General features: G+C 39.2%; 9 protein-coding genes across 10 annotated transcripts in view; all 9 read left to right on the top strand.

Moving 5' to 3' along the window:
- zdhhc23a (zinc finger DHHC-type palmitoyltransferase 23a) overlaps window positions 1–14,201 on the top strand; it is a 21,483-nt gene extending 7,282 nt beyond the window's left edge. The window contains exons 2-5 of the mRNA XM_049465516.1: window positions 3,542–3,742; window positions 4,724–5,374; window positions 9,185–9,352; window positions 11,933–14,201. Coding sequence (XP_049321473.1) covers window positions 3,621–3,742; window positions 4,724–5,374; window positions 9,185–9,352; window positions 11,933–12,209 — 1,218 coding nt within the window. The 5' untranslated portion in view covers window positions 3,542–3,620 and the 3' untranslated portion in view covers window positions 12,210–14,201. The remainder of the gene's footprint in view (window positions 1–3,541; window positions 3,743–4,723; window positions 5,375–9,184; window positions 9,353–11,932) is intronic.
- Window positions 14,202–16,713: 2,512 nt separating this feature from the next.
- On the top strand, window positions 16,714–27,347 carry LOC111190474 (nectin-3). Of its 2 annotated transcripts, XM_049465590.1 has the most exons (6): window positions 16,714–16,817; window positions 19,238–19,564; window positions 24,456–24,515; window positions 24,814–24,879; window positions 26,356–26,453; window positions 26,970–27,347. In XM_049465590.1, exons 1-6 carry the CDS (start codon window positions 16,766–16,768, stop codon window positions 27,159–27,161), a joined length of 795 nt encoding a protein of 264 aa, XP_049321547.1. In that variant the 5' UTR covers window positions 16,714–16,765; the 3' UTR covers window positions 27,162–27,347. The 2 variants fall into 2 exon arrangements, with proteins under 2 accessions (XP_049321547.1, XP_049321549.1); XM_049465592.1 differs by lacking the exon at window positions 24,456–24,515.
- Window positions 27,348–29,080: 1,733 nt separating this feature from the next.
- LOC103040095 (transmembrane 4 L6 family member 5) lies at window positions 29,081–38,174 on the top strand. Its single transcript, XM_022664230.2, has 5 exons — window positions 29,081–31,472; window positions 33,779–33,844; window positions 34,713–34,852; window positions 36,373–36,560; window positions 37,998–38,174. The coding sequence occupies exons 1-4, from the start codon at window positions 31,296–31,298 to the stop codon at window positions 36,551–36,553; spliced, it is 564 nt and encodes a 187-aa protein (XP_022519951.2). The 5' UTR covers window positions 29,081–31,295; the 3' UTR covers window positions 36,554–36,560; window positions 37,998–38,174.
- A 17,857-nt stretch (window positions 38,175–56,031) lies between these two features.
- On the top strand, window positions 56,032–69,681 carry LOC111190479 (collagen alpha-2(IV) chain-like). The gene is made up of 6 exons (XM_049465198.1): window positions 56,032–56,554; window positions 58,503–58,639; window positions 58,770–58,862; window positions 65,396–65,550; window positions 65,820–65,867; window positions 69,319–69,681. The coding sequence occupies exons 2-6, from the start codon at window positions 58,558–58,560 to the stop codon at window positions 69,679–69,681; spliced, it is 741 nt and encodes a 246-aa protein (XP_049321155.1). The 5' UTR covers window positions 56,032–56,554; window positions 58,503–58,557.
- Window positions 69,682–71,183: 1,502 nt separating this feature from the next.
- LOC125782191 (E3 ubiquitin-protein ligase TRIM35-like) lies at window positions 71,184–80,612 on the top strand. Its single transcript, XM_049465436.1, has 6 exons — window positions 71,184–71,946; window positions 74,694–74,789; window positions 75,350–75,580; window positions 75,746–75,768; window positions 75,850–75,968; window positions 79,069–80,612. Exons 1-6 carry the CDS (start codon window positions 71,545–71,547, stop codon window positions 79,641–79,643), a joined length of 1,446 nt encoding a protein of 481 aa, XP_049321393.1. The 5' UTR covers window positions 71,184–71,544; the 3' UTR covers window positions 79,644–80,612.
- Window positions 80,613–88,796: 8,184 nt separating this feature from the next.
- On the top strand, window positions 88,797–96,443 carry LOC125780511 (E3 ubiquitin-protein ligase TRIM35-like). Its single transcript, XM_049465711.1, has 6 exons — window positions 88,797–89,423; window positions 91,979–92,074; window positions 92,637–92,867; window positions 93,033–93,055; window positions 93,139–93,257; window positions 94,933–96,443. Exons 1-6 carry the CDS (start codon window positions 89,022–89,024, stop codon window positions 95,469–95,471), a joined length of 1,410 nt encoding a protein of 469 aa, XP_049321668.1. The 5' UTR covers window positions 88,797–89,021; the 3' UTR covers window positions 95,472–96,443.
- Window positions 96,444–99,459: 3,016 nt separating this feature from the next.
- LOC125782193 (E3 ubiquitin-protein ligase TRIM35-like) lies at window positions 99,460–109,787 on the top strand. The gene is made up of 6 exons (XM_049465446.1): window positions 99,460–100,086; window positions 106,189–106,284; window positions 106,846–107,076; window positions 107,242–107,264; window positions 107,352–107,470; window positions 108,950–109,787. Exons 1-6 carry the CDS (start codon window positions 99,685–99,687, stop codon window positions 109,483–109,485), a joined length of 1,407 nt encoding a protein of 468 aa, XP_049321403.1. The 5' UTR covers window positions 99,460–99,684; the 3' UTR covers window positions 109,486–109,787.
- Window positions 109,788–114,568: 4,781 nt separating this feature from the next.
- On the top strand, window positions 114,569–120,808 carry LOC125782237 (E3 ubiquitin-protein ligase TRIM39-like). The gene is made up of 6 exons (XM_049465718.1): window positions 114,569–115,215; window positions 117,488–117,583; window positions 118,146–118,376; window positions 118,542–118,564; window positions 118,654–118,772; window positions 120,254–120,808. Exons 1-6 carry the CDS (start codon window positions 114,814–114,816, stop codon window positions 120,787–120,789), a joined length of 1,407 nt encoding a protein of 468 aa, XP_049321675.1. The 5' UTR covers window positions 114,569–114,813; the 3' UTR covers window positions 120,790–120,808.
- A 15,858-nt stretch (window positions 120,809–136,666) lies between these two features.
- LOC111190854 (uncharacterized) overlaps window positions 136,667–142,173 on the top strand; it is a 13,066-nt gene continuing 7,559 nt past the window's right edge. Inside the window, exons 1-2 of the mRNA XM_049465659.1 lie at window positions 136,667–136,811; window positions 136,942–137,034. Coding sequence (XP_049321616.1) covers window positions 136,730–136,811; window positions 136,942–137,034 — 175 coding nt within the window. The 5' untranslated portion in view covers window positions 136,667–136,729. The remainder of the gene's footprint in view (window positions 136,812–136,941; window positions 137,035–142,173) is intronic.

Consider the following 142,173-nt stretch of genomic DNA (forward strand, 5'->3'; position numbering starts at 1 on the left):
AATATTATCCATATTTTTACACAAAGTTAGAAAGGTAAAAACGTAAGAAAGGTAAAACAAATAAAATAAGGATGTAATATAATCAAAAACAAGTTAATTGAAGAATACCTTAAATTCTGAAGTCATTAATTAATTTTTTGCTAAGATACATGATAAAAAAAAATGGACTTATACAGTACTGAAAAGAGTGCGATATAATATTGATCTACATCTTCATTCAAATGATTTTTAAAGTACTTAAAGCGTTTCTAAACAGTACTAGTAATAGTAAGTATTCATTAGAAACACACTCAGGGGTTTCCGATAAAGTGGCCAGGATGTATCCCAGTCAGATTAGTTTTGGTTGTTTTATGCATAGGAAATGAATGCGGGTCATTTTTGAACCATGTGTGCTTTTATTAAAAAAATTAAAAAGGGAAAAATAAAATAAGGATGTTCTATAATTAAAAACAAGTTAATTGAGGAATATCTTGAATACTGAATGATTAAATTGATTTATTGCAAAGATATATAAAATTAAAACTCAGCCGGGTCACTCTTGACCCATTTTTGTGCATTAAAGGGTTAAAATAAAGTTTTTAATAGATGTTTTATTATTAAATGAGGTGAGGAACGTGGTGTTTGGGTTAATCTCAGGCTTTAGTTCAGATAAAGATGTGCTGAATTCCTCTCAGGCTGATCCGGATCATTAGCCTCCTGCTCGCTATATAAAGTAACTAACACGGTTAGCGGCGGCGTCATGTTGCAGCAGCGCTCGCATAACCGGCTGAGAGCTGCAATAAAACCCATAATCCTATTCAACAAATCTGCCCGGGAGACACCCCGGACACTTTATCGGAAACCCCTGCCTTTTAGCTCCACCCTGCTGATGCTCACTTACAGACTGTAGCTCATCTCACTCTAAAAGATGTGTTTTTAAAAGAATAATTACTAGTACTAATACTATTTAGAACCACTTTTATTACTTTAAAAGCCCTTTTACTAAAGATTAGTGATCACTATTATACAGCACACATTTCTTAGTACTATATAGTCCTTTTTAGGGTACCTAGTTCAGTACTATATAGAACCACTTTCTAGTACCACCCAGAGCCCCTTTCAGTACTATATAGAAACTTTTTAAATACTTTATAGGTCTTTATAGGCCCTCTTAAGGATACGTGGTTCATATATAGTTATTTTTAGTATTATTACCCCTTTTATATACTGTCTCCACTTCAGTACTATATAGGGCCTCTTCTAGTACTGCAGCTCTTTTCAGTACTATATAGAAATGTATTTAAAACTATATAGGTTCCTTTAAAAAGGCCCTTTTAAATATTAATTAGACTTTCAATACTGTCTCCACTTTTGTACTATATAGAACCCCTATGCTAGTACTACATAGAGCCCTGTACAGTACTATATGGAAAAGTTTACAGTACTATATATGTCCTTTTTAGCGTACTTAAGTCATATAAAACAATTTTTATTATTATATAGAGTCCCCTTTCAATACTGTCTCTACTTCAGTACTATATAGTGCGGTTTTCTAGTTCTACACAGAGCACTTTTCAGTACTATATAGAAACGTTTACAAAACTGTCCTGTTTCACTACAGTTTCTACTAAGACAAGTAAAGAGGCACATTTTAATACTGTATAGTAGAGTAAAGTACAGTGTCAGGTCTTAGCCCTGTCTCGTGTCTCTGTGTGTATTCCCCACGTGACCTGTGCTCTCCTGTGTCTCCCGTCTCAGTACTTTTCCACCTGTTTCTCATTTGTAGCTCCACCCCTTCCCCAGGTGTTTCTAATTATAGTGTTTCCTGTTTCTTTAAATAGCCCTCGTCTACCACTTTGTCTCCGACGGTCTTTGCACTAACCTCTGTTGTTTTGTCTCTCTGTGTTTCTCCGCGTTTCCTAGCCCTAGTCCTTGCTCTGTGTTTTTCTCTGTTTATTTCTTGTTTGGTTTTTTCTAGTTTCTTGTTTAGCTCCGTGTTCCCTAGCTCCCTGTATATACCCTGCTTTGTTTTTGTTTCTAGTAGTGATGGGCAGATGAAACCTCATTGGGTGTATGGCACATTTCCCAAACTGTAACGACACTGTGTTGAAACTGTGTTGCTGTATCACTTAATGGCGACATCTGCTGGACTAAGAAAGTCATTGCAAGCAACTGCGCGAGGAAATGCATCGGTCACGTGGTTTTCCTTAAAAGGATACGCGGTCTGACACAGGGGATCGCCTTGTTTGCTCGGTGCATGCGCTGAGGTTCCAGTGTCGTCAGACCCATCGCTACCAAACGATACAGGAAGTGTATCGGTCACGTGGTTTTCCTTAAAATGATACGCGGTCCGACACAGGGGTTCGCCTTGTTTGCTCGGTGCATGCGCTGAGGTTCCAGTGTCGTCAGACCCATCGCTACCAAACGATACAGGAAGTGTATCGGTCACGTGGTTTTCCTTAACTTGATACGCGCACCGACACGGGGTTTCGCCTTGACAGCTCGGCGCATGTGTCGAGGTTTCAGGGTCATTAGACCCATCACTAGTTTCTAGTATATTCCTTGTCTATATATATATATATCCCTGCCCTGTTTAGTTTTGGTTATTTCTTGGTTATTTTTGGTAGTTTCTAGTTTCTTGTTTATTCCTTGTTTATGTTCTTAGCTTTGTTTGTTTCTTTGTTTATTTACTCCCTGTTTATATATATATATATATTTAGTACTTCTTGTTTGTTGAGTTTTTGTTCACTAGTTCCTCTCGTTTGTTTTGGTTTACTTTATTATTACGTGTTCTTTGTGATTTGATTATCTTTGTTACGTGTTTACTTGTTTCTTTGTGTTTCTTGTTATTTATTTAATAAATTATTTATTTATATCGCTCCTACCTGCACCTGTGTCCGCCTCCTCGTCTCCCTGCCTGGGTCATTCCGTGACCTACAGAGCCATTTTTAGTACCTTTGAAATACTGTATTAATTTAATTTATAGTATATAGATTTGTGTCAGTGTATTATATTTAATATATATAGAATATATTTTGAACCACTTTCATACTTTAAAAGACATGTTAATATTATATAGCAGCTTTTTAGTACTATATAGTCTCTTTTTAGGGTACCTGGTTCATATAAAGCCCTTTTAGTATTATTTAGGGTTCCATTTTTATACTGTCTCCAGTTCAGTACTATATAAATCCAATTTCTAATACTACACAGAGCCATTTTTAGTACTATATAAAACAGTTCAATATAGGTCATTTTTAGGGCATCAAGTTCATATAAAGCTCTTTTTAGTATTATTTAGCATTATATAACCCTATTTGTATTATTTCAGTATAAAACACAACCATTTCAGTACTTTATGTAAACTTTTATCAGTACTATTATAAACCAGCACTACATACACTTCAGGACTATATAGATCTATTTGTGGTACAATATATATATATATATATATGCAGTTTTTATTTTTCATTATTACAAGTAAAACCACACGGTAGGTGTTTCTAATAAAATGGCCTTTAAACTGATTTTCATTATCTTACTTTTTTTTTCTCTTTCTCAGTTAAAGCTCTGTAGAGCAGCTGATTGGTGTAGATTAGGCCGAATGATTGCGGCACCCCCTGTTGGCCGGGGTGGTCAGAATGAAGCGGGAACGTTTCAAACCTCCAGAACTGGACGATCCGATCTGCTGCTGTGGCGACATCGACCAGCAGAGGGAGTACTGCTGCTGCGACTGTGAGGAACTGGATGATACCTGTGAAAAGTAAGAGAAAAACACATTATAGAGCATTATAGAGGATTATAGAGCGCCCGCTACACTTCCTGTAGTGTATTACAGTCTGTCAGAATGAGTGTGTTGTGGATCATATGAACATTATAGAGCATTATAGAGCGTCCCCCTACGCTTCCTGTAGTGTATTACAGTCTGTCAGAATGAGTGTGTTGTGGATCATATGAACATTATAGAGCATTATAGAGCGTCCCCCTACGCTTCCTGTAGTGTATTACAGTCTGTCAGAATGAGCGTGTTGTGGATCATATGAACATTATAGAGCATTATAGAGCGCCTCCTACGCTTCCTGTAGTGTATTACAGTCTGTCAGAATGAGCGTGTTGTGGATCATATGAACATTATAGAGCATTATAGAGCACCCCCTACGCTTCCTGTAGTGTATTACAGTCTGTCAGAATGAGCGTGTTGTGGATCATATGAACATTATAGAGCATTATAGAGCGCCTCCTACGCTTCCTGTAGTGTATTACAGTCTGTCAGAATGAGCGTGTTGTGGATCATATGAACATTTTAGAGCATTATAGAGCATTATAGAGCGCCCCCTACACTTCCTGTAGTGTATTACAGTCTGTCAGAATGAGCGTGTTGTGGATCATATAAACATTATAGAGCATTATAGAGCGCCTCCTACGCTTCCTGTAGTGTATTACAGTCTGTCAGAATGAGCGTGTTGTGGATCATATGAACATTTTAGAGCATTATAGAGCATTATAGAGCGCCCCCTACACTTCCTGTAGTGTATTACAGTCTGTCAGAATGAGCGTGTTGTGGATCATATAAACATTATAGAGCATTATAGAGCACCCCCTACCCTTCCTGTAGTGTATTACAGTCTGTTAGAATGAGCGTGTTGTGGATCATATGAACATTATAGAGCATTATAGAGCACCCCCTAAGCTTCCTGTAGTGTATTACAGTCTGTCAAAATCTGTTTATCTCATTTTTTTTCAGATTACTTCAGAAGGAAGTTAAGAACGTGGACTTCCTGTCCCGCCTCTCTTCAGTTCTGACGGATCGTCTGGGTTTTTCGTGTTGTTCGTTGGTACCTGTCCGTATCGAGCTGTCTGCTCTGCCCCCCATGCTGCTGCTTCCTGTTCTGCTGCAGGTGGCGGCGCTGCACTGCATGCTGGGAGTTGTAGTCCTGACGGCTCTGCCAGGGCTGGTACTATGGTATTATTATGTAACGCACCGTAAAAAGAGGCGGACTCTGTTCTTCCTCAGCCTGGCGCTCTTCTCCCTCGCCTACATGTACTTCCTGTTCCTGACTGAGATCCTGCCCAGGGGCGACGTCACCTACCTGCAGGTGGTTACCGTGACAGCCGGCATGGTCCTGATGCTGGTGTCGCTCGTCCGCACCAAGCAGGGTCCGGGGATCGTCCGAGCCGACCACGCCCACTCTGCACACGCCAGTCCTACCTCTACCAATCAGAGCCAACTCTGCAACAAGGACTCCGCCCACTGCAATGGAGTCAGCCAATCGGAGAGTGCCATGGGAACAAAGAGGAAGTGGTGTCCCGTGTGCCGATTGGTGCGTCCGCCCCGGGCGGGGCACTGCAGGATCTGTGGAGTGTGTGTGCTGCGTATGGACCATCACTGCGTCTGGTGAGCGTTTATATATTTCATTTATTAATTAAAAATATTTAATTTACTTTTATTTATTTTGAGACTTATTAATTATTTCTAAGATACTTTCAATGTTTCTAAAATACTCTAATTAGTATGATACTCACATTACTTTGAGATACTATCTATTTTTTCTGAAATACTCTAATTACTATGAGATACTTTGTAATTTTTCTAAGATACTCTTATTATTATAAGATAGTATCTCGTTTTTTTCTAAGATACTCTTATTACTATGAGATACCAAGTCAATTACTTAGATACTCATTATTAGAAGATATCTGACATTTTTTTTAAATACTTTGTGAAAATTACTATAAAATACTGTCATTTTTCTGAAATATTCTAATAACTATGAGATACCATATAATTTATTTTAATATTGAGTCTTATTTTTCTAATTATTATTATGAGATGCTACCTATTTAAATTGTTATTATTTACCTATTATTTTGAAACACTATCTACACTTTACTAAAATACTACTAATAGATGCTACCTATTTTTACTGAGTTACTTATAATTATAGTAATTTAGTATACTCGTAATTTAAATGTACTAAAATGTACTCAAATACGCTAATTACTATGAGATACCATGTAATTTTCCTTAGATTATTTTATGATACTTTATGATCTCTTTTTCTGTAGTACTATGAGATACTATGTATACCATGTATCTAATTACTATGAGATACTGTCATTTTTCTTAGGTTTTTAGTGTAAGATATTCTAATTACTATGAGATACCAAGTCAATTTCTTAGATACTTTAAGATATCTGACATTTTTTAAAAATGTTACTATGAGACACTAAGTAATTTTTCTAAGATACTTTTTATTTTTCTAAGAGGTCCTATTTTTACTGAGTTACTATAATTGTTATGGTATACTCATCATTTAAATGTACTAAAATGTACTCAAATACGTTAATTACTATGAGATACCATGTAATTTTCCTTAGATACTCCTTATTATTTTATGATACTTTATGATCTCTTTTTCTGAAGTACTATGAGATACCATGTATACCATGTATCTAATTACTATGAGATACTGTCATTTTTTTAGGCTTTTTAGTGTAAGATAGCATCTTGTTTTTTCTAAGATACTCTGAGATACCAAGTCAATTTCTTAGATACTCATTATTTTAAGATATCTGACATTTTTTTTAATACTTTGTGAAAATTACTATGAGATACTATGTCATTTTTCTGAAATATTCTAATTACTATGAGATACCATATAATTTATTGTTTTTTATTAAGTCTTATTATTCTAATTATTATTATGAGATGCTACCTATTTTTAGTGAGATACTTAAATTGTTATTATTTACTTATTATTTTCAACACTATCTAGACTTTACTAAAATACTCTAATTACTATGAGACACTCTGTAATTTTTCTAAGATACTTTTTATTATAATTATTATGAGATGCTACTTATTTTTACTGAGTTACTTTAATTGTTATGGTACACTTGTTATTTAAATGTATCTAATTACTATGAGATACTGTCATTTGCTTTTTAGTGTAAGATAGCATCACATGTTTTTCTGAAATACTCTAATTACCATGTCATTTTTCGAAGAAACTCATTATTATAAGATAGTATCTCCTATTTTCCTTAATACTCTAATTACTATGAGATGCTCATTGAGCTCCACTGGCTACCAGTTGATGCTCGCATCAAATTCAAAGCTCTTACAATCGCCTACAAGGGGATGACAGAACAGCTCCTTCCTACCTGCACTCGCTCCTGAAGGCTTACGCTACCTCCCGGCCGCTGCGCTCCTCCAATGAACGTCGCCTCGCTTTACCAAACAAACACACACACAAAGCAATCCAGACTGTTCTCATACAGAGTTCCCCAATGGTGGAACAAACTACCTTCCACTACCAGATCAGGAGAATCTCTCACTATCTTTAATAAACTCCTGAAGACAGAGCTCTTCAAAGAGCACTTACTCTCCTAACACCTCTAACTAACTACCTTCCACTACCAGATCAGGAGAATCTCTCGCTATCTTTAATAAACTCCTGAAGACAGAGCTCTTCAAAGAGCACTTACTCTCCTAACACCTCTAACTAACTACCTTCTACTACCAGATCAGGAGAATCTCTCACTATCTTTAAGAAACTCCTGAAGACAGAGCTCTTCAAAGAGCACTTACTCTCCTAACACCTCTAACACACTAACTACTTCTAACCTCATTTCCTTCTTCCCCTCCTTCACTCCTCTATCCTATTATTCCCCTTTGTCCTCCTTTTATCCCTATCCAAAGATGTTTTACCTTTAAACTTATTTTACATTGTACTTCACTATTGTAAGTCGCTTTGGACAAAAGCGTCTGCCAAATGTAATGTAATGTAATGTAATGTAATGTAATGTAATGTAATGTAATGAGATACTTTGTTATAATTTTTTTTCTAACTCTAATTATTGTGAGATACTATAAATTTTTTTAGAGGTACTCTTTTTTTTTGGTATGAAATGTTATCTAATTTTCTCTAAGATACTGTCTTATTGTATCTAAGATACTCTCATTATTGTGGGATATCGTATTTTTAGGATATTGTGTAATATTTCTGAGATATTCTGATTATAATTAGATACAATGTTATTATTGTGAGATACCACATCATTAATTTAATATGCTGAGTGATTTTTGTAAGATGAAATAAATATTGTGAGATTTTGAGATGATATTAACTCTTTTTATTACTAATTGATCTCATTAGAAACTATGAATGATCAGGAGTCCCAACACTTTTGGCCGTGTATATTTTTACACTCTGTTGGGTTTGTGTATTAAACACACCGAGTCTGGGTTTGGTGAACATGTGTGAAAACCACAGGAGTCCAGTCTTCAGCCTGGATACACACACCAGGACAATCTGTTACACACACAGATACACACACACTTACACATATGTCAATACTTGTCATATATAATATAAAAGGATATTTACTGTTTTGAGTAAAAACTGGTTCATTCTGTGTCAGGCTACATTCAAACAGCAGGTAAAATAGATCCAAATCTGATCTATTTTCACTCCTTCCTCCTGCCTGGTTTAAACAGCAGCAGAGCTTCTGAATATATCTACACTGATGGGCGTGGTGTTCTGGAAATGAGGTGTGTTCAGGTACATTTCTGGAGTTTTATCTTGTTTATCTTGGTAACAGAAAACACAGGAGCTCCACTGACTGAATACAACCTAGACAGACGCCAACAGTCAGACGTTCATCGCTATCTCGGTAACACAGGCGCTGTGCCGAGCCGAGCGTACGCCCCCACTTATTACACACACATGAACACACAGCAGCACAAACCCAACTTTTACATCAACAATAAACAGAATAGTAAATAAAATAACATTGCTGTTCCCGTAAATGAGCTGCTGGAGCTCCTTCACAGCGTCAACCAGCAGCTCAGTTTCCTCTGCTGAGAAGAGATTGTTGAACACGTCCAGGTAGCTGCACCGTTACAATAGCAATCCACCAAAGTCAGAGCTCACCTGATCTACTCTTAAAGAGAATGATGAGCTCTTAAAGAGACACTCTGATTGGTTTATTTCATGTCACGCCCAAAATTAAACACACCCATCATTAATAAAGACAATTAGTACTTCAAGCCACACAAGGTGTACTTTTCCCGTTGTTACGATAGCAAAGATACACTGACACGCCCTAAGTCAAAGTGCACGGTGCACTTCTAGGTTTTAGCTTTAGTGTAATTGTGTTTGTTGTGTGTGTGTTATGTGTTGTTGTGTGTGTGTTATCTCAGGATTAATTGCTGCGTGGGGCAGGCCAATCACAGGGACTTCCTGTTGACGCTCCTCCTCTTCCTGTTGACGTCCCTGTATGGGATTAGCATGGTGCTGCGCAGTGTTTGCCCCCGACAGAGTGTGTTCACCGCCCTGCTGTACTGCCCCGGGGTCTACAACCAGTACAGGTACAATAATATACTATACTATACCATACTGTAGGGGCTTTATTACAGTACCAGTCAAAAGTTTGGACACACTTTTTACATAGTAAATGAATAGTGAAGTGATCTATCAGATTATGAAGGAACACATAAGGAATAATGTAGAAACTTAAAAACAGTGTTAAACAAACCTAAATTAACTTATTCTGTACAACAGAGGAAACTCTTGCTCTTCTATACTTTCCTGGGGCGGTCCAGATGAGTGCCAGTTCCATCATTATAATGTTTTTGATGTTCTTTGTGGTGACTGAACTTGAGGAAACTTGAAGTTCTTGAATTTTTAAAGTTTTTTTTATCTTTATTTAGTTGAGTAGTTATTGCTTCTCATAATCTGGATTCGAACATTACTCAAATATTCACTATTCACTGTATACCTGTAACTCTACCTCTTCACTACTTTACTTTAACTGATGCTCTCAAACACTTTATTAAGAGACAAGAAATTCAAGTAATTAACTCTTGATGAGTTCAGCACAGCTGTTAACTGCCTGAATTCTAAACAAGAATGTAAAATATAAAACATATTCTGGTTTGTTTAACACTTTTTTGATTAGTAAATAATTCCATATGTTTTCATTCCTAGTTTAGGAGACTTTAGTACCGTATTTTTCGGACTATAAGGCGCACCGTATTATAAGACGCACTATCAAAGAACGCCTATTTTCTGCTATTTTTCCATACATAGGGCGCATCGCATTATAAGGCGCGTTAAGTGACACTAGAAAGGGTGCCTATATCAAAGTGAACAGGGGTGGCGCCATGTTTCCCTTCCCCCACCGGGGGTGGTCGCTTGCCGGTGGAGCGTCTCAGTATACAAATCTAGCTCTTTCAAAGTCAAACGAGTGCTGGATATTAATCTACACAGATTCCTCTCCTGAAAACTGTTTATTTGGGTGAGTAACGTGCTTCAGTTTATTTACAGTAAGCTTAGATTTCCAGATGTCCACTAAGGCTTGCTGCACCAGCGTTAGCATAGCTATCCGCTAGCACGCTAGCTAGTCACCTAAACTAGTAAAGTTAACCCAAACTTAAACGACAGCGTTACACTGAGTAATCCTGCGTGTTCTGGTAAGACAGTGAGATATTAGCTAGCGATTCGTCCCCCGTAGCTTGTTTTAACACGGTAAACAAGCAGATTACAGGCTGATAAAACTCACCTCTGAGAGAGTTAGCGCTTAGCATCTAGCTAATGCTAGCCAGGCAAAGCAGCACAGACTTACAGGCCGATAACTCACCTCTGAACGGTGAACGCTTAGCGATTAGCATCTAACTCTAATAATACTGCTCCAGCAGTATTAAAAGTGCTAAATTTAGAAAATACTGATCTCTGAACAGTGAAAAAGCTAGCTAGCTAAGCGGTTAGCATCTAGCTAATGCTATTGCTGCTCTGCACGGAGTGTGTGTTTACTGCTCCTTACACCTGACGGGTAAAATTTAGATAATACTGATCTCTGAACAGTGAATAAGCTAGCTAATGCTATTTGCTGCTCCAGCCTCGGAGCTGCACGGCTCTGGACTCTGTATAGCACTGAAACTCTGTATAACGCTGCACGGAGTGTGTGTTTACTGCTCCTTACAACCTGACGAGTAAAATTTAGATAATACTGATCTCAGTGAATAAGCTAGCTAGCTTAGCGGTTAGCATCTAGCTAATGCTATTGCTGCTCAGCCTCGGAGCTGCACGGCTCTGGACTCTGTATAGCACTGAAACTCTCTATAACGCTGCACGGAGTGTGTGTTTACTGCTCCTTACAACCTGACGAGTAAAATCCATACAAAAGGCGCACCGTATTATAAGACGCACTGTCAATTTTTGTGAAAATTAAAAGTTTTTAAGTGCGCCTTATAGTCCGAAAAATACGGTAATAATCTTCAATGCAAAACATTTTAAAATGGTACTATATGAATCAGTTTCTCTGATTTTGCTATTTATATGTTTATGTTTGAGTAAAATGAACATTGTTGTTTTATTCTATAAACTACAGACAACATTTCTCCCAAATTCCAAATAAAAATATTCTCATTTAGAGCATTTATTTACAGAAAATGAGAAATGGCTGAAATAACAAAAAAAGGTTTGATGACTTGTGATCATCCATCTTCCTCTTGATTATATTCCAGAGGTTTTCAATTTGGCAAAATCAAAGAAACTCATCATTTTTAAGTGATCTCTTATTTTTCCAGAGCTGTAACTATACAGTGGGTGTATTTCACTCATTTTTAAATCGTGAATATATATTATAATTATATTAATATATAATATATAATAAATATGGAATGTATTTAAGGAAACTGTAAAGGAATTCTCTTCTATCAACTACATTTATACAAATAGAAGCAAAATTACAATATACATGTAATTAATTTATATGGATTACTTGTAGAAAATGTGTATCTATACCTCCATATTAATATGTGTATATTTTATTTGGTGCGCGCCTTTAGAAAAGGAATGAAATACACTCACTTACTATATATATAATATTTATTTATTTATTTATTTTTATTTGTGTGTGTCTGTAATGTGTGTGTGGTAATACGCAGCACAGCGCTGTGTTTTACGTGTGTGTGGTACAGCTGTATAATTACAGGTGGGCTACTGCACCTGCTGATCCTGCAGGTGATTAATATCAGCTGTAACGTGACGGAGCGTGAGGTCCAGCTCTCCCTGAGGAACGGAACCGGACGCAGGAGGTTCTGCGGACTGCTGGTGAACACCGGAGCACCATCGCACGGGTTCACCACAAACTGGACCCAGTTCCTCACCATGCACACCGCCGACCCACCAAACCACCCCCTCACACTCAGCAACATGGTATAACCCACCAAACCACCCCCTCACACTCAGCAACGTGGTATAACCCACCATACCTCCCCTCAAACTCTGCAACATGGTATAACCCCCCCCACACACTCAGCAACGTGGTATAACCCACCACACACCCCCCCACACTCAGCAACGTGGTATAACCCACCACACCCCCCTCACACTCAGCAACATGGTATAACCCAACATCCACCCCTCCTCACACTCAGCAACGTGGTATAACCCACCACACCCCCCTCACACTCAGCAACATGGTATAACCCAACATCCACCCCTCCTCACACTCAGCAACGTGGTATAACCCACCACACACCCCCCACACTCAGCAACGTGGTATAACCCACCACACACCCCCCCACACTCAGCAACGTGGTATAACCCACCACACACCCCCCACACTCAGCAACGTGGTATAACCCACCACACCCCCCCCACACTCAGCAACATGGTATAACCCAACATCCACCCCTCCTCACACTCAGCAACGTGGTATAACCCACCACACACCCCCCACACTCAGCAACGTGGTATAACCCACCACACACCCCCCCACACTCAGCAACGTGGTATAACCCACCACACACCCCCCCACACTCAGCAACGTGGTATAACCCACCACACACCCCTCCTCACACTCAGCAACGTGGTATAACCCACCACACCCCCCCCACACTCAGCAACATGGTATAACCCAACATCCACCCCTCCTCACACTCAGCAACGTGGTATAACCCACCACACCCCCCTCACACTCAGCAACATGGTATAACCCAACATCCACCCCTCCTCACACTCAGCAACGTGGTATAACCCACCACACACCCCCCACACTCAGCAACGTGGTATAACCCACCACACCCCCCCACACTCAGCAACATGGTATAACCCAACATCCACCCCTCCTCACACTCAGCAACGTGGTATAACCCACCACACCCCCCCTCACTCAGCAACATGGTATAACCCCCCCCACACTCAGCAACGTGGTATAACCCAACACACCTCCCCTCACTCAGCAACATGGTATAACCCCCCCCACACTCAGCAACGTGGTATAACCCACCACACGCCCCCCCCACACTCAGCAACGTGGTATAACCCACCACACACCCCCCACACTCAGCAACGTGGTATAACCCACCACACCCCCCCTCACTCAGCAACATGGTATAACCAACCACACACCTCCCCTCACACATAGCAACGTGGTATAACCAACCACACACCCCCCCTCACACTCAGCAACGTGGTATAACCCACCACACCCCCCCTCACACTCAGCAACGTGGTATAACCCACCACACACCCCCCCACACACAGCAACGTGGTATAACCCACCACACCCCCCCTCACACTCAGCAACGTGGTATAACCCACCACACACCCCCCCACACACAGCAACGTGGTATAACCCACCACACCCCCCCTCACACTCAGCAACATGGTATAACCCACCAGACACCCCCCCTCACACTCAGCAACATGGTATAACCCACCAGACACCCCCCCTCACACTCAGCAACGTGGTATAACCCACCACACCCCCCCCCCACACACACAGCAATGTGGTATAACCCACCACACCCCCCCTCACACTCAGCAACGTGGTATAACCCACCACACACCCCCCCACACACAGCAACGTGGTATAACCCACCACACCCCCCCTCACACTCAGCAACATGGTATAACCCACCAGACACCCCCCTCACACTCAGCAACATGGTATAACCCACCAGACACCCCCCCTCACACTCAGCAACGCGGTATAACCCACCACACCCCCCCTCACACTCAGCAACGCGGTATAACCCACCACACCCCCCCTCACACTCAGCAACGCGGTATAACCCACCACACCCCCCCTCACACTCAGCAACGCGGTATAACCCACCACACCCCCCTCACACTCAGCAACGTGGTATAACCCACCACACACCCCTCCTCACACTCAGCAACGTGGTATAACCCACCCCCCCCCCTCACACTCAGCGACGTGGTATAACCCACCACAAACCCACCCCCCCCCTCACAATCAGCAATGTGGTATAACCCACCACACACCTCCCCACACTCAGCAACGTGGTATAACCCACCACACCCAACTTCCTCCAGGATTCAGAACATTTATAACAGTTTTAATGTTTTGAAGACTTTAATATATAAACCATATACTAATAATTACATGTTCTAAGCTCTCAGGTTAACGAAAATCTTTATATTTATATAATGTTTATATTATATTAAATCTGTATAAAGCAGAACACCTTTCTTAAATGATCACGTCAAAATATTTGTGTCCAATTAAATATGTAATAAATCTGATAAGTGAAAAACAAATGCTGTGTCAAATTCTGTGTCTAAATATAATGTTCATATATCATGCAGAATTAAGCATATAATAAGTATTTTATATTGCATGTATAAGATACGTATATACTGTAGATAGTGGGTGTATTTCATTCCTTTTCAAATGGTGTGCACCAAAGCTACAATATGTATTTTTGTTACGTTTTAGTTATTCATACAAATCAATTACATATATATTGTAATATATTTTGCTTTAGTTTGTATAATTGTAGTTGGTGATAAATAGGAATTCCTTCACAGTTCCCTTAAATACATTCCTTAAAAAAATCCTTTAAATTCAGCATATTTTTGTCAGATATTTACATATATGTCACATATATTCCAATATTTTTTTTAACTGGTAATTTTTACGTATATATTTATACAATGGAAAATTGTCTTTTTCTTACAAAAATCTTGTATCCCTTAAACTTTGTTAAATTTAAATGGAAGTAACTTCAGATCATTTCTACTGGTCCAAATCCTCATAAAATCCTGATACAATATAACAAATAATTCACAGATTCGCCTTAAAATTACGCATGCAATAATGATATATATATATATATATATATATATATATATATATATATATATATATATATATATATATATATATATATATATAAAATCAACCAATAATACAATAATCATACAGTAATAATGCATGTAATAAATTATGTACAATAATTGATATGTATGATATGTATGACACATATATTCTATTATATAGTGTGTTCACATTTTAAGCGCTCAGGTTTACAGAAAAGTTTTTTTAACGTTATATTTATATAATGTTTATATTACATTAAATCTGCCTAAAGCAGAATGCCTTTCCCACCTAAACACATCAAAATATATTTCATATATATTATGAATATGAATATGTTCAAATATATGATATGTTCATTGTATGTATGTACAGTATACTATACTTTTACACAGATGTATATTCAGAAATGCATACCCAATTCTTAATGATATGTGTGTTTAAAAAAATGTATATGACTTTATGTGCACTTTTTTGTGTGTAGGCTGTTAGCATTTATGCTACAGATGCTACAAGATAACAAATACCACATGACTGGCCACCAGTAATGACTGGTACTGTGTGTGTGTGTGTTTTTGTGTGTGTGTGTGTGTGTTTTTGTGTGTGTGTGTGTTTGTTTTTATTGCATGCAAGGGACCACAACATGTTAGCACACCTACAGTGTGGGGACCGAAAACATAAAGGGGACTGTTTTGGTGGTGGGTGTGTATGTGTTTGTATGTGTGTGTATGTGCGTATATATGTGTGTATATGTGTGTGTGTATGTGTGTGTGTGTGTGTGTGTGTGTTGGTCATGTGCTGACCCACTTAACCTATACTTCTTACAGGAAGTAGTTCTAACTGATGTATCTCTTGTCTGCTTGTTTAAACCACAAAAGAGTGAGTGTGTGTGTGTATAGAAGTGTGTGTGTGGAAGTGTGTGTGTGTATGTGTGTGTGTGTGTGTGTGTGCAAGCGCCTTGCACTGTGCAGACTTCCTCTGCATGGTAGACAGAAAAAGACGACCCCCATAAACCCACTCTAGTTTTAACAATGTAATTACACACCCATGCCACATGTCATGGGACAGGGACTAGTATTGTGTCCCATAACTTTTGGAATGTCCTTAATTGCGGTGAACAAGCAGAAATGTCCAGAAAAGTTCTGAAGCTCATGATTCAGCTGTACAACCAAAATTTTAACTAATAATCAATACATTTTCAAAATATACATTATTATTCAGAAGTGTTGTTATATTTATATACTTGTAATATTAAATTACAATACGATATTACAAAATTAATAAAGAAAAATGAAATACAACATTTATAATATCAAAAATAAGGCTTAAGTAGCGGTATTTCATTGATTTAAAAAAATGTTTTATATTTCTAAAATTAAAGCTGGGAGGGCGGGATGTAATCCCAGATGGAGCGCCTGAATTTTTTCTTAAAGAAACACAGCATAATATCTTATTTATAAGATTTAATCCATATTTTATCTAAAATAAAAGTTTTCTACAGTCTAAACTTGAGTGTGTATGTGTGAAACGTGTGTGTGTGTGTGTATAGTGTGTGTGTGTGTGTGTGTGTGTGAGCAGTTCATGCTGCAGTCTGTGTTGTGTAAACTTCCTGTCTATCTCTCAGTTTCACACCATCATTCCCTCAGACACCATGATCCTCATCCACACCTTCACCCTGCTGCTTCTCCTCACACTCTGCCCAGGTAAACCTGTGTCTGTGTGTGTGTGTGTTTAGTGTGTGTGTGTTTAGTGTGTGTGTGTTTAGTGTGTGTGTGTGTGTTTGAATTAATGAGTATCATTTTTGTTGTTTGCTATTGGGAAAAACGACCAAAAACTTAATTATTTCTATATTTTATATATATGCTAAACAACTCAAATGTTCTAGATACATTAGTACTAGATAAAGAGTCTTATAATAACAATGGAACCATTTTAATAAGTTCCAAAAGAACCATTTAAGGGTTAAAATGATATTTTAAGTTGTAATGGTTCTACGGCGATCCTTCGCCTTTACTACAGAACCCCTGAAGAACCCTGTTTAAAATAATCTACTAAATAAATACATAAAAAATCTGGTTATTTACAATTTACAGGCCTTTTAACCTCATATTAATCTTACAATATGTATTTATAATTTATTACAGTAAAACAAAAACATTATTCAATGATTACAGATGAAAACTATAGTTTCTGTAAAAATAATATAAACAATCAACTGTCTATAATAGTGAATTCAAAATCTTACTGACCAAATCATAGTTATTACTAATTTCATACTGTATTTTGAATTATTCATTGTTCATTGTTTAAATAATTTTGAGGTAGATACTGAATAATTCACAGTGGATCATTTAGATAAGTTAGAGTTAATACCGAACAATTTACAGTGTTTCATTTACATAAATTAGAGTGAATGCTAAAAAAAATCACAGTGGACCATTTAGATAATTTAAAAGTGGACATTGAATAATTCATAGTGGATTATTAAGATAATTTTGAGGTAGTTACTAAAAAAATCATAATGGGTCATTTAAATCATTTTGAGGTAGATACTGAATAAGTAGTAGTGGATTATTAAGAGAGAATATATACTTTATAGAGTAGATACTGAAAGAATCATAGTGGATCATTTAGATAATTTTGAGGTAGATACTGAAAAAATCATAGTAAATTATTCAGATAATTTTATGGTAGATACTGAAAAGTCATAGTGGACCATTTAGATCATTTTGAGGTAGTGAAAATGTACAGTAATATATTTTGAGGTAAAACTAAGGCACTTGCATAAGAAATATTTATATGCTTACAATTTATTATTAGTATATATTTCAACGTATGTTGATCATATATTAATTTGTCTATACTAATCTAATTTTAAATAACTTTTAAAACATATAAGCAGTTTCTGAACATTTTCCTTTTGTATTTTATGATCAAAAGTCTGTGAAAAAGGTACATTTTGGCTCTAGATAACTGAGTGAGCGAATTTAATGTGATGTTTTGTTAACGTGGAACCGACGTTTTTTAGTACAAAAGTATAGAGTTTAGCTGCAGTTATAAACCCGTCTGTAACCCAGATAAACAGGTGCACTTTAGGAGTCTGATCAACCACCCTGGCAACCACAACAGACCCCGCCTACCATCACCACTCTATACTTACATCTATAACATCTACAAACACACTGATATATACTGTATCTACCTGTAATTAACTCTATATAACATTAGAATACTAAACCACATAAACATTAATTAAGAATAAAGTCAGTGGTCAGTGAGAGTGCCTACCTGTAATTAACTCTATATAACATTAGAATACTAAACCCAAATAAACATTAATAATAAAGTCAGTGATCAGTGAGAGTGTCTACCTGTAATTTACTCTATATAACATTAGAATACTAAACCCAAATAAACATTAATAATAAAGTCAGTGGTCAGTGAGAATGTCTATCTGTAATTATTAACTCTATATAACATTAGAATACTAAACACAAATAAATATAAAGCATAAAGTCAGTGATCAGCGGGAGTGTCTACCTGTAATTAACTTTATATAACATTAGAATACTAAATCTAAATAAGCATAAGGAATAAATGAATAAAGTCAGTGATCAGTGAGTGTCTACATGTAATTAACTCTATATAACATTAGAATACTAAACCCAAATAAACATTAATAAAGAATAAAGTCAGTGATCAGTGAGAGTGTCTATCTGTAATTATTAACTCTATATAACATTAGAATAATAAACCCAAATAAACATAAGGAATAAAGTCAGTGAGAGTGTCTACCTGTACCTATCCCTATATAACATTAGAATACTAAACCCAAATAAACATAGTATTCTAATGTTATATACAGTTAATTACAGGTAGACACTCTCACTGATTACTGACTTTATTCTTTATGTTTATTTGAGTTTAGTAATCTAATGTTATATAAAGTTAATTAGAGGTAGACACTCTCATTGATCACTGACTTTATTCTTTATGTTCTATATAACATTAGAATACTAAACCCAAATAAACATTAATAAAGAATAAAGTCAGTGATTAGTGTGAGTGTCTATCTGTAATAAACTGTATATAACGTTAGTATAACTGTGTTTGTCTGTTTCAGGCAGTGGAGCAGGGGTTGATTGGGCGGAAGAGACAGTCTACGCTCTGATTGGTCAGTCTGTGGATCTGATCTGTAGGGTAAACAGCAGTGGTAATGTTATACAGTCTCAGTGGAGCCGCTGTCCGGATCGTATCATCGTGGTTTTTCGCTCGGAGCAGAAATATGAAATATCTGATCGGGAGTATCAGGGTCGCGTCTCCATCCAGCAGTACCACACCCTCACCCTGCAGAGCGTACAGCGGGACGACTTCGGGATGTACTGCTGCAAACTCATCACCTTCCCCAGCGGCACTCTGGAGGGACGAGTCCACCTGCTGGAGACACCAGGTGATCACAGGAACTCTCCGTTCAGGAGTTTATAACCCTGCGTTTATACTGACAAACTATAGAGCAACAAGAGTCACGCCCACAAAACACTAAAGCAACACAGCAAGAAAGTAACAAGCGTTAAAGCTACAGGTCAACAAAACAACACAGCTAATATAGTGGCGTTAAAGTGACACCACCACAACAAAGTACCTCAACAACACGATGACAACATCATCGTCATGCCAACCAAGCAACACGGCAACATAGCAACAAGTGACACAATGACAAAGCGACATGCCCACAAAACGACTAAGTTATACAATCCACATAACATCAAGCGTCAAACAACAAAGTGCCTACAAAGAGACATGTCAAGATAGAGACTAGCAACATTGTGACATAGTGACAAAGCAACACAGCAACATAGCGATAAACGAATCACAGACAAAGCGACTCTCCAATAGAGTGACATGACCTCAAGGCATAGCAGCAAAGTGACAAAGTGATACAACAACAAAGCGTGAAGCATCAAAGTAACAAAGTGACACAGCAACATATCAAAAAGGCGACACAGTGACATAGCATCATGTTGACATAGCATCAAGTGATAAAGTGACACGGTGACAAACATAACGTTAACAAGACAAAACTTTGACAAAGTTAGACATTGAAAAAGCGACACAGTGACAAAAGCGACACACGGACAAAGAGAGACATTGACAAAGCAACACACGGACAAAGAGAGACATAGACAAAGCGACACAGGGACAAAAGCGACACACGGACAAAGAGAGACTTTGACAAAGCGACACAGGAACAAACAGAGACATTGACAAAGCAACACAGGGACAAAGAGAGACATTGACAAAGCAACACAGGGACAAAGAGAGACATTGACAAAGTGACACAGGGACAAAGAGAGACACTGACAAAGTGACACAGGGACAAAGAGAGACATTGAAAAAGCAACACAGGGACAAAGAGAGACACTGACAAAGTGACACAGGGACAAAGAGAGACATTGACAAAGCAACACAGGGACACAGAGAGACATTGACAAAGCGACACAGGGACACAGAGAGACAGTGACAAAGTGACACAGGGACAAAGAGAGACATTGAAAAAGCAACACAGGGACAAAGAGAGACACTGACAAAGTGACACAGGGACAAAGAGAGACATTGACAAAGCAACACAGGGACAAAGAGAGACACTGACAAAGTGACACAGGGACACGGAGAGACAGTGACAAAGTGACACAGGGATGAAGAGAGACATTGACAAAGTGACACAGGGACACAGAGAGACATTGACAAAGCGACACAGGGACACAGAGAGACAGTGACAAAGTGACACAGGGATGAAGAGAGACATTGATAAATCGACACAGGGACAAAGAGAGACATTTACAAAGCGACACAGGGACAAAGAGAGACATTGACAAAACGACACAGGGACAAAGAGAGATATTGACAAAGTGACACAGGGACAAAGAGAGACATTGACAAAGTGACACAGGGACAAAGAGAGACACTGACAAAGTGACACAGGGACAAAGAGAGACATTGAAAAATCAACACAGGGACAAAGAGAGACACTGACAAAGTGACACAGGGACAAAGAGAGACATTGACAAAGCAACACAGGGACACAGAGAGACATTGACAAAGCGACACAGGGACACAGAGAGACAGTGACAAAGTGACACAGGGACAAAGAGAGACATTGAAAAAGCAACACAGGGACAAAGAGAGACACTGACAAAGTGACACAGGGACAAAGAGAGACATTGACTAAGCAACACAGGGACAAAGAGAGACACTGACAAAGTGACACAGGGACACGGAGAGACAGTGACAAAGTGACACAGGGATGAAGAGAGACATTGACAAAGTGACACAGGGACACAGAGAGACATTGACAAAGCGACACAGGGACCCAGAGAGACAGTGACAAAGTGACACAGGGATGAAGAGAGACATTGATAAATCGACACAGGGACAAAGAGAGACATTTACAAAGCGACACAGGGACAAAGAGAGACATTGACAAAACGACACAGGGACAAAGAGAGATATTGACAAAGTGACACAGGGACAAAGAGAGACATTGACAAAGCGACACAGTGACAAAGAGAGACGTTGACAAAGTGACACAGGGATGAAGAGAGACATTGACAAAGCGACACAGGGATGAAGAGAGACATTGACATAGCGACACAGGGACAAAGAGAGACATTGACAAAGCGACACAGGGACACAGAGAGACAGTGACAAAGTGACACAGGGATGAAGAGAGACATTGACAAATCGACACAGGGACAAAGAGAGACATTTACAAAGCGACACAGGGACAAAGAGAGACATTGACAAAACGACACAGGGACAAAGAGAGATATTGACAAAGTGACACAGGAACAAAGAGAGACATTGACAAAGCGACACAGTGACAAAGAGAGACGTTGACAAAGGGACACAGGGATGAAGAGAGACATTGACAAAGCGACACAGGTATGAAGAGAGACATTGACAAAGCGACACAGGGACAAAGAGAGACATTGACAAAGCGACACAGGGACAAAGAGAGACGTTCACAAAGCGACACAGGGACAAAGAGAGACGTTCACAAAGCGACACAGGGACAAAGAGAGACGTTGACAAAGCGACACAGGGACAAAGAGAGATATTGACAAAGTGACACAGGGACACAGAGAGACATTGACAAAGCCACACAGGGACAAAGAGAGACATTGACAAAGTGACGACACAGGGAAGAAAAGAGAAATTGACAAAGTGACACAGGGATGAAAAGAGAGATATTGACAAAGCGACACAGGGACAAAAAGAGACATTGACAAAGCGACACAGGAACAAAGAGAGACATTGACAAAGCGACACAGGGACAAAGAGAGACATTGACAAAGCGACACAGGGACAAAGAGAGACATTGACAAAGCAACACAGGGACAAAGAGAGATATTGACAAAGCGACACAGGGACACAGAGAGACATTGACAAAGCCACACAGGGACAAAGAGAGACATTGACAAAGTGACAAAGGGACGACACAGGGAAGAAAAGAGAAATTGACAAAGTGACACAGGGATGAAAAGAGAGATATTGACAAAGCGACACAGGGACAAAAAGAGACATTGACAAAGCGACACAGGAACAAAGAGAGACATTGACAAAGCGACACAGGGACAAAGAGAGACATTCACATAGGGAAACAGGGACAAAGAGACATTGACAAGGCGACACAGGGACACAGAGAGATATTGACAAAGCGACACAGGGACAAAGAGAGACACTGACAAAGTGACACAGGGACACGGAGAGACAGTGACAAAGTGACACAGGGATGAAGAGAGACATTGACAAAGTGACACAGGGACACAGAGAGACATTGACAAAGCGACACAGGGACCCAGAGAGACAGTGACAAAGTGACACAGGGATGAAGAGAGACATTGATAAATCGACACAGGGACAAAGAGAGACATTTACAAAGCGACACAGGGACAAAGAGAGACATTGACAAAACGACACAGGGACAAAGAGAGATATTGACAAAGTGACACAGGGACAAAGAGAGACATTGACAAAGCGACACAGTGACAAAGAGAGACGTTGACAAAGTGACACAGGGATGAAGAGAGACATTGACAAAGCGACACAGGGATGAAGAGAGACATTGACATAGCGACACAGGGACAAAGAGAGACATTGACAAAGCGACACAGGGACACAGAGAGACAGTGACAAAGTGACACAGGGATGAAGAGAGACATTGACAAATCGACACAGGGACAAAGAGAGACATTTACAAAGCGACACAGGGACAAAGAGAGACATTGACAAAACGACACAGGGACAAAGAGAGATATTGACAAAGTGACACAGGAACAAAGAGAGACATTGACAAAGCGACACAGTGACAAAGAGAGACGTTGACAAAGGGACACAGGGATGAAGAGAGACATTGACAAAGCGACACAGGTATGAAGAGAGACATTGACAAAGCGACACAGGGACAAAGAGAGACATTGACAAAGCGACACAGGGACAAAGAGAGACGTTCACAAAGCGACACAGGGACAAAGAGAGACGTTCACAAAGCGACACAGGGACAAAGAGAGACGTTGACAAAGCGACACAGGGACAAAGAGAGATATTGACAAAGTGACACAGGGACACAGAGAGACATTGACAAAGCCACACAGGGACAAAGAGAGACATTGACAAAGTGACGACACAGGGAAGAAAAGAGAAATTGACAAAGTGACACAGGGATGAAAAGAGAGATATTGACAAAGCGACACAGGGACAAAAAGAGACATTGACAAAGCGACACAGGAACAAAGAGAGACATTGACAAAGCGACACAGGGACAAAGAGAGACATTGACAAAGCGACACAGGGACAAAGAGAGACATTGACAAAGCAACACAGGGACAAAGAGAGATATTGACAAAGCGACACAGGGACACAGAGAGACATTGACAAAGCCACACAGGGACAAAGAGAGACATTGACAAAGTGACAAAGGGACGACACAGGGAAGAAAAGAGAAATTGACAAAGTGACACAGGGATGAAAAGAGAGATATTGACAAAGCGACACAGGGACAAAAAGAGACATTGACAAAGCGACACAGGAACAAAGAGAGACATTGACAAAGCGACACAGGGACAAAGAGAGACATTCACATAGGGAAACAGGGACAAAGAGACATTGACAAGGCGACACAGGGACACAGAGAGATATTGACAAAGCGACACAGGGACAAAGAGAGACATTGACAGTGAGAAGGTGGGAAAGTGATATTTAAACGTTTTCCAACACAACACAACACCAATCAGGAGAAAGAATACCATTTTATTCAACTATTTCTTTATTATCTTCTCCAGATCTTTCCAATATGACCACAACATCTCATCCTTCCCCCTTTACCCACCATCCGGCAGCAGGTACCCCACTAAATCTTACCAAATATATACAGCTACAGAACCTACCAGTGACTGAACATAGAAACATGGACATTGTTTAATTACCCTACGATCTGTACAACACTCTCATTCACACACTTCCTGTCTGTACTGAAAGAGTAGAACCCCTGCCCCTGCTGGCAGAGAGATGGTACTGCAGTCATGTGTTATTAACGAGATTGTTTATCTATGTGTAGATGTATAAAACTTTATTAACTTCATTATAATCACTTCAGATCTTTTAATCCACTTAATCCTCTCTCTTTCTTATTTTCCTTAGATACTCCCAGGAACATCTCAGGAGAACCCAACACAACAGTGTCCCACAATCCTCAGCAGGAAGCAGGTACCCTCACCTCACCTCACCTCAGCATTATTTAATGGATCTTAATAAATGTGTGAATGTATTGATGATATTTTAGCGTTTATTGAGGGGAAAACTCAACCGTAACTTAAGGAGGCTCTAGATTAGACTCTGTTGGTTCCTCTATCCTGGACACATGATGAGATTGAGACGGTTGGTCATGGAGGTCATGTCCCTCATATCTCTACTACTGGTGCTCGACTGTTGTTTAAGATGCTCCTCAGATTAGTTATCACGTACAGACATACGGTTCCAGTAAAGGCGTTGATGACTGAATCACTGGATCATCTAGACCTTCCATCAGTCAATCACTTCGTAGAGGCGTAACTAGAGGTCAATTGAAGAATCTTTCACCAGGTGGTACACTACCCAAAATTACATACTTACGCTTTTCCATCGACATGGGATCATCGCCATTCTGGTTTGCAAACCTAAATTTGAATCGATCGCCAACTCTTCCACCCACAAAGGTAGGTTCTAGATCCAAGAACATTTCATTTGCAGCAGAAACCGAAGATTACTATGTTCTTCAGAGCGAACCGTGACGACATCTCTTCACTTTTACTGTGCTTCTAGGTTTTCCGCGCAAACCACATTCACCGCCACTGTGCAGCGCCCTCTGTTGATGACATATGATGTGAATTTTTGAAGGTTCCACTAAAACTGGTGGAAACGTGGCAGGGTTCACTAAAAGCACCACGGTTCTTATAAACCAGAACAGAACTGGTTCAAGAACCAGAGTTCTTTTGGAACCCAAGAAGTCTAGGTTCTTCAGAGTGAACCGTGATGAAATCTGTTCACCACCACTGTGCAGCTCCCTCTGTTGATGAAGTGTGGTGTGACGTTTTGAAGGTTCCACTAAAACTAGTGGAAATATTACTCTAAGTATGAGATTATTTTGATGGACCTCATGTTCCCAAATGCAAAAGAATTATAGCACTGTACAAAAACAACAAGACCAAATATTTCACATTGGAGAAGTCAAATGTTGCAGAACTTTCCAATAGAAAAAGTACATATATTGTAAAGAATAAACATGGAGTTTTTGAGAAAATGTGTGGATCCTTTATGGGTTATATAAAGAGTTTTATTTAATGTAGAACAATTACTATTGCTTTTTTTTTTTTTTTTGGAAAGGGGAGCAGTTTATTGAGATATTTATTATGGGGGAGGAGGGGGGGGGGTTGTGTCTCATTCATTTTTCTGTGTTTGTTAGATAATGTTATATATATAGCATCTAAATAAAAAAAAACTTTGGGGGAAAAAATGGTGGAAACTGGCTGGTTCACTGAAAAGCACCAGGGTTCTTATAAACCAGAACAGAACCGGTTTAAGAACCAGAGTTCTTCTGGTGGATAAGTGCAATCACTGAGAGCTTTTATAAAAGCTTCACACTAGCTGCTGTAACATTGCTGTGAGGATTTGATTGTAGCTCTGTGTGTGTGTGTGTGTGGTCAGGTCTGTCGGTGATGATGATGGTGGTGTATATCAGCTGTGGTTCTGCAGGAGCTCTACTGCTGCTGCTGGGGATCATCATCTTCCTGCTGTGTAGAAGAGTAAGATCCCCCATTATCTATCTATCTATCTATCTATCTATCTATCTATCTATCTATCTATCTATCTATCTATCTATCTATCTATCTATCTATCTGTATTTTTAACTATCTGTTTTTTTTCTTTCTCTCTTTTGATCTATCTATCTATCTCTATCGAGCTCTATCGATTTCTTTCTCTCAATCTATAATTCTCTCTCTCTCTCTATCTTTCCCAGAAAGAAGTGTAAGATAGTAATTCTATTCAGAAGGAAGATAAAAGTGAACAGAAATAATAAATGATAATAAATTTATTCTGATATTTAGGATAATAGTTATTGATCTACACATGCAGGAGTAGTGTGTAAAGCTGCAACAGGCCAGATGTCTCAGCATGTAGAGAGCTGTAGAGGTTCCTAATGTTCCTCCTGTTATAATCCATCCCATAATAACTCGTTTAGAGTGTACATTTTCAGATTTAAGTATTCAATATCCTCTCTCTCTCTCTCTCTCTCTCTCTCTCTCTCTCTCTCTCTGTAGAGGAGGAGGAGAGTGTTGCGTAATCCGGTGTATGTACCTGGGCGATCAGGCACTGCCCCTCCAAATCTGCCTCAAACCAATGACCCCTTCCTCAGCCACGCCCCCCAGCAAGGAGACACCAAAAGGGCGTGGGATGAAGATGAAGATGATGAAGATGAAGAGATGTACCTGAATGTTCCAAAAAAACAATAAAGAACTCTCTTAAACAGTCGAAAACAAGAGACTTAACCTTTTTATTTGTTTGGATCCAGATCCCAACAATTCACAACGATTCAAAGTTATTTACAATAATTCATAGTGATTCAAAACGATTCAAAGTGATTCACTGCAATTCACAACAATTTACAACAATTCACAACGATTCAAAAGGATTCACAACAATTTCCAACGATTTCCAACGATTCAAAAGGATCCACAACGATTCACAGTGATTCACAACGATTCACAGTGATTCACTACAATTTACAGTGATTCACAATGATTCACTACAATTCACAGTGATTCACAACAATTTACAACAATTTACAGAGATTCACAGTGATTCACAATGATTCAGAGTGATTAACAATGATTCACAACAATTCACAATGATTCATGATGATTCATGATGATTCAGTTAGGAAACAGTTCAACTATAATTCAATTCATTAAACAATTTAATGAACTTAATAAACTAAATTAACCTGATTAGCTTTGATTTAATATATTTGTTAAACTTTAGACAACCATTACGCCATAGTTCTATATTATTACATTTTAATAGATTCTCTTACATTAAGTGCATATAAACTATAAAATGACGGCATGGTTCATTAGGAAACTATACAGTGTATCAGATCCCCTCACTATTCCAACTGATTCTATTGGTACTATTGATTGTGTTATTAAGTGAACTGAAATGCATGTGCTGTTTTATATTTTTTAATAAAAGATTTGATTTCACATGTCCTAAATATTACTTGTACTACCAGCACCGATAAATATTCATTAATGTCCAATGGTCAGTAATGTCCTTGATGTCATTAATGTCCTCATTAACAATGAGGATAAGACCAAGGCAAGACCAATTCCCAATCAGGATGAGACAAAGATAATACCAATTCCCCCATCAGGACAAGACAGAAATGAGACCAATTACTAATGAGGACAAGACCAAGATGAGACCAATTCCCAAGCAGCAGAAAACCAAGATAAGACTAATTCCTAATCATGATAAGACCAACACCAAACCAATTTAGAATGAAGACAAGTCCAAGATGAGATCAATTCCCAATCAGGACAAGACCAAGACAAGACCAGTTTAAAAAAACAATGTTTCCAAGAGGACACCAATGTCCTATCAGGGCGAGACTAATTCCCAGTGAAGAAAAGACCAAGACAAGACCAGTTCCCAATGAGGATGAGACAAAGATGAGACCAATTCCCAAACAGGACAAGACAAAGACACTGCATTTCCAAGCAGGATGAGACAGAGATAAGACCAATTCCAAGTAAGAGACCAAAACCAGACCAATTCCCAATAAAGATGAGTTCAGGATGAGACTAATTTCTAATTATGATAAGACCAAGACAAAACTAATTCAGAATGAAGACAAGTCCAAGATGAGATCAATTCCCAATCAGGACAAGACCAAGACAAGACCAGTTCCCAATGAGGACGTTTCCAAGAGGACACCAATTTCCAATCAGGGCGAGACTAATTCCTAGTAAGGAAAAGAGACAAAGATGAGACCAATTCCCAAACAAAAATAAAGACAGATAAAGACAAGTCTGATTTCCAAGCAGGATGAGGCAGAGAAAAGACCAGTTCCAAGTAAGGAAGAGACCAAGAGAGGACAAAATCCTGATGGACCATTATGATGTAATCACATTTACTGTAGCCACACCTTAGCAACGACCTAGATACACATTTGCAATCAACACATTTACTGTAGCAAAACCTTAGCAACCAACACATATCACAGCATTACTGCTGACTAGCATTGTCTGTAAACAATGGTCAGTGTGATCGGTGGGAGATCTGTGTTACTTAAGGCCCACCCTTTTCCTGACCCTTTCCTGAGCCTTTTCCTGTCCCTGAAACAAACACTCTTTATCACACACACACACACACACACATTCCTACTGATTATCTCAACCTCATGTTCATGCCAGCTCTAACCAGTCACATCTGGAGAAAATCAGCGAGAGAAAGGCTGGTGAGGATCCGCCAGACAGTCAGAGAGAGACAGAGATTCAGACAGTCTGGATCCGAGAAACCAAGGATCCGAGATTCTGAGATTTTTTCTGAGAGCCCAAGGATCTGAGATACTGAGTCATGTATTCTAAGAACCCAAGGATCCAAGATTTTGTTAAGAGTCCAACAGTCTGAAAGCCCAAGGATCCAAGACTTCGAGTCATCTATTCTGAGAGACCAAGGATCCAAGATTCTTAGAGTCTGACAGTCTGAGAGCCCAAGGATCCAAGATTCCAAGAGTCATCTATTCTGAGAGCCCGAGGATCTGAGATTTTGAGAGTCCAACAGTCTGAAAGCCCAAGGATCCGAGATTTTGAGTCATCTATTCTAAGAACCCAAGGATCCAAGATTTTGTTAAGAGTCCAACAGTCTGAAAGCCCAAGGATCCAAGACTTCGAGTCATCTATTCTGAGAACCCAAGGATCCAAGATTCTACGAGTCTGACAGCCTAAGAGCCCAAGGATCCAAGATTTTTGAGTCATCTATTCTAAGAACCCAAGGATCCAAGAGTTCTTTATTCTGAGAGACCAAGGATCCAATATTCTGAGAGTCTGACAGTCTGAGAGCCCAAAGATCCAGGATTTTGACAGTCTGAAAGCCCAAGGATCCAAGATTTCGAGAGTCCTCGATTCTGAGAGCCCAAGGAGCTGAGATTCTGACAGTGTAAAAGCCCAAGAGACTCCAAGATCCTGACAGTCTGAGAGTCAAAAAGACTGAGATTCTGACAGTCTGAGATTCTGACATTTTGATTTTATTAGCTTATATTAGTTTATATAACATAACTGTGATCATTTTAAATATTTCTCTGTAATTCTGTATAATCATTTGCTTACAGCAAAGAGACTGTCATTTTCATTTGCAGCTGTGCAGGATCTGAACTTAAACACTTCTAACCACAGAACCAAATAACCGGGCAGCTCAGTTACTGAATACATCCTGTCTCAACGTTGTCCTGAGCCTGTGTTCAGATTAACACATACGCAGCAACTTACTGTCGCCATTGCTAATCTGCTTTACCTTATTTAGTCATAACTGAGTGATATTCAGGGGAACGCCCTTGCCCTTAAAAACCTACGACTGATAGATTTGGGGCAGAGCGGTCTTCGACTCGTACGCTCTGAATGATTTTGTCTGAATGCTTGATCTCAAATAGTTACTCAGAGGCATTTGGTGTTTTTAGATTTTTATGAGTGATTCCACAACAAGACCAAGATTTTGACAGTCTGAGACCCTGAGATTTCAACATTCGACCGTCTGAGACCCCGAGATTTCAACAGTCTGAGACCCTGAGATTTCAACAGTCTGAGACCCTGAGATTTTAACATTCAACCGTCTGAGACCCTGAGATTCTAACATTCGACAGTCTGAGACCCTGAGATTTCGATATTCGACAGTCTGAGACCCTGAGATTCTGATATTCGACAGTCTGAGACCCTGGGATTCTGATATTCAACAATCTGAGACCCTAAGATTTCGATATTCGACAGTCTGAGACCCTGAGATTCTGCCATTCAACAGTCTGAGACCCTGAGATTCTGACATTTGACAGTCTGAGACCCTGAGATTTCGATATTCGACAGTCTGAGACCCTGAGATTTCAATATTCAACAGTCTGAGACCCTGAGATTTCGATATTCGACAGTCTGAGACCCTGAGATTTCGATATTCGACAGTCTGAGACCCTGGGATTTCGATATTCGACAGTCTGAGACCCTGAGATTTCAATATTCAACAGTCTGAGACCCTGAGATTTCGATATTCGACAGTCTGAGACCCTGAGATTTCGATATTTGACAGTCTGAGACCCTGAGATTTCGATATTCGACAGTCTGAGACCCTGAGATTTCGATATTCGACAGTCTGAGACCCTGGGATTTCAATATTCAACAGTCTGAGACCCTGAGATTTCGATATTCGACAGTCTGAGACCCTGAGATTTCGATATTCGACAGTCTGAGACCCTGAGATTTTGATATTTGACAGTCTGAGACCCTGGGATTCTGACATTCGACAGTCTGAGATTCTGAAAGTCTGAGATCTTGAGATTTAGTTGGTCTGAGAGTCTGAGATTCTGAGAGTCTGTTGTCAGGATGTGTACGGGAAAGTGCGCTCGCTTCATCGCCTGGTCTCTGTATCCTCTGAGCATCATCTCCATCACCTGCAACATCATCCTGTTGTTTCCGGACTGGAAGGTGAAGTACGCACTGGACCACCAACTCACCCCGGAAGTGATGCTAATGGGAGGTCTGTGTGGAGGAGGACTCGCGGTGAGTTGATATTAAGGTTATAATAATAACAATAATAAAACAGTACATTGCTTGGCTAAATTGCTGTAGACTGATTCGGTGGGTATATAAACTGGGTGGGTATATAAACTGCTGTAGACTGATTAGGTGGGTATATAAACTGCTGTAGGCTGATTAGGTGGGTATATAAACTGCTGTAGACTGATTCGGTGGGTATATAAACTGCTGTAGACTAATTCGGTGGGTATATAAACTGCTGTAGACTGATTGGGTGGGTATATAAACTTCTGTAGACTAATTGGGTGGGTATATAAACTGCTGTAGGCTGATTGGGTGGGTATATAAACTGCTGTAGACTGATTGGGTGGGTATATAAACTGCTGTAGACTGATTGGGTGGGTATATAAACTGCTGTAGACTAATTGGGTGGGTATATAAACTGCTGTAGACTGATTGGGTGGGTATATAAACTGCTGTAGACTAATTGGGTGGGTATATAAACTACTGTAGGCTGATTAGGTGGGTATATAAACTGCTGTAGGCTGATTGGGTGGGTATATAAACTGCTGTAGGCTGATTGGGTGGGTATATAAACTGCTGTAGACTGAATGGGTGGGTATATAAACTGCTGTAGGCTGATTGGGTGGGTATATAAACTGCTGTAGACTGATTGGGTGGGTATATAAACTGCGGTAGACTGATTGGGTGGGTATATAAACTGCTGTAGGCTGATTAGGTGGGTATATAAACTGCTGTAGACTGATTGGGTGGGTATATAAACTGCTGTAGGCTGATTAGGTGGGTATATAAACTGCTGTAGGCTGATTGGGTGGGTATATAAACTGCTGTAGGCTGATTGGGTGGGTATATAAACTGCTGTAGACTGAATGGGTGGGTATATAAACTGCTGTAGGCTGATTGGGTGGGTATATAAACTGCTGTAGACTGATTGGGTGGGTATATAAACTGCGGTAGACTGATTGGGTGGGTATATAAACTGCTGTAGACTGATTGGGTGGGTATATAAACTGATGTAGACTGATTAGGTGGGTATATAAACTGCTGTAGGCTGATTAGGTGGGTATATAAACTGCTGTAGGCTGAATGGGTGGGTATATAAATTGCTGTAGACTGATTGGGTGGGTATATAAACTGCTGTAGGCTGATTGGGTGGGTATATAAACAGATGTAGGCTGATTGGGTGGGTATATAAACTGCTGTAGGCTGATTGGGTGGGTATATAAACTGCTGTAGGCTGATTGGGTGGGTATATAAACTGCTGTATGCTGATTGGGTGGGTATATAAACTGCTGTAGGCTGATTGGGTGGGTATATAAACTGCTGTAGACTGAATGGGTGGGTATATAAACTGCTGTAGGCTGATTGGGTAGGTATATAAACTGCGGTAGACTGATTGGGTGGGTATATAAACTGCTGTAGACTGATTGGGTGGGTATATAAACTGCTGTAGACTGATTGGGTGGGTATATAAACTGCTGTAGATTGGGTGGGTATATAAACTGCGGTAGACTGATTGGGTGGGTATATAAACTGCTGTAGACTGATTGGGTGGGTATATAAACTGCTGTAGGCTGATTGGGTGGGTATATAAACTGCTGTAGGCTGATTAGGTGGGTATATAAACTGCTGTAGGCTGATTGGGAGGGTATATAAACTGCTGTAGGCTGATTAGGTGGGTATATAAACTGCTGTAGGCTGATTAGGTGGGTATATAAACTGCTGTAGGCTGAATGGGTGGGTATATAAACTGCTGTAGGCTGTTTGGTGGGTATATAAACTGCTGTAGACTGATTGGGTGGGTATATAAACTGCTGTAGGCTGATTAGGTGGGTATATAAACTGCTGTAGGCTGATTAGGTGGTTATATAAACTGCTGTAGGCTGAATGGGTGGGTATATAAACTGCTGTAGACTGATTGGGTGGGTATATAAACTGCTGTAGACTGATTAGGTGGGTATATAAACTGCTGTAGGCTGATTAGGTGGGTATATAAACTGCTGTAGGCTGAATGGGTGGGTATATAAACTGCTGTAGGCTGATTAGGTGGGTATATAAACTGCTGTAGGCTGATTAGGTGGGTATATAAACTGCTGTAGGCTGATTAGGTGGGTATATAAACTGCTGTAGGCTGAATGGGTGGGTATATAAACTGCTGTAGGCTGTTTGGTGGGTATATAAACTGCTGTAGACTGATTGGGTGGGCATATAAACTGCTGTAGGCTGAATGGGTGGGTATATAAACTGCTGTAGACTGATTGGGTGGGTATATAAACTGATGTCGGCTGATTGGTCTATCTATGTTTCAGGTGTTAGCCCCCGCCCTCTTTATTCACCTGACCGGGAGGAAAGGCTGCTGTGCTAACCGCTGTGGGGTGAGTGTCAAATAAATCCTATGTTCACTACTAAGTGCGCAACTGTTTGGAGATCTCCAAGAGACAGCAAGAGAGTGAGGGAGAGAGAGCGAGAGAGAGAGAGAAAGAGGGAGGGAGGAAGAAAGAGAGAGAAAGAAGGAGGGAAATAGGTAGGAAGACAGGTATGCAGAGAGAGAGAAAGGAAGAAAAGAGAGAGGGAGGGAGAGAGAGAGGAAGGAAAAAGAGAGAGGGAGGGACAGAGAGAGAAAAAGAGAGAGAGAGAAATGCAAGGAGGGAGAGAGAAAGGGGTAGAGAGAGATGGGAGAGAGGAAGGATGAAAGGGAAGGAGAGAGGGATGGGAAGAGAGAGAAAGGAAGAAAGGGAGGGAGAGAGAGGGAAGAAAAGAAAGGGAGAGAGAGAGAGAGGAAAAATAGAAAGAGAGAGGAAAGGAGAGAGGGAAAAAAGAGACAGAGAGAGAGAGAGAGGAAGAGAGAAAAAAAGGAGGGAGAGAGAGCTTGTGTAGCTAAATGCCAAAACATGAACAAGCTAGTTCATGCCTAACTGTGATAAAAACACAAATCTTTATTTATCTTTTTAAAAGTTCTTACATCTATCTCCCTCATCTGCTGACCTGCCACAGACAGTGGGTACAGATTCCTCCCTCAGACGAAGTCCCAAATGGCATTTCCTAAACTGATCTAATGGGCAGGGCTTTGGTGGGGATTGACATGTAAAGGGGTGGAGTCAGGGTGGTTCTATTATGTTTCTTTATAGTAACATCACAGTAAGGGAGGAGCATCGAAACAGCCCAAATCTTTTAGCTGATTCACAAAAAACGGATGTATGGATTGGTTTATAATACTAATCTTCACTTCCTGTTTTCCTGTAGATGTTCCTGTCCATTGGTTTTTCAGCCATTGGCGTTGCTGGCGCCATCTACTGTTTCGTAGTGGCGATTTTTGGTTTGGTAAACGGACCCCACTGCAGATATTCTATGTTTTCAATCTGGGGAAGACCTTTCCAGGGCAGGTAAGAAGATCACCTAATTAGTTGCTGCTATTTTTAGCTACTTTAAAGTGGAGTGAATTTTGTGCCAAAGGTTTTATGTAAAAAAAATAGAATTTGCAACCAAAACTTAAAAAAATCAAATGGAAAAATTGTATGTTGCAAGAAAAAATATATAGCACATATATATATTTTTAAATAAAGAAGAACGCTTGAAATTGGCAGGGTGGGCATGGTCAGTCTCAGATGAGGGTTCAAGATGCCAGGAGTCAGTCCAAAACCAGCTGACCAATGAAGACTCAAGGGGAACGCCTTCTTCTAAGCCCCGCCCACCCGTGAAAAATGTGCCAAAAATCAAAAGCAAAAAACTGAAGCAGGAAACGAAAGTCTTTAATAGACAAAATGTTAAATAAAAATCTACAGTAAATTCACAAAAACACAAAAATAAAAAGCAAAGACTGGCAAAATACAAACTGAAATAATTAAAAAATAACTGCAAAGGATAATAAAGTAATCAAGTATATCAAAAATATATATATTTGCTATAAATTGTTTCTCTTTTGAATTTGCAAAATACAGTTGTTGTTTTTTTACTTTTATAAATTCCACCCATTGCTGACAAAGATGTGCAAATGCACACACACACACACACGTTTGTTATGTCCCTGAAGACTATAGTAGAAGTGTTGCCAATAGAATAAGACTACTATCTGGGAAAGATACATAAAGTTACTGGCACCAACATCCTAACCTTGCTAATCTGAGCTTTTTAGGCTGAATGCAACCAAATCCTTACAGCAATCTCCAGAATCTTTTAGAGAGTCTTCTCTGGACAGTACTCTACAGTTTACCCTTGATTTCAGAAGATAAAATTAACAAATTAACAGATTTCCCAATGCTTTAGCCTGTATAGTGTATGATAATACTATATTATATAGCAATAATACTATATAATGGCCGTGCCAATATTACAGGTTATAGCGTGAATCTCAAGTGTATTATTGTGATTATACCACAGTTCCATTTTTGCTGTTTATTGAAAGATTTTAAAGAGTTAAAGAGGAGGAGAAAATAGGATCTGTTTGGTTATAAAAACTCCGCCAGTTAAAATAGTTCCATTGCTGCTCTGTTTGTAGCTGCGCTGTAAATAAGCTCTGCATTATCGACCATTTCAGTAAAAATTGTGGAAATCTAATCTTACTGTAAATAAAAATATCATATATTAACAGTAAAGTATATACATTTAAGCTTTTATTTTAATAATAACTGCTCTTATCCTGATATTGGTGGCTGATAATGTGTATAATAATGCGTATTTCGGCTCCCAGTGGTGTTTAATGACGTTGCATTTGGTTTGTATTTGGCTTGTATGCGCTGCATCGCTGCTAGGTTATCTGTATGTGGTGGAGTAATACATGGTGAGCTTCGGTTACAGTGCATTACCGGCTGATAATGTCACTCAAAAAACGTCTCTCAGCCAATCATGTTGCAGGGTCGGAACTAACTGTGATTTAATCTACCTTTCTGTACTTTTTCTTCTTAAGTTCTGAGGGATATCTGACTGATCAGAGTCAGTGGAGCACGTGCACCGAGCCGAAGAACGTGGTGGCGTTTCACGTGGGCTTGTTCTGTACGCTGTTGTTGGTCAGCAGCCTGGAGATGGCGCTGTGCTTGTGCCAGATGATTAACGGCCTGGTCGGCTGCATCTGTGGAGCTAAAACATGAGCAAGCGGTAAGATAAGCACACAAGGAATCATGTAGTAATTTAAAAACAGTGTTAAACAAACCAAAATACTCTGTGAAGAAGCGTTTAGATACGCTTATCTACTCTCGCAGTCCTGATGAGTGCCAGTTCCATCATTATAATATTTTCTTGCTTCTCAGCGATTCTTAACTGGTGGGTCGGATCTGGTGCAGACGTTCTGTTCTCACCTTTTATATTGGGGAAAAAAAGAGAAAAAAGAAAAGATAATTTCTTACTGATGTACTCTAAATCCGAGGAAAGGGAATTATCTAATTTTGTTGCCCTTATTTTGGCCTGAAGACATTTTTTTATACAGTTTGTTTTAATGATTAAGCCTTTTTTATTATTATACATAAATATATGTATCGATTTTTACTTTTTATATTTAGATTTTTAAGTTATATTTTTGTTTTAATTGATTTATTTTAATATAACACGGTCACAACATTTTGTAATTTTGATTATTTTTTATTTGTTCTTTTACAGTTTTTCTATTTTTATTATTATATATTATTTTCTATTGTCTCATCTTTTTACGTTACTTTTACTGTTGTTTTCCTTTTCCATTTTTATTCTGATTTTGTTCTCTCTGTGTGTACAGCAATCTGAGCTGCATTTAAACTTATAAAAGGCGCTTTAAAAATAAAGTTTATTATTATTATTTATTATATTTATACATGTAGTTTGTCATGTTCCTCCTCAGTTTCTCCAAAACTGCTCTAAAATTCACTTTGCATCCATAAGTATGTGGAAATGGGGTTTTAAATCCAATTTTATTAAAAAAATAAATGTGTTTGTTTTGTATTCTATAAAAGTGGGACTTGTGAAAATGTGGGTCCCGAAACATTACTGAAATATTCACTATTCACTGTATACCTGTAACTCTACCTCTTCACTACTTTACTTTAACTGATGCTCTCAAACACTTTATTAAGAAACAAGATATTCAAGTAATTAACTCTTGATGAGTTCAGCACAGCTGTTAACTGAAAGCCTGAATTCCAGGAGACTCTACCTCATAAAACTGACTGAGAAAATCCAGCAGAGATGTTCAAAACTGATCATCTAAACAAGAATGTAAAATATAAATCATATTCTGGTTTGTTTAACACTTTAAAATAATGAAAAATCACTTATTTTAAATTGTTGACTGGTACTATAACTGTTCATCAAATCAGAGGCTCACTTACTTTTTCTAGCCTGAATTGTGTCTGTAAATATCTTAATAAAGAGCATAGAATAATATATAATTTAATAAAAAATATATATAATTGAACAGTTATATATATATATTTATAGTGATGTTTACAAAAATCCACACTGCAGGCTAGAAAAAGTAAGTGTTCCTGTTTGATTTTCAGGATTTCTGTATTTATTACTAATAAATGTGATTTAAACTGTTTGTGTCTCTGTTGTCTTTTTCAGTGCAGTGAAACATCGCCCTCCGGAGGACAGCATGTATTACTGCAATCCAGATAAAAATACGCATTTAAAGATAATCAGCCTGCTTTCTTCATCACACACAGATACTGTTATATATTATTACACTTATTATCTACTGACTAGTAAATACTGTACAAGTTATATATATATATATATATAGTTATAAGTTAGTATATATATATACAGCTCTGTAAAAAATGAAGAGATAACTTCAGTTTCTGAATCAGTTTATCTGATTGTGCTATGTATAGGTTTATGTTTGAGTAAAATGAACATTGTTGTTTTATTCTATAAACTACAGACTACATTTCTCCCAAATTCCAAATAAAAATATTCTCATTTACAACATTTATTTACAGAAAATGAGAAATGACTGAAATAATAAAAAAGATGCAGAACTTTCAGACCTCAAATAATGCAAAGAAAACAAGTTCATATTCATAAAGTTTTAAGAGTTCAGAAATAATCAATATTTGGTGGAATAATCCTGGTTGGTTTTTAATCACGTTTTTTTTTTTCATGCATCTTGGCATCATGTTCTCCTCCACCAGTCTTACACACTGCTTTTGGATAACTTTATGCTGCTTTACTCCTGGTGCAAAAATTCAAGCAGTTCAGTTTGGTGGTTTGATGGTTTGTGATCATCCATCTTCCTCTTGATTACATTCCAGAGGATATATAATATAATTTGATAAAATCAAAGAAACTCATAATTTTATGTGTCTTTTATTTATTTACAGAGTTGTATATATTGCATACTATTGCAGACTTTCTGTAAATCCTATAAACTTCATTTTTCTTCTTAAATATCACTGTTTTCTTCTGCTATATATGATATATTTAACTGAAACTGCAGATCTGAACAGCCAATGATTTATAAAGGAAAATTATGAAAGTTATCAGGGCTTCACTGTACAGGAGATTTTAATATTCACATGTTTTAGATATGTTTCAGATCGGGTGGGCTCCTGAACTGGGGCATATCTTGTCTTGATCTTGTTTTATCTTTTGGAGTTCCTGTTGACAGTCTCGAGCTGCATGATGCGGTGATCTCAGATCATAATCCTGTCATGATTAAAACATCCTGAGTTAGTAAAACAGTCTCACCTGATTCTGACATTTAAAAGCATTTGAATGTTTAGCTCTGAACTATATGTGATTCTTTGCCTCTGTATTAAATCTCAAGCATTTCCCAATACATCATTTTTATTTGTTTTTTTTAATGAACTGCATTTTACGCACTATAAGGCGCAGCGGATTGTAAGGTGCATTATGCGACACTAGTAAGGAACAGGGGTGTCGCCATGTTTTCCTTTCCTTTTTCCTTTCTTTTAAGACTATAAAGCGAAGTTAAATAAACAACCAAAACATTTTTCTTTTAAAGTCATCGAGTGCTGGATGTTAATCTACACAGATTTCTCTCCTGAAAACGGTTTATTTGGGTGATTAAAGAGCTTCTGTTTATTTACAGTAAGATTAGATTTCCAGATTTCCACTAAAGCATTAGCAGCTAACCGCTAGCGCTAATGCTGCCTGGCTTGTTGATTTGTCCCACGTAGCTTGTTTTAATGTGGTAAACATGCAGCCTAGCGATTAGCGTGGTTAGCAGTTAATGCTAATGCTGCTCCTGCAGTGCTAGCCGGGATTAGCAGCAGGCTACAGTCCTGTAATCCTCACCTCTGAATGCCGAAAGAGCTAGCGCTTAGCGCGGTTAGCGGTTAATGCTAATGCTTCTCCAGCAGTGGTAGCCAGGGTTAGCTGCAGGCTACAGTTCGATAATACTCATCTCTGAATGCCAGAAGAGCTAGTGATTAGCGTTGTGCTTAGCGGCTAATGGTAATTCTGCTCCAGCTTTAGTGCTGGAGAACTTTACTGAAACTCCTGTATAACTCTGTACTTCAGCAGAGTGACTTTACTGCTCCTTAATACCTGACTGGTAGAATTCATACATAAGGAGCACCGGATTATAAGGAGCTCTGATGATGATTTTGGGGAAAATTAAAGGATTTTAAGTGCACCCATATTACCACACCTAAGACTTCCCAGCCAATCACAGTGCAGCAGAGCAGCTGAATGGGACACAGCCGTCACTACAAGTGAATTTGATGTTTTTATTTCAGGTTTAAAAGAAGAAGGAGAAGTTTTGTCTTGACGATTTTAAGAATTTACTGCAAAAAAAAAAAAAAAAAAAAATATATATATATATATATATATATATAAAAAAAATTCAGAGGATAAAAAGATCTATCCATATTCTAAAATTACAGCTTGAAGATTTTATGCAGAATTATTTGGATTAGGAAAGAGGAACCACATATTATTAACAACAGCTTTTATTACTTTTAAAAAGAACAAAAGATGATATATGACTTTAAAAACTGTTGCCAGAATATAGAGATGCTGCGTATGAACCCCAGGGAATAAAAGAGCTAAATAAAATAAAAAAAATGATTGTATTTAATACATGAATACAATTAAACATTTTGGGAACATTACTCACCTTTCATTATCATTTTTTCTCTGGGAGAAAATATCCTGTTTAAGAAAATGAAGACAAGAAAAATGATAAATAATAAATGTATTTTTATATTTATATATATTTATAAACAATAACAATCAACATTCATGTATTTATTGCATTTGTTTTGGCACAAAAAAACAAAACAAAAAAACAAAAACAATTACTAGTTTATCTCAGAAAACCTGAATATCATGAGAATTTTGCTATCATAATTTAATTAAAAGATTTCTTCACTAAAAGCTCGTAAAACCAGAAATACTAAATCCTAACCTTAACCCAGTTTACTAGAATATTTAATTCATGACTATTAATTTATAGAAGATAATAAGTGTTAGATGTGTCACTTTAAACTTAATAAATACAGAAGATGATCATTTAATGAACTTTTCTGGTTGTTTTGAGATGCACTAGTAAACAGGACTGCTTAAATAAATGAAATTTAAGATAAGCATCATTTCTATGGGTGGGAATTCTAAATAAAACAGAACATCCTCCGGAACTGATCTTCTGCATAAGATTATCTCAAACTGACTAAACCAGCTAAACCACGTCTGCAGAACGTCCTCAGAACATCTTTAACAGCTGTACGGATCTTCTATATCTGTATTATAATTATAGAATGTATAATGATAAAGTTTACAGGATGTAATTTCAGATGTTTAAGTGCAGATTGTTCTGTTTTTAGAGGAACAGAAGAGGAACGGGACTCAGAGCTCCATCAGTGAACGGTAGGAGAACCGAGTTCTACAGCTAATGAGGAGAATCAGGAGAAACAGTTTAAAGAACAGCTTTTTCCCCAGAGCTGTTTCCATACTAAACTCTGTTCATAGCTGATCCTCCTCACCACCATTCTGATCATCAATTCATCTATTTATTGTAATATATAATGTACATTTTATATCTGTGGTTTAATCCATAATGTCTTTTCAATCTGTAAATCACTGTTAATATTTATTGAGATTATAAAATGTTTTTTATTGATAAAATGTATTTTATTGAGATTATAAAATGTTTTTTATTGATAAAATGTATTTTATTGAGATTATAAAATGTATTTTATTGATAAAATGTATCTAGTTGAGATTTTAAAATGTATTTTATTGATAAAATGTATCTAGTTGAGATTTTAAGTGATAGAAAAGCACAAAGTATTGCGTAAGTGTGAAGTGGAACGAAAATTATACATGGTTTTAAAAGATATTATCAAATAAAAATCCTAAAATGTGATGTGCATTTATATATATATATATATATAACCTTTCTTAAATTGTTTTTGCAGGTAAAAAAATGGGATACATTTTTCACACTCAATATTTTACTTTAAAAACTTTTTTTGATCAAATGTTTATGTTTACTACTGTGGTTTAATTTATTTACAGTAAATTACTGTAGAATTCATTATATTCTGTGTGTAGAATGTCCATTTCACACAATTATATATATATATATATAATTAAATTGTCTTTTGCAGGTAAGAAATGGGGAAAAAATGACTTTTTTTAAAAAGAATACTGATAAATTTAAATGTTGTAACTCACAGTTGACAGTGTTTTACAGTTAAATCCACTCTTTACAAAGCTGTAAAAATATGATCAAACACAACTGTCAGTATTTCACTATAAACATAATATAATGAATTTTACAGTAATTTACTGTAGATTAATTAATCCACAGTCGTAACCACCTTAAAAAATGCAGTAAAATACCATCGATCACAACCGTCACTATTATACACTAATTTTACAGCAGTTTGTTTCATACTGAAAGTTTAGAGCTCTTTTATTTCTAATGAAAAATTATTTAGATTTTATTTCTAATGATCTGGTTTTTATTAGATAGTTGAAGATCCTCTCTGAGATGTCGTCGTCTGAGAAGACGGAGGACGTCTACCAGACCCTGAACCAGCCTTCAGTAGTGAAGAACCTCCACCCAGAACCCGGTGAGACCCAACGTTACCCAACACCACCACCACCATCATCACCACCATCACCACCATTACCATCATCACCACCACCAACCCCACCTTCACCATCACCATCACCATTATCACCATCACCATACCATCACCACCACCATCACCACATCACCATCACAATCACCACCATCACCATCATCACCACTATCATCATCACCATCACCACCTTCACCATCATCATCACCACCATCACCATCATCACCATCACCACCATTACCACCATCACCATCATCACCACCATCACCATCATCACCACCATTACCACCATCACCATCATCACCATCACCACCTTCACCATTATCATCACAATCACCACCATCACCATCATCACCATCACCACCATCACCACCAACCCCACCATCATCACCATCACCACCATCACCACCAACCCCACCATCATCACCATACCAACCCCATCATCACCACCATCACCATCTCCATCATCACCAATATCACCATCATCACCACCATCACCACCATCACCATCACCAGTACAGTGATCACAATTATTAATATTAATTTAATGTTATTTTAACAAATGTCCTGCTGAATTCCGTCTCCTACAGGATCAGAGAGGAGCAGCAAGCTGATGATGATGCTGATGATCTTTAACTCTCTGTTATTGATCGCTGGATTGATCCTGATCGGACTCTTTTACAGTAAGTACTGATCAGTTTACTTAAATAAAGTTCACTTTAATAACAAACAGAAGTTTTATTAATATTCAACACAGAAATCAGTTTTCAATTCCAAAGGGTTCACTTACTTTTTCTAGCCTGCACTGTCTGTGTTTAATTAATATTGAAGATTTATATTTAAGCTTTACATTAAAAAAAAATCATGTTTGATAAGAAATGTTATTGAAATTCCTAACATTTTATTTTATTATATTATTTAATAAAACTGTATTAACTATAAATCTGCAACTGCCAAAATATAAATAATAAAAATCATACAATTTGCACTTTTCTTAAACTTCACTTTAAAATCAATATTTTATTGAACACAAATTAATCAGTTCATGTTCCTCCAAACCTTTCGTTTTTGTTTTAGTTCTCTAGTTTTTATGTTTTTAATATTAGATAGATAGATAGATAGATAGATAGATAGATAGATAGATAGATAGATAGATAGATAGATAGATAGATAGATACTGTAGATACTTTATTGATCCCCGGGGGGAAATTCTTGGCATCCAGCAGCAGGTTACACAATACACAAGGTTAAAAAAGATAAAATATAAAATATAAAGATACATATAAATACAATCAAATAAGAAATAGAATATACAGTGTAAATGTACAGTCTTCGTGTGTGTGTGTGTAATGGAGATGGAGAATGGAGGTAGTGCAGTTGAACACAATAGACAGTGAACACCAGTTGATGTGCATAATGTGAGGATAACTGATGTCAGCCAAACAGAAAGTGCAAATACACAGTTATATAATAATTTAAATTAAATTAAGCAGTGCAAAAGATACGTAAACAGTGCAAAAGATACGTAAACAGTAGATGAATTAACTAGTGAATGAACTACTAGTGCAAAATATGGTAGAACTATAAAAAGTGTTCTAGGCATCAGCAAGTCTGAGAGTGTGTCCATAGCTGGGGGTGTGTCCATGGTGTGGCCAGAGTGGCCGGAATGAAAAAGTTTCACAGAGTCTTTAGTTTGCTGTGCTGAGAGGAGTTGAACAGTCTTATGGCCTGAGGAACAAAAGACTTTCGGAGTCTGTCTGTGGAGCAGGACTGGGACAGCAGTCTGCCGCTGAATGAGCTCCTCTGCCTGGTGATGGTGCTGTGCAGAGGGTGGTGAACATTGTCCATGATGTTCAGCAGATTACTGAGGGCTCTCCTCTCTGCCAGTGGTGTTAAGGACTCCAGCTCTAATCCCAGCACAGAACCAGCTTTCCTCACCAGCCTGTCCAGTCGTCCAGCATCCCTCTTGCTGATGCTGCCTCCCCAACACACAACAGTGTAAAAGAGGACACTGGCTACCACAGACTGGTAGAACATCAGGAGGAGTTTCTGGCAGATGTTGAAAGCCCTGAGCCTTCTGAGGAAGTACAGTCTGCTCTGAGCCTTCCTGTAGAGGGAGTCAGTGTTCACTGACCAGTCCAGCCTGTCGTCCAGGTGCACACCAAGGTATTTGTAGGATTTGACCACCTCCACGTCGACCCCCTCGATGGAGATTGGCTGCTGAGCAGAGGGCCTGGACCTCCTGAAGTCTATGCACATCTCCTTGGTTTTGGAGATGTTCAGCTGCAGATGGTTCATCTTGCACCACATCACAAATTCCTCAACCAGGCTTCTGTACTCCCTCTCATCATCATTACGCACACACCCCACAATTGCAGTGTCGTCAGAGAACTTCTGCATGTGGCATGACTCCGAGTGGTATTTGAAGTCTGATGTGTACAGTGTGAACAGGACTGGAGAGAGAACAGTCCCCTGTGGTGCTCCTGTGCTGCTGATCACTGTATCAGAGGAGCAGTCCCTGATCCTGACATGTTGTGGTCTCCCAGTAAGGTAGTCAGTGATCCAGGTGACCAGGTGCATATCCACCTCCATCTTCATCAGCTTGTCTCTCAGTAGTAGGGGCTGTATGGTGTTGAAGGCACTGGAGAAGTCGAAGAACATGACCCTCACAGCACCTCCCCCCTTGTCCAGATGAGAGTGAGCTCTGTGCAGGAGATAGAGGATGGCATCTTCCACTCCCACCTTTTCCCGGTACGCAAACTGCAGTGGGTCCTCAGCATGGTGGACCTGAGGTCTGAGTTGGTCCAGCAGCAGTCGCTCCATGGTCTTCATCACATGAGATGTCAAAGCAACAGGCCTGTAGTCATTCAGCTCCTTCGGGTGTGCCTTCTTGGGAACAGGAATGAGACAGGTTGTCTTCCACGTGGCAGGAACTCTCCCTAGACGCAGACTCAGGTTAAAAACATGTTGGAGGGGCTCACCCAGTTGAACAGCACAAGCCTTGAGCATTCTGGGGCACACTCTGTCCGGGCCAGCTGCCTTCCTGGGGTGAAGTCTCCTCAGCTGTCTCCTGACCTGGTCAGCAGTAAAGGTTGGTGGACTGGAGGAGATGATTTGTCTGCCAGTTGATAGTGTTGATGGTGGTGATGATGAAGATGGTGGAGGTGAGGGTGATGATGGTGCTGATGAAGATGGTGGAGGTGAGGGTGATTGTGCTGATGGTGATGAAGATGATGATGGAGGTGAGGGTGGTGGTGATGATGATGACGGTGATGATGTTGATGAAGATGGAGGTGAGGGTAATGGTGGTGGTGATGAAGATGGTGGAGTTGGAGTTGAAGGTGATGGAGATGGTGGTGATGATGGTAGAGATGGAGAAGATGTTGGTGATGCTGCAGGAGGGTAGGAGGAGGGGGCAGCAGGAGTAGGACAGTCAAACCTCTTGTAAAAGTTGTTGAACTGGTTTGCTCTGTCCACACCGCCATCTACTGGGTTGCCGTTGTTGTTCTTGCACCCAGTGATGGTTTTCATTGCACCCCAGACTTCCTTCATGTTGTTGTCTTGCAGCTTTCTTTCCACCTTCTTCCTGTAAGACTCCTTGGCCTCTTTAAGACGTACCTTGAGTTCCCCCTGTACGCGCTTCAGCTCTACCAAGTTTCCGTCTTTGAACGCCCTCTTCTTTTGGTTGAGGAGGTCCTTGACGGAGCTGGTAATCCAGGGTTTGTTGTTTGGAAAGCAGCGTACAGTCTTTGTGGGAACAGCAACATCCATACAGAAATTCAAGTAGTCCGTAACACAGTGAGTCACCCCCTCAATGTCCTCACCATGTGGGATGATATTGATGATTTCTATTCAAGTTTTTAAATAAAAAATATTTATTCCTTCATAAGAAATGGTATTAAAAAGCGGGCTAGGCACTGCCACTATGATTGGGAGATCGCTCTCTCTGGGTGGGTACAGTACAGTAGATGGCGCTCTCTCTTTCCCCTCATCACTCCTAGGGTGATGTAGATCAGCACAAGGCTGCATCTGTGAGCTGATGTATCAGAACCGAGTCGCTGCGCTTTCCTCCGAGCGTTAGCGCTGTGATGCTACTCTGCAATGCTACAGCATCAGCAGCAGGTCAAAAAGAGGCGGAGTCTGACTTCTGTATCGGAGGAGGCGTGTGCTGGGGCACTACTAGTGATACTAGTGATAGGGGGAGTCTGTGTTGGGTAATTGGCCTTGGGAAACAAAAAGATAAATAAATGTAAAAAAAAAATCTGAATTGTAATTGTAATAGAAATGTTGCATATTTATATTGAAATAAATCTGCACTGCCACAATATAAAGTATAATTTGCTATTTTCTTGTTAAATTCACTTTAAAATAGTTTTTAAGTGAAAATAAATTGTTCCTCCAAACCTCTCGTTTTGTTATGGTTGTATCATTTTTTTCAGGGTCGGTATTGGAGGAGAATAAAGGGGCGTGGCTTCTTCATGATGATTCTTTCTACTTTATCTGGGAGGCGGAGGGGAACTGTACTAAAGCAGCGAACTACTGTAGCGCCAAAGCATCCAACATCAGACTCGCTGTACTCACACCTGAACTGAGGGTAATTTATCACCTGAGTATTAATTTTAATAATTATATTCACTGATTAGATTCATACTATAGAGAGTATACATATCTACAGTAAATCAACACTAGTTTAAGTTCCAAATACCAAGAAACACCCTACAAACCACCTAGCAATAACCTAAAAACCAAGTTACCAATATCTAGTAACACCCTATCAACCACCTACACACAGAAGACAGATATACCTTATGTTAATTATATTCATTAACTATACTAATAATGACTAACCTAATTCATACATAATTATATTAGCTTAGCAATCCCACTGTACTCTACTCTTATTCCTATTATTTGTCCAATTACTATATGATATAAGCTAGTAATACACTAGCAACCACCTGTCAATACCCTAGAAACCACTTAACAAATGTTTAGCCACGGCACAATACCCAAAACCCAACCTAATACCCTTTAACACCTTATAAACAACTTACCATTACCTTTAAAACCTTGAAACAAATATCTACTATACACCTAGTAATACCCCAGAAACCATCATATGATAACCTAGAAACTGCATAACAAATGTTTAGCCACAAACTATAGTAACCACGGGCAATACCCAAAAACCCACCTAATACCAATTAAATCCCTAAGAACCATCTACTATAAAAACCTCAAAAGTAATATCTAGCAACACCTTATCAACCACCTTACGCTAACCTAGAAACTGCGTAACATTTTTAGCCCTACTCGAGCAATCACCAAGCAATACCCTTAAAAACAACTGATAAAAACCTCCCAACACCACAAGAACAAATATCCATCAACACCAAACTAATACCCAAGGAACCACCTCACAATAACTAGCGACATAACACTGCGTGTGTGTGTGTGTTTATGTGTGTGTGTGTGTGTGTGTGTGTGTGTGTGTGTGTGCGCGTGCAGGATTGGCTGATAACTCAGGCTAAAGGAAGAAAGCTCCTGGTTGCAGAGGTGAGTAACTGACTGTAGAGTGATGTAGGGAGTGTAGTGGAGTGATCTGGGGGTGAGTAACTGACTGTAGAGTGATGTGGGGAGTGTAGTGGAGTGATCTGGGGGTGAGTAACTGACTGTAGAGTGATGTGGGGAGTGTAGTGGAGTGTTCTGGGGGTGAGTAACTGACTGTAGAGTGATGTAGGGAGTGTAGTGGAGTGATCTGGGGGTGAGTAACTGACTGTAGAGTGATGTGGGGAGTGTAGTGGAGTGATCTGGGGGTGAGTAACTGACTGTAGAGTGATGTGGGGAGTGTAGTGGAGTGATCTGGGGGTGAGTAACTGACTGTAGAGTGATGTGGGGAGTGTAGTGGAGTGATCTGGGGGTGAGTAACTGACTAGAGTGATGTGGGGAGTGTAGTGGAGTGATCTGGGGGTGAGTAACTGACTGTAGAGTGATGTGGGGAGTGTAGTGGAGTGATCTGGGGGTGAGTAACTGACTGTAGAGTAATGTGGGGAGTGTAGTGGAGTGATCTGGGGGTGAGTAACTGACTGTAGAGTGATGTGGGGAGTGTAGAGGAGTGATCTGGGGGTGAGTAACTGACTGTAGAGTGATGTGGGGAGTGTAGTGGAGTGATCTGGGGGTGAGTAACTGACTGTAGAGTGATGTGGGGAGTGTAGTGGAGTGATCTGGGGGTGAGTAACTGACTGTAGAGTGATGTGGGGAGTGTAGTGGAGTGATCTGGGGGTGAGTAACTGACTGTAGAGTGATGTGGGGAGTGTAGTGGAGTGATCTGGGGGTGAGTAACTGACTGTAGAGTGATGTGGGGAGTGTAGTGGAGTGATCTGGGGGTGAGTAACTGACTAGAGTGATGTGGGGAGTGTAGTGGAGTGATCTGGGGGTGAGTAACTGACTGTAGAGTGATGTGGGGAGTGTAGTGGAGTGATCTGGGGGTGAGTAACTGACTGTAGAGTGATGTGGGGAGTGTAGTGGAGTGATCTCGGGGTGAGTAACTGACTGTAGAGTAATGTGGGGAGTGTAGTGGAGTGATCTGGGGGTGAGTAACTGACTGTAGAGTGATGTGGGGAGTGTAGAGGAGTGATCTGGGGGTGAGTAACTGACTGTAGAGTGATGTGGGGAGTGTAGTGGAGTGATCTGGGGGTGAGTAACTGACTAGAGTGATGTGGGGAGTGTAGTGGAGTGATCTGGGGGTGAGTAACTGACTGTAGAGTGATGTGGGGAGTGTAGTGGAGTGATCTGGGGGGGAAGTAACTGACTGTAGAGTGATGTGGGGAGTGTAGAGGAGTGATCTGGGGGTGAGTAACTGATTGTGGAGTGATGTGGGGAGTGTAGTGGAGTGATCTGGGGGTGAGTAACTGACTGTAGAGTGATGTGGGGAGTGTAGTGGAGTGATCTGGGGGTGAGTAACTGACTAGAGTGATGTGGGGAGTGTAGTGGAGTGATCTGGGGGTGAGTAACTGACTGTAGAGTGATGTGGGGAGTGTAGTGGAGTGATCTGGGGGTGAGTAACTGACTGTAGAGTGATGTGGGGAGTGTAGAGGAGTGATCTGGGGTGAGTAACTGATTGTGGAGTGATGGGGAGTGTAGTGGAGTGATCTGGGGGTGAGTAACTGACTGTAGAGTGATGTGGGGAGTGTAGTGGAGTGATCTGGGGGTGAGTAACTGACTGTAGAGTGATGTGGGGAGTGTAGTGGAGTGATCTGGGGGTGAGTAACTGACTGTAGAGTGATGTGGGGAGTGTAGAGGAGTGATCTGGGGGTGAGTAACTGACTGTAGAGTGATGTGGGGAGTGTAGAGGAGTGATCTGGGGGTGAGGAACTGACTGTAGAGTGATGTGGGGAGTGTAGTGGAGTGATCTGGGGGTGAGTAACTGACTGTAGAGTGATGTGGGGAGTGTAGTGGAGTGATCTGGGGGTGAGTAACTGACTAGAGTGATGTGGGGAGTGTAGTGGAGTGATCTGGGGGTGAGTAACTGACTGTAGAGTGATGTGGGGAGTGTAGAGGAGTGATCTGGGGTGAGTAACTGATTGTGGAGTGATGGGGAGTGTAGTGGAGTGATCTGGGGGTGAGTAACTGACTGTAGAGTGATGTGGGGAGTGTAGTGGAGTGATCTGGGGGTGAGTAACTGATTGTGGAGTGATGGGGAGTGTAGTGGAGTGATCTGGGGGTGAGTAACTGACTGTAGAGTGATGTGGGGAGTGTAGTGGAGTGATCTGGGGGTGAGTAACTGACTGTAGAGTGATGTGGGGAGTGTAGTGGAGTGATCTGGGGGTGAGTAACTGACTGTAGAGTGATGTGGGGAGTGTAGTGGAGTGATCTGGGGGTGAGTAACTGGCTGTAGAGTGATGTGGGGAGTGTAGTGGAGTGATCTGGGGTGAGTAACTGACTGTAGAGTGATGTGGGGAGTATAGTGGAGTGATCTGGGGGTGAGTAACTGACTGTAGAGTGATGTGGGGAGTGTAGAGGAGTGATCTGGGGGTGAGTAACTGACTGTAGAGTGATGTGGGGAGTGTAGTGGAGTGATCTGGGGGTGAGTAACTGACTGTAGAGTGATGTGGGGAGTGTAGAGGAGTGATCTGGGGGTGAGTAACTGACTGTAGAGTGATGTGGGGAGTGTAGTGGAGTGATCTGGGGGTGAGTAACTGACTGTAGTTGTAACTCTACAGGATGAGAGTGTGAGTGGGTGTAAACTGGTTGGAGATCAGGTGAGCTTGGAGACGCCGTTCATCCCTGGAGAAGAACAAGGCTGGGTGTGTGAACACCTTCACCAGGTAAGGGGGCGTGGTTTACACTAATAGGCAGAGTTTTAGGAATCATCTAGCAATACCTTAGAAATTCATAATTTGAAATATTTAAATTAAATTTAATTTAATTAACCTGAATTTACAGAAAATAAGTGGACCACGTGGACCACCTGGACCGCAAGGACCACCTGGACCACAAGGACGACTCGGACCACAAGCACTACCTCGACCAAGGAAATTTACTAGAGCATGTGGAATACCTTGGAAACGTCTTCCAATTACTGCTCTACACTGATCAGTGTAATCTTGAAAAATAAAAAGTATTATCTCCTGCATTAAATTACTTATATAATAGAAATTGAGTATGTTATATGTAGTCATATATATACTGATGCAGTTTGTGGCATTTTTTGTGATATTAAATTTTAATTTTAATTGTATAATTGTTATTTTTTTACCTTTTACTTTTGTGGGATTTCATGGGATTAGTATTCTGGAATTTTACCCAACAAGTACCTAGCAGTACTCTAGATCCAATCATAAATTATTACTGGCATCACAAACCCAACTTACTTTGGGTTTCTGTTTGTATTTTTATTATTTCTCATATTATTATATAATATATTGCAACTTATAACTAGCAACACCCTATCAACCACGTAGCAATACCCTAAAAACTTCATAACAATAACAAACTAGAAACTACAAAACAAATAATTACAATAATATAGCAACCACCCAAGCAATACCCGATACCCTAGCAACCTATACCAGTACCATAATAACCATCTAAATGCTCATCAATACAACCACTAACCATCAATACCCTTAAATACAATTCATAAATACCTAGCACCATAAAAACCAAACCAAAAGAGCAATACCCTAGAAACCACCAAAAAAAAAACCTAGCAACAACTTATTTCATTAAATTACCTCTATCAGTACCCTTAAAACACCTAATAATACTCTAGCAACCACCAAGCCTTAATACCCTTAGATACAATTAATAAATACCTAACAATACCATAATTACCACAGAGCAACACCCTAGAGACAACCTAACAAATACCTAGCAACAACGTAGTAACTTAATAATAGTAACTTAACCATAAGAATGGCATAGCAATACCATATAAACCACCAAACAAATAACTAGCAACAACTTCACTACCTTAACTACCTATACCAGAACCCTAATAAAAACAGCTGATAATATTCTAGCAACCACCAAGCATGAATACCCTCAGATACAACTAATAAATACCTAACACCATATGAACAACAGAGCAATACCCTAGAAACCACCAAACAAATACCTAGTAACAACTTTATAACTACCTATAACAGTACCCTAATTAAACATCTAATACTCTAGCAACCACCAAGCATTAATGCCCCTAAATACAACTAAAAATATCTAACAATGCCATACGAACCACAGATCAATAACCTAGAAGCCACCAAATACCTAGCAACAACTTAACTACCTATACTAATACCCTTAGAACATCTAATAATACTCTAGCAACCACCAAGTATTAATACCCTTAAATACAACTAATAAATACCTACCAATGCCATAATAACAACAGCCAAGAAATAGCCAAGAAACCAACTGATAAACACCTCAGGATGCCATGCCAACCTCCTAACAATGATCAAAAAAATGAATAAACACCTAGCAACACCCTAACAAACATGTAGCAATACCCTAGCAACCACCCAGCAACGCCATATGAACCACAGAGCAATACCCTAGAAACCATCCAACAAAAACCTAGCAACAACTTAGTAACTATCTATACCAGTATCCTAAATACACCAAATAATTATTTAGTAACCACCAAGAATTAATACCCTTAAATACAACTACTATATATGTAACAGTGGCATAAGAGCCACAGAGCCATACCCTAGAAACCACCCAACAAATTGCCAGCAACACCTTATGAACCCACTAACAATTCATAAGAAACCACCAAACAAATACCTAGCAACAACTTAGTCTCTAACTATAACAGTACTCTAGAAAACATCTAACAAGACTCTAGCTTAAATAAAACAGATAAATTCCTAACAATGAGGAACCACAGCACAATAAGAACCACAGCACAATACCCTAGAAACCACCAAAAATATCCAAGAATGCCCTACCAATACCCAAGAAACCAACTGATAAACACCTCAGGATGCCCTGCCAACCTTCTAACAACGCTCTTAAAACTGAATAAACATCTAGCAACACCCTAAAAACCATGTAGCAATATCCTAGAGACCACCTATCAACACCATAACATCCACCCAGCAATACCATAGATACCTGGGGAGGCAGTAAATGTAAAACTGTAAATGTAAGGAAAGCAGTGACCCCTATTAAACACCAGAGGGCAGAATGGAGCTTCCAGTCAGCAAAAGCACAAAGTAGTAGGTAGGTGTTTCCAATAAAGTGGCCATTATAACTGCTGGGTTAAGGCTTGATTGCAGTGGTTGATGCTAAGAGTGAAACAACCAAGTTATTTTGTTTAAGGGGAAAAACTCTCAGACTAGACTGGTTTGTATTGATCCGTTACATTAATAAATGAAACCGTTATCTAAAAAAATCATGTTTATATTTACTCAGGTTATATTTGTCTGACATTAAAATGTGTTTGCTAATCTGAAAAATGTAAGAATAAAAATAAAATAAATACTTTTACATTGCACTGTGTATATCTGACTTAAAATGGGATCTGTGGTTCTGATAGTGACCATGTAAGTATTGTGTGAGTAATGTGTATTGTGTGAGTATTCTGTGAGTACTGTATGAGTGGAATATTGTGGAGTAATCTGTGGAGTAATCTGTGTACTGTGTGAGTATTGTGTAAGTATTCTGTGAGTTGAGCATTCTGTCAGCATTGTGGACTACTCTGTGAGTATTGGTTAAGTACTGTGAGTAATGTGTGAGTATTGTGAAAATAGTGTGAGTATTGTGTGACCACTGTGGAAATATTGTGTGAATATTGTGTAAGTAATGTGTGAGTATTCAGTGAGCACTGTGTGAATATATAGTGAGTGTTGTGTGAGTATTTAGTAAGTATTGTGTGAGTATTCAATAAGTACACTGAGTATTGTGCAAGTAATGTGTAAGCTTTGTGAATATTGTTTAGTACTGTGGGAGTATTGCAAAAAAATACTGCGGTAGTATTGTGTGAGTACATAGTGAGTATTGTGTGTGTTCTGTGAGTATTGTGTAAGTACTGTGTAAATACAGTGTGAGTTTTGTTAAATTTTGTGAGTACTGTGTGAATATTGTGTGAGTACTGTATGAGTATTCTGTGAGTACTGTATAAGTCATGTGTGAGTCAGTATTCAGTAAGTCCTGTGTAAGTAATGTATCGTGGTAGTATTGTGTGAGTACTGTGTAAGTATTGTGTGAACACTGTGTAAGTATCATGTGAGCACTGTATGAGTATCGTGTGAGTATTCTGTGAGTTCTGTATAAACCATGTGAGTATTGTGGTAGTATTTTTTGAGTATTGTGTGAGTACTGTGTGAGTATCAAGTGAGTACTGTGAGGATTTTTTTGTGAGTATTGTGTACTGTGTGAATATTTAGTAAGTAATGTGTGACTATTCAGTAAGTATTGTGTAAGTATTCAGTGAGTACTGTGTAAGTATCATGTGAGTACTGTATAAGTACTGTATAAATCATAATATAAGTGCTGTATGAGTATTGTGTAAGTGCTTTGCTAGTATTGTGCAAGTACAGAGTTTTTGTGTGAGTATTGTATGAGTACTGTTTGAGTATTGTGTGACTATTCTGTGAGTACTGTGTGTGTACTACAAGTATTGTGTAAGTACTGTGTAAGTATTGTCAGTATTGTGTAAGTGTTGTGTGAATATTGTGTGAGTATTCTTTGAGTACTGTATAAATTATGTCTGAGCACTGTGTAAGTATTGTGGTAGTATTTTTGAGTACTGTGAGTATTGTGTAAGTACTGTGTGAATACTCAGGGAGTATTGGGTAAGTATTTTGTGAGTACTGTGTAAATATCATGTGAGTACTGTATGGGTACTGTATAAATCATGTGTGAGTACTGTGTGAGTATTCTGTGAGCAATGTATGAGTATTGTGAGTATCGTGTAAGTACTTTGCGAGTATTGTGTAAGTACCGAGTTCTATGTGAGTATTGTGTAACTATTCAGTGAGTACTGTGTGAGTACTGTGTGTGTACTATCGGTATCGTGTAAGTATTGTCAGTACTGCATGAGTATTGTGTGAATACTATGTGAGTCCTTTGTGAGTATTGTGTAAATACTGTGTGTATGCTGAGTATCGTGTAAGTACTGTGCAAGTATTGTAAAAGTTTGTGTTTTGTGTAAGTACTGTGTGTATAATAATGTAAGAGCTGTGTGAGTATTTAGTAAGTATTGTGGAAGTATTCAGTAAGTACACTGAGTATTGTGTAAGTACTGTGTAAGTTTTGTGAATATTGTTTAATAATGTGTGAGTATTGAGAAAATACTGTGGTAGTATCATGTGAGTACTGTGTGAGTATGCAGTAAGTCCTGTGTAAGCACTGTGTGAGTATTTTGGTAGTATTTGTGTGAGCACTGTGGTAGTATTTGTGTGAGTACTGTGCAAGTATTGTGAGCACTGTGTGAGTATCATGTGAACACTGCATGAGTATTCTTTGAGTATTCTGTGAGTACTGTATAAATCATGAATGAGTACTGTGTGAGTATTGTGGCAGTATTTTGTGAGTGCTGTGAGTATTCTGTGGATACTGTGTGAGTATCATGTAAGTTCTGTGAGAATATTTTGTGAGTATTGTGTAAGTACTGTGTGAATATTCAAGGAGTATTGTGTAAGTATTCAGTGAGTACTGTTTGAGTATCATGTGAGTACTGTGTAAGTATTGTGTGAGTACCATGTGAGTACTGTATGAGTATTGTGTGAATACTGTGTGCATATTCTGTGAGTACTGTATGAGTCATGTGTGAGTATTTAGTGAGTACTGTGTAAGTACTGTGAGAGTGTGGTAGTATTGCATGAGTACAGTGTAAGTATTGTGAATACTGCGTAAGTATCATGTGAGTATTCTGTGAGTACTGTAAAAATCATGTGTGAGTACTGTGTGAGTATTCATTGAGCACTGTGTAAGTATTGTGCGAGCATCATGTGAGTATTATGAGTACTATGTGAGTACTTTGCGAGTATTGTGTAAGTACATAGTTCTGTGTGAGTATTTTGTGGGAACTGTGACTTTTCAGTGAGTACTGTGTACTGTATAAGTACTATGTGTGTAATATGTGAGTATCGTGTAAGCACTGCGTGAGTATTGTGTGAGTATTGTGTGAGTACTGTGTGAGTATTGTGTGAGTTTTGTGTGAGTATAGTTTGTGTTGTTTTGTCTGGCCAGATGTTAAAAGAACAGATGATGTAAGGAGCTCAGTTTCCTGTTTGGTGTTTTGTGGGTGTTTAAATGTTTCAGACGTAAGTATGAGTAAGGTCAAAAGGAAGAATCTGAGATTCAGACTGAAGAGAGACGACAGAACGTCTGCTTTTTAAACGCTTTAAGAACTTCTGAATTAAGCAACTCGTCTTTTTACAACCCTGAGAAAAACTCATCATCTCACAGAAAACTCCAATACAGAGAACCAGCAGACCACGTCCAGACCACATCCTCACAACGTCCTCACAGCGTCTACAGAACGTCTACAGAACGTCCTCACAGCGTCTACAGAACGTCTTTTCAGAACTTCTTCAGAACATCTTAACTGCTGTAAGAATGTGATTCCCTACTATTATTATATTATTATTATATTATTATTAGACTTTTTAAGCTTTGATTTGGTTTTAATTTGAGTTTAAGATAATTCAAGATTTATTTATTTAACATTTTTTTATTTACTGATTTAATTTGCATATTATTATTATTGATTAATATTCTTTGTCATTATTCTTTGTATTACTCACCCTCACTGAACTTTAGAGATACAGCCAGGTATGACTGATTTTCAATATTCTGAATTCATACTGGATCAATCTGTCATTTTAACAATGTTTTATGTAAAGATAAAATCCAAAATACATTCTGGATTTATTACAATAGAGTAAGGTGGAGTGAAGCAGCATCAGGTTGACTAACATACAGTAAGGCAAAGTGAAGTAGAGTGAGGTAGAGTGAAACAGAGTGAGAGGAAGAGTGATTTAGAGTGAGGTAGAACAAGGTACAGTAAGGTGGAATATAAAGTAGAGTGAGACAGAGGGACATAAATTGGGGTGAATTGAGGCAGAGTTATGCCGAGTGAGGTTGAGTAAGGCAGAGTGAGGTAGAATGAGGTACAGTGAGGAAAAGTGACGAAAATTAAAGTAGAGTGAGGCAGAGCGAGGTAGAAAAGGAACAGTAAGGTAGAGTGGCGTAAAGTAAATTAATAAAGTGAGGCAGAGCAAGGTAGAGTGACGTAAGTGAGGCAGAGTTAGAATAAGGTATGGTTAGAACGAAGCAGAATGAGGTAGGGTGACAAAGTGACAGAGTTAGGCAGAGTGAGGTAGAACAAGGTACAATGAGGTAGAGTGACGTAAAGTAGAGTGAGGCAGAATGAGGTAGAGCAAGGTAGAGTGATTTAAAGTGAGGTGGAGTGAGCTAGAGTAAGGTAGAGTTAGAGCGCAGCAGAGTGAGGTATAGTGTGGTAGAGTGATGTAAAGTGAAAAGTGAAGTACAGTGAGGTAGAGTGAAACAGAGTGAGAGGAAGAGTGATTTAGAGTGAGGTAGAACAAGGTACAGTAAGGTGGAATATAAAGTAGAGTGAGACAGAGGGATATAAATTGGGGTGAATTGTGAGTGAGGCAGAGTGAGGTAGATTGAGGTACAGTGAGGAAGAGTGATGAAAATTAAGTAGAGTGAGGCAGAGTGAGGTAGAAAAGTAAGGTAGAGTGGCATAAAGTAAATGAAAGTGAGGCAGAGCAAGGTAAAGTGATGTAAAGTGAGGTGGAGTGAGCTAGAGTAAGGTAGAGTTAGAGCGCAGCAGAGTGAGGTATAGTGTGGTAGAGTGATGTAAAGTGAAAAGTGAAGTAGAGTGAGGCAGAGCGAGCTAGAGCGAGGCACAGTGAGGTAGAGTGACGTAAAGTGAAGTACAGTGAGTCAGAGTGAGGTAGAGTGAGGCAGAGTGATTTAAAGTGAGGCAGAGTGAGTTAGAGGTTATAGAACAGCATTACCCACAGTTCACAGTTTTTGTTTGTATCGTTTACGTCTTTTATCATTGAGCTAGATTAGCGTAGATGAATTTTAGCGGAATATGAAGCTAAAGTAAAGGGTGCACTGAGGCTATAATACAATCTTAAGGCCATTTAAGGTGGAATGGCTAAATCCTGTTAGCATAAAAGTAGCGAGTCTCAGTTTTATTCTCCTTTTCACAAGAGCTCTCTTCACCGGGATCATTAGAATCATTTTTAAGGAGATAAAACCTGAACGTGATTTTAGCAGATTTTAAAAAAGCTCGCAAACTTCTTACGATCACATCAATCAAATGTACACTGGAGTGCACTGCATCCATAATGATACTGCTGGGACATTTAAGGTGGAACAACCCAGAAATTTGTTGAGATAAAGTTTACAGGTTTATGTGAAATGGACAAAACTTCTAAAACAGATCTGAAGAAGATTAAATTCCAGTTAAAATTAGAGTTTCTCTGTTTCTTCTGTTAAATTAACAGAGTTTCTGTATCAGACAGAGTCTCCACATCACTCCACTGAGTTTCCTTCAGAAGAACATCTGAACAGAGATGGCGTCTCCTAGAAGGACGGAGGACGTCTACCAGACCCTCCACCATCCTCCAGCAGTGAGGAACCTCCACAAAGAACCCGGTGAGACCTAGCGTTACCGAACACCACCACCCCCAGAACTATGATCACAATTTTATTTTAATTTTATATAATTTACTAATTTAATTTAATCTTTATTTTATTAAGTCCTGCTGTATTGTGTCTCCTACAGGATCAGAGAGGAGCAGCAAGCTGATGATGATGCTGATGATCTTTAACTCTCTGTTATTGATCGCTGTATTGATCCTGATTGGACTCTTTTACAGTAAGTAGGTTTTAATTATCCTGAGATAACGCTTAAACTCCTCTGATACTCTGCTGGTACGAGTGGAATAAACACAGCAGTGCTGCTGGAGTTTTTAAACACATCAGTATCAACGCTGGACTGAGAATAGCAACCACCAAACAATACTCTCCACCAAAAGATCCTAAAAAATACCTAGCAACACCCTAGCAGCCACTTAGCATCACCCAAGCAACCACCTTACAAATACCTATCCCCACCCAACCTACCAACCAGCATTATCCTAGGATCCACCTAACAAATACCTAGCCATCCCCTAGCAACCACTAGGCAAAACCCTGTAAATACCCCTAGCAACACCAAAGAAACCACCCTACAAATACCTAGGCTCACCCAACCTGCTATCTAGCAATAGCCTAGAAACCACCTTACAAATACAAAGCAACACCCTAACAACCACCAGGCAATACCCTGTAAACGTATTAATAAATGCCAACTAAAACACATTAACAACCACCAGGCAATACCCTGTAAACATTTTAATAAATACCTAGCAAAACCCTAGAAACTGTTACGACTTAAGCATCACCAAAGCAACGTCGGGGTCTGAGCTAAAAATCACAGCAAACAAGAAGAAACACTGATGTAATAACTGATGATGCAGAACTAAAATCCAAAATAGAAATAAAATATACTGTAATCTTCCAAAGACAGCAGTCGAAACCCCCCACCACCAGCACCGACTCTTTTTAGAGATTTTTCCTAAAATACATCATTCATTATTTATATATATATATATATATATATATATATATATATATATATATATATATATATATATATATATATATATATATTTTTTTTTTTTTTTTTTTTTTTTTTTTTTTGCTCAGTACTAATCAGTGGCGATTGCTCTAAGACTGCAAGGGAAGCTCAGCTTCCCCTAAAATGTAAAAAAAATAAGTGATTAAATATATACTGTTGTGTGTACATGTCACTGATTAAATATGCGCTACACCGCGCTGAACTTAGTTCAGAATCAGCTTCTTATCACTGGTAACACCGCGGCTTTCCTCTCACTCATTCCCGCAGCTTCACAGCGCTGCTTTAAACAGTGCACAGACTTCAATAGCGGAGCAAAGCGCGCGGCCAAACCAGACGAGTCATTGGATAAATGCTGGGCTTTGTCCCGCCCATCGGACGCTCAGCGTCTCTGGGGGTCTATGGAGCAGTGGGCTGGCCTCGGCCGGCCCGGACGCTCAGCTTCTGCATGGTGATTGGATGATCTGTCTGAGGCGGAGTCCCTTTTTGATTGACAGCGAAATGAGCGAATCAGCGATCTTTTAGTGTAAAAATCCATTTGATAGTCTTCCTTACGAAGAAAAACTTAGTTAAACAGCAGCAGGGCAGATCAACTGCTCAGATTAATTTGGTGTAAAAGGTGGGAAAAGTAACAGGTATTTTCAGCTGTTCTGGGATGATAAAGTGAGCTGGCTGACTGGAAGTGCTGTAACAAATAAAATGTACTGATGGCCATTCCTCTTGATGAATCTCAGGACATAAATGAACAGGGGCCAGTAGTAAGTATTGTGTTATTATTAAAAATAATTTAAATAATTTAAATTAATAAAGGGATTATTTAAGGAAATTTGCCTGCATTTTTTTTCTTTACCAACTTTACCAAAGATTTTGCGTAATGTTTTTTTTTTATTGATCATTTTATGTTTATTCATGTCATAGCGTCTTTTTTATGTAATTGTTCAATGTAAAGAATGGGTACCTTTTTGTTGTTTAGTGAAAACTTGAAAATAATGCCTTTTGTTTACAAAAAAAAAAAATCTCAGGGAGAGTAGAATTTACGTATAAATAAAACTACATATGTTAAGGCCGAAATTGAGCTTCCCCTCCTTGAAAAACCAGCATCCGCCACTGATACTAATACACCATGTATCAAATTTTTAGCAAAAAACCCAACAATCCTTGTAAAAGAAAAGTGCATTAAAGCATATTTTTAAAAGTACATGAAAAAGTACAGACCTTCAACATTAAAATTAATATGTACTTAATATATACTAAATTTACTATTTTGAAACAATTTACGGCAACTTTAGTATATTTCAATTGTAATTAGGCTATAATTAAATACAACAAAAGCATTAGATTGTGCTTTTGAGTGTTTTTTTTTTGTATAACTATATAAGGGAACCAACAAAAAATATTCTAAAAACCTCTTAACAAATGCCTAACAACACCTTAGCAGCCACTTAGCATCACCAAAGCAACCACCTTACAAATACCTAGCCTCACCCAAACAACCAACTAGCAAAGTCCTAGAAACAACTGTAAAAATAGCTAGCAACACCCTAACAACCACCAGACAATATCCTGTAAATGTATTAAAAAATACCTGGCAACACCCTAGAAACCATCTTACAAATAACTAGCTACAGCCTACCTACCCCCTAGCAACACCCAAGTGTATAGCAATATTCTAATAAACTTCTACTAAATGCATAGCAGCAGTATTTTAGAACCCACCTGTCCAATTACAGGCAACACCATAGCACCCACCTAGCAATACCTTAGAAACCACCAAGTACCCATTGTAGAAGCAGTATTAGCATTACCCACTAACCCCACTAAGCGCTAGCTCTTTCGCCATTCAGAAGTGAGTATTATCAGCCTGTACACTGAAAAATTATGAGTAAAATTTACTTTAAAAAGTTTCAGAACTTTCTGCATTTGCTTTTTTTAAGTAAATTTAATTTCAGATAAATTTAAGTAACTTTAACTTGTTTTCAAGATTTAAATGTTACACAGAGTAAATAAGTGAACCGAACTTCAGTCAATCCTTTCTTTTAGTAAACTTTACTTCATTTATTTTAATCCTTTCTTTTAGTAAACTTTACTCTATTTATTTTTATTGAATCAATCCTTTCTTTTAGTAATCTTTACTTCATTTATTTTAATCCTTTCTTTTAGTAAACTTTACTTCATTTCTGCATACAATATTACCTAATTACAATTACTTAATTACTCAAATAATTTATGATATGAAATATATTATAATTCCTAAAATTCAAATATTTTTAGTTAAAACACACATATTACACTCTCTCAGCACATGGATAGCATATTTAGTATACTAAAGTAAATTTTACTCATCATTTTTTTCTGTGTAGCCTGCTGCTAACCCCTGCTAGCACTGCTGGAGCAGTATTAACATTAGCCACTATCCGTGCTAAGCACTGGCTTTTTGGCCATTCAGGGACGAGTATTATCGGCCTGCTGCTAACCTCAGCTAGGACTGCTGAAACAGCATTAGCATTAGCCGCTAACTGCGCTAAGTGTTAGCTCTTTCGTCGCTCAGAAACGAGTAAATTGGACTGTAGCCTGCGCGTTTAGTGTGTTAAAACAAGCTATGTGGGAACAGACACTGTTCAATATCGCCCTGGCTTACCGGAACACTCAGGTTTCCTCACGGTGAATTTACACTGCTCCGACGCGACAACGCACAGCGACGGATCCCATTCATTTTCAATGGGAAGCGCCGCCTCCGTCAGACGCAGTCGCGCGGTGCATCATGGGTCCGACGCGTCGAGAGCGGGGGATGCGATGCGATGAAAAGTTGAGCCGAGCTGAACTTTATGCAAATGAGTCCGTCCAACGCAATGCGTCTATCCAATCAGAGAGCAGGTGTTGGCCTGTAACGCGTCCTCAGCGCAGCGCATGAAAACATTTTAGTTCCGCTTTCAAGCGTCCAGAGAAGCCTGGAAGAGAAGTTTCAGGCTTCCCTGTTCTTTATAAAACCCCTGCTGATTCACAGGGACTCTGTCAGCGAGGAGAAAGGCTGCTGTGATTGTTGGAGTCTCTGGTGGGTTTTTAAAATATTAATATGTAATTTAATTGGAAAAGTTTGCTTTTTTCAGCTTATATACTGCTCACTAGACAGTGTAATGAAGCTCATTCAAACATTTATATCTATAAAGACACATTTATATTTATTAAGTATTGGAAATAATAATAGCTTATATAAAAAGCATTTCCCATTTATTAAAACGATTTAATTGGACGACGCAGGGAACGCCTTTGTCACGCCCACATGCGACCGGTTGGAGGGGGGTAGTGCGACCATGTGCGTTTTCGCGTCGGAGCAGTGTAAATGCTGCAGCACCCAGCCTTAGTGTAAATCTGGAAATCTAAGCTTACTGTAAATAAACAGAAGTGCTTTACTCACCCAAATAAACCGTTTTCAGGAGAGAAATCTGTGTAGATTAACATCCAGCACTCGATTAACTTTAAAAGAAAATGTTTTTTTTAAGAATTACAGGTTTGTTTACTTAGCTTAGCTTAGCTTTACAGGTCTCAACACCCAGTGGGGAGACTTGCTGAATTAGAAGCAAAACATAGCGTCACCCCTGTTCCTTACTAGTGTTGCTTAATGCGACTACACAGCAAAAAATTCAGGTGTTAAATTAACTCCCACAGAGTTGATTTTAACTCTTTTTCGCGGTTTATATAGCTTCACACTCTTTGGAGTTAAAGTAACACTTTTAAAATAGTTCAACATTTAACACCTTAGAGCCAGAGTTCCTTTTTAACTCACATTTATATTTCTTTAACTTCCTAAATTGTTACACTAACACTGAAAAAAGTTTAAAAATATATATAAATGAAGAGAAGATTAGTCAATTGATATGACGTTTTTTTATTATTTAATTATTATTCAGGACAGGTTAGTGTGTAATTTTCCATTGTATTTCTTAGTACATTACCAACTCTTTATCACAATTTACTGTACAAAGGATGGTAACTTGCTCTTATAGCCTACAATATATTGGCTAGACAAACAACCATTAAATAAAGTATAACACAATACCCAATGAAAGGAGCCCTGGTGGGCAAGATTTCACACTGATGGTAAGTTAGGATCTAGGGGACACACCCATTATGCAAATAATGTGTTTAACTGGGCGGAGTTTAATTAAATCTCTGTGGAGTTGGCCAGTATTTATTGGGTTTAGTGGGATTAACACTGAAATATTCAACTCTGTCAAATAACTCCAACACTGAACACCATTTAAATCTGAAAGAGTTAAAATCACACTTTGAGAGTGTTTTTGCTGTGTAATATTATATAGTGTGAAAAATACGGTAATCAGAGATGATTAGATGTATAAACACTGCAGTTTCTCTGGTTTATAACAGACGTTATCACAAAGCATATTATCAGAGATCCAGGTCTGATCTACAAATGACAGCAAACCAGACAAAACACTCTCTCTCAGCAAGAAGAACAAACTTCTAGTGGAACAAAGTTTCAAAAAGGGGAACCCACATTCCTGTGGGTGATATTGAAAAAGCACAAAAAAATGTGAAAAAATAACTGGTGATGCAGAACTGAAACCAATACAGAAATAGAAAATACTGTAATCTTCCAAAGACAGCGGTCGATTCCGCCTGGAAACCCCCCACCACCACCGCCCACCGTTTTCAGAGATTGTTCCTAAAAATATTTTATTCATCAAATTGCTAGAAACACTCTAACAACCACCAGAAAATACCCTGTAAACATGTTTACAAATATGTAGCATCAGCAAAGCAACCACTTTAAAAATACCTAGCCTCTTCCAACCTACCAACCAGCAATGTCTTTGAATCCACTTTACTAATAGCTAGCAAACCCTAAAAACCACCAGAAGATTCCAGTTAGCATCACCAAAGCAACCAACTTACAAATATCTAGTCGTGCCCAACCTACCAACTATTCATGTCCTAGAAACCACCCTACAAATGGCTAGTAACACCCTAATAACAACCATGCCATACACTGTAAACCTCTTCACAAATATCTAGCAACACCTTAGAGGCCACTTAACATCACCAAAGCAACCACCTTAGAAATACCTAGCCATACCCAACCTACCAACTAGCGTTATCCTAGAATCCACTTTACAAATAGAAAGCAACACTTTAACAACCACCAGGCAGTAATCTGTAAATGCATTAATAAATACCTAGCAACACCTTAGCAGCCACTTAACATCACCAAAGCAACCACCTTAGAAATACCTGGCCTCATCCAACCTTCAAACTAGCAATATCCTAGAAACCACCATACAAATGGCTAGTAATACCCTACCAACCACCAGGCAAAACCCTGTAAATGTATTAATACCTAGCAATGGCTTAGCAGCCACCTAACATCACCTAAGAAACCACCTTACAAATACCTAGCCTCACCCACCCTACCAACTAGCACTATCCTTGAAAACACCTTACAAATAGAGAGCAACACCCTAACAACCACCTAACAAAAAACAAGCACCTGCATAGCAATAATCTCGTAACCTATTACCAAACGCATAGCATCAGTTTCCAGGTAACACCTTAGCACGTAGCATCACCCATGTAGCAATACCCTAGAAACCACCAAATACCTATTGTTTGTTGCTAAACCCACTCCACTCGTAACTCATTTGTTGTGCAGTTCTGAAGAAGGATTTTCATCCAGAATGTAATCACTGGATTTGTTGTATCTGTGATTTTTTCAGGGCCGGTATTGGAGGAGAATAAAGGGGCGTGGCTTCTTCATGACAATTCTTTCTATTTACTCTGGGAGGCGAAAGGAGACTGTACTAAAGCAGCGAACTACTGTAGCGCCAAAGCATCCAACATCAGACTCGCTGTACTCACACCTAAACTAAGGGTAATTTATCACCTGAGTATTAAGTGATCAAATTCAGAATATAGATGTTATGTATCACCATTAGCATGAATCCCTAACAAATACCTAACAACACCCTATAAACCACCCAACAATATACTAATAGCCACATAGCAATGGCCTAGAAACGACATATACAGTACACATATTAACAGTTATTTAGCAACAGCCTATAAACCAGTTAATGCCTAGCAATACCATGTTAACCACCTAGCAATACCCTATTAACAGTTGACGGTGTGTGTGTGCAGGACTGGATAATTACTCAGGCTAAAGGAAGAAGGCTCTTGGTTGCAGAGGTGAGTTTAAACCACAGGGGATGTGTAATGGAGTGATCTGGGGGTGAGTAACTGACTGTAGAGTGATGTGGGGAGTATAGTGGAGTGATCTGGGGGTGAGTAACTGACTGTAGAGTGATGTGGGGAGTGTAATGGAGTGATCTGGGGGTGAGTAACTGACTGTAGAGTGATGTGGGGAGTGTAGTGGAGTGATCTGGGGGTAAGTGACTGACTGTAGAGTGATGTGGGGAGTGTAATGCAGTGTTCTGGGGGTGAGTAACTGACTGTAGAGTGATGTGGGGAGTGTAGTGGAGTGATCTGGGGGTGAGTAACTGACTGTAGAGTGAAGTGGGGAGTGTAGTGGAGTGATCTGGGGGTGAGTAACTGACTGTAGAGTGATGTGGGGAGTGTAGTGGAGTGATCTGGGGGTAAGTGACTAACTGTAGAGTGATGTGGGGAGTGTAATAGAGTGATCTGGGGGTGAGTAACTGACTGTAGAGTGATGTGGGGAGTGTAGTGGAGTGATCTGGGGGTGAGTAACTGACTGTAGAGTGAAGTGGGGAGTGTAGTGGAGTGATCTGGGGGTGATTAACTGACTGTAGAGTGAAGTGGGGAGTGTAATGCAGTGATCTGGGGGTGAGTAACTGACTGTAGAGTGATGTGGGGAGTGTAGTGGAGTGATCTGGGGGTAAGTGACTGACTGTAGAGTGATGTGGGGAGTGTAGTGGAGTGATCTGGGGGTGAGTAACTGACTGTAGAGTGAAGTGGGGAGTGTAGTGGAGTGATCTGGGGGTGAGTAACTGACTGTAGAGTGATGTGGGGAGTGTAGTGGAGTGATCTGGGGGTAAGTGACTAACTGTAGAGTGATGTGGGGAGTGTAATAGAGTGATCTGGGGGTGAGTAACTGACTGTAGAGTGATGTGGGGAGTGTAGTGGAGTGATCTGGGGGTGAGTAACTGACTGTAGAGTGAAGTGGGGAGTGTAGTGGAGTGATCTGGGGGTGATTAACTGACTGTAGGGTGAAGTGGGGAGTGTAGTGGAGTGATCTGGGGGTGAGTAACTGACTGTAGAGTGATGTGGGGAGTGTAGTGGAGTGATCTGGGGGTGAGTAACTGACTGTAGAGTTATGTGGGGAGTGTAGTGGAGTGATCTGGGGGTGAGTAACTGACTGTAGAGTGATGTGGAGAGTGTAGTGGAGTGATCTGGGGGTGAGTAGCTGACTGTAGAGTGATCTGGGGAGTGTAGTGGAGTGATCTGGGGGTAAGTGACTGACTGTAGAGTGATGTGGGGATTGTAGTGGAGTGATCTGGGGGTGAGTAACTGACTGTAGAGTGATGTGGGGAGTGTAGAGGAGTGATCTGGAGGTGAGTAACTGACTGTAGAGTGATGTGGGGAGTATAGTGGAGTGATCTGGGGGTGAGTAACTGACTGTAGAGTGATGTGGGGAGTATAGTGGAGTGATCTGGGGGTGAGTAACTGACTGTAGAGTGAAGTGGGGAGTGTAGTGGAGTGATCTGGGGGTGAGTAACTGACTGTAGAGTGATGTGGGGAGTGTAGTGGAGTGATCTGGGGGTGAGTAACTGACTGTAGAGTGATGTGGGGAGTGTAGAGGAGTGATCTGGAGGTGAGTAACTGACTGTAGAGTGATGTGGGGAGTATAGTGGAGTGATCTGGGGGTGAGTAACTGACTGTAGAGTGATGTGGGGAGTATAGTGGAGTGATCTGGGGGTGAGTAACTGACTGTAGAGTGAAGTGGGGAGTGTAGTGGAGTGATCTGGGGGTGAGTAACTGACTGTAGAGTGATGTGGGGAGTGTAGTGGAGTGATCTGGGGGTGAGTAACTGACTGTAGAGTGAAGTGGGGAGTGTAGTGGAGTGATCTGGGGTGAGTAACTGACTGTAGAGTGATGTGGGGAGTGTAGTGGAGTGATCTAGGGGTGAGTAACTGACTGTAGAGTGATGTGGGGAGTGTAGTGGAGTGATCTGGGGGTGAGTAACTGACTGTAGAGTGATGTGGGGAGTATAGTGGAGTGATCTGGGGTGAGTAACTGACTGTAGAATGATGTGGGGAGTGTAGTGGAGTGATCTGGGGGTGAGTAACTGACTGTAGAGTGATGTGGGGAGTATAGTGGAGTGATCTGGGGGTGAGTAACTGACTGTAGAGTGATGTGGGGAGTATAGTGGAGTGATCTGGGGGTGAGTAACTGACTGTAGAGTGATGTGGGGAGTGTAATGGAGTGATCTGGGGGTGAGTAACTGACTGTAGAGTGATGTGGGGAGTGTAGTGGAGTGATCTGGGGGTAAGTGACTGACTGTAGAGTGATGTGGGGAGTGTAATGCAGTGATCTGGGGGTGAGTAACTGACTGTAGAGTGATGTGGGGAGTGTAGTGGAGTGATCTGGGGGTGAGTAACTGACTGTAGAGTGAAGTGGGGAGTGTAGTGGAGTGATCTGGGGGTGAGTAACTGACTGTAGAGTGATGTGGGGAGTGTAGTGGAGTGATCTGGGGTAAGTGACTAACTGTAGAGTGATGTGGGGAGTGTAATAGAGTGATCTGGGGGTGAGTAACTGACTGTAGAGTGAAGTGGGGAGTGTAGTGGAGTGATCTGGGGGTGATTAACTGACTGTAGAGTGAAGTGGGGAGTGTAGTGGAGTGATCTGGGGGTGAGTAACTGACTGTAGAGTGATGTGGGGAGTGTAGTGGAGTGATCTGGGGGAGAGTAACTGACTGTAGAGTTATGTGGGGAGTGTAGTGGAGTGATCTGGGGGTGAGTAACTGACTGTAGAGTGATGTGGAGAGTGTAGTGGAGTGATCTGGGGGTGAGTAGCTGACTGTAGAGTGATGTGGGGAGTGTAGTGGAGTGATCTGGGGGTAAGTGACTGACTGTAGAGTGATGTGGGGATTGTAGTGGAGTGATCTGGGGGTGAGTAACTGACTGTAGAGTGATGTGGGGAGTGTAGAGGAGTGATCTGGAGGTGAGTAACTGACTGTAGAGTGATGTGGGGAGTATAGTGGAGTGATCTGGGGGTGAGTAACTGACTGTAGAGTGATGTGGGGAGTATAGTGGAGTGATCTGGGGGTGAGTAACTGACTGTAGAGTGAAGTGGGGAGTGTAGTGGAGTGATCTTGGGGTGAGTAACTGACTGTAGAGTGATGTGGGGAGTGTAGTGGAGTGATCTGGGGGTGAGTAACTGACTGTAGAGTGATGTGGGGAGTATAGTGGAGTGATCTGGGGGTGAGTAACTGACTGTAGAGTGATGTGGGGAGTGTAGTGGAGTGATCTGGGGGTGAGTAACTGACTGTAGAGTGATGTGGGGAGTATAGTGGAGTGATCTGGGGTGAGTAACTGACTGTAGAGTGATGTGGGGAGTATAGTGGAGTGATCTGGGGGTGAGTAGCTGACTGTAGAGTTATGTGGGGAGTGTAGTGGAGTGATCTGGGGGTGAGTAACTGACTGTAGTTGTAACTCTACAGGATGAGAGTGTGAGTGGGTGTAAACTGGTTGGAGATCAGGTGAGCTTGGAGACGCCGTTTATCCCTGGAGAAGAACAAGGCTGGGTGTGTGAACACCTTCACCAGGTAGAGGCTTTACAGGGAATACCTGGCCCACCTGGACCTTCTGGAAAAGCTGGATCACCTGGACGAGATGGGTCACCTGGAATACCTGGACCACGTGGACCTTCTGGAAAAGCTGGATCACCTGGACGAGATGGGTCACCTGGACGAGATGGGTCACCTGGACGAGATGGATCTCCTGGATACCCTGGACCACCTGGACCAATGGGGATAGCTGGACCACCTGGACGTGATGTAACATGTGCACCTGTGTATGGTTGATTATCAGAATTTTACAGAGTTCAAAGAATAAAATTATTTTTTTGGAATTACGTGAACTTTTTGCTCAGGTCTTCTTCCTCCTGTCCATACAGGTTTCCTCCAGGTACTCAGATTTCTTCGCACCTTCCAAAAAATACACCTGGCAGGTGAATTAGCTGGGCTAAATTACTCCTAAACCAATTACCCCTAATTAAGTAGGTGTTTGGGTGGTACCCTGCTATGGGGGTATTGATGCTTGGAGCCCAATGATTCCAGGTGATCTCCAGACCCATCCCTACCTTCAGCAGGTTGAAGTAGAAGAAGCAAGTAAACAAGATTAAATAATATCAATAATGGTGTCTACTGTAACTGTAGATTAATTACAGAGCAGTACAGGTACAACAGATTACAGTGCTGGTGATTCTGCATCTACTGTAACTGTAGATTAATTACAGAGCAGTATGGGTACAACAGATTACGGTGCTGGTGATTCTGTATCTACTGTAACTGTAGATTAATTACAGAGCAGTACGGGTACAACAGATTAAAGTGCTGGTGATTCTGTATCTACTGTAACTGTAACACATTATCTAGAACGATTTGCATGATTGGTAAACAAAAATGAGAGACACCACCTCTGTCTAATTCAGGGAACTTTCCCATCTGTTTCCATTTGAAACAGCTTTATGTTTTTAGAAAAATCGGGTGTTTTGTGAAGCATTCAGTTTAAACAGAAAACACACAGCAGAAAAATACACTCTTCAAACCATTTTTCCTTTAAATTGCGCTGTAATTTCACACAAGACATGCAATACAATTATTTGAATAATGTGAATAGTTAGCTCACTATCATGGTTGCTAAGCAACAGCTCACCAGCTTGCTGGCTCCGGTTGCTCAGACTAGAAGAGAGAGAGAGGGAGGAGCTCTTGGAATATTCCTGTTCCATCAGGAAAGAAAAAATCCATTGATGGAATAACCTGGTCTATATTCAGTATATTTAGATAGTCAGCTGACCTCATTTTTTCAGCACATACTGTTGTTAAACCTAGACCTGTCCAACTGCAGAAACTCCAGATCATAGCTCCGCCCCTACAGGCTTGTACGGTAGGCACTAGGCATGATGGGTAATCACTTCCACCTCCTCTTTTCTTACTCTGATCTGGACTCATCAGATCTTCACATGAACTTCTTCCACTGATCCAGAGTCTGATCTTTACTCTCTCTAGTAAACTGAAGCTGTTTTTACTGGTTTTCCTCACTGATAAGAGCTTTTCTTAAAGCTACAAAGCTGTTTAGTCCCTTTAATTCCTTCAATTCCCTTACATTCCTACATTGTGAGTGTGGTAAAGCTCTTACTTTCACTATTAAACAACATATCCCTGAGTTCCAGTGAAGTTTTTATACTATTTCACTTATAAGTGAGCAGAGCAGGTAGGGGAGGAGTGAATAGAGCAGGTAGGGGGAGGAGTGAATAGAGCAGGTAGGGGGAGGAGTGAATAGAGCAGGTAGGGGAGGAGTGAATAGAGCAGGTAGGGGGAGGAGTGAATAGAGCAGGTAGGGGGAGGAGTGAATAGAGCAGGTAGGGGAGGAGTGAACAGTGTGGGTAGGGGAGGAGTGAACAGTGTGAGTAGGGGAGGAGTGAGCAAAGTCTGCAGGAAGTAAAAGAAGGAGAGTGTGTACAGACGTCTACTTTTTGAAGAAACGGTCGGACAGTTTTTAGCTAATGTTCTGGAGAATTCCTCTGAAGGAAACTGATCAACACCTGGATCTACAAACACACCTGTAGAACCTGAAGAGAACCTGAGATCAGAGAGCGAGAACCTTCACACACCTGAAAGTGAAAGTCTGAGTGTTGTAACAGGAAGGAGCAGCAGGGAAAGAAAATGGCTTCTAAATCTTTCTTAGTGGAGGAGCTCACCTGTCCTGTGTGTTTTGAGATCTTCAGGGTTCCTGTGGTTCTGAACTGTAGCCACAGTTTCTGTAAAGAGTGTCTGCAGAAGTTCTGGGAGTCTAAAGGATCCAGAGAGTGTCCAGTTTGTAGGAGAAAATCTTCAAATGATTCTCCTCCAGTAAACCTGGCTCTGAAGAACCTGTGTGAGAACTTCTTACAGGAGAGAAGTGGGAGAACTTCAGCCGGTTCTGAGACACTCTGCAGTCTGCACGGAGAGAACCTCCGGATCTTCTGTCTGGATCATCAGCAGCCCGTGTGCTGGGTGTGTCAAACCTCGAGGAAACACACCGACCACAGATTCCGCCCCATTGATGAAGCTGCAACCGACTGCAAGGTAAAATCAGTGTGAACAGCTGTACTGCAGGAGTTTTTGCTTTGTTTCTCTGTCAAATTCTTAATTTTAAAAATAATTAGAATTCAGAAAATATAGATCCAGAAACACGTTTTATAACTAATAGTGTGGCTTAAACATATAGATTTTGTTAAACATAAAGGAACAATATGAAGAAAAATAGAAAATATATTTAAAAATTATTAAAAGGTGGAAAATGTTTTTAGCATTTAATAAGAAAGCATTATTTCTTTTTGTAGGGATGCACAATGAACGATATTTCAAACCGATATTTATATGCTGACGTATTTACCTAAATGCTGAAAAGGGACCAAACAGCACTGACTGTGCTATTTTAAAATGTACTGATTAAAGCTAATTTTTATTAATTATTATTAGTTTCAATCGATTTTATTGAAATCTTTATTTATTTTACCTATTAATTTAATAAAGAAGGGTTAAAACACTCAGCTAAATAAAAATTAAATGAATTTATATATAGATTTTTTTATTTGATTAATTGTATACAGCTGGCTGAAAGCTAAAATGTAAGGTATATAAGTGTTATATTTGCTTTAAATGTAAAATTCTATATTAGGGCTGAGCAATATATCCCTTAAATAGTATCACCATATTTCAGGGTATTTTTGTGATAACAATATTCTTGGCATTATGAAAAATATTGTATTTCTTTTCAAGAAGAATCAATTTCAGTAAAAACAAAAACGTTCTAAAAATGTTTGTCTATTTTCTAAACATTAACATAACATGTGAAAACATAAACGTACTATAAAATATATGTGTAGCATATGCAGTGCATGCATGTAAACTACAAAGAAAAATTGTAAATAAATACACTAAATAAAAATAAAATGTACTGCTTTTAGAAATATCATGATAAGGAGTTATTTTTTATCGTGCACATTTTTTTGGTGATATTATTGCATATTGCACACCTCTACTAAACATGTAAGTTTAAAGTTTACCTCAGTTCAGTTATTCTGTACACATTTATATCCCACATTTAAGCACAATTTAGAAACTAAATGAGAGAAATGTAAAATATTTATGGCTAAAAACAGTTTAAAATGGACAATATAGGACAATATTTACTGTCTTAACCCTGAGAGTCTGTGTGAAACTGTGATTTTATTACAGGTTTGGGTGTTTTTAGCACGAAGTGAAGCGATATAAACTGAATTACTGCTTTTATAAATTGTTTATCAGCATAAAACAGGATAAAATACAGCAAATTAACCTCATAATTGTATTTATTTAGATGAAATTTCCACAATAAACTGTTGTTGCTCCACACAGTGTGGTGTGTTAGCGGTTAGCGCTGTGGCTAGGCTACCTGAGGGGAAGGTTTAGCTGTAATAATGGGGTGTAGACTCTCCATGAAGATAAATATGATGATTAATATTAAAGTTGGGTAGAAATGCAGAGATTTTTCTCTCTTTCTGAAGAGATTTTTACTCTAAAGGAGAAGCTGCAGAAGTGCAGGGCTAGCCTGGGGCTGTGTTTTTAGCCTTTAGCTCAGGAAGCTAGCTGAGTAGCATTAGCTTAACCCAGCAGTTTAGCTACCGTAGCGCCGTGTTTCTCTCCTGAATTAAACTCAGATAAACAGTGTAAAACTTTAGTATTAAAGTCATAAATCTGTGAATAGTGTTTATAGTAACCGTTCCTCCACCAGTCAGTGTAGCTGATTTCATGTTTTCTCTGTCAAAAACTAATAAAAATAATAAATAAATAAAACACCCAAAGCTGTTTTTAAATAGTAAGAGTTTAAATGGGAAAAGTGTGAGGGAGCCGGCAGTGACAAACTCCAGGTTTAAGTTTATTTTTACTCTTTAATCAGATAAATTACATTATATACAGTGTTCAGCCTCTCTTATCACTCTTAATATCAGTTTACACAGTTTACTATCTCTTCACTAACCGGCTGTTTTCCAGCTCTAAAATACGAGCTGTACTAGAATAGTACTGTTAGCTAAGCTAACGTAGCATTAGCATTTGCTTTTGCCAAAGACTGACTGCATTTCTCTGTGTAAATTACAAGTTAAATTCATTATCTGTGACTTGAGTGGCACCTCTGAGGTAAATCTATGATAAGAATTGTTTCTGATAGTAAATTTATGATTAGAATTGCGTTGCTGAGGTAGCTAACGTTAGCAATTTAAATATATGACTAGAAAAGCACAGCTAAAGTAAATTTGTTTAATAAAATGGCAAAACTGAGGTAAATTTCTGACTAAAATTGCAATACTTATGTAAATTTAGGATTAGAAGGGCAAGGTAGGATTAGCTAGCTATCTATATATGTGACTATAACAGCATGGCTAAAATAAATTCATGATTAGAATAGCACATGATTAGAATATTGTGATTTTGTTGGTGTGTCTGCTGGAATATAAAACTGTATTTGATAATTATATTTAAGTGTTACTTTTTAAATAGTTTTTTGTTGGAATCTTTAAACTATTTGATTTATACTGTGGTGAAAAACTTGGCCAAACGAATAAATACCTGCGAAAAAAAAATAGTATTTGGTCTTAGAATAATACACCTCTAGTAATTAAATGTAATAAAGTGTAATATAAAATGCTATCAGTGGGTTTATGGTGGAAAACACTGTGAATTTTGTAGAATAGCTGGTGATTGGCCAAAGATGTTCTGCTGTTTTTATCAGATTGGAGTTCTGTGTGAATTAAGTTCTAGAAAACAGAATTTCTTTATTGGATGTGTTTCAGGAGGAGCTCAGAACTGCTCTGAATCCCCTAAAGGAGAAACTGGAGATCTTTAAAAAGTGTAAACTGAACTGGGATCAGACTGCAGATCATATAAAGGTAAGAATGAGAAGATCTTCTGAGATCATGATTCTGAAATTAGTTCCCCAAATCAGAAGTAGGACAGTATAAAAAACATTAAATATACAGTGTTTCTGACATTTATTTAACTTTTATTTGATTACAGAGGGCATGAACCCAATATATTTCATGTTTTGTTTGGTGAACTTTACTTCATTATACATTCGTTCCTGCATTTCAGACCTTCAACACGTTCCAAATAAAGATGGAACAGTAAAGCATTTACCACTTTATAATGTTTCCATTTCCACTTAAAAGATACCAAGAGATAAAGAGTTTCAGGTGTTATTTTCTCCCATAATTCCTACTAACATGAGATTGGGGACAGTTCAGTCCAGTACCTGTACCCTCTTCTTCCACAGACATGTCTTTGTAATGTGTGCAGCATGTGGTTTAGCATTGTCTTGTTGAAGAATACTGCATGATCTTGAGGGCAGTACTGTTTAGAACAGCACTGCTGAGGTAAATGAATGATTAGAATAGCACTACTGAGGTAAAATAGCTGGTATTTGATTGGCTGATGGGCTCCTTCCTTCCAGACTCAGGCCCGACGCACAGAGAAGCAGATTAAGGAGGACTTTGAGAAGCTTCACCAGTTTCTACGAGATGAAGAGGCAGCCCGGATCACTGCGCTGAGGGAGGAAGAGGAGCAGAAGAGTCAGATGATGAAGAAGAAGATTGAGAAGATGAGCAGAGAGATATCAGCACTATCAGACACTATCAGAGGCGTAGAAGAGGAGATGGGAGCTGAAGACGTTCCATTCCTACAGGTGAGGAACATCAGTCAGACTGAAGTGAATCATCAGACTGATTTCTGATGGTTTACACACTTCTGATCTGATCTGTGAATAATCTCTGATCTTCACTGTGTGGAAGTGATGTGTAGTTTATTCATTATGATGTAATTCATTAATATTCCCCTGATTGTTTTACAGAACTATAAGACCACAGTGGAAAGGTGAGTCTCTCTCTCTCTCTCTCTTTGTGGTTCTGAACCCAAAGCTACAGCAGTACTGAACGGGTTCTGATGTTCTTCCAGAACCCAGTGCACACTGCAGGATCCAGAGAGCCAATCAGGAGCTCTGCTCAACGTGGAGAAACATCTGTCCAACCTGAAGTTCAGCGTCTGGAAGAAGATGCAGGAGATCCTTCAGTTTAGTGAGTCTCACTTTCTCTTCTCACATGCACTCACACGCCACATGTCATGGGACAGGAAGTAGTGTCGTGTCCCGTGACTTTTGCCATGTCCGTGTCCCGTAAACCTCATATTTTTGTAAATATTTTATTAGATCTTTTCATGGGAAACACTGAAGATACGACTCTTTGATACAGTGTAAAGTAGTCAGTGTACAGCTTGTAGAAAATGTACAAATTGTAGATATTTAGTTTGATCATCATTATTTTCTAGCTCTGCTTTAAATCTCTTGGGTATGGAGTTCACTAGAGCTTCACAGGTTCACACTGGATTCCTTTACCCCTCCTCCATGATGACATCACAGATCTGGTGGATGTTACAGACCTTGTTCTCCTCCACCTTCTGCTTGAGGATGCCCCACAGGTGATCAGTTGTGTTTAGGTCTGGAGACATGCTCGGTCAGTTCATCACCTTTATCTTCAGCTTCCTCTGCAGGACAGTTGGAGTCGTGTTGGAGGTGTGTTTGTGTTTGGGGTCGTTATCGTGTTGGAAAACTGTCATGATTCCCAGTTTCTGATTGGAGGGGATCATGATCTGCTTCAGAAAGTCACAGTACATGTTGGAGTTCAGCTCCCCAGTGCAGGAATCACTCATACAGCCCCAGAACATGATGCTACCACCACCATGCTTAACTGTAGACAAGGGACAGTTGTCTTGGTACTTCTACCAGGATGCCACCCCCACACATACTGAACACCATCTGAACTAAACAGGTTTATCTTGATCTCCTCAGACCACAAGACATGATGGCAGTAATCCATGCTCTTGGACTGCTTTTCTTCAGTAAACAATTTTGCAGGCTTTTTTGTGCATCAGTTTCAGAAGAGGCTTCCTTCTAGAACAGTTCCATGCAGACAGAGCTGATGCAGTGAGTGGTGTATGTTCTAATAATAATAATAATTCTGTTTCTCACGTCGCCAGAGAGTTCTTTACCATGAGGTGCCATGTTTACTAATAAGCAGTGTTGGGACTAACGCCGTTACTTTTTTTCAGTATTGAGTAATCTAACGAGTTACTCTGACTGTAACTATAACGCCGTTACCATTTCCGACACCCCGTTACTGCACGTTACTTTAGCCGCTCTATGAACTTTTTTTAAACTTTGCTTTGCCCTGGTTAACCCCTCCTCTTTCCGGTGAACTTGAGCTTCTGGCCGCTGTGCCTGTGGGTTGGAGTGGTGAAGTGAGGCACAATTGTGACAATTTGCGTGCTCTAATTAATTCAGTGATTGCCGTGGACAGCCCAAGTTCCGAATTAAGGACATTAAACTCTTTTTAGCTGCTCCGGTTTTTGTAGTGCTGCTGCTTTCTCTTTTAGAGCTTAGATTCTCTGCCCGAACCCGACCTGACCCGAGGACCGACCCGAAATCGGGCTCCTATTTTTATTTTATATAAAGCTCTGGTGTGATAATCACAATGTTGCAAAGTAACCAATTATTATTGTTCACTAAAGCGAACGAAATAGCAAAAACTGAAAGTAAAAAAACATTTGTGTTAACTGAATCTAACGGTAATTAAAAGGAAAAAACAGAACTAACTTGAACTGTATTTTGTGTTTATAAAACTAACTAAAACAAACTGAAATTACTGATATTTTCGTGATGTTTGATTTTTTTTTTATTTTCGTATTTATTTAAAAGCGCTGTTGTACAGCGGAGTTGTACAGCGGGCGGTGTTGTGCCGATTCTGTTTGCGAAGCGGAGTCAGATTCAGCAGGGAGTCGGATATGGTGCAGCAGCGCGCGGCACCTCGTGATCCGTGGCGTTTGTTCTCGTTTAAAATGCTCGCGCCGCAAAATACGTCAGAAAACACTGAGAAGCTGCAGAATTCTGTATTGGACTAGAATATGAGCGCGAGGGAGATAAAAGAGAAACAGGAGAGTCAGTGTGTGAGAACATTTACCTGTGAGTAGCTCATACACCAGAACAGGCAAATCTCTCTCTCTGTCTCTCTCTCTCTCTCTTTCTCTCTCACGTTTCTCATCTGATGAGATGTGTGAAAACTAATACAAACTAGCAAGCCCACCCTAAAAACTAATTAAAAGTTACTGAACAGAAAAAATAAAAACAAAATTAAATTAAACTATAGTAAAAATGAAAAATGTAATCACGTAGCTCTGGGCGCACGTGAACACCTCCACGTTTGACTTGCAGCATTGTGTGTAGCTGTTCTTAAAAATCATTTTAATTAAATAATAGTTCTATGCTTCTATGTTACAGTGTTAATTAACATAATTCTGATTATATTTCGCTCATTCAATCAGCCCGAAAACAGCCATTTCATGGTTCGGGCTGGGTCGGGTCGGATTTTTGGGCCCGATCTAAGCTCTATTCTCTTTTGGTGAAGCTGTTTGATCCAGCTGTTAAACTGTTATATTAATACCATTTTAACGGTCATTAGATTGTTGATTTTGTCCATTATTTTGTTTTGTTTATATATACATATTTCCTTTGAGTGTGGCTTGGTTTCTTTAATTTCATCCCCAGACGCGTTTTTCAGTTTTTTTTTTTCAGTTTTTTTCAGTATTAAAGTTTTAGTAATTTTCTTTGGTCGTGTGGAGAATTTCGTTTTTTTTTTTTTTTTTTTAATTCATGAGATTCTATTTTTGGGTTTATTTTCGTTTGTTATTTTTCTAATAATAATAGTAAATACATAATTGATTTCCTTTTTTTTTTGACGGGCGAGTAACAAAAGTAACACGTTACTTTTACTGGTAACTAGTTACTTTTATAGTGGAGTAACTCCGTTAGTAACTCAGTTACTTTTTTGGAGAAGTAACGAGTAACTATAACTAATTACTTTAATTACTTTTACTTTGCCCGTAAGTAACGTGCCCAACACTGGTAATAAGGGTATTGTATGTGTGTGTGTTTGTGTGTTTGTTTGTGTGTGTGTGTGTGTGTGTGTGTGTGTGTGTTTGTGTTTGTGTGTGTGTTTGTGTTTGTGTGTGTGTGTGTGTGTGTGTGTGTTTGTGTTTGTGTGTGTGTGTGTGTTTGTGTGTGTGTGTGTTTGTGTGTGTTTGTGTGTGTTTGTGTGTGTGTTTGTGTGTGTGTGTGTGTTGCAGCTCCTGTAACTCTGGATCTGAACTCTGCTCATCCTAATCTCATCGTATCTGAAGATCTGATCAGTGTGAGATTCAGTCCTGATAATCTGCAGCTTCCTGATAATCCAGAGAGATTTGATGATTATAGTTTATGTGTTGTTGGATCTGAGAGCTTTAACTCAGGAATTCACTGCTGGGATGTTGAAGTTGGAGATGATGAAGACTGGTTTGTGGGAGTGATGTTAGAATCTGCTGAGAGGAAGGGAGGTATGTTCTCCAGGAGAGGAGTGTGGTATCTGTGGCGGTGTTGGGATGGTAAATATAGAGTCTGTTCTTCACCACAGAAATCCACTGTTCTCTCAGTATCAGTGAAAGTGAGGAGGGTGAGAGTTGAGCTGGACTGGAACAGAGGAAAACTCTCATTCTCTGATCCTCTCACTAACACACACTTACACACCATCACACACACTTTCACTGAGAGACTCGTTCCATTCTTCAATACCTATAGCGGCTCTCTAACTATCAGTCCAGCTCAGATCAGTGTATCTGTGAATCAGTTCAGATCAGTGAATCAGTTCAGATCAGTGAATCAGTGAATCAGTTTGGTTTGATTCTGAGGGCTCTATCTTACACTCTGATTAAGGCGTGTCGTGATGCTCATTGCTATCTTACACCCCACCAACACTCTTTTTTCACTCCTTCCTCCTGCATTGTTTAACCACAATCTGATTATTTACGAGAATTAGTACATTTCTTTTGCGTGTTTTGAGCCGTGCAATGTGTACTTTTCCCGTCGTTACGATAGCAAAGACACACTGACCCACCCTGAATCAAGGGGTTCACTGCTCACCTGTAGATCACTAAAATAGGAACCTGAATGTTGTAAATTATTGTTTTTCTCCTCAGTTTGAAAGTACAGTTGCTCCGCCCACTCTTTACTCATCAGTGGTAACGCCCCCAACACTCGTTTATGATCTCTGTAATCAAATAAAACACAAAGGAATTAGAAGAAATTCTACTTTTTAGTTTCTATTCTCCTCACTTTAAAATCTTTTCTGATTTAGGGTTGTATTTAGGGGTGTTGTTGGGTTATATTGTGTCTAACTATAACACATTATTGATTATTAAATTAATTGATTATTGTTTCTTCATTCTTGATTTTTTTTATAAACAGCTTGTTTTTGGTTCTGGACACATCTATAAATTAATTTCCTGCAGTTTCCTGTGTGTTTTAATCTGTATAATGTTATAATCATTAATAAATGTGCAGTAAAATTGGTTTTATGTTGTTGAAAACGTTTGAAAGTAAGTAAAGATGAATCTTCTCCATTCAGTGTAATATAATAAATATATAAAAGAGCAGTTGTGGTGTGTTTTACTGCAGAACTCTACAGAACAGACTGTGTTACTCTATAAAATAATCCATTACATGAAGAAAGAATTTAGTAAATATGCTCTAGATATTCATATTCTAAAGCTAGAACCTGAATATCTATTAAATCATTGATTATTAATGGTTATAAACATGCTATAGACTGGATTTGGGGGCGTATGGTATAGATGTGGTTTAAGATTAAATAAGATAATCCTTTATTAATCCCACAGCAGGGAAATTTACAGAGTTACAGCAGCACAGAGAACAGAACAGAGATTTCAGGAAATATAAATATACATATACATACTAAGAAACCATCAAATATATTGATGGGTCTCTGAGACATTGGCTGTATTCGGAATGGCATACTACATACTACTCGCGTACTAAATCTGCCTAAAGCTAGTATGCAGTACACAGTATGTGACCAAACTGAGGATCTGTAGTGCACTACATGCAGTGTTGGGAAGGTTACTTTTAAAATGTAATCCCTTACAGATTACTGATTACATCACTCAAAATGTAATTTGTAACGTAATCAGTTACATTACTTCAAGTGAGTAACGTAATCTGATTACTTTGGATTACTTTAAATATTGTCATTTTTTTAAGCCTGAATGAATGTAGCAACCACATATTGCATATTATTCTTTTATTTTTCTTTCCAGTTAACAAATAGATAAACAAATAAAACAGCCTTTTCAATCACTCTATAAAAATACTTATGAAACCATTTCATCAAACAATTTTATGAAACACTTCTATAAATTGATAATAAAACCATTTAAAACCAAACAATGTAACAACAACTGTAAGCTATCTACTTGCAGGTTTGCCACCAGTGTTAATTTTGACAACAAATTTTGATTTAGTCTTAGTCATAGTCTTGTGATGAAAATAGTATTTAGTTTTAGTCATAATTTAGTCATCTGAAATGTTTTTAGTTTTAGTCGACTTAATATCATAAGAATATAGTCGACTAAAATTACAGTAAATTTAGTCGACTAAAATGTAAAGGGTGTAAATGTAAATGCTTTTTCATCAGTTCCCTTGAATTATTAACTATACACGTATACGAAATGAAACGTTTAATAACCACTTGAGTAATATTGTTAATGTTTGAAAGTGAAATATATTTATATATGATTTAATGTATATTATTATTTTTATTATTGTAGGTGTGTGACTATACATATGTTACATTTAAAATTGTGCTCTAGAAATCAGGTCATAAAACATCTGAATAGTTAAATTAAAGTTTAAACAGAGCTGTAGATGCAAAAACAGCTTTTAAATGATCTAGTTTTATCTCCAGCACATCTACTGGAGCTACAGTCTATAAATGAGATCAAAAACACACCTTCACACACTGTCCTGTAGAGATGCTCTCAGGATGTACTGAGAGACTTCATGAGTTAAAGTGAGAAACTTATGAGAAAGTGCTGTAAGGAACTTTACACAGACTTTTGGGTTCATAGATTGACTTATTTTATTGTTTTATTTTGGTTATATTATTGAGTTCCTTTCTGACCTGTTCCTGCTTAACACTAGCTATATCTTTCCCACTGTGAGACTAAACAGATGATCTGATCTTAATGAGTTAGGGTTCTGTATCAGTTCTGTGTTTTAGTGCACTGCCGAGTTAAACACATCAGCTCATGAAATAACATCAGTATTAAAACGCTGATCTCTGCATGGAGATCTGTGTGACTCTGGTCTGCAGAAGCTGAAAGATTAGTGGTGTTTTTTACCGGAGATGGAGTCTCTCTTTACACATTATCTTGTTTTTCGCGACGTCAAAGGAGAAATATATCGACTCTCCTCTCTCTCTCTTCCTGCTGAACACTGTCGAGTTAACTTCCAGTCGAGCTCCGTAACGACAGGTTAATTCCCGGGTTTGTAACTGAGCGCGCGGCGCCTCCGCTAAAGTAGCAGTGATTGGATCTCTTCCTAACTGGTCCCTACCTTTCACAGAACTAAATCAGTTCTGATTGGATTTCGTCCCTGCCAAACATTTTCGTCTCGTTTTTATTCGTTGACCAAAATGTCAGTTAATTTCGTCTCGTCGTGTGTGCGGAGCCGCTGTCTGCCCCTCCTCCCTGTATGTGTGTGTGTGCAGCGAGACGGGAGGAGGGGCAGACAGTTCCCTGTCATATCAGAGCGTATTCACACCAAAATGTTATTTGCGTTTTGTCAGTGTTGGATTGGAAGAGCAAAAATAGGAAAGTACCGCAATGTAATCCTTTAATTTTAGCAGAGTAACTGTAATCTGATTACCACTTACTGAAGCAGTAACTGTAACGGATTACAGTTACTTATAATTTGTAATCTGATTACGTAACGCCGTTACATGTAATCCGTTACTTCCCAACACTGACTACAGGTACCCGGATGGTGTACTACTCCGCTCCGATTCCGCAGTGTGCATGGGGAGCTATCTTCGCGGTGTACTGCATCCCAACATGCATTGCGACTGGCTTCTCCAGCTTGCTTCAGAAAAAAACAAGATGGAGGCGAGTGCGAGAGAATTATGGAAATATATATATTTTTAAATTAAGGGAATTATTTTGGAAAGTATTGGCTCACCGCTGTCGAGACCCTTCGCTGCCGCGGCCGAGCGCTCTCAGCGGCCGGGACCCTCCGCTGCCTCGGCCGTGTCCCTCCGCGGCCGGGACCCTCCGCTGACGGTGATTATTTACTACATTTGCCTTGATGTAGTAAATAATTCCCTCAGTTTTAATAAATTATTCTGTTATTTTAATAAATAATTCCCTCAGTTTTAATAAATTATTTTGTTATTTTAATAAATAATTCCCTCAGTTTTAATAAATTATTCTGTTTAATAAATAATTTCCTCCGTTTTAATAAATCGTTCTTATTTATTTAATAAATAATTCCAATAAATTGTTCTGTTCTTTTAATAAATAATTCCCTCAGTTTTAATACATTTGTTACTTTAATAAATAATTCCCTTAGTTTTAATAAATCGTTCTCTTTCTTTAATAAATAATTCCAATAAATCGTTCTGTTACTTTAATAAATAATTCCCTCAGTTTTAATAAATTTGTTACTTTAATAAATAATTCCAATAAATCGTTCTGTTAATTTAATAAATAATTCCCTTCGTTTAATAAATCGTTCTGTTGATTTAATGAATAATTCCCTCAGTTTTAATACATATTTTTATTTTAAATAAGGGAATGATTTGAATACAAATTAATAAAATTGTTTCACTTGTGCAACGTGTCTCATTTCTTTTATTGTTGAGATTGTGTAAATATGAATGAGAGTTTGTTTAAATGTTTTCTTCTTGTTGGTATTTATATAGATGAAAATAGTAATCTACTAAAATAGATAGGAAAACATATTTAACTGGAACATACTTGGGTTGTGGGGGCTGCTGCTAAATGTTTATTAGAATTGGGTTAACTGCACTTACATTAAACTCTAAAATAAAAGCAGCCGTTGCTGTTCTGGACAGTATGCAGATCTCATTAGTTTTAATAATGAAAAGGTAGGACATTTTTAATGTTCTTTCTGTTTAGAACTCACTCTGAGGAATTCGGAGCACTACAGAGCACTGACTGGTGTGTCAGGGACCGTGTAGGGTACTACAATCAAAAGTGTTACAGTACCGAACACTACATACTGGGCAGTGTGTAGTATGCAGTACATACTAGTGCAGTATGCAGTATAGTAGTATGCCATTCCGAATCGTCCTCCTCCAAGGTGTTGGGCTTGATGGACTTTGCCAGTCAGCCGCTGCCTCCCTCTGGTGGCAGGAGGTGGAACTTGTCTGAGGACAGGCTTTAAACTGCACTGAAAAAACTGTTTAAATACTTTTTATTTCTATTTTACAAGTAGAACGTATTTCTATTATTAAGTAAATGTGCACAGTGATCTCTCCCTGTGAATTTAATCAGATAATTTAACTGATTTAAACCAAGAAAAGTTCATCCTGGTAGACAAGACTGCACACCTATGGTGAGGGAGGATTGGGGGACGTGCCTATTATGCAAATTAATACAAATAAATGATGCCAGGAGCCAGTAGGAGAGTTGTACTTCTTTATCTTAATTTTTACTGTCTCAGCTGCTAAATTTAGGTAATATTTAATCACAATATGTGGTGAACTCTACCCAAATAAAGTGATTAGAAACTTCCACACAGCAGAATCAGCAGGTGAATCAACAGCAGGAGAATTGAATCCTGCTCCTCAACACCTCGTGTAAATTAACTCTAATTTAAAACCTGTATAGATTATTAAATCATAATTATAATTATTTACTCCAGATGCACTTCTGAATTAACTACTTAGAATTACTATTTCAAACAAATAATTCATTGCAGTTGAAATGTGCTATGTAAGATTACAATACTCACATTTATAATTAAGAGTAGATGCTTTTATTTAATACTGTGATTTAGAGCCAGTTAATCTCTTATAATTTTAATAACTGTAAAATGTACAGATGCCTCCTTTTCCAGTGGAGTAGAGCTACGTTAGAGTAGGAACTGTAGCCTTCAGCCAGTCTAAAGCCGTATTCAGCAGCAGAGAAAGGGTTAACTTACTCTTTAACACTGTGGCCAGACAGCCAATCATTACACACTACATACTGCTGCCAGTGACAGGAGGACACGCCCAGTATGCAATGTCCCATTCCTTTCTACTAGCAAAAAGTAGCTGACAGACTGATGAATAACTACAGTGTGTTTGTACTGAAAGAAGCTACGGCAATACTCCAGATAAACCTGTTTTCCTGAGTTAACACAGCTCACGCTAACAACAAATAAAAAACAGGTCTGAAGAACACGTACAGTCCTGTGAAAAAGTATTTACCTGCTAAACCTGATAACTGTTTTTTCCACCCTTAGCAGCAACAACTGCATTCAAGCTGTGAGTCTTTTACAGAGCTGTGGCTATAGAACATACTTGAGCCAATAGCCATCAAACCCATCCTGAGGTTTCCTGGGCACACCTTTGCTGATCATATTGCCAACAAACATCAAGACATAGCGACATTTGTCCTCAAAGGCATGGGCTGGTCAGATGAAGGACAATCTCCAGAAGTTGCAGAGACAGAATGGTTATCAATGAAAGAGCATGACATCACAATCGTCAACATCTACAAACCACCACCCAGCAGATTGGTTCCACCATCCCCCGCTCTATATGCTGGTGGTAGCTGCAAGACTCCTGACCCAAAGGAGTCATGTACATTTTTCTTTGCCCTAAATGATGCCTACGACTCGTACTGCAAGATGCTGCTGGCTGCTGCCATGAATAAAAACTCCCCTTGGTTGTGAAATTCTCCTTTGTGCCCATATAAAATTTAAGACAAGTGAAGACAGGGACAAAGCAGCAGATAACCTATTCTGCAGGTTAACTGAGAAGCGTAGGCAACACTGGACTGACCAGCCGACGGGGGTGGCACATCCTGAACGAGCTGACTGGTAGGTTAGCAACTCCCGAACTGCCCCCCATCACTGTAAACTCCATTGCATCACTCCTGTTGAGTAATGGCCGAATTGGTCGAATTGAATTCGACAGACATCAGCAAGAGTCCATGAGCTGCTTAGGGCCACAGAGTTTGACTCCAACCTATCTATCAACTTCAGGACGCAAGAATTTGAACACCTGAAGGCTGGCAGGGCACCAGGCATAGACAGCATCCAGCAACTGACTGGCTTCATCCCTTCCTTTCTCTGCATGCCTTCAGTACTTATAGCTGCTCAGATAATCTCACCAACTTACTCAGCAAGCGATTCTGGAAAGCAGAGTACTGCCTCTCCAAGAACATGGACATCTTTTCCTGTTACTTAAAGACCTGGTGCTTCATGCTCAAGTAGGCCTGGACAATATTTCGATATCGGTATTTATCGCGATAAGAAATGTTTCAATAACGGTGATATCATTTTTGTGGCATATCGATATTTATTATTCACAGACAGGCGTTTTTTTAGCGGCGTAGCCGGGCTACGTCAGTGCGTGATGACGCAATCATACAGGCACGTAGCCAGATAGGCTAGGCTAGGCTAGACCTGGGTCAGCACCTCTTCGGTCCGCACATAAAATCTCCCGCGATAAAGCGAAACCAACCCTAACTGAGCAGATCTCAGCTCTGCTCCTCTCTGCACTTTAAATCCACCCGCGATTAATCGAAACACACCCTAACCGAGCGGATCTCAGCTCCGCTCCTCTCCGCACTTTAAGTCCACCCGCGATGAAGCGAAACACACCCTTACCGAGCGGATCTCGGCTGCGCTCCGTTCCGCTCCGTACCTAAAATCCCCCGCGATGAAGCAAAACCGACCCTAGCCCTAGCAGAATGAGTGCACCTGATGCTTCCACAAGTGATTAAACAGAATAAATAGTTGAGGGAGGCAGGTCTAATTCAGTGGTTCGGCTTTCAAAGGTCTGATAAACGTCAGACTTCAGCTTGCTCCAAATTGTTCCGGAGAGTGGAGCCGACCAGCAACAGTAATACATCCGTTCCTCCCCCTCAAGCAGTTTCACTACACACAATATCTTCCTTATTCAGGCTGAAACACTTTTGTAGTTTGTGTTGTATCTAATATAGTTATTTAAAGTTGATAAAGCCTATAGATTTGCTTATTATTAAGAAGCTCTACCTCTGTTGTAATGTAAAGTTATTTATATTGGTAATATCTATATAGGTAATAGGTTTATGTTTGACAGGGATGTCATGTTTTTATTTTGCTAAATGCAAATAAAAGTGAGCATTGATTTATTCTGACCATTTTTTATTTCTAAAGTATTTCTAAAGTTTTTTGTGAGAGGAGGCTTTAAAGACTTAAATTAAAATTTCAGAAAGTAGTGTACAGATTTCCATTGCAGGGATTCTTAGCAGTTTTTCTGAGGACTTCAAAGTATTTATATCGATATCGAAATTATATCGTATCGACCGAAATTAAGAAATATATCGTGATATACATTTTGGCCATATCGTCCAGCACTATGCTCAAGTGTTCATAAGACTGTAGCAACAATGTTCCACTTCTTCAACAAGCAACTTGTAAGATCAATATCACGGTTGATAACGCGCAGCTACAGCTTGAGCCCTCCCTGACGTACTTCGGAGTGAAGGTAGACAGAACACTGTCCTTTAAGCAACACTTGGACATTGCCAAGGTAAAAACCACCACCCATGCTGCACTGATACGCCGTCTCGCTGTTGCTACATGGGGAGCTGATACAAAGACACTGTGCATCTCCACTGAGACCCTGGTGTTTCCCACTGCTGAGTACTGCACCCCAGTCTGGTATCGTAGCCTCCATGTGAAGAAGCTGGATGTGGAGCTTAACACTCTGGAAGCTTATGAGCCACCCCAACCTATCAACTGCCTGTCCTCTCTGGAATCCGAAGAGAAAAGCAGCCATAATGGTTTTCACTCAGAAAGCACAGATGAGTAAATCCCACTTCCTCCACAAGACCGTCACAGAGACTTCACAGCACATGAGCCTTAAATCCCCAACACATGCCCAGAAACTGCTCTACACAACACCAGCTGACATCTCCAAGGCTTCCTGGAAGAAGGCAAGATGGAAGGACCAGTGGAAGGCAGCAGGGCCATCTACACTTCATCAATACATCAGAGATCCAACAGATGTTCCTGCCCAGAGTGGACAACCCTTAATCCCCTGAGAACAGGAGTACGGTGCTTTGAACATGAGGACCCATCACAAACAGTGGAACATGTGATCACCAGCTGCCCCAAATTCTGGTCACTGAATGGCACTCGTGGTTTAATGGACCTGGATGATGAAACACTGGACTGACTTGCAGCAACAGAACTGAGAGTCTAAAGGACATACGCCAGAGATAGAGAACAAATCCACTGATGGAATCACCTGGTGCTTCAGTATATTCAGGTAGTCAGCTGACCTCATTCTTTGCAGCAACTCCAGATCATAGCTCTGCCCCCACAGGCTTGTATGGTAGGCACTAGGCATGATGGGTAATCACTTCACCTGCCTCTCTTCTTACCCTGACGCTCCATCACTCTGAAACAGGATAAACCTGGACTCATCAGACCTTCACCTGACCTTTCATTGCTCCAGAGTCTGATCTTTACTCTCTTTAACAAACTGAAGCTGTTTTTACTGGTTTTCCTCACTGATAAGAGCTTTTCTTAAAGCTACAAAGCTGTTTAATCCCTTTTAATTCCTTCAATTCCCTTCACTGCAGTGTGTTGGAAAGCTCTTACTTTCACTATTAAACAACATATCCCTGAGTTCTAGTGCTGTTTTTCTACCATTTGACTTATAAGTGAGCAGTGTGGGTAGGGGAGGAGTGAACAGAACAAATAAGGGAGGAGTGAGCAGTATGAGTAGGGGAGGAGTGAACAGGAAGTGAAAGAAGGAGAGTGTGTACAGACGTCTACTTTTTGAAGAAACGGTCGGACAGTTTTTAGCTAATGTTCTGGAGAATTCCTCTGAAGGAAACTGATCAACACCTGGATCTACAAACACACCTGTAGAACCTGAAGAGAACCTGAGATCAGAGAGCGAGAACCTTCACACACCTGAAAGTGAAAGTCTGAGTGTTGTAACAGGAAGGAGCAGCAGGGAAAGAAAATGGCTTCTAAATCTTTCTTAGTGGAGGATCTCACCTGTCCTGTGTGTTTTGAGATCTTCAGGGTTCCTGTGGTTCTGAACTGTAGCCACAGTGTGTGTAAAGAGTGTCTGCAGAAGTTCTGGGAGTCTAAAGGATCCAGAGAGTGTCCAGTTTGTAGGAGAAGATCTTCAAATGATCATCCTCCAGTAAACCTGGCTCTGAAGAACCTGTGTGAGAACTTCTTACAGGAGAGAAGTGGGAGAACTTCAGCCGGTTCTGAGACACTCTGCAGTCTGCACGGAGAGAACCTCCGGATCTTCTGTCTGGATCATCAGCAGCCCGTGTGCTGGGTGTGTCAAACCTCGAGGAACCACACCGACCACAGATTCCGCCCCATTGATGAAGCTGCAACCGACTGCAAGGTAAAATCAGTGTGAACAGCTGTACTGCAGGAGTTTTTGCTTTGTTTCTTTGTCATTTTCTTAATTTTTAAAATAATGAGAATTCAGAATATACAGATCCAGAAACATGTTTTATAACTAATAGTGTGGCTTTAAATATTGCATTTAGAAAAATAAATGTAGAGTTTAGGTTGCTAAAAATAGCATAAACATTTTACAACAATATTGTAGAAAAATCCTAAAATATATAAAAATATTAAATGGTAAACAAACATTTTGGTATTTATTAGAAAAGCATACATTTTTATAGGGATGCACGTAAATATCAGAATTGTATAGTTATTTGTATTTGAACGATATTTCAAGTATATTTGTATGCTAAAAAAATGACAAAGCAACACTGACGGCGCTACTTTAAAATTCTTTGGTTTAACGTCATTTTATTTATTTTTGTTAGTTTTAAGAAATCTATTATTTAATTTAACCTGTTCATTTAATACAAAATATTTAATACTGTGATCAGTCTGTGTAAGAACCATTTACATAAATAAATGTAAATATTATTAGATATAATTTGCCACACCCCTACTAGATATGTAAGTTTACAGTTAAATCCAATATTTAAAACACAATTCAGAAACTAAATAAGATATATTTAAAATAGTAATGGCTAAAACAGTTTAAAATGGACAATCTAGTACATTATTAACTATCTAAAAAGGGTAATGACTTACTAACTAAGCTATAAACCCTGAGAGACTGTGTGAAACTGATTTTATTACAGGTTTGGGTGTTTTTAACATGATGTAAATTGAGATAAACTGGATTACTGCTTTTATAAAATGTCTATCAGCATAAAATAGGATAAAACACATCAAATTTACCTCATAAATGCATTTATTTAGATGAAATTTCACCAATAAACTGTTGTTGCTCCACACAGTGTGGTGTGTTAGCAGTTAGCGCTGTGGCTAGGCTACCTGAGGGGAAGGTTTAGCTGTAATAATGGGGTGTAGACTCTCCATGAAGATAAATATGATGATTAATATTAAAGTTGGGTAGAAATGCAGAGATTTTTCTCTCTTTCTGAAGAGATTTTTACTCTAAAGGAGAAGCTGCAGAAGTGCAGGGCTAGCCTGGGGCTGTGTTTTTAGCCTTTAGCTCAGGAAGCTAGCTGAGTAGCATTAGCTTAACCCGGCAGTTTAGCTACCGTAGCGCCGTGTTTCTCTCCTGAATTAAACTCAGATAAACAGTGTAAAACTTTAGTATTAAAGTCATAAATCTGTGAATAGTGTTTATAGTAACCGTTCCTCCACCAGTCAGTGTAGCTGATTTCATGTTTTCTCTGTCAAAAACTAATAAAAATAATAAATAAATAAAACCACCCGAAGCTGTTTTTAAATAGTAAGAGTTTAAATGGGAAAAGTGTGAGGGAGCCGGCAGTGACAAACTCCAGGTTTAAGTTTATTTTTACTCTTTAATCAGATAAATTACATTATATACAGTGTTCAGCCTTTCTTATCACTCTTATTATCAGTTTACACAGTTTACTATCTCTTCTCTAACTGACTGTTTTCCAGCTCTAAAATACGAGCTGTACTAGAATAGTACTGTAAGCTAAGCTAGCATAGCATTAGCATTTGCTTTTGCCAAAGACTGACTGCATTTCTCTGTGTAAATTACAAGTTAAATTCATTACCTGTGACTTGAGTGGCACTTCTGAGGTAAATTTATGATTAGAATTGCATTGCTGAGGTAGCTAACGTTAGCAATTTAAATATATGACTAGAAAAGCACGTGAAGTTAATTTATGATTAAAATGGCAAAACTGTGATAATTTAGGTAAATTTAAAATTATAATTGTGAGGGTAAATTTACGATTATAATGTCATTGCTGAGGTAGCTAACATTAGCTGTTTAAATGTATTACTAGGATTACACAGCTGAAGTAAATGTCTGATTAATAGTCAAAACTTAGCTAAATGTATGGCTAAAATTGCACTATTTGGGTAAATTTATGATTAGAATTGCATAGCTAACATTAGTTGTTGGGATGTATAACTAGATTAGCACAGAATGAAGTAAATGAAATATTAAAATGGCAATACTGAGCTAAATTAATCACAACCATTTTACCACCCAGGTAAATATTTTATTTAAATTGTTTCAGAGGGTAAATTTATGGTTAGAATGGTTTTAGAGGGTACATTAATGATAAGAATAGCATTGCTGGGGTAGCTAATATTAGCTGTTTAAATGTGTGACTACGATTACACAGCAAGTAAATGTCTGATTAATATGTCACAACTAAATGTGTGACTAAAATTGCACTATTTAGGTAAATTTATGATTAAAATTGCATTGTTAAGGTATCTAGCATTTGCTGTTGGAATGTATAACAAGAATAGCACAGCTGAAATAAATGTTAGATCTATATATGTGACTATAACAGCATGGCTGAAATAAATTCATGATTAGAATAGCACTGCTGAGGTAAATATACTGTGATTTGTTGGTGTGTCTGCTGGAATATTAAAAATGTTAAATATTTAATCCAGAGTGTGGATGTGTTTCAGGAGGAACTCAGAACTGCTCTGAATCCCCTAAAGGAGAAACTGGAGATCTTTAAAAAGTGTAAACTGAACTGGGATCAGACTGCAGATCATATAAAGGTAAGAATGAGAAGATCTTCTGAGATCATGATTCTGAAATTAGTTCCCCAAATCAGAAGTAGGACAGTATAAAACACATTAAATATACAGTGTTTCTGACATTTACTTTCACTTTTATTTGATTACAGACGGCATGAACCCAATATATTTCATGTTTTGTTTGGTGAACTTTACTTCATTATACATTCGTTCCTGCATTTCAGACCTTCAACACGTTCCAAATAAAGATGGAACAGTAAAGCATTTACCACTTTATAATGTTTCCATTTCCACTTAAAAGATACCAAGAGATAAAGAGTTTCAGGTGTTATTTTCTCCCATAATTCCTACAAACATGAGATTGGGGACAGTTCAGTCCAGTACCTGTACCCTCTTCTTCCACAGACATGTCTTAGTAATGTGTGCAGCATGTGGTTTAGCATTGTCTTGTTGAAGAATACTGCATGATCTTGAGGAGCAGCACTGTTTAGAATAGCACTGCTGAGCTAAATGAATGATTAGAATAGCACTACTGAGGTAAAATAGCTGGTATTTGATTGGCTGATGGGCTCCTTCCTTCCAGACTCAGGCCCGACGCACAGAGAAGCAGATTAAGGAGGACTTTGAGAAGCTTCACCAGTTTCTACGAGATGAAGAGGCAGCCCGGATCACTGCGCTGAGGGAGGAAGAGGAGCAGAAGAGTCAGATGATGAAGGAGAAGATTGAGAAGATGAGCAGAGAGATATCAGCACTATCAGACACTATCAGAGGCGTAGAAGAGGAGATGGGAGCTGAAGACGTTCCATTCCTACAGGTGAGGAACATCAGTCAGACTGAAGTGAATCATCAGACTGATTTCTGATGGTTTACACACTTCTGATCTGATCTGTGAATAATCTCTGATCTTCACTGTGTGGAAGTGATGTGTAGTTTATTAATTATGATGTAATTCATTAATATTCCCCTGATTGTTTTACAGAACTATAAGACCACAGTGGAAAGGTGAGTCTCTCTCTCTCTCTCTCTCTCTGTGGTTCTGAACCCAAAGCTACAGCAGTACTGAACGGGTTCTGATGTTCTTCCAGAACCCAGTGCACACTGCAGGATCCAGAGAGCCAATCAGGAGCTCTGCTCAACGTGGAGAAACATCTGTCCAACCTGAAGTTCAGCGTCTGGAAGAAGATGCAGGAGATCCTTCAGTTTAGTGAGTCTCACTTTCTCTTCTCACATGCACTCACACGCCACATGTCATGGGACAGGAAGTGATGTCGTGTCCCGTGACTTTTGCCGTGTCCGTGTCTCGTAAACCTCACTATTTTTGTAAATATTTTATTAGATCTTTTCATGGGAAACACTGAAGATACGACTCTTTGATACAGTGTAAAGTAGTCAGTGTACAGCTTGTAGAAAATGTACAAATTGTAGATATTTAGTTTGATCATCATTATTTTCTAGCTCTGCTTTAAATCTCTTGGGTATGGAGTTCACTAGAGCTTCACAGGTTCACACTGGATTCCTTTACCCCTCCTCCATGATGACATCACAGATCTGGTGGATGTTACAGACCTTGTTCTCCTCCACCTTCTGCTTGAGGATGCTCCACAGGTGATCAGTTGTGTTTAGGTCTGGAGACATGCTCGGTCAGTTCATCACCTTTATCTTCAGCTTCCTCTGCAGGACAGTTGGAGTCGTCTTGGAGGCGTGTTTGTGTTTGGGGTCGTTATCGTGTTGGAAAACTGTCATGATTCCCAGTTTCTGATTGGAGGGGATCATGATCTGCTTCAGAAAGTCACAGTACATGTTGGAGTTCAGCTCCCCAGTGCAGGAATCACTCATACAGCCCCAGAACATGATGCTATCACCACCATGCTTAACTGTAGACAAGGGACAGTTTTCCTGGTACTCCTCACCAGGACGCCGCCACACATACTGAACACCATCTGAACCACACAGGTTTATCTTGATCTCCTCAGACCACAGGACATGGTTCCAGTAATTAGAGGTTGGCGGATCGATCCAAATATTGATACTATCGATACCCATGCTGGTATTGGTATTGAGCAATACTCGTCTAAAATATTGATACTCAAGCTTTTTTTTTATATATTTTTTTACACAAAATAAACAGAATTGGACTGAAAGGAGGAAAGTTCCTTATTTTTTAATTGTTTTTTCTAAGAACAATTCTATTTGAAAAAAGAAACAAAGAACTAGAAAAGATGTCTAGTGAGGGAGATAAATAAATATTTTCCTAATATTAAGGCAAACTTTGTTTTGTTACTGTTCCATTGTTTCTAAACAAAAATATCGATTGTGATAAAAAAGTATTTTGTTGTCACGTATAATGTTTGGCGTATAATTCTATCCTAGGTATTTTGAATCCTTTGGATCTATAAAGGTTAAATATTAAAAAGTGTCAGTATTGGTATCGATATCAGCAATACTGACCCTGCATTTACTTGGTATCAGATCAATACCAAAATTCCCATTATCGCCCACCTCTACCAGTAATTCATGCTCTTGGTCTGCTGGTCTTCAGTTTCTGAATCAGTTTCTCTGATTGTGCTATTTATAGGTTTATGTTTGAGTAAAATGAACATTGTTGTTTTATTCTATAAACTACAGACAACATTTCTCCCAAATTACAAATAAAAATATTCTCATTTACAGCATTTATTTACAGAAAATGAGAAATGACTGTAATAATAAAAAAGATGCAGAACTTTCAGACCTCAAATTATGCAAAGAAAACAAGTTCATTGTGTTTGTAAAGCGACAAAATGTGAAAAAGTTTAAGGGGTATTAATACATTTGCAAGCCATTGTATATAGGTGTGTGTTAATCAGGGTATTGTGTGTGTGTGTGTGTGTGTGCTGCAGCTCCTGTAACTCTGGATCTGAACTCTGCTCATCCTAATCTCATCGTATCTGGAGATCTGATCAGTGTGAGATTCAGTTCTGATAAACTGCAGCTTCCTGATAATCCAGAGAGATTTGATGATAATAGTTACTGTGTTGTTGGATCTGAGAGCTTTAACTCAGGAATTCACTGCTGGGATGTTGAAGTTGGAGATGGTGAATTCTGGGATGTGGGAGTGATGTTAAAATCTGCTGAGAGGAAGGGAGGTATATACTCCAGGAGAGGAGTGTGGTATCTGTGGCGGTGTTGGGATGGTACATATGGAGTCTGTTCTTCACCACAGAAATCCACTGTTCTCTCAGTATCAGTGAAAGTGAGGAGGGTGAGAGTTGAGCTGGACTGGAACAGAGGAAAACTCTCATTCTCTGATCCTCTCACTAACACACACTTACACACCATCACACACACTTTCACTGAGAGACTCGTTCCACTCTTCAATACCTATAGCGGCTCTCTAACTATCAGTCCAGTTCAGATCAGTGTATCTGTGAATCAGTGAATCAGTTCAGATCAGTGAATCAGTGAATCAGTTCAGATCAGTGTATCTGTGAATCAGTGAATCAGTTCAGATCAGTGTATCTGTGAATCAGTTCAGATCAGTGAATCAGTTCAGATCAGTGAATCTGTGAATCAGTGAATCAGTTCAGATCAGTGTATCAGTGAATCAGTTTGGTTTGATTCTGAGGGCTCTAACTGATTAAGGAGTGTTGTGATGCTCATCGCTATCTTACACCCCACCAACAGTCTATTATCACTCCTTCCTCCTGCATTGTTTAAATGCGTGTGGAGTTTATATTAGGATAAAATTATTAAAACAGAAATTCCTCTGATATTGCTGGAAATTGCACGGATATGATGAACAGATAGACCTTTAAGATAAATTACTTCACAGCGTCAACCAGCAGCTCAGTTTCCTCTGCTGAGAAGCTTTGGACACGGCCAGGTAGCTGCACCGTTAAAATAGCAATCCACCAAAGTCAGAGCTCACCTGACTCTTAAAGGGAATGATAAGCAAGAGACACTCTGATTGGTTTATTTCACGTTACGCCCAAAATTAACCACACCCATGATTAATGAAGAGAATTAGTACATGACTTTTGCTTTGCGTTTTGAGATGCACAAGGTGTACTTTTCCCATCATTACGATAGCAAAGACACACTGACACGCCCTAAATCACGCTGCACGATTAACTGCTCACCCATAGATCTCTAAAATAGGAACCTAACGTTGTAAATTCTTTTTTTCTCCTCAGTTTGAAAGGTCAGTTGCTCCACCCACTCATTACTCATCAGTGGTAACGCCCCAACACTCGTTTATGATCTCTGTAATCAAATAAAACACAAAGGAATTAGAAGAAATTCTACTTTTTAGTTTCTATTCTCCTCACTTTTAAAATCTTTTCTGATTTAGGGTTGTATTTAGGGGTGTTGCTGGGTTATATTGTGTCTAACTATAACACATTATTGATTATTAAATTAATGATTATTGTTTCTTCATTATTGATTTTTTTTATAAACAGCTTGTTTTTGGTTCTGGACACATCTATAAATTAATTTCCTGCAGTTTCCTGTGTGTTTTAATCTGTATAATGTTATAATCATTAATAAATGTGCAGTAAAATTGGTTTTATGTTGTTGAAAACGTTTGAAAGTAAGTAAAGATGAATCTTCTCCATTCAGTGTAATATAATAAATATATAAAAGAGCAGTTGTGGTGTGTTTTACTGCAGAACTCTACAGAACAGACTGTGTTACTCTATAAAATAATCCATTACATGAAGAAAGAATTTAGTAAATATGCTCTAGATATTCATATTCTAAAGCTAGAACCTGAGTATCTATTAAATCATTGATTATTAATGGTTATAAACATGCTATAGACTGGATTTGGGGGCGTATGGTATAGATGTGGTTTAAGATAAAATAAGATAATTCTTTATTAATCCCACAGCAGGGAAATTTACAGAGTTACAGCAGCACAGAGAACAGAACAGAAGAGATTTCAGGAAATATAAATATACATATACATACTAAGAAACCATCAAATATATTGATGGGTCTCTGAGACATTGTATCGTCCTCCTCCAAGGTGTTGGGCTTGATGGACTTTGCCAGTCAGCCGCTGCCTCCCTCTGGTGGCAGGAGGTGGAACTTGTCTGAGGACAGGCTTTAAACTGCACTGAAAAAACTGTTTAAATACTTTTTATTTCTATTTTACAAGTAGAACTTATTTCTATTATTAAGTAAATGTGCACAGTGAACTCTCCCTGTGAGTTTAATCAGATAATTTAACTGATTTAAACCAAGAAAAGTTCATCCTGGTAGAAAAGACTGCACACCTATGGTGAGGGAGGATTGGGGGACGTGCCTATTATGCAAATAAATACAAATAAATGATGTCAGGAGCCAATAGGAGAGTTGTACCTCTTTATCTTAATTTTTACTGTCTCATCTGCTAAATTTAGGTAATATTTATTCACAATATGTGGTGAACTCTACCCAAATAAAGTGATTAGAAACTTCCACACAGCAGAATCAGCAGGTGAATCAACAGCAGGAGAATTGAATCCTGCTCCTCAACACCTCGTGTAAATTAACTCTAATTTAAAACCTGTATAGATTATTAAATCATAATTATAATTATTTACTCCAGATGCACTTCTGAATTAACTACTTAGAATTACTATTTCAAACAACTAATTCATTGCAGTTGAAATGTGCTATGTAAGATTACAATACTCACATTTATAATTAAGAGTAGATGCTTTAATTTAATACTGTGATTTAGAGCCAGTTAATCTCTTATAATTTTAATAACTGTAAAATGTACAGATGCCTCCTTTTCCAGTGGAGTAGAGCTACGTTAGAGTAGGAACTGTAGCCTTCAGCCAGTCTAAAGCCGTATTCAGCAGCAGAGAAAGGGTTAACTTACTCTTTAACACTGTGGCCAGACAGCCAATCATTACACACTACATACTGCTGCCAGTGACAGGAGGACACGCCCAGTATGCAATGTCCCATTCCTTTCTACTAGCAAAAAGTAGCTGACAGACTGATGAATAACTACAGTGTGTTTGTACTGAAAGAAGCTACGGCAATACTCCAGATAAACCTGTTTTCCTGAGTTAACACAGCTCACGCTAACAACAAATAAAAAACAGGTCTGAAGAACACGTACAGTCCTGTGAAAAAGTATTTACCTGCTAAACCTGATAACTGGTTGTTCCACCCTTAGCAGCAACAACTGCAATCAAGCGTTTGCAGTAACTTGCAGTGAGTCTTTCACAGAGCTGTGGAGGAATTCTGTTCCACTTTTCTTTACAGAATTGTTGTAATTCCACCACATTGGAGGATTTTCCAGCATGAACCTCCTTTTTAAGATCATCCACAGCATCTCAATAGGATTCAGATCAGGACTTTGACTAGACCACTCCAAAGTCTTCACTTTGTTTTGGGTCGTTGTCCTGCTGCAGAACCCAAGTTCATTTCAGCTTGAGGTCAGGAACAGATGGCCGGACTCTGTGGTGGAGAATCCATGTGTGAAGATAATGATCTCATGCTCTCTGAACCCTGCACTCTATCACAATCTGAGCCCATTAATCCTGGCATTTTCCTCTTGAAATAGTCCCAGACGTCCCACTCTATATGCTGGTGATTTTAATAGTTACCACTCAGACTGGGGTTACAGCAATTCCAACAGTGATGGTGACGTCCTGGTGAAATGGGCTTCTGTAGATGCAACACTCCTATATGACCCAAAGGAGCCATGTACATTCTGGTCATCGAATGGCACTCGTGGTTTAATGGACCTGGATGATGAAACACTGGACTGACTTGCTGCAACAGAACTGAGGTTCTAAAGGACATACGCCAGAGATAGAGAACAAATCCACTGATGGAATCACCTGGTACTTCAGTATATTCAGGTAGTCAGCTGACCTCATTCTTTGCAGCAACTCCAGATCATAGCTCCGCCCCCACAGGCTTGTACGGTAGGCACTAGGCATGGGTGGGTAATCACTTGATGGGTAATCACTTCACCTGCCTCTCTTCTTACCCTGATGCTCCATCACTCTGGAACAGGATAAACATGGACTCATCAGACCTTCTATTGACCTTTCATTGCTCCAGAGTCTGATCTTTACTCTCTCTAGTAAACTGAAGCTGTTTTTACTGGTTTTCCTCACTGATAAGAGCTTTTCTTAAAGCTACAAAGCTGTTTAGTCCCTTTAATTCCTTCAATTCCCTTCACTGCATTGTGTGGGAAAGCTCTTACTTTCACTATTAAACAACATATCCCTGAGTTCTAGTGAAGTTTTTCTACCATTTATTTATTATATTATATTAAGTGAGCAGAGCAGGTAGGGGAGGAGTGAGCAGTGTGGGTAGGGGAGGAGTGAACAGAGCAGGTAGGGGAGGAGTGAGCAGAGCAGGTAGGGAGGAGTGAACAGAGCAGGTAGGGGAGGAGTGAGCAGTGTGTGCAGGAAGTGAAAGGAGCAGAGTGTGTACAGACGTCTACTTTTTGAAGAAACGGTTGGACAGTTTTTAGCTAATGTTCTGGAGAATTCCTCTGAAGGAAACTGATCAACACCTGGATCTACAAACACACCTGTAGAACCTGAAGAGAACCTGAGATCAGAGAGCGAGAACCTTCACACACCTGAAAGTGAAAGTCTGAGTGTTGTAACAGGAAGGAGAAGCAGGGAAAGAAAATGGCTTCTAAATCTTTCTTAGTGGAGGATCTCACCTGTCCTGTGTGTTTTGAGATCTTCAGGGTACCTGTGGTTCTGAACTGTAGCCACAGTGTGTGTAAAGAGTGTCTGCAGAAGTTCTGGGAGTCTAAAGGATCCAGAGAGTGTCCAGTTTGTAGGAGAAGATCTTCAATGGATCCTCCTCCAGTAAACCTGGCTCTGAAGAACCTGTGTGAGAACTTCTTACAGGAGAGAAGTGGGAGAACTTCAGCCGGTTCTGAGACACTCTGCAGTCTGCACGGAGAGAACCTCCGGATCTTCTGTCTGGATCATCAGCAGCCCGTGTGCTGGGTGTGTCAAACCTCGAGGAAACACACCGACCACAGATTCCGCCCCATTGATGAAGCTGCAACCGACTGCAAGGTAAAATCAGTGTGAACAGCTGTACAGCAGGAGTTTTTGATTTGTTTCTCTGTCAAATTCCTAATTTTAAAAATAATACAAATTCAGAAAATATAGATCTAGAAACATCTTTTAGAACTAGGTAGACAAAATACAGCAACAATAATGTGGAAAAAATTAAAATATATATAAAAAAAACAGTATTTTTTAGTGTTTTATAAAAAATATTTTTTTATTTGTAGGGATGCACAATGAACGAATTTTTAAACCGATATTTATGGGCTGACACATTTATCTGAATGCTGAAAAGAGACCAAGAAACACTGACTGTGCTATTTAAAAAATGACTGATTTAAGCTCATTTGTATTTATTTTCATTAGTTAAAATAGATTTATTGATGTATTTAACCTGTTAATTTAATAAAGAGGGATTAAAGCAGTCAGCTAAATAAAAATGAAATGAATTTATAAACAGAATTGTTTTATTTTATTAATTGTATACAGCTGGCTGAAAGCTAAAATTTAAAGTATATAAATGTTACAATTGTTTTAAAATGTATTTTTTTTTTTCTGTAAGTTATACATGTGTAATATTGGCATCGGCCCATACCTTATATTTAATCTTAAGTAAAAAAAAAAAAGGGCTGGGTGATATGGCCCTAAAATAATATCATATTTCAGGGTATTTTTGCGATAATGTCAGCATTGGCGTTAGGAAAAACATTGTATTTTTTTCACATCCAATTAATTTAAGTAAAAACAAAAAATCTATAAATGTTTGTCTATTTCCTAAACATTAACTCACTAAGACCCTGACTTTGTGTAAAATAATAATAGTGTAACAAAAAAAATAATAATAATCAAACAAAATTTACTACATAATAAAGGTTCAACATATGCATGAATATAAACTGCAAACTGACAATTAAAAATAACGTTACATACAGTAGATAAAAATCCAAAATATACTGTTTTCAAGAATACTGCAACTAAAGGAGTTTTTATCCTGCACATTTTTTTGGCTGTATTATTGTGTATAATATGATCTGGCACACCTCTACTAAACATTTAAGTTTACAATTTACCTCACTTTAGTTATAAAAGTTTAATTTAAGTTAGTTAAACCCATCATTTAAACACAATTCAGAAACTAATGAGAGAAAGTTAAAATGGCTAAAAACTGTTTAAAATGGACAATATTTACTATCTAAGAACGATAATGACTAGCAAACTAAGCTATGAACCCTGAGAGTCTGAGTGAAACTGTGATTTTATTACAAGTTTGGGTGTTTTTAGGATAAAATACAGCAAATTAACCTGATAAATGTATTAATTTAGATGAAATTTCCCCAATAAACTGTTGTTTCTCCACACAGTGTGGTGTTTTAGCGGTTAGCGCTGTGGCTAGGCTACCTGAGGGGAAGGTTTAGCTGTAATAATGGGGTGTAGACTCTCCATGAAGATAAATATGATGATTAATATTAAAGTTGGGTAGAAATGCAGAGATTTTTCTCTCTTTCTGAAGAGATTTTTACTCTAAAGGAGAAACTGCAGAAGTGCAGGGCTCATACCTGTCAAGTCTCCCGTTTTGGCCGGGAAACTACCGTATTTTACTCCTCTTTCCCGCCGTCCTCCCGTATTAGTATTTTCCCGTAAATTTCCCGTATTATATTAAAAAAAAAACTTTACTATTGAGGCGACAGGGCTCTGGTCACTGTGTGTCTCTTAACCAATGGTAGTGCCGGTTCAAGGACAAACTCCCGCCTTTCACGTGAAACAGCCAATCAGGTTCCTGGTTTCGCGGAGCGCAATGTAGGAAAGCCCCGCCCCCCTCGCTGTGAGAGCTAGTCGGAGCAGCTGACGTTAAAGCATATCTGGATAAACAGCGAGGTAACGGAGCTAAACATGTAAACTATGATGACGTTGTTTCTGAAACAGTCGGATCAAACCGACTGTGTGCTTAAGAAAATACAGCTTGTGACTCAGTTGGCTTAACTTTTCAATTAGATGTTCAACCTGCCCTGATCAGCCAATAACTATTTCATTTTCAAACTGTGTTTATTAATTTAGGTTTGCAGGCCTACTGTAAGCTATAATGAACGAAACTGTATTTATTTTATTAGTTCAGGGCTAGTTTAAGAGTATTGTGGTGTAATTTATTATTTAGAAGGGGCAGAAGTGATGGTTGATCTGGAGAGAGAGAAAATGTGAAGAGGGCTGAAATTAACTGACTGACAGGACTGGACTGATCAATAGAAAGAAGTATTAATTAAATTATTAATTGTTTAGGCCCCTTTGGACTAATATTTACTTATGCAATATATCTGGTCCATGTCATTTTTGTAAAAGCTGATGATTTCATGTAAATGTCTAGAAAAGGGTTTTACTTAGGCTGTATTATAAGAATTACATATGTAGGAATGTCCACAACATTTCAGTGTCAACAAAGATAGACCTGTCAGATTCTGATAATCTAATTGTAGTTTGTTAAAGGTTCCCAGGTGGTTATTTTAGATTTATTGTAAACCTGTCTTAAAATATAAGGCATTCTGAACCTCGGTTGGGTTGGTGGGCGACTCGAAGCAGGTAACGGAAAATTTCCCTTATTTTTAAGTCCAAAACTTGACAGGTATGGTTTTTAGCACGACGTAAAGCGATATAAACTGAATTACTGCTTTTATAAATTGTTTATCAGCATAAAACAGGATAAAATACAGCAAATTTATCTCATAAATGTATTAATTTAGATGAAATTTCCCCAATAAACTGTTGTTGCTCCACACAGTGTGGTGTGTTAGCGGTTAGCGCTGTGGCTAGGCTACCTGAGGGGAAGGTTTAGCTGTAATAATGGGGTGTAGACTCTCCATGAAGATAAATATGATGATTAATATTAAAGTTGGGTAGAAATGCAGAGATTTTTCTCTCTTTCTGAAGAGATTTTTACTCTAAAGGAGAAGCTGCAGAAGTGCAGGGCTAGCCTGGGGCTGTGTTTTTAGCCTTTAGCTCAGGAAGCTAGCTGAGTAGCATTAGCTTAACCCAGCAGTTTAGCTACCGTAGCGCCGTGTTTCTCTCCTGAATTAAACTCAGATAAACAGTGTAAAACTTTAGTATTAAAGTCATAAATCTGTGAATAGTGTTTATAGTAACCCTTCCTCCACCAGTCAGTGTAGCTGAGGTAGCGTTAGCTAAGCTAGCTAAGCGCTCTAACAGTAAAAGTTAGATATTATTACATTATTTCTCTGGATAAAACACCTATTTAATTATTAGAATTACTGTTAATATTAATCTGAATATTTCCATTTATAATGTGTGATTAGAAATAGTGTTTTATTTATTTTATACTGTTATTTGCTGGAGGATTGAACATGTTTGGTTGTGATAAAGGGTGTTTTGGTAACTCTGTTTGCCCTTTTCACCAAAATATCTAGTTACTATTCTTTGGTTCTAGATAAGAACTAAATTTAGAGTATCTGTCTGCGTCCTGCAGAACTACAGGAACACCATCTAACTTACTTTCATGCTGCCATCTACTGTGTCTGCAGTATATTGCATTATAGCTGTTCCTTTCTGATTTTTTGCTGTAAATATTCATCTCACCTCATTATTCTTGCCTTAAAAATGTTTTTATTTAATCAGTATAAAATATCTTATGCTGTACTATAGTTTAAACTACTTCTAGTGTTTATGGAATTACGTTCATCTTAACATTAGAGTGTTGCATGCCTAGTATATTTAAGCTCTACAGTATAATATTCATTCTGAAGGACATTAACCAACACTTAAATATATAAATATATATATTTGTTTTTAAAATAAATAAATAAATAGGTTTTTATTTTCATTTCTTGGTTTATTGAACTCCAACTCAATATATTCCATTAAAGTAATTTTCAAGTTAATCAGTATTAACAAGAAAATGAATATCCTGATGTAAAGAAAGTAATTATCATTAATGTTAGACTGTACAAAAATGACCAAATATTTTTTTAATATAATTATTATATTTAATTATATAAAACGAGGCAATTTTATAAGTTAACAACCAAAAGTTGACCAACACAAACTGTGCAGCAACAGATTCAGAGCTTGTCTCTAATTTTCTTTATCTATAAGGTGAATCAGCTGTAGGTAGGAGTGTGTAATAGAGTGAACACAGTGTTTAAAATTATACTGTATTTTATACAACAATAAACTATTAGAACTATAGAACTAAAGTCTCCTATTTGCTCATTGGAGCTGAAAAATGGATAGAAAGAAGCAGTTGGTCATAATGTTATTCTTGATCGGTGTTTAATGATATAAAGCACAATAATCTGTGCACAAGTGCTGTGATTTCAGGAACGAACATCTGATATGTATACATAACTGTATTTTATATATTAATAAAAGTTAATGTTATATATTCTGCAATGTAAAACCATACATTTGGATTATTCGACCACATGATTAATCATTTTGACTGTGTTGTTCGTAATCGATGACTAAAGAACTTTTTATTCTGGTGATTCTGACATGTTAACTGATATGAATATGTAACTTTGGGGCAAAAACTAAGGATTTTGAGTAAAGTACGTGCATGAGCTGCTCATCCATTATGTGGTGCTGTTAGTTAATGTATAATGTATATTTTATGTAAATTTATTTTTTTAATTTTATATTAAGTCTGAGGTCAAGCACAACTGAATGATGGGGAATAATTGTCAGGTAACTCTCTCAACACTATATATATTTTATTTTGAGAGTATTCAGTAAACACCTCAATAAATAAAAACAGTAATGAAACCCAGAGTGTAACATCATACCAGGAAAAACACGCGGTCACTGCAAGTTTTATTCCAACAAAGCAGAACTTATATAGCTTAAAGCTCACTGAGCCATTAAAATTAGCAATTAAAACCAGGTGTGAATCTACCTGAACCTGCAGCGACGCTGGACTTTTATAAATAAGATTACACACCCATGTTCTCCACAGTGTTCTGTCCAATTGTGCTACCCATCGATATGTGCTTCTTACCACCAGTTTTTATATATATGTGGGTTCCAATCACCTCAGTTCCTTTAACTGAACCCTGAGATATTACTCAGGCCTTCCAAATATCCTATTGAGATTCTGGGGGGAAATGTTTAAATATGGTGTTGTTTTTGGGGGTATTTTTACATTTAAAATACACTAGAGAAACACAGTTTGCTGGGGAACACCACTGGTCAGAACACTGGTGTTGGGTAATGTAGTTAAACTATAGTGTTACACAGAGTTTTAAAGCACCACGCTGGGTGTTACTAACAAAAATCCCAGTAAAGCAGATTTAAACATTGTTTTTACAACAATTTCAGTAACATATAAGGTAAACCTTTAAATTCGCTTAGATTGAGCAAAAACCGTAACTTACTTTACGTAGCGTCGCCATTTTGAAAAATGAGTGTTCCTTGTAGTTTTGAGACTCTTAGATTTTCAGGATCCAGAACCGAGTTTTGTTGGTGTAAATAATGGTTCAGAAATAGGTTCCACATTCCACACTGGTGGAAAAGGGCTAACAGTAAATAAGGATGTTGTTGTATTAGTGTTTTATTATTTACACAGTGTTTACTAAATGTGTTAATGTCTGAATTGTGATTTAATAATTCACATAGCATAGTTTACTACCTCTTTACTAACTGGCTGTTTTACAGCTGAAAGATACGAGCTGTTCTAGGATAGTACTGTTAAGATAGTATTGCTAAGCTAACTTAGCCTTAACATTAGTTGTTTTAGCTTAATTATTTACCTACATGTGACTTGCATAGCACTGCTGAGATAAATTTATGACTAAATCAACTCTGCTAAATAATAAATCAATTATTAGAATAGCACTGTGAGGGAAAATTATTATTAAAATGGCAAAACTGAGCTACATTTATCACTAAAATTGCACTACTCAGGAACATTTATGATTAGAATAGCAATGCTAAGGTAGGATTAGCTTAAGCTACATATAAAGCTATGTATGTGACTATAACAGCATGGCTGAAATAAATTCATGATTAGAATAGCACTGCTGAGGTAAATATATTGTGATTTGTTGGTGTGTCTGCTGAAATATTAAAAATGTTAAATATTTAATCCAGTGTGTGGATGTGTTTCAGGAGGAGCTCAGAACTGCTCTGAATTCCCTAAAGGAGAAACTGGAGATCTTTAAAGAGTGTAAACTGAACTGGGATCAGACTGCAGATCATATAAAGGTAAGAATGAGAAGATCTTCTGAGATCATGATTCTGAAATTAGTTCCCCAAATCAGAAGTAGGACAGTATAAAACACATTAAATATACAGTGTTTCTGACATTTACTTTCACTTTTATTTGATTACAGACGGCATGAACCCAATATATTTCATGTTTTGTTTGGTGAACTTTACTTCATTATACATTCGTTCCTGCATTTCAGACCTTCAACACGTTCCAAATAAAGATGGAACAGTAAAGCATTTACCACTTTATAATGTTTCCATTTCCACTTAAAAGATACCAAGAGATAAAGAGTTTCAGGTGTTATTTTCTCCCATAATTCCTACAAACATGAGATTGGGGACAGTTCAGTCCAGTACCTGTACCCTCTTCTTCCACAGACATGTCTTAGTAATGTGTGCAGCATGTGGTTTAGCATTGTCTTGTTGAAGAATACTGCATGATCTTGAGGGCAGCACTGTTTAGAACAGCACTGCTGAGGTAAATGAATGATTAGAATAGCTCTACTGAGGTAAAATAGCTGGTATTTGATTGGCTGATGGGCTCCTTCCTTCCAGACTCAGGCCCGACGCACAGAGAAGCAGATTAAGGAGGACTTTGAGAAGCTTCACCAGTTTCTACGAGATGAAGAGGCAGCCCGGATCACTGCGCTGAGGGAGGAAGAGGAGCAGAAGAGTCAGATGATGAAGGAGAAGATTGAGAAGATGAGCAGAGAGATATCAGCACTATCAGACACTATCAGAGGCGTAGAAGAGGAGATGGGAGCTGAAGACGTTCCATTCCTACAGGTGAGGAACATCAGTCAGACTGAAGTGAATCATCAGACTGATTTCTGATGGTTTACACACTTCTGATCTGATCTGTGAATAATCTCTGATCTTCACTGTGTGGAAGTGATGTGTAGTTTATTAATTATGATGTAATTCATTAATATTCCCCTGATTGTTTTACAGAACTATAAGACCACAGTGGAAAGGTGAGTCTCTCTCTCTCTCTCTCTCTCTCTCTGTGGTTCTGAACCCAAAGCTACAGCAGTACTGAACGGGTTCTGATGTTCTTCCAGAACCCAGTGCACACTGCAGGATCCAGAGAGCCAATCAGGAGCTCTGCTCAACGTGGAGAAACATCTGTCCAACCTGAAGTTCAGCGTCTGGAAGAAGATGCAGGAGATCCTTCAGTTTAGTGAGTCTCACTTTCTCTTCTCACATGCTCTCACACGCCACATGTCATGGGACAGGAAGTAGTGTTGTGTCCCGTGACTTTTGCCGTGTCCGTGTCCCGTAAACCTCACATTTTTGTAAATATTTTATTAGATCTTTTCATGGGAAACACTGAAGATACGACTCTTTGATACAGTGTAAAGTAGTCAGTGTACAGCTTGTAGAAAATGTACAAATTGTAGATATTTAGTTTGATCATCATTATTTTCTAGCTCTGCTTTAAATCTCTTGGGTATGGAGTTCACTAGAGCTTCACAGGTTCACACTGGATTCCTTTACCCCTCCTCCATGATGACATCACAGATCTGGTGGATGTTACAGACCTTGTTCTCCTCCACCTTCTGCTTGAGGATGCCCCACAGGTGATCAGTTGTGTTTAGGTCTGGAGACATGCTCGGTCAGTTCATCACCTTTATCTTCAGCTTCCTCTGCAGGACAGTTGGAGTCGTGTTTGTGTTTGGGGTCGTTATCGTGTTGGAAAACTGTCATGATTCCCAATTTCTGATTGGAGGGGATCATGATCTGCTTCAGAAAGTCACAGTACATGTTGGAGTTCAGCTCCCCAGTGCAGGAATCACTCATACAGCCCCAGAACATGATGCTACCACCACCATGCTTAACTGTAGACAAGGGACAGTTTTCCTGGTACTCCTCACCAGGACGCCGCCACACATACTGAACACCATCTGAACCACACAGGTTTATCTTGATCTCCTCAGACCACAGGACATGGTTCCAGTAATTAGAGGTTGGCGGATCGATCCAAATATTGATACTATCGATACCAACACTGGTATTGGTGTTGAGCAAAACTCGTCTAAAATATTGATACTCAAGCTTTGTTTATATATATTTTTTACACAAAATAAACAGAATTGGACTGAAAGGAGGAAAATTACTTACTTTTTATAGTTTTTCCTAAGAACAAGTCTATTTGAAAAAAGAAACAAAAAAGAAAGAACTAGAAAAGATGTCTAGTGAGGGAAGGATTTTTTTTTGTATTATGGTTTCTCCTTTTCTACCTCAAAAAATATATTTTCCTAATATTAAGGCAAACTTTGTTATTGTTTCTGTTTCTCTGATTTTGCTATTTATAGGTTTATGTTTGAGTAAAATGAACATTGTTGTTTTATTCTATAAACTACAGACAACATTTCTCCCAAATTACAAATAAAAATATTCTCATTTAGAGCATTTATTTACAGAAAATGAGAAATGGCTGAAATAACAAAAAAGATGCAGAACTTTCAGACCTCAAATAATGCAAAGAAAACAAGTTCATTGTGTTTGTAAAGCGACAAAATGTGAAAAAGTTTAAGGGGTATTAATACATTTGCAAGCCATTGTATATAGGTGTGTGTTAATCAGGGTATTGTGTGTGTGTGTGTGTGTTTGTGTGTGTGTGTGTTTGTGTGTGTGTGTGTGTGTGTGTGTGCTGCAGCTCCTGTAACTCTGGATCTGAACTCTGCTCATCCTAATCTCATCGTATCTGAAGATCTGATCAGTGTGAGATTCAGTCCTGATAAACTGCAGCTTCCTGATAATCCAGAGAGATTTGATAATAGGTTCTGTGTTGTTGGATCTGAGAGCTTTAACTCAGGAATTCACTGCTGGGATGTTGAAGTTGGAGATGGTGAATTCTGGGATGTGGGAGTGATGTTAAAATCTGCTGAGAGGAAGGGAGGTATATACTCCAGGAGAGGAGTGTGGTATCTGTGGCGGTGTTGGGATGGTACATATGGAGTCTGTTCTTCACCACAGAATCCCACTGTTCTCTCAGTATCAGTGAAAGTGAGGAGGGTGAGAGTTGAGCTGGACTGGAACAGAGGAAAACTCTCATTCTCTGATCCTCTCACTAACACACACTTACACACCATCACACACACTTTCACTGAGAGACTCGTTCCACTCTTCAATACCTATAGAGGCTCTCTAACTATCAGTCCAGTTCAGATCAGTGTATCTGTGAATCAGTGAATCAGTTCAGATCAGTGTATCTGTGAATCAGTGAATCAGTTCAGATCAGTGTATCTGTGAATCAGTGAATCAGTTCAGATCAGTGTATCTGTGAATCAGTTCAGATCAGTGTATCTGTGAATCAGTGAATCAGTTCAGATCAGTGAATCAGTGAATCAGTTCAGATCAGTGTATCTGTGAATCAGTGAATCAGTTCAGATCAGTGAATCAGTTCAGATCAGTGTATCTGTGAATCAGTGAATCAGTTCAGATCAGTGAATCAGTGAATCAGTTCAGATCAGTGAATCAGTGAATCAGTTTGGTTTGATTCTCAGGGCTCTATCTTACATTCTGATTAAGGCGTGTCGTGATGCTCATTGCTATCTTACACCCCACCAACACTCTTTTTTCACTCCTTTCTCCTGCATTGTTTAACCACACCCCTGATTATTTACGAGAATTAGTACATTTCTTTTGCGTGTTTTGAGCCGTGCAATGTGTACTTTTCCCGTCGTTACGATAGCAAAGACACACTGACCCACCCTGAATCAAGGGGTTCACTGCTCACCTGTAGATCACTAAAATAGGAACCTGAATGTTGTAAATTGTTGTTTTTCTCCTCAGTAAGTACAGTTGCTCCACCCACTCATTACTCATCAGTGGTAACGCCCCCAACACTCGTTTATGATCTCTGTAATCAAATAAAACACAAAGGAATTAGAAGAAATTCTACTTTTTAGTTTCTATTCTCCTCACTTTCAAAATCTTTTCTGATTTAGGGTTGTATTTAGGGGTGTTGCTGGGTTATATTGTGTCTAACTATAACACATTATTGATTATTAAATTAATTGATTATTGTTTCTTCATTATTGATTTTTATTATAAACAGCTTGTTTTTGGTTCTGGACACATCTATAAATGAATTTCCTGCAGTTTCCTGTGTGTTTTAATCTGTATAATGTTATAATCATTAATAAATGTGCAGTAAAATTGGTTTTATGTTGTTGAAAACGTTTGAAAGTAAGTAAAGATGAATCTTCTCCATTCAGTGTAATATAATAAATATATAAAAGAGCAGTTGTGGTGTGTTTTACTGCAGAACTCTACAGAACAGACTGTGTTACTCTATAAAATAATCCATTACATGAAGAAAGAATTTAGTAAATATGCTCTAGATATTCATATTCTAAAGCTAGAACCTGAGTATCTATTAAATCATTGATTATTAATGGTTATAAACATGCTATAGACTGGATTTGGGGGCGTATGGTATAGATGTGGTTTAAGATTAAATAAGATAATCCTTTATTAATCCCACAGCAGGGAAATTTACAGAGTTACAGCAGCACAGAGAACAGAACAGAAGAGATTTCAGGAAATATAAATATACATATACATACTAAGAAACCATCAAATATATTGATGGGTCTCTGAGACATTGGCTGTATTCGGAATGGCATACTACATACTACTCGCGTACTAAATCTGCCTAAAGCTAGTATGCAGTACACAGTATGTGACCAAACTGAGGATCTGTAGTGCACTACAGGTACCCGGATGGTGTACTACTCCGCTCCGATTCCGCAGTGTGCATGGAGAGCTATCTTCCTGGTGTACTGCATCCCAACATGCATTGCAACTGGCTTCTCCAGCTCGCTTCAGAAAAAAAACAAGATGGAGGCGAGTGCGAGAGAATTATGGAAATATATATATTTTTAAATTAAGGGAATTATTTTGGAAAGTATTGGCTCACCGCTGTCGAGACCCTTCGCTGCCGCGGCCGAGCACTCTCCGCGGCCGTGTCCCTCCGCTGCCTCGGCCGTGTCCCTCCGCGGCCGGGACCCTCCGCTGACGGTGATTATTTACTACATTTGCCTTGATGTAGTAAATAATTCCCTCAGTTTTAATAAATTATTCTGTTATTTTAATAAATAATTCCCTCAGTTTTAATAAATTATTCTGTTATTTTAATAAATAATTCCCTCAGTTTTAATAAATTATTTTGTTATTTTAATAAATAATTTCCTCCGTTTTAATAAATCGTTCTTATTTATTTAATAAATAATTCCAATAAATTATTCTGTTATTTTAATAAATAATTCCCTTCGTTTAATAAATCGTTCTGTTGATTTAATGAATAATTCCCTCAGTTTTAATACATTTTTTTTTAAATAAGGGAATGATTTGAATACAAATTAATAAAATTGTTTCACTTGTGTTGAGATTGTGTAAATATGAATGAGAGTTTGTTTAAATGTTTTCTTCTTGTTGGTATTTATATAGATGAAAATAGTAATCTACTAAAATAGATAGGAAAACATATTTAACTGGAACATACTTGGGTTGTGGGGGCTGCTGCTAAATGGTTGTTAGAATTGGGTTAACTGCACTTACATTAAACTCTAAAATAAAAGCAGCCGTTGCTGTTCTGGACAGTATGCAGATCTCATTAGTCTTAATAATCAAAAGGTAGGACATTTTTCATGTTCTTTCTGTTTACAACTCACTCTGAGGAATTCGGAGCACTACAGAGCACTGACTGGTGTGTCAGGGACCGTGTAGGGTACTACAATCAAAAGTAATGCAGTACTGAATACTACATACTGGGCAGTGTGTAGTATTCAGTACATACTAGTGCAGTACGCAGTATAGTAGTATGCCATTCCGAATCGTCCTCCTCCAAGGTGTTGGGCTTGATGGACTTTGCCAGTCAGCCGCTGCCTCCCTCTGGTGGCAGGAGGTGGAACTTGTCTGAGGACAGGCTTTAAACTGCACTGAAAAAACTGTTTAAATACTTTTTATCTCTATTTTACAAGTAGAACTTATTTCTATTATTAAGTAAATGTGCACAGTGAACTCTCCCTGTGAGTTTAATCAGATAATTTAACTGATTTAAACCAAGAAAAGTTAATCCTGGTAGACAAGACTGCACACCTATGGTGAGGGAGGATTGGGAGACGTGCCTATTATGCAAATCAATACAAATAAATGATGCCAGGAGCCAATAGGAGAGTTGTACTTCTTTATCTTAATTTCTACTGTCTCAGCTGCTAAATTTAGGTAATATTTAATCACAATATGTGGTGAACTCTACCCAAATAAAGTGATTAGAAACTTCCACACAGCAGAATCAGCAGGTGAATCAACAGCAGGAGAATTGAATCCTGCTCCTCAACACCTCGTGTAAATTAACTTTAATTTAAAACCTGTATAGATTATTTAATTATAATTATAATTATTTACTCCAGATGCACTTCTGAATTAACTACTTAGAATTACTATTTCAAATAAATAATTCATTGCAGTTGAAATGTGCTGTGTAAGATTACAATACTCACATTTATAATTAAGAGTAGATGCTTTTATTTAATACTGTGATTTAGAGCCAGTTAATCTCTTATAATTTTAATAACTGTAAAATGTACAGATGCCTCCTTTTCCAGTGGAGTAGAGCTACGTTAGAGTAGGAACTGTAGCCTTCAGCCAGTCTAAAGCCGTATTCAGCAGCAGAGAAAGGGTTAACTTACTCTTTAACACTGTGGCCAGACAGCCAATCATTACACACTACATACTGCTGCCAGTGACAGGAGGACACGCCCAGTATGCAATGTCCCATTCCTTTCTACTAGCAAAAAGTAGCTGACAGACTGATGAATAACTACAGTGTGTTTGTACTGAAAGAAGCTACGGCAATACTCCAGATAAACCTGTTTTCCTGAGTTAACACAGCTCACGCTAACAACAAATAAAAAACAGGTCTGAAGAACACGTACCGTCCTGTGAAAAAGTATTTACCTCCTAAACCTGATAACTGGTTGTTCCACCCTTAGCAGCAACAATTAATCAAGCGTTTGCAGTAACTTGCAGTGAGTCTTTCACAGAGCTGTGGAGGAATTCTGTTCCACTTTTCTTTACAGAATTGTTGTAATTGCACCTCATTGGAGGATTTTCCAGCATGAACCTCCTTTTTAAGATCATCCACAGCATCTCAATAGGATTCAGATCAGGACTTTGACTAGATCACTCCAAAGTCTTCACTTTGTTTTTCTTCAGACATTCAGAGCTGATCTTGCTGGTGTGTTTTGGGTCATTGTCCTGCTGCAGAACCCAAGTTCATTTCAGCTTGAGGTCAGGAACAGATGGCCGGACTCTGTGGTGGAGAATCCATGTGTGAAGATAATGATCTCATGCTCTCTGAACCCTGCCTGCTTTCACAATCTGACCCCATTAATCCTGACATTGTCCTCTTGAAATAGTCCCAGACGTCCCACTCTATATGCTGGTGATTTTAATAGTTACCACTCAGACTGGGGTTACAGCAATTCCAACAGTGCTGGTGACGTCCTGGTGAAATGGGCTTCTGTAGATGCAACACTCCTATATATGAAACACTGGACTGACTTGCAGCAACAGAACTGAGGTTCTAAAGGACATACGCCAGAGATAGAGAACAAATCCACTGATGGAATCACCTGGTACTTCAGTATATTCAGGTAGTCAGCTGAACTCATTCTTTGCAGCAACTCCAGATCATAGCTCCACCCCCACAGGCTTGTACGGTAGGCACTAGGCATGATGGGTAATCACTTCACCTGCCTCTCTTCTTACCCTGATGCTCCATCACTCTGGAACAGGATAAACATGGATTCATCAGACCTTCTATTGACCTTTCATTGCTCCAGAGTCTGATCTTTACTCTCTCTAGTAAACTGAAGCTGTTTTTGCTGGTTTTTCTCACTGATAAGAGCTTTTCTTAAAGCTACAAAGCTGTTTAGTCCCTTTAATTCCTTCAATTCCCTTCACTGCATTGTGTGGGAAAGCTCTTACTTTCACTATTAAACAACATATCCCTGAGTTCTAGTGAAGTTTTTCTACCATTTATTTATAAGTGAGCAGAGCAGGTAGGGGAGGAGTGAGCAGTGTGGGTAGGGGAGGAGTGAACAGAGCAGGTAGGGGAGGAGTGAGCAGAGCAGGTAGGGGAGGAGTGAACAGAGCAGGTAGGGGAGGAGTGAGCAGAGCAGGTAGGGGAGGAGTGAGCAGAGCAGGTAGGGGAGGAGTGAACAGTGTTAGTAGGGGAGGAGTGAGCAGAGCAGGTAGGGGAGCAGTGAGCAGTGTGTGCAGGAAGTGAAAGGAGCAGAGTGTGTACAGACGTCTACTTTTTGAAGAAACGGTCGGACAGTTTTTAGCTAATCTTCTGGAGAATTCCTCTGAAGGAAACTGATCAACACCTGGATCTACAAACACACCTGTAGAACCTGAAGAGAACCTGAGACCAGAGAGCGAGAACCTTCACACACCTGAAAGTGAAAGTCTGAGTGTTGTAACAGGAAGGAGCAGCAGGGAAAGAAAATGGCTTCTAAATCTTTCTTAGTGGAGGAGCTCACCTGTCCTGTGTGTTTTGAGATCTTCAGGGTTCCTGTGGTTCTGAACTGTAGCCACAGTGTGTGTAAAGAGTGTCTGCAGAAGTTCTGGGAGTCTAAAGGATCCAGAGAGTGTCCAGTTTGTAGGGGAAGATCTTCAAATGATCAGCCTCCAGTAAACCTGGCTCTGAAGAACCTGTGTGAGAACTTCTTACAGGAGAGAAGTGGGAGAACTTCAGCCGGTTCTGAGACACTCTGCAGTCTGCACGGAGAGAACCTCCGGATCTTCTGTCTGGATCATCAGCAGCCCGTGTGCTGGGTGTGTCAAACCTCGAGGAAACACACCGACCACAGATTCCGCCCCATTGATGAAGCTGCAACCGACTGCAAGGTAAAATCAGTGTGAACAGCTGTACAGCAGGAGTTTTTGTTTGTTTCTTTGTCAATTTCTTAATTTTTAAAATAATTAGAATTCAGAATATAAAGATCCAGAAACACGTTTTATAACTAATAGTGTGACTTCAAATATTGCATTTAGAAAAAATAAATATAGATTTTAGGTTGCTAAAAATAGCATAAACATTTTACAACAATATTGTAGAAAAATCCTAAAAATATTAAATGGTAAACAAACATTTTGGTATTTATTAGGAAAGCATACATTTTTATAGGGATGCACGAAAATATCAGAATTTTATAGTGATTCGTATTTGAATGATATTTCCAATATATTTGTATGCTAAAAAATGACAAAGCAACACTGACGGCGCTACTTTAAAATTCTTTGATTTAACTTCATTTTATTTATTTTTGTTAGTTTTAATAGACCTATTATTTAATTTAACCTGTTAATTTAATACAAAATGTTTAATACTGTGATCAGTCTGTGTAAGAACCATTTACATAAATAAATATAAATATTATTAGACATAATTTGCCACACCTCTACTAGATATGTAAGTTTACAGTTAAATCCAATATTTAAAACACAATTCAGAAACTAAATAAGAGATATTTAAAATAGTAATGGCTAAAACAGTTTAAAATGGACAATCTAGGACAATATTAACTATCTAAAAAGGGTAATGACTTACTAACTAAGCTATAAACCCTGAGAGTCTGTGTGAAACTGTGATTTTATTACAGGTTTGGATGCACAAAACAGGATAAAATACAGTAAATTCATCTCATAAATGTATTAATAAACTAATTAGTAAACCAATAAACTGTTGTTGCTCCACACAGTGTGGTGTGTTAGCGGTTAGCGCTGTGGCTAGGCTACCTGAGGGGAAGGTTTAGCTGTAATAATGGGGTGTATACTCTCCATGAAGATAAATATGATGATTAATATTAAAGTTGGGTAGAAATGCAGAGATTTTTCTCTCTTTCTGAAGAGATTTTTACTCTAAAGGAGAAGCTGCAGAAGTGCAGGGCTAGCCTGGGGCTGTGTTTTTAGCCTTTAGCTCAGGAAGCTAGCTGAGTAGCATTAGCTTAACCCAGCAGTTTAGCTACCGTAGCGCTGTGTTTCTCTCCTGAATTAAACTCAGATAAACAGTGTAAAACTTTAGTATTAAAGTCATAAATCTGTGAATAGTGTTTATAGTAACCGTTCCTCCACCAGTCAGTGTAGCTGATTTCATGTTTTCTCTGTCAAAAACTAATAAAAATAATAAATAAATAAAACCACCCGAAAGCTGTTTTTAAATAGTAAGAGTTTAAATGGGAAAAGTGTGAGGGAGCCGGCAGTGACAAACTCCAGGTTTAAGTTTATTTTTACTCTTTAATCAGATAAATTACATTATATACAGTGTTCAGCCTCTCTTATCACTCTTAATATCAGTTTACACAGTTTACTATCTCTTCACTAACTGACTGTTTTCCAGCTCTAAAATACGAGCTGTACTAGAATAGGACTGTAAGCTAAGCTAACGTAGCATTAGCATTTGCTTTTGCCAAAGACTGACTGCATTTCTCTGTGTAAATTCCAAGTTAAATTCATTACCTGTGACTTGAGTGGCACCTCTGAGGTAAATCTATGATAAGAATTGTTTCTGATAGTAAATTTATGATTAGAATTGCGTTGCTGAGGTAGCTAACGTTAGCAATTTAAATATATGACTAGAAAAGCACAGCTAAAGTAAATTTGTTTAATAAAATGGCAAAACTGAGGTAAATTTCTGACTAAAATTGCAATACTTATGTAAATTTAGGATTAGAAGGGCAAGGTAGGATTAGCTAGCTATCTATATATGTGACTATAACAGCATGGCTAAAATAAATTCATGATTAGAATATTGTGATTTTGTTGGTGTGTCTGCTGGAATATAAAACTGTATTTAATAATTATATTTAAGTGTTAATTTTTAAATAGTTTTTTGTTGGAATATTTAAACTATTTAATTTATACTGTGGTGAAAAACTTGGCAAAACGAATAAATACCTGCGAAAAAAAATAGTATTTGGTCTTAGAATAATACACCTCTAGTAATTAAATGTAATAAAGTGTAATATAAAATGCTATCAGTGGGTTTATGGTGGAAAACACTGTGAATATTGTAGAATAGCTGGTGATTGGCCGAAGATGTTCTGCTGTTTTTATCAGATTGGAGTTCTGTGTGAATTAAGTTCTAGAAAACAGAATTTCTTTATTGGATGTGTTTCAGGAGGAGCTCAGAACTGCACTGAATCCCCTAAAGGAGAAACTGGAGATCTTTAAAAAGTGTAAACTGAACTGGGATCAGACTGCAGATCATATAAAGGTAAGAATGAGAAGATCTTCTGAGATCATGATTCTGAAATTAGTTCCCCAAATCAGAAGTAGGACAGTATAAAACACATTAAATATACAGTGTTTCTGACATTTACTTTCACTTTTATTTGATTACAGACGACATGAACCCAATATATTTCATGTTTTGTTTGGTGAACTTTACTTCATTATACATTCGTTCCTGCATTTCAGACCTTCAACACGTTCCAAATAAAGATGGAACAGTAAAGCATTTACCACTTTATAATGTTTCCATTTCCACTTAAAAGATACCAAGAGATAAAGAGCTTCAGGTGTTATTTTCTCCCATAATTCCTACAAACATGAGATTGGGGACAGTTCAGTCCAGTACCTGTACCCTCTTCTTCCACAGACATGTCTTAGTAATGTGTGCAGCATGTGGTTTAGCATTGTCTTGTTGAAGAATACTGCATGATCTTGAGGAGCAGCACTGTTTAGAATAGCACTGCTGAGGTAAATGAATGATTAGAATAGCACTACTGAGGTAAAATAGCTGGTATTTGATTGGCTGATGGGCTCCTTCCTTCCAGACTCAGGCCCGACGCACAGAGAAGCAGATTAAGGAGGACTTTGAGAAGCTTCACCAGTTTCTACGAGATGAAGAGGCAGCCCGGATCACTGCGCTGAGGGAGGAAGAGGAGCAGAAGAGTCAGATGATGAAGGAGAAGATTGAGAAGATGAGCAGAGAGATATCAGCACTATCAGACACTATCAGAGGCGTAGAAGAGGAGATGGGAGCTGAAGACGTTCCATTCCTACAGGTGAGGAACATCAGTCAGACTGAAGTGAATCATCAGACTGATTTCTGATGGTTTACACACTTCTGATCTGATCTGTGAATAATCTCTGATCTTCACTGTGTGGAAGTGATGTGTAGTTTATTAATTATGATGTAATTCATTAATATTCCCCTGATTGTTTTACAGAACTATAAGACCACAGTGGAAAGGTGAGTCTCTCTCTCTCTCTCTCTCTCTCTCTCTGTGGTTCTGAACCCAAAGCTACAGCAGTACTGAACGGGTTCTGATGTTCTTCCAGAACCCAGTGCACACTGCAGGATCCAGAGAGCCAATCAGGAGCTCTGCTCAACGTGGAGAAACATCTGTCCAACCTGAAGTTCAGCGTCTGGAAGAAGATGCAGGAGATCCTTCAGTTTAGTGAGTCTCACTTTCTCTTCTCACATGCTCTCACACGCCACATGTCATGGGACAGGAAGTAGTGTCGTGTCCCGTGACTTTTGTCGTGTCCGTGTCTCGTAAATCTCACATTTTTGTAAATATTTTATTAGATCTTTTCATGGGAAACACTGAAGATACGACTCTTTGATACAGTGTAAAGTAGTCAGTGTACAGCTTGTAGAAAATGTACAAATTGTAGATATTTAGTTTGATCATCATTATTTTCTAGCTCTGCTTTAAATCTCTTGGGTATGGAGTTCACTAGAGCTTCACAGGTTCACACTGGATTCCTTTACCCCTCCTCCATGATGACATCACAGATCTGGTGGATGTTACAGACCTTGTTCTCCTCCACCTTCTGCTTGAGGATGCTCCACAGGTGATCAGTTGTGTTTAGGTCTGGAGACATGCTCGGTCAGTTCATCACCTTTATCTTCAGCTTCCTCTGCAGGACAGTTGGAGTCGTCTTGGAGGCGTGTTTGTGTTTGGGGTCGTTATCGTGTTGGAAAACTGTCATGATTCCCAGTTTCTGATTGGAGGGGATCATGATCTGCTTCAGAAAGTCACAGTACATGTTGGAGTTCAGCTCCCCAGTGCAGGAATCACTCATACAGCCCCAGAACATGATGCTACCACCACCATGCTTAACTGTAGACAAGGGACAGTTTTCCTGGTACTCCTCACCAGGACGCCGCCACACATACTGAACACCATCTGAACCACACAGGTTTATCTTGATCTCCTCAGACTACAGGACATGGTTCCAGTAATTAGAGGTTGGCGGATCGATCCAAATATTGATACTATCGATACCAACACTGGTATTGGTATTGAGCAATATTCGTCTAAAATATTGATACTCAAGCTTTTTTTAAATATATTTTTTTTACACAAAATAAACAGAATTGGACTGAAAGGAGGAAAATTACTTACTTTTTTATAGTTTTTCCTAAGAACAATTCTATTTGAAAAAAGAAACAAAAAAGAAAGAACTAGAAAAGATGTCTAGTGAGGGAAGGATTTTTTTTTTTGTATTATGGTTTCTCCTTTTCTACCTCAAAATATATATTTTCCTAATATTAAGGCAAACTTTGTTATTGTTTCTGTTTCTCTGATTTTGCTATTTATAGCTTTATGTTTGAGTAAAATAAACATTGTTGTTTTATTCTATAAACTACAGACAACATTTCTCCCAAATTACAAATAAAAATATTCTCATTTAGAGCATTTATTTACAGAAAATGAGAAATGGCTGAAATAACAAAAAAGATGCAGAACTTTCAGACCTCAAATAATGCAAAGAAAACAAGTTCATTGTGGTTGTAAAGCGACAAAATGTGAAAAAGTTTAAGGGGTATTAATACATTTGCAAGCCATTGTATATAGGTGTGTGTTAATCAGGGTATTGTGTGTGTGTGTGTGTGTTTGTGTGTGTGTGTGTTTGTGTGTGTGTGCTGCAGCTCCTGTAACTCTGGATCTGAACTCTGCTCATCCTAATCTCATCGTATCTGAAGATCTGATCAGTGTGAGATACAGTGATGATAAACTGCAGCTTCCTGATAATCCAGAGAGATTTGATGATTATAGTTTATGTGTTGTTGGATCTGAGAGCTTTAACTCAGGAATTCACTGCTGGGATGTTGAAGTTGAAGATAGTAATTACTGGGATGTGGGAGTGATGTTAGAATCTGCTGAGAGGAAGGGAGATATATTCTCCAGGAGAGGAGTGTGGTTTCTGTGGTGTTGTTATGGTAAATATAAAGTCAGATCTTCACCACAGAACTACACTGATCTCTCAGTATCAGTGAAAGTGAGGAGGGTGAGAGTTGAGCTGGACTGGAACAGAGGAAAACTCTCATTCTCTGATCCTCTCACTAACACACACTTACACACCATCACACACACTTTCACTGAGAGACTCGTTCCATTCTTCTATACCTATAGAGGCTCTCTAACTATCAGTCCAGTTCAGATCAGTGTATCTGTGAATCAGTGAATCAGTTCAGATCAGTGTATCTGTGAATCAGTGAATCAGTTCAGATCAGTGTATCTGTGAATCAGTGAATCAGTTCAGATCAGTGTATCTGTGAATCAGTTCAGATCAGTGTATCTGTGAATCAGTGAATCAGTTCAGATCAGTGAATCAGTGAATCAGTTCAGATCAGTGAATCAGTGAATCAGTTTGGTTTGATTCTGAGGGCTCTATCTTACACTCTGATTAAGGCGTGTCGTGATGCTCATTGCTATCTTACACCCCACCAACACTCTTTTTTCACTCCTTCCTCCTGCATTGTTTAACCACACCCCTGATTATTTACGAGAATTATTACATGTCTTTTGCGTGTTTTGAGCCGTGCAATGTGTACTTTTCCCGTCGTTACGATAGCAAAGACACACTGACCCACCCTGAATCAAGGGGTTCACTGCTCACCTGTAGATCACTAAAATAGGAACCTGAATGTTGTAAATTATTGTTTTTCTCCTCAGTAAGTACAGTTGCTCCACCCACTCATTACTCATCAGTGGTAACGCCCCCAACACTCGTTTATGATCTCTGTAATCAAATAAAACACAAAGGAATTAGAAGAAATTCTACTTTTTAGTTTCTATTCTCCTCACTTTCAAAATCTTTTCTGATTTAGGGGTGTATTTAGGGTTGTTGCTGGGTTATATTGTGTCTAACTATAACACATTATTGATTATTAAATTAATGATTATTGTTTCTTCATTATTGATTTTTTTATAAACAGCTTGTTTTTGGTTCTGGACACATCTATAAATGAATTTCCTGCAGTTTCCTGTGTGTTTTAATCTGTATAATGTTATAATCATTAATAAATGTGCAGTAAAATTGGTTTTATGTTGTTGAAAACGTTTGAAAGTAAGTAAAGATGAATCTTCTCCAGTCAGTGTAATATAATAAATATATAAAAGAGCAGTTGTGGTGTGTTTTACTGCAGAACTCTACAGAACAGACTGTGTTACTCTATAAAATAATCCATTACATGAAGAAAGAATTTAGTAAATATGCTCTAGATATTGATATTCTAAAGCTAGAACCTGAGTATCTATTAAATCATTGATTATTAATGGTTATAAACATGCTATAGACTGGATTTGGGGGCGTATGGTATAGATGTGGTTTAAGATTAAATAAGATAATCCTTTATTAATCCCACAGCAGGGAAATTTACAGAGTTACAGCAGCACAGAGAACAGAACAGAAGAGATTTCAGGAAATATAAATATACATATACATACTAAGAAACCATCAAATATATTGATGGGTCTCTGAGACATTGTATCGTCCTCCTCCAAGGTGTTGGGCTTGATGGACTTTGCCAGTCAGCCGCTGCCTCCCTCTGGTGGCAGGAGGTGGAACTTGTCTGAGGACAGGCTTTAAACTGCACTGAAAAAACTGTTTAAATACTTTTTATTTCTATTTTACAAGTAGAACTTATTTCTATTATTAAGTAAATGTGCACAGTGAACTCTCCCTGTGAGTTTAATCAGATAATTTAACTGATTTAACACAAGAAAAGTTATAATATTGCAATATTAAAAAATGTTTAACGCTTAAAGGCAGATTAAAGTGAACCAGTTCATCTCAATTCTATTAAAAGTCACAGTATTGATGGTATTGATGGGGCAGGTTAAAGTGGGAGTAACAGTACCAGTATAAACAATAGTGCAAATATAGAGGTATGACATTAAAGCTGGTTAAATTAATCGAGTGCATGCCTGTTCTGTAAAAAGTCACAATAAAGACAATAAGAAAAGAGTGTGAGCAACAGATAGAAAAACTCAGTGCCATTAAAAAGGCATTGAATGATGGATATAAGGAAGATATAAACAAACTGCAGAGTGAGATCATAAGAGAACAAGTACATATTGTGGAATATCCTCTGAAAAAATTAACCGACTGAAACAGTTTTTTGTATAGAGCACTCGTATTTAAAACAAAAGAGCAAATTATAAACAACAGTTTAAAACAAAAAACAATGTGAGGGAAAAACAGAAAAACCTAAAGCTTGCTGTGACACTGGTATTGGCACCCTTTACATTAAATTAGTACGGAAACACATTTTTACTCACCTGTGCTAAATCCCAAAGGATAATCACCTGTGACAATTGATCAGTGCCCATGTGACAAGAATTAGCCAATGAATGATGATTTCAGGGTTTTAAAAAGCCATACGTTGGGCCATGTTCTTTTGTTACAATGGTGAAGACAATGGAGCTGTCTGAGGACATCAGAAATGCTGTTATTAACAAACACAAGACTTTCAAATGGTATAAGGCCATCTCCAAAGACCTTGGTATCCCAGTTTTAACAGTGCACAATGTTATTAAGAAGTTTGCCAAGCATGGAACTGTCAAGAACCTCTCGGGTGTGGTGGAAAGACGACAATTAACTAGAGACGTCTTCGAAGGTTGGTGCAAATGGTGGAAAAAACACCAAGGCAAACATTCAAAGAACTGAAGGTCAACCTGGAACAGTCTGGGGTCATGGTTTCAACCATAGACTGTGTATAGCTGGACAGAGCATCGTCTCTTAATGGTGAAGCCACCACAGGTCGGGCGCCCCCTGCTGTTCGGCTGCAGAAAGCTGTGTAACTCCACCCATCCCCATAGGTTTCAATGGCAAAACAGAACAACTTTCAATCACGTTTTTTTCTAATATACTGTAATTCTACCTCCTTTAATTAAATGCAGCAGCTAGTGTAACCTCTGATTATATTGTTAAATTTTTATATCCCCACAGAATTCGTTTTTTTAAAACGTTATTCAGCTCTATTCAAAAAAGGTGTGGTTATTGTAAAAGGGCTGGTTATGGGCAGGACCAATAACAGACTCCGCTCCGCTCCGCTCTGCAGCCTGTGACCTCGAGGCAGCCCTCAGGGGCGGGGTTATTTAAATGAGTAGGAGCTCTCCACAGTTTTTCTCCCTCCTCTGGTCTCTACTGCGCTCTACAGACTCGGGTTTCAGGATCACCAACATGGAGGAAGATTTTGGCTTCATTTTCATTGAATGAATGGGAACGGAGACACGGCGTCCATCTTTTTTTACAGTCTCTGGTTTCGACAAGTACTATACGCCACACACTAAACCAAGCAGAGCTTCATGGGCGAAGGCCAAGGAAGAAACCATCGCTGAAGAAAAGACAAAAAAAAGGAACGATTGATCTTTGCCAAAGAGTACCTTAAAAACCCCAATCCTTCTGGGAAAATGGTCTGTGGACAGATGAAACATGAATAGAAAATCTTTGGGGTGAGTTGAAATCTGCCATTGGGAAAAAGAACCCTGCAAACATTCAAGAGCTTGAACAAACTGCAGAGGAAGAGTGGGAAAAAATACCAGCTGAGATGTGCAAGAAGCTTATAGATGGCTACAAGAAACATTTGGATGCTGTCATCACAGCCAAAGGGTGTGCAACCAAATACTAGCAAGGGGTGCCCTTATTGCTGCACATGCTGTTTATTCTGTTTTGTCTTTAAAATTGCAACATGCAAGTTGAAAACAATGTTTTTTTGTTGTTGTATTACTTTGGACCTCCAATGAAAAAAATCCTAAAGATATTACTTTGGTATATTTACATTTATTTCTGAAGATATTGTACAGGTTATGCAAAAAAGGAAGGGGTGCCAATAATGGTGAGAAGGACTGTATATGTATATATATATACATATGTGTGTGTGTGTGTGTGTGTGTGTGTTTCTATTGTTTAGATATGTTGTTTTCTGTTTATGTACAGCACTTTGAGCTGAAATTTAATGTATTAAAGATGCTATGTAAAGTATCAGTAATAGTTTATTATTATTATACTGATTTACTGTATAATTAAGCTCCGCCTCCCGAGACACTTTATCTCATTATCAGCCTCATTACTGAACCAGATGAGTTGATAGATAGATAGATAGATAGATAGATAGATAGATAGATAGATAGATAGATAGATAGATAGATAGATAGATAGATAGATAGAACTTTATTGATCCCTTGGGAGGTTCCCTCAGGGAAATTAGGGTTCCAGTAGCAGCATCAATACAGTACACACAGATAGAAACAAAGAGTAGGTGTATATAAAGTGTATATAAACAATATAAAGTGCAAAGCAAGTAGACAAAAGTATAAAACATCAAATATAATTAGTATAACTATAAATATAAATATGCAGTGAATGTATTTGAATAGAATTTTTATTGCACTTATTCCGTATGTATTATTTTATTGCACTTATTCCGTATGTATTATTTTATTGCGCTCATTCCGTATGTATTATTTTATTGCGCTCATTCCGTATGTATTATTTTATTGCACTTATTCCGTATGTATTATTTTATTGCACTTATTCCGTATGTATTATTTTATTGCACTTATTCCGTATGTATTATTTTATTGCACTTATTCCGTATGTATTATTTTATTGCGCTTATTCCGTATGTGTGATACCTTCCTTATCGCACTTTATATCCTCCTGTTATAACACACACACACACACACTTTATTATAATTTATTAAACACACACACACACACACTTTATTATAATTTATTAAACAGCACACACACACACACACTTAATAACCATAACGATATGCAGTTTAATATAGAGTAAGATCTTTTTGAGGAATGTCCAACATCACACACATTTACACTTTTAAAAATGTTTAAAAACTCTCTTTAGCTTCAAATTCTACTCTTTATCTTACACACACACACACACACACACACACACACACACACACACACACACACACAGGTGTTAGTTTCCCACCGTGTTTAAAGAAGTTATTTGATAAAAAAAAAGTAAGATGAAGGTGAAGGCCACTGTGGGAATCAGCAAAAACAACCCCAAATGTCCCAAACATCTCTCCTCCCATATTCAGAGTTTTTTCATAATATTAAAATGTTCTGTATTGTAGATTTTAATACTAAACTCATCCAAACTATTAATAAAAACATATGGAATTATTTAGTAAAGAAAAAAGTGTTAAAGGGGAACCTAATGGTGTGAAATGTACTTTTATTGTAGTAAAACATGATAAAAAGTTCTTACCTTTAATGAATAGCTCACCTCCGTTCCCCCACAGCGTTCAGAGATCCAGAAATTTTAACAGTTTCAACAAACACCCTTCAGACTGGGTGATACGGGGCATAATTTACCCTGATAAATCACTTTTTACACCGTTATCCAGCTCAAAGTAGCTCCACACCTCCTTACTAGAATCTGGAGAGCCCTGACATTTAAAACGAGGCATTAATAACTTAAAAAGTACAGAAGAAGCTTATTAAAAACTACTGTTTACATCCCATAACACTATAAGCTTCAGCTCCGAGCGCCGCCATCACTGTACTGATGATAACACCAGGAGTAATGGCGATGCTCGGAGCTGTAAACAGTGTTTTTAATGAGCTTCTTCTGCACTTTTCTAAGTTATTAATGCCTCGTTTTAAATGTCAGGGCTCTCCGGATTCTTGCAGTTTCTATGAATCTAGCAATTCATCAAAGGTAGGAGCTTTTTATAATTTTTTACTACAGCAAAAGTCCATTTTACACCGGACTTCTCCCTTTAACAAACCAGAATATGTTTTATATTTGACGTTTTCTTGTTTAGATGATGAGTTTTGAACATCTCTGCTGGATTTTCTCAGTCAGTTTTATGAGGTAGAGTCACCTGGAATTCAGGCTTTCAGTTAACAGCTGTGCTGAACTCATCAAGAGTTAATTACTTGAATTTCTTGTCTCTTAATAAAGTGTTTGAGAGCATCAGTTAAAGTAAAGTAGTGAAGAGGTAGAGTTACAGGTATACAGTGAATAGTTTCTTTGATTTTATCAAATTGAAAACCTCTGGAATATAATCAAGAGGAAGATGGATGATCACAAACCATCAAACCACCAAACTGAACTGCTTGAATTTTTGCACCAGGAGTAAAGCAGCATAAAGTTATCCAAAAGCAGTGTGTAAGACTGGTGGAGGAGAACATGATGCCAAGATGCATGAAAAAAACTGTGATTAAAACCAGGGTTATTCCACCAAATATTGATTATTTCTGAACTCTTAAAACTTTATGAATATGAACTTGTTTTCTTTGCATTATTTGAGGTCTGAAAGCTCTGCATCTTTTTGTTATTTCAGTCATTTCTCATTTTCTGTAAATAAATGCTCTAAATTACAATATTTTTATTTGGAATTTGGGAGAAATGTTGCCTGAGTAAAATGAACATTGTTGTTTTATTCTATAAACTACAAACATAAACCTATAAATAGCTAATCTGATTGTGACAATCTCGTCTTGTTTTGCGTCTCTCTGGTCTGTCCCTGTGTTGATTTACCCTCTGCACGTGCCCTGTGTGTATCCTGTGTTTCCCTCCCTGGTTCTTACCTGTTCGTTTGTAGCTCCGCCCCCTGGTCCCAGGTGTTTTTCCAGAGCTGTATCTGCCTGAAACTGAACTTAATCATGATCAGTTTTGTGTTAATTCAGTGTGTTAAAAACTTAGGAACTGAGTTTCTTTTACTCTAATTTAAATACCTCTGGTTTACAGAAAGTTTCTTTTACTCCCTCAAATTTTAATACCCCTGATTTACAGAAATCATCTTCACCACCTGGACCACCCGGAACAGCAGGACCAATTGGAGAACGTGGACCATCTGGACCACGTGAACCAGCAGGACAAAAAGGTCTACTTGGACTACCTGGACCACCAGGACCACCTGGACCAAGTGAAAAAGTGTAATATGGGAAATGTGATTTAAAATAATGTGAATAAAGTTTTATGTGTACAGTATCAAAAGCGACTTACAAATATTAATGTACATTTAGAAATAGAGGACATAGAAGTTAAAAAAAAATTGCAGCATTAGCGTTAAGAGCTAATTAGCGCTTTCGCCATTCAGAGATAAGTATTATCGGACTGTAACCTGCTGCTAACTCCTGCTAGCTGGAGCAGCATTATCTTTACCTGCTAACCGCATTAAGCGCTAATTAGCTATTTTGCCATGTTGGGATGAGAATTTTTAGACTGTAGCATGCTACTAACCCTGACTAGCACTGCCGGAGCAGCATTAGCATTACCTGCTAACCGTGCTAAACGCTAGTTATCTCTTTCACCGTACAGAGGTGAGTATGTCGGACTGTAGCCTGCCGCTAACACCGGCTAGCACTGCTGGAGCAGCATTAATATTACCTGCTAACCGCGCCAAATGCTAGTTAGCACTTTCGCCAATCAGAGGTGAGTATTAGCAGACTGTAGCTTGCTACTAACCCTGGCTAGCACTGCTGGAGCAGCATTAGCATTACCCGAATTTATAGCATGTATAGCAGCAGCCAATGACGCTTCCATTCACTTCTGGTGCCGTACTGAGCTGCAGCCTTTCCAGTAGCTCCGTCTTTTGTGTATTTTTTAGCCTTTTTCCTATCCTATGGACATGGAATCCACTTTCGCGAGCACGTGGGAAACTAACCTTGTTTACACGAGGGAAGAGTTGCTGGCGCTGCGAACAAAGGAACACGCCGGCCAGACGCATCGCATCCCGGCAGAGCTGCGCCGACCGTATCGCGGGTGTAGAGCTGGAGCGAAGCTAAAGGCTAAGCGCATGGAGAAATGCTGGAGGTTTAAACCATCTGTTCCTTCCGTGGTGATGGGGAATGTGAACGCTCTGACCAACAAGACGGATGAACTGGCGGCGCTGGTTAGTAACCAGAGGGTGTATCAGGAGTGTAGCATTTTATGCTTCACAGAAACGTGGCTAATCAGCAACATACCGAATGCTAACGTGGATATTCCCGGCTTCACCACCGTAAGAGCGGACAGAGACCCCAAACAGAGCGGAAAAAACAAAGGTGGGGGGCTCGTGCTGTTTGTGAACATCAGATGGTGTAACCCAGGACATGTAACTGTGAAGATCATCTGCTGTTGGGATGTTGAACTGTTGGCGGTGAGTCTTCGACCCTACTACATGCCCAGAGAGCTTTCACACGCCATTGTTATTTGTGTTTACATCCCTCCTCGCGCTGATGCCGAGACCGCGTGTGACGTCATTCACACAACCATCGCGAGACTTCAGACACAGCATCCTGAAGCTTTCATTGCCATCTCGGGGGACTTTACCAACGTCACACTGGACTCAGTGCTCCCTGCATTCCACCAGTATGTGAACTGTCCCACCAGGAAGAACAGAACTATTGATCTCCTTTACTCCAACCTAAAGGATGCATACTCCGCCACACCTCTACCCCCTCTGGGATAATCTGACCACAACCTGATCTACCTGCAGCCCCAGTACAAGCCCCAGGTCCGTAGGCAACCTGCATCTACACGCTCTTTCAGGAAATGGTGTCCTGGTGCTGAGGCAACTCTCAGGGACTGTTTTGAGTCCACTGAATGGAGTGTATTGCAGGAGCCATACGGGGAGGACATTGAGGGGATTACACACTGCATGACGGACTACATGAACTTTTGCATGGACATTGTTGTTCCTGTGAAAACTGTGCGTTGTTTTGCTAACAACAAGCCCTGGATAACCAGCAATGTTAAAGGCCTTTTAAACAAGAAGAAGAGGGCCTTTAAAGAAAACAACCAGGAGGAGCTTAGGAGCGTACAGAGGGAGCTCAAAGTCCATTTGCGAGAGGCCAAGGAGTCCTACAGGAAGAAGGTGGAGCAGAAGCTGAGAGAAAATGACATGAGGGAGGTATGGAATGGAATGAAGACAATCACTGGCTGTAAGCAGAGGATGGACAGTGCTGCAGATGGTGAAGTAGAGAGAGCCAATGAGTTCAACACCTTCTACAACCGGTTTGACTGCCCTGTTCAAGACCCTACAGCTCTGGTAGACACCTCCTCCACACCCCCCCTCATCTCATCAAGCAACTCAGCCCCCGCTCCCCCCTACTCCCCACACTCAGCTGTCCTGACCACCAGCACCACTGTAGCCCCCCCTCCTCCTCCCCTTCTGCACACCTTCACTGCTGACCAGGTTAGAGGTGAACTTAGGAGACTCCACCCAAGAAAGGCAGCTGGCCCAGACAAAGTGTGTCCCAGTCTACTAAAGTCATGTGCAGCTGAGCTGGGGGCTCCCCTGCAGCACATCTTCAACCTGAGTCTGCGTTTGGGGAGGGTCCCCACACTGTGGAAGACAACATGCCTGGTTCCAGTACCCAAGAAGACACATCCCAGTGAGCTCAATGACTACAGGCCGGTCGCTCTTACATCACATATCATGAAGACCCTGGAACGTCTGCTTCTACACCACCTCAGACCCCAGGTCCAACATGCAATGGACCCCTTACAATTCGCCTACAGAGAGAAAGTGGGAGTGGATGATGCCATACTGTACTTTCTCCACCGGACCCACTCTCATCTGGACAGAGGAAGCAGCACTGTGAGAGTCATGTTCTTTGATTTTTTCCAGTGCTTTCAACACCATTCAGCCTCTCCTCCTGAAAGACAAGCTGGTGGGGATGCAGGTGGATCCATATTTGGTCTCCTGGATCACAGACTATCTCACTGACAGACCTCAGTATGTCAGGCTGAAGAACTGTACATCAGAGACTGTGGTCTGCAGCACAGGAGCACCACAGGGGACTGTGCTCTCCCCGTTTCTCTTTACACTCTACACCTCAGACTTCCAGTACAACTCTGAGACATGCCACATGCAGAAGGTTTTGGACGACACTGCCATTGTGGCATGTATACGGGGAGGAAAGGAGGAGGAGTACAGACACCTTGTGGAAGACTTTGTGTCGTGGTGCAATAGGAACAACCTGCTGCTTAACACCTCCAAGACCAAGGAGATGGTGGTGGACTTCCGCAGGGTCAGGCCACCCACACAGCCAGTATCTATTGTGGGAGTTGATGTGGAGATGGTGAAGACCTACAGGTATCTCGGACTGCATCTGGATGATAGGCTGTACATTTGCACTCCTGGACACTTTACTGTACATTTGCACTCCTGGACACTTTACTGTACATTTGCACTCCTGGACACTTTACTGTACATTTGCACTCCTGGACACTTCACTTTACTGCACATCCTGTACATTTGCACTCCTGGACACTACACTACACACAACTTAAATACAACACCTGCACAGGTTTATGTTTAATATTGTCATATCTGCTGATACCCGCTATCTCCTATACTTAAATTATTCTTTTACTGCACTACTTCATATCTACGACTAATTACTTCCACACTTTGTATAGCGTTTTGTATTTATATATTTATGTATATATTTTAAAGTCTCAGTTTTAGAATTTTTATTTTATTTTATAGTTTTAGTCTTACTACACTTATTGTTTGTTTGTTTCTACTGTGTTGTGTATTTAACTTGGATCTCCGTGGAAACCGTTGCGTAGTGTAATTATGGTCGGGACTAAAATTACCGGAGGAGCACGGAGTTCAGAGAAAAACAGTAGATAATTCAGCCTGTAATTTTCTCAGATGACGTCTGAGAAAAACACCAACATGATCGTTCTGGACGGGAGTAAAATCACAGAGGATAAAAAAACCCATAAAAGAGAAAATTACCCAGAACTCCCTAAAGTCCTCATTAATTTCTTATTAGGAGGAGCACATCACTCCTATTCTTAAACCCACTGGATATTACTTTGTTTCAGAATAGAATTAAAGAGAATGTTATTTTAAACTGAATTAGGTGATGTAGAGAATTAAAAGCATTAGAGCCCAGACACTGGATACTTTTAAATCCAAGCTAAAAACATGTGGCTGTTTAAGGAGCTTTAAGCTCAGTTTTAAGGCAGCTGTTCTAACAGCTGTGTAACTCTTATGAGCTGTAGCAGCACTTATCTCATTCTCATCTAAATGCAATGCAATTTAAAAATAGATTTTAAATGCTTTAATTGCTTTATTCTTTTATTTTATTTGTTTGACATTTTCTATGTTTTTTTGTAAAGCACTGAATTGCCACTGTTTCTATACAAATAAACTTTACTGGGATTAAACATCTGTTTAATTTAATTTCTCCTCGACTTCCCAGGACCCTGTAGATGTAGGTGATCATCTGATACAGTCGGTATAAAACTCTCTAACAGTAAGAACTGAAGGGGTAAATGTAGGAGGAACAGTGGAATTACTGTAGAATAAGGAATTAATTTCTCCCCAGGATTTTGAGCTTCTTCTTAATACTTTAACCCTTTCAGACCCTGCATCCATTACAACGGTCATCATTTATTTTCTTTATTTTTAAATGTTTTGTTGCACATAACACTATTTAAGAGCTGTTGTCCAACAGAACAGTTTATAAACCAATAAAACAATAACTTGGCTAATTTTGACTAATTTACTGATTTAGAAGTGAATAAAGTAATGAAATAAAAATATCAATAGGAAATTATTGTAAAATATTACACTTTAATGCAATGGAAATTAAAAAAGCTATTAATTCTATAAAGCTATTATTCTTTTCTGTGCATTACAGACAGAAAACAGCATTCTTACATTTTTTACATCACTGGAGATAATTCAGGTGTGAAAGGGTTAATATTTTGCCTTTTTTTGATTCAAGTGTTTTTAGAAATTCACTCGAATAACTAAAGCCACAATTTGTTTACTATGTGTTGAGTGTATTGTTTGAGTACTGTGTGCGTATTGTGTTCATACAATGTGAGTATCATGTAAGTACTGTGAGTACTGTTTAAGTTTTGTGTACGCACTGTGAGAATAGTTTGTATTGTGTGAGTACTGTGTGAGTATTGCATGAGTACTGAGCGAGTTGTGAGTATTGTGTGAGTATTCTTTGAGTACTGTGCAAGTTGTGGGTATTCTGAGAGTATTATGTGAGTGCTGTGTACATAATGTGTGAGTATTATGTGAGTATTTGGTAAGTATCGTGTGAGTATCATGCTAGTATTGTGTGAGTATAGTTTGTATTGCACAGGTATTGTGTAAGTATTGTATGAGTATTGTGTGAGTACTGCAAGAGTATTGAGTGAGTATTGTGTGCGTATTCAGTGAGTTTTGTGAGTATTCTGTAAGAGTTCTGTGTGAGTATTTGGTGAGTACTGTGTACTCTATGGGTACTGTGTGTGTACTATGTGAGTATAGTACTATGTGAGCACTGTGTAAGTATTCAGTGAGTAATGTGTGAGTACTGTATAAGTATTTAGTGAGTGCTGTGTGAGTACTGTGTGAGGATTGTGTGAGTATTCAAGGAGTACTATATGAGTATTCTGTGTGAGTACTTTGTGAGTATTGTGGGAATACTGTGTGAATACAGTTAGTATTGTTTTGTCTGGCCAGATGTTAAAAGAACAGATGATGTAAGGAGCTCAGTTTCCTGTTTGGTGTTTTGTGTGTGTTTAAATGTTTTAGACGTAAATATGAGTAAGATCTGGAAGCTTCCAGAAAAGGAGAAATTTAAGATTCAGACTGAAGAGAGACGACAGAACTTCTGCTTTTTAAACGCTTTAGGAACTTCTGAATTAAGCAACTCGTCTTTTTACAACCCTGAGAAAAACTCATCAACTCACCTCAGAGAAAACTCCAATACAGAGAACCAGCAGACCACGTCCAGACCACGTCCTCACAACGTCCTCACAGCGTCCTCACAGCGTCTACAGAACGTCCTCACAACATCTACAGAACCTCCTCACAGCGTCTACAGAACGTCCTCACAACATCTACAGAATGTCCTCACAACATCTACAGAACGTCCTCACAGCGTCTACAGAGCGTCCTCACAACGTCCTCACAACATCTACAGAACGTCCTCACAACATCTACAGAACGTCCTCACAGCGTCTACAGAGCGTCCTCACAACGTCCTCACAACATCTACAGAACGTCCTCACAACATCTACAGAACGTCCTCACAACATCTACAGAACGTCCTCACAGCGTCTACAGAGCGTCCTCACAACGTCAACAGAACGTCCTCACAGCGTCTACAGAGCGTCCTCACAACGTCAACAGAACGTCTACAGAACGTCCTCACAGCATCTACAGAATATCTTAACTGCTGTAAGGATGTGATTCTCTATTATTATACTCTTATTATACTATTATTAGACTTTTTAAATTTCTGTTTGGTTTTAATTTGAGTTAACTTTTATACAGTTATACAGTATAATTAATTAATTTTAATTTAATTTAAACTTTATAATTTACTAATTTAATTTGCATATTAATGTTATGTATTAGCCGCTCACTGAACTTCTGAGTTTCATCCAGGTACGACTGATTTTTAATATCCTGAATTCATACTGCATCAATCTGTCATTTCAACAATGTTTTATGTGAAGATAAAATCCAAAATACATCCTGGCTTCTTTAGAAGTATTGAGATGATCATATATACAGTACTGTGAAAAGGTTTAGGCACTAAAGCAAATGACACTAATCCATTTATCTCAGCAATACGAGTGTTTTTACCCGAAAAAGGATCCAAATAAACATTAATACAGTAAAACGTAAGGAGTACTTCTAATTTTGAACTATAAGTATGTTTTATATCCTGTGAGCCGAGCTGAAGAATAAAGTGTAGAGATTCCAGATTTCTCCTGGATGCTCCTCAGCCAGCATGTGTATATTATTATGTTCAGTTCCATCAGCAGCTCACCTGATTTACCACATTTACCAATTTACCACCAAACCAGGTGTTGATTAATATGATGAGAACTAGAAATAATAACTCTATTAAACTCAGATGAGGAGGAGGAGAGATTAGGAGATGTTGTTTTAAGGAAAACTTTAGCTTTTTGTAAAATTGCTGTTTGTATTTATTGTAATGCTGTAATGTGTTTTACTGAGATAATAAACACTTACTGCACAGATAAGAAGCTTTTTCTTTACTGAAATTCCCCCAAGTGCCTACAACTTGTGCACAATACTGTATATGCTTAAAATTAGATTTTTATTATGTTATATTAATGTAGCTAAGAGCAAAAACATCAAAACAAAGATGAAAAAGTTGTAATTATGAAGTTTTTTGAAGTTTGTTTCAGTGTTTGAGAAATTAACAGAGCAGTTCATTTTAAGTGCTCAGGTAGAGTAGGGCAGAGTGGGGTAGAGTAGGGCAGAGTGGGGTAGAGTAGGGCAGAGTGAGGTAGAGTAGGGCAGAGTGAGGTAGAGTAGGGCAGAGTGGGGTAGAGTAGGGCAGAGTGGGGTAGAGTAGGGCAGAGTGAGGTAGAGTAGGGCAGAGTGAGGTAGAGTAGGGCAGAGTGGGGTAGAGTAGGGCAGAGTGGGGTAGAGTAGGGCAGAGTGAGGTAGAGTAGGGCAGAGTGAGGTAGAGTAGGGCAGAGTGAGGTAGAGTAGGGCAGAGTGGGGTAGAGTAGGGCAGAGTGAGGTAGAGTAGGGCAGAGTGAGGTAGAGTAGGGCAGAGTGAGGTAGAGTAGGGCAGAGTGGGGTAGAGTAGGGCAGAGTGAGGTAGAGTAGGGCAGAGTGAGGTAGAGTAGGGCAGAGTGAGGTAGAGTAGGGCAGAGTGAGGTAGAGTAGGGCAGAGTGGGGTAGAGTAGGGCAGAGTGGGGTAGAGTAGGGCAGAGTGGGGTAGAGTAGGGCAGATTGGGGTAGAGTAGGGCAGAGTGGGGTAGAGTAGGGCAGAGTGAGGTAGAGTAGGGCAGAGTGAGGTAGAGTAGGGCAGAGTGAGGTAGAGTAGGGCAGAGTGGGGTAGAGTAGGGCAGAGTGGGGTAGAGTAGGGCAGAGTGGGGTAGAGTAGGGCAGATTGGGGTAGAGTAGGGCAGAGTGGGGTAGAGTAGGGCAGAGTGAGGTAGAGTAGGGCAGAGTGAGGTAGAGTAGGGCAGAGTGAGGTAGAGTAGGGCAGAGTGGGGTAGAGTAGGGCAGAGTGGGGTAGAGTAGGGCAGAGTGAGGTAGAGTAGGGCAGAGTGGGGTAGAGTAGGGCAGAGTGAGGTAGAGTAGGGCAGAGTGGGGTAGAGTAGGGCAGAGTGAGGTAGAGTAGGGCAGAGTGGGGTAGCGTAGGGCAGAGTGAGGTAGAGTAGGGCAGAGTGGGGTAGCGTAGGGCAGAGTGAGGTAGAGTAGGGCAGAGTGAGGTAGAGTAGGGCAGAGTGGGGTAGCGTAGGGCAGAGTGAGGTAGCGTAGGGCAGAGTGAGGTAGAGTAGGGCAGAGTGGGGTAGAGTAGGGCAGAGTGAGGTAGAGTAGGGCAGAGTGAGGTAGAGTAGGGCAGAGTGAGGTAGAGTAGGGCAGAGTGGGGTAGAGTAGGGCAGAGTGAAGTAGAGTAGGGCAGAGTAGGGCAGAGTGAGGTAGAGTAGGGCAGAGTGGGGTAGAGTAGGGCAGAGTGAAGTAGAGTAGGGCAGAGTAGGGCAGAGTGAGGTAGAGTAGGGCAGAGTGAGGTAGAGTAGGGCAGAGTGGGGTAGAGTAGGGCAGAGTGAAGTAGAGTAGGGCAGAGTGAGGTAGAGTAGGGCAGAGTGAGGTAGAGTAGGGCAGAGTGGGGTAGAGTAGGGCAGAGTGGGGTAGCGTAGGGCAGAGTGAGGTAGAGTAGGGCAGAGTGAGGTAGAGTAGGGCAGAGTGAGGTAGAGTGAGGCAAATGGAGACAAAGCAAGGCAGAGTGAGGTAGAGTGAGGCAGAGTGATTTAAAGTGAGGCAGAGTGAGTTAGAGGTTATAGAACAGCATTACCCACAGTTCACAGTTTTTGTTTGTATCGTTTACGTCTTTTGTCATTGAGCTAGATTAGCTTAGATGAATTTTAGCGGAATATGAAGCTAAAGTAAAGGGTGCACTGGGTCTATAATGCAGTTTTAAGGCCATTTAAGGTGGAATGGCTAAATCCTGTTAGCATAAAAGTAGCGAGTCTCAGTTTTATTCTTCTTTTTACAAGCGTTCTCTTCACCTGGATCGTTAGATAAAATTAGAGTTTCTCTGAGTTTTTCTGTTTCTTCTGTTAAATTTACGGAGTTTCTGTATCAGACGGAGTCTCCACATCACTCCACTGAGTTTCCTTCAGAAGATCATCTGAACAGAGATGGCGTCTCCTAGTAAGACGGAGGACGTCTACCAGACCCTCCACCATCCTCCAGCAGTGAAGAACCTCCACCCAGAACCCGGTGAGACCCAGCATTACCCAACACCACCACCACCAGAACTATGATCACAATTTTATATTAATTTTATATAATTTACTAATTTAATTTAATCTTAATTTCATAAAGTCCTGCTGAATTCCGTCTCCTACAGGATCAGAGAGGAGCAGCAAGCTGATGATGATGCTGATGATCTTTAACTCTCTGTTATTGATCGCTGGATTGATCCTGATCGGACTCTTTTACAGTAAGATCTTTTAATTATCCTGAGATAACGTTTAAACTCAGCTGATACTGATCAGTGCTGGACTGAGAATAGCAACCACCAAACAATACCGTAGAAACCTCTTAAAAAATACCTAGCAACACCGCAGCAGCCTCTTAGCATCGCCAAAGCAACCACCTTAAAAATAGCTAGCCCCACCTAACCTACCAACCTGCATTGTCCTAGGATACACCTAACAAATAATTGTGAACCGTGTCCTGTCTGTAGTGTCCTGTGGGCAGCATTCTGTGGGCTTTGTCCTGTTAGCTGTGTCCTGTTGGCTGTGTCCTGTGGTCAGTGTCCTGTCTGTAGTATCCTGTTTGTAGAGTTATGTGGGCAGTGTCCTCTGGGCAGCGACCTGTCTGTAGTGTCCTGTTAGCCGTGTCCTGTGAGCAGTGTCCTGTGGGAAGCGTTCTGTTGGTGGCTTGTTGGAGGAGTCCTATGGGTGGTGTCCTGTGGGCAGCATCCTGTCTGTCGTGTCCAGCTCATCACTCACTAACACCTCATACACCACCACATGCTAATCACTGCTAATCACTGCTGTATCTGATCCACTCACTGTACCACCAGCTCAACACTCACTAACACCTCATACACCACCACCATGCTAATCACTGCTGTATCTGATCCACTCACTGTACCACCAGCTCAACACCCACTAAAACCTTATACACCACCACCATGCTAATCACTGCTAATCACTGCTGTATCTGATCCACTCACTGTACCACCAGCTCAACACTCACTAACACCTCATACACCACCACCATGCTAATCACTGCTAATCACTGCTGTATCTGATCCACTCACTGTACCACCAGCTCAACACTCACTAACACCTCATACACCACCACCATGCTAATGTTGTGAAGGATTAGATGGATAAACACTGCTGATCTGCAATCAGACTTGCAGCAGATGAAACATGAAACCTGAGGAAACACTTGTTTCTCAGCGAGAAGATCAAACCTCGAGAGGAACAATGTTTCAAAAGAGGAAACCACAGTTCTGTGGCTGTTTTTTCAAAGCAACAAACGTGTGACAAAATAACTGATGGTGGACTGTGTTTTTAAACCTCCTTCACTTGCAGCTTTTAACTTCATTTCTCATAAACTATGTATCTAATTTCTAGCAAAACCCTAGCAACCACCAACCGATACACTACAAACCTCTTAACAAATGCCAGGCAACACTCTAGCAGCCACTTAGCATCACCAAAGCAACCACCTTAGATATACCTAGCCACACCTACCCACCATCTAGCAATGTCCTAGAAACCACCTTGTGAGTCCTGTCTGTAGTGTCCTGTGGGCAGTGTCCTGTCTGTAGTGTCCTGTGCACAGCGTCTTGTGGGCAGTGTCCGGTCTTTAGTGTGCTGTGGGCAGCATCCTGTCTGTAGTGTTCTGTGGGCAACATCCTGTCTGTAGTGTCCTGTGGGCAGCGACCTGTCTGTAGCGTCCTGTGGGCAGCGACCTGTCTGTAGCGTCCTGTGGGCAGTGTCCTGTCTGTAGTGTCCTGTGGGCAGTGTCCTGTCTGTAGCGTCCTGTGGGCAGCAGCCTGTCTGTATTGTCCTGTGGGCAGTGTCATGTCTGTAGTGTCCTGTGGGCAGCAGCCTGTCTGTAGTGTCCTGTGGGCAGTTTCATGTCTGTAGTGTCCTGTGGGCAGCAGCCTGTCTGTAGTGTCCTGTAGGCAGCAAACTAGCAATGTCCTAGAAACCACCTTGTGAGCAGAGTCCTGTCTGTAGTGTCCTGTGGGCAGTGTCCTGTCTGTAGTGTCCTGTGGGCAGCATCCGGTCTGTAGTTTCCTGTGGGCAGCGTCCTGTCTGTAGTTTCCTTTGGGCAGCGTCCGGTCTGTAGTGTCCTGTGGGCAGCGTCCTGTCTGTAGTGTCCTGTGGGCAGCGTCTGATCTGTAGTGTCCTGTGGACAGCGCCCTGTCTGTAGTGTCCTGTGCACAGCGTCTTGTGGGCAGTGTCCGGTCTTTAGTGCCCTGTGGGCAGCATCCTGTCTGTACTGTCCTGTATTTAGCATCCTGTCTGTAGTGTCCTGTGCACAGCGTCTTGTGGGCAGTGTCCGGTCTTTAGTGTCCTGTGGGCAGCATCCTGTCTGTAGTGTTCTGTGGGCAACATCCTGTCTGTAGCGTCCTGTGGGCAGCGACCTGTCTGTAGCGGCCTCTGGACAGTGTCCTGTCTGTAGTGTCCTGTGGGCAGTGTCCTGTCTGTAGTGTCCTGTGGGCAGCAGCCTGTCTGTAGTGTCCTGTGGGCAATGTCATGTCTGTACTGTCCTGTGGGCAGTTTCCTGTCTGTAGTGTCCTGTGGGCAGCAACCTGTCTGTAATGTCCTGTAGGCAGCATCTTGAGGGCAACATCCTGTCTGTAGTGTCCTGTGGGCAGCAGCCTGTCTGTAGTGTCCTGTGAGCAGTGTCCTGTCTGTAGTCTCCTGTATGAAGTGTCCAGTGGGAAGTGGCCTGTGGGCACCATTCTGTTGGCAGAGTCTTGTGGGGGGTGTCCTGTTGGTGGAGTCCTGTGTACAATGTCCTGTGGGCATCCTGTGAGTAGTACCCTGTAGGATGTATCCTGTTGGTAGTGTAAACTGTGCAGCCATAGATTTCTAGCAACAGCTTAGCAACCACCTTACAAATACCTAGCCACACCCGACCTACCAACTAGCAATGTCCTAGAAACCACCTTACAAAAAAAAAAAAAAAAACTAAAACAGTAAATCTAAATAACTTAACTTATATTAAACAATCATATCCAGACTGTAGTACTAACACTTCAAGCCTAAAGATTGGTTTACTTAATATTAGATCTCTAAATTCAAAAGCAGTTCTGGTGAATGAAATGATAACTGATCAGAAATTCGATGTTCTGTGTCTGACAGAAACCTGGATTAGGCCAAATGAATATGTAGCATTAAATGAAGCCACCCCTGCAGGCTATAATTATATACACAATCCGAGATTGTCCGGTAGAGGAGGTGGGGTCTGCATACTTTTCAGAAGTCCCTTAGTTAGCAATCAGAAACACTATGATAATTTTACTTCTTTTGAGCTTCTTTACACCAATATAATTAATCCAGTTACAAAAAAGAATGCATTTTCTTTAATTAATATCTACAGACCACCAGGGCCCTATTTAGAATTTTTAAAAGAATTTAGTGATTTTGTCACAGACTTAGCAGTAAGTAGTGATAAAGTGATTATAGTTGGAGACTTCAACATTCATTTCGAAAAATTGGATGATCCATTAAAAAAGGCATTCACATCGATTTTAGACTCAGTTGGTATCATTCAAAATATAACAGGACCTACTCATTACTGTAATCATACTCTGGATTTAGTTTTGACCCTGGGTGTGAGCATAGATAACCCGAATATTCGTTCTCAAACCTCCGCAATTTCAGATCATTACCTTATTTCATTTAAATTACATCTTAGTCATAATATACATACATCCCCTAGCTACTCTATAAAACGTTCAATTACGCCTTTTACAGCCCAACAATTTACAGATAAGCTTCCAGACTTATCAACTCTAATGTACTCTCCTATAGACCCAGTAGAACTAGACAAACTAACCGAAGGTTTAGAAAATACCTTTCGCTCTACCTTAGATGTTGTAGCACCCCTTAAACACAAAATAGAGAGACAGAAAAAGCTCGCACCGTGGTACAATGATCAAACTCGTACCTTAAAGCAGTTAGTACGTAATTTAGAGCGTAAATATCGATCAACTAAACTGGAAGTGTTTCACTCTGCGTGGAAAGACAGTCTTGTTAAATATAGAAAAGAACTAAATAAAGCCCGCTCAGCGTATCTGACCTCACAGATCGAGATTAATAAAAATAATCCTAGAGTTCTCTTTAGTGTTATTTCCAAATTAACTAAAAACCAGGCAGGTACTGAACCTCAGATTCCAGCCATTCACACCAGCAACGATTTTATGGACTTCTTCAATAATAAAATTGAAAACATTCGGGATAAAATTAAACAGATAAATATTACATCCTCTCTGTCATCTGGTCTGGCTGATCTAGAACAAAACCCTGTTACTGAAGTTAGGTTGGAAGTCTTTAACCCACTTCCACAGCTAGAACTAGAGAAAATGATCTCCTCTTCAAACAGCACAACCTGCACACTTGATGCTGTTCCCACAAAATTATTAAAACAGGTACTGCCAGATATAATTAAACCTCTGTTAATGATAGTAAACTCATCGCTCGCCCTGGGCCATGTACCCAAAGCCTTTAAAACAGCTGTAATTAAACCTCTGATCAAGAAACCAAATCTTGATCCTAGTGTACTGTCTAACTATAGACCTATTTCAAACTTACCCTTTATTTCTAAGATTTTAGAAAAAGCTGTAGCCCAACAACTTTGCTCTTACCTGCAAAGAAACCAGATCTATGAAAAATTTCAATCTGGATTTAGGCCTTATCATAGCACTGAGACAGCTTTAGTTAGAATAACAAACGATCTACTTATAGCCGCCGACCAAGGCTGTGTTTCCTTACTCGTACTTCTCGATCTGAGCGCAGCCTTTGATACAATAGATCATACTATCCTTTTAGAAAGACTAGAGAACATGGTCGGTGTAACCGGAACTGCCTTAGCATGGTTTAAATCGTACTTAACCGATCGCTATCAGTTTGTGAGGATAAATGATATGTCTTCCAGTTATACCAAGGTAAGATATGGAATTCCACAAGGCTCTATATTAGGACCGTTATTATTTACATTATATATGCTCCCACTGGGCAAAGTTATTAGAAAACACAATGTGAATTTTCATTGTTATGCGGATGACACGCAGCTCTTCATATCAGCCAAACCTGATGACAGAGTGAGATTAAAGAAAATCGAGGATTGTGTAGAAGATGTAAAATCATGGCTGTCGCACAACTTCCTCCTATTAAATAGTGATAAAACAGAAGTTCTCCTATTAGGCCCCAAAGCTGCTAGAAATAAATTATCAGACTTAATGCTAAATCTGGCTGACTTCTCAGCCACCCCTGGTTCAGCAGCTAAAAACCTTGGAGTTATCATAGATTCAGATCTAGCATTCGATAAACACATATCTAATGTTACTAGAACAGCTTTTCTACACCTCCGTAATATTGCCAAG

The sequence above is a fragment of the Astyanax mexicanus genome, chromosome 1, assembly GCF_023375975.1.
Source record: "Astyanax mexicanus isolate ESR-SI-001 chromosome 1, AstMex3_surface, whole genome shotgun sequence".
In the NCBI taxonomy this organism is placed as follows: Eukaryota; Metazoa; Chordata; class Actinopteri; order Characiformes; family Acestrorhamphidae; genus Astyanax; species Astyanax mexicanus.

Coding starts and splice junctions, on each gene's coding strand:
- LOC111190474 (XM_049465590.1), top strand. CDS start 16,766: ATGATCCTCATCCACACCTTCACCCTGCTGCTTCTCCTCACACTCTGC. Junction 24,880..26,355: donor CAATCCTCAGCAGGAAGCAG/GTACCCTCACCT, acceptor GTGTGTGGTCAG/GTCTGTCGGTGATGATGATG. Junction 26,454..26,969: donor TCTTCCTGCTGTGTAGAAGA/GTAAGATCCCCC, acceptor CTCTCTCTGTAG/AGGAGGAGGAGAGTGTTGCG.
- LOC103040095 (XM_022664230.2), top strand. CDS start 31,296: ATGTGTACGGGAAAGTGCGCTCGCTTCATCGCCTGGTCTCTGTATCCT. Junction 33,845..34,712: donor GCTGTGCTAACCGCTGTGGG/GTGAGTGTCAAA, acceptor GTTTTCCTGTAG/ATGTTCCTGTCCATTGGTTT. Junction 34,853..36,372: donor GGAAGACCTTTCCAGGGCAG/GTAAGAAGATCA, acceptor TTTCTTCTTAAG/TTCTGAGGGATATCTGACTG.
- LOC111190479 (XM_049465198.1), top strand. CDS start 58,558: ATGGCGTCTCCTAGAAGGACGGAGGACGTCTACCAGACCCTCCACCAT. Junction 65,551..65,819: donor TACTCACACCTAAACTAAGG/GTAATTTATCAC, acceptor GTGTGTGTGCAG/GACTGGATAATTACTCAGGC. Junction 65,868..69,318: donor GAAGGCTCTTGGTTGCAGAG/GTGAGTTTAAAC, acceptor GTAACTCTACAG/GATGAGAGTGTGAGTGGGTG.
- LOC125782191 (XM_049465436.1), top strand. CDS start 71,545: ATGGCTTCTAAATCTTTCTTAGTGGAGGAGCTCACCTGTCCTGTGTGT. Junction 75,581..75,745: donor AAGACGTTCCATTCCTACAG/GTGAGGAACATC, acceptor ATTGTTTTACAG/AACTATAAGACCACAGTGGA. Junction 75,969..79,068: donor GCAGGAGATCCTTCAGTTTA/GTGAGTCTCACT, acceptor TGTGTGTTGCAG/CTCCTGTAACTCTGGATCTG.
- LOC125780511 (XM_049465711.1), top strand. CDS start 89,022: ATGGCTTCTAAATCTTTCTTAGTGGAGGATCTCACCTGTCCTGTGTGT. Junction 89,424..91,978: donor AAGCTGCAACCGACTGCAAG/GTAAAATCAGTG, acceptor GATGTGTTTCAG/GAGGAACTCAGAACTGCTCT. Junction 93,056..93,138: donor TATAAGACCACAGTGGAAAG/GTGAGTCTCTCT, acceptor ATGTTCTTCCAG/AACCCAGTGCACACTGCAGG.
- LOC125782193 (XM_049465446.1), top strand. CDS start 99,685: ATGGCTTCTAAATCTTTCTTAGTGGAGGATCTCACCTGTCCTGTGTGT. Junction 106,285..106,845: donor AGACTGCAGATCATATAAAG/GTAAGAATGAGA, acceptor CCTTCCTTCCAG/ACTCAGGCCCGACGCACAGA. Junction 107,471..108,949: donor GCAGGAGATCCTTCAGTTTA/GTGAGTCTCACT, acceptor TGTGTGCTGCAG/CTCCTGTAACTCTGGATCTG.
- LOC125782237 (XM_049465718.1), top strand. CDS start 114,814: ATGGCTTCTAAATCTTTCTTAGTGGAGGAGCTCACCTGTCCTGTGTGT. Junction 117,584..118,145: donor AGACTGCAGATCATATAAAG/GTAAGAATGAGA, acceptor CCTTCCTTCCAG/ACTCAGGCCCGACGCACAGA. Junction 118,565..118,653: donor TATAAGACCACAGTGGAAAG/GTGAGTCTCTCT, acceptor ATGTTCTTCCAG/AACCCAGTGCACACTGCAGG.